This window comes from Rhinolophus hipposideros (genome assembly GCF_964194185.1).
Source record: "Rhinolophus hipposideros genome assembly, chromosome: 9".
NCBI lineage: Eukaryota > Metazoa > Chordata > Mammalia > Chiroptera > Rhinolophidae > Rhinolophus > Rhinolophus hipposideros.
This window is the reverse complement of record NC_138055.1, coordinates 20,625,419-20,769,597: the sequence shown is the minus strand read 5'-3', so window position 1 is coordinate 20,769,597 and position 144,179 is coordinate 20,625,419. Positions and strand designations below refer to the sequence as shown.

General features: G+C 36.5%; 1 long non-coding RNA gene across 1 annotated transcript; it reads left to right on the top strand.

Annotated features, from left to right (window-relative positions):
• Positions 1 to 60,946: 60,946 nt before the first annotated feature.
• LOC308502034 lies at positions 60,947 to 124,882 on the top strand. The gene is made up of 8 exons (XR_013993988.1): positions 60,947 to 61,136; positions 61,730 to 61,842; positions 62,371 to 62,554; positions 63,595 to 63,722; positions 96,446 to 96,652; positions 115,736 to 115,827; positions 124,379 to 124,542; positions 124,643 to 124,882. It is a non-coding gene; the product is annotated as an uncharacterized lncRNA (long non-coding RNA).
• The last annotated feature ends 19,297 nt before the right edge of the window (positions 124,883 to 144,179 follow it).

Here is a 144,179-nt window from a genome sequence, read left to right as displayed (position 1 = left end):
TATGGTATCTGTCTGTTACAATCATTAAAAGCTAATGAGTATATTTCTTTGGTGTAGTTAATCTTTCCACAGTCTAACAACAGTGTTAATGTGGGAAAGATTACATTTAGTGCATGATAAACATTTTGCTGATTAGTTCCAAAATTATATGCTAACTATTTAGCCCATTATTTAAATGTGGTATATAGTAGAATCTGCTTCTTAACTAATAATCATGTGGGGGGAAAAAATCCAGATTCAGGCAGAACTGAAAGAAAATTTCTGTGTTCTATACTTGAAGATACATTACACGTGATGAGAATTATAAATTGTTACAGGAATAGTTGTTTTCAAAGAGATCAAAGGTTAGCTTTATGCATACATCTTAGTACAGTTGGTTTCTAATTATTTATCAAATGTCTGACAAGGCTAATGAGCTTTGTCTACATTTCCATCCCTCTTACTAGAATTATAGTTTATTCTATCCACTTTTGAAGACTATAAATGTGCGTAAAACCACAACTGGCATAATTTTCTCTAAATTGGGGGAGTTTGTCATAAAGCAAATAGCTTCATAAAACAGCTGAAGCTTAAGTTTGAAACCTAAAATTCAAAAATTTCATAAAATTCTAGTTTGAATTTTCAAAGAAGCATAGGTTTCTAGATATGGAAGGTAAATACAGAGGTTATCTAATCCAATTCCTGTTTGTTTCTTCAAAAGAAAATATTGAAGAAAAAAGTCATTTGGCAAGTGACTCTTCATAAAGCATTTCCTTAAAAACATGGGGTCCTAGGGAAGAGAATGTTCTTCATAGAAATTCATGTATATGGCATATACCCTCATATCTGACTCTGTAGAATAAGTCACAGAAAATGTACACTGGCTTTAATGACGAAGAAGCTCTGTTGGTTTCTGTAACTGGGCGGCCTAAAGACATGCCCGATTTCAAGGTTGGTTTGATTCAGTGGTTCACCAATGTCATAGAGATCCTCCTTTCTTTCCTATCTTTCCTTATTGTCAACTTTATCCTGAGGCTGACTTCTCCCGTGGTGGTAGAATGCTTTGGCAGTTTTAGACTTTATACCTACATATTATACCAACAACATGAAAAGAGAAAACTGACTTTCTCAGATGACCAGATCACCTTTTTCCCCAGAAACCCTCAGAAAACTTCCTCTCATGTTTAAATGGGACCAATACCTCTGGCCAGAATCACACCACAGGTTGAATTGCTTAGGCTTGGGCTTATTTGACAAGTAGCCAGGAAGGTGGGTAAAACTATAGGTTTAACTACCAATTAAACTGACTGGGTTAAGCCCTGTGCTCACCCCTAACCCCCTCCACTGCCCCATATCTACAGGGCAAACAACCACAACTTCTATTATTCATTCATCTTTCGCTGTTAGTAGCCATAAAAGTAATTTATGCCTATGTGGGAAATTTGAAAAATTCCTCAAGTGTAATAAAAAAAAATTAACTAATAATTTTACTTTTAGAGACTATGGCTAGCCAAATGTTAACTACCACGTTTCCCCCCAAATAAGACCTAGCCAGACAATCAGCTCTAATGAGTCTTTTGGAGCAAAAATTAATATAAGACCTGGTTATTATGTTATATTATATTATATTATATTATATTATATTATATTATAGACCCAATCTTACTTTACTATAGTAAAATAGTAAAATAAAAGTAAATAGTAAAATAAATATTTTACTATAGTAAAATAAGACTGGGTCTTATATTAAGTTTTGTTCCAAAAGACACGTTAGAGCTGATTGTCCAGCTAGGTCTTATTTTCAGGGAAACACAGTAACCATGAACATTTGATGTATCTTCTCTTAATCGTTTAAAAAGATGCAATATTAAGATTGTACTATATCTGTCTGTCAGTCTATATAGCTATTTATGTATCTGTCTTCAGTTTTAGATTCTATTTTACACTTCAATCTATCACTATTGGAAGCCTTTCCCTATAACATTTAGGACCTTGATTTTTTTCAAAGATAGTTGACAAGCAGAATTATTGGGGAACACAATAAATAGCTACAGGCAATGCCTTGTTTTCATCATGTTTTCTAAACTTTTTCAGTTTGTCTTTTAGCATTATTGGGCTAAAAATTTCTTTGAGACTTTAACCTCATCTCTAAATAGTTCTAAAATTCCCCCAAGTTGCAAATCTTGCTGTGGCGTAGAATCACAATCAGTAGCGGCATAGAAGCTGTCATTTGCTGGAAGAGGGCTTCTTTGGATTCAGGCAGATAAATACTGAACTAGGAGACCACTGAGAACTGTTTAGGCATGAGGACACTGAGTTTTAGTGTAGTCTCTTCCACTATTCCATGTGTGAGTGAAGAAACCATTGCAAATGCACTGTACCTCCATTTTCTTATTCCTCAGCAAGGCTAAGAGTTCTTGTCTACCTTGTCAGAGTAAAATAATATGAAGTGTAACTATGAGTGTCATAATTAAATTATTTCCTAATATATTTCTCAATGTCATCCTCATTATTTTGTTGTCATATTTTATATTATTTTATCCTTTTGTGAAGTGTTAGGATCGAGAGAGCAGATGTTATTAACCCCATGTGACATATGAGAGAACTGTGTCAGAATGATACAACCAACTTTAGAATTACTCTGTTTATTTAAGGAATCATCAGCAGTGAAAGCATTTGGTGATGAAAATGATGATGATGATAATGGGACAATCACGATGGTAATACTTAACAGTCAAAAGAGGCTACATAACTAAGAATTAAGTCACCACAAATAACATGTGAAGCATCTATTTTTAAAAACTGGGCTTAATCATTCAATTTTCCTCTCATCCACTTGACCTGGTAAAATTGTTTTAAAATCATTATTGGGTTTTTATTCTAATTTTTAAAAAGTAACCCATATTCAGTAAAGGAATACATAGAAGAAAAGCAAGAAGAAAAATATGACTCTAATTCTGCTAGGTATAGAAAACCAATAGTACCAAGGCCTTCAAGATCTTTTTTCTATGTCTACATATGTTTATGTTTCCATAGTACTAAGAAACTAAGGAAGAAATCTTAGAGACACCTAGAGGTGACTCTGTAACACAATAACTAGTAACAATCACTAAGTGCTAACTCTGACATTATCTTAACTGCTTTAAAGATATTAAATATACTGCTCGCAATTATTGCCAACTTATGCAAGTTCTAATATTATCCCCATTTTATATATGAGGAAACCAACACTCAGAAAGATTAAGCCGTTTGTTCAAAGTCGTATATCTTTGGATTTAGGCCATCTGGCTCCAGAGTCTGTGTCTTTTATCTCTGTTCTGTTCTGCTGCCCTGTACTACACCAGAAATTCCATGGCGTGGCCTAGAATCTGATGATTTGCGACACTGACCTGTATCCTGGACATATTCTTTGGACCATCTTTTGGGTTGTTTTGCTTCCCACAGAGTGTTAAACACGCTTACAGTCTCCGAGTGGATCAGCTGGAAAACCAGTTGTAGTGAGAGCAGATATTCCAGAACCCTGGCTACTCATTTATTGCAAGGAGCTTGTGGAGTTCCACGTTCCACTGGTCTACCAGTGTGTCTGCAGGGCATGGTCAAGATGGTCAACACACACACACACACACACACACACACATTTTTTTAAGGACTATTTTATAGGACTTTTTTTTTTGGTAGAATCCCTAAGCTGACTGTTTCACAAAGACATTGTTTTTAGTTGCTTTTTACTTCTTAAATGGATTCAGTGACAAACTATATTTTTATGATAAATTACTGTTTAAGTTTTTAAAAGATTAAAAAAAATTTAATTTGTATTTCTCAAATTTTAAATAATAAATGCATACTAATCTTATAACCAGAAAACAAAATCTATTACTCTGTCCCTTGAGAGGAGCTGTACAGATCTTGGAGTCAGACCATCTTGCTTTATGTCAGGGCTCTGCCAGTTAACGTTTCATAGCCATTGATAAGTTTCTCAATGTATCTGTACTGTGGTGTCCACATTTATCAAATGGGGATAAAAACTCCATATAGTTTAATGTGTGATTGTGAGGATTCTATGAATGACACTTCGATAATTATGCTATCACATAGTAAACACTTACTGTTAGAATCCTACAAAAAATATGCACCGTCATGTATGAGCAAAGCATCGATTGTAATAGTAAAAAATGGGAAACATCCAAAATGTACATCCATAGGGGCATAACTAATTAAATCTGAGTGTGTTACACTATGGAATGTTGGGCAGCCATTAAAGTTAGTCAGATGTATTGAAATTCTTCCATTAGATTATAAGGTCAGTGAAGACAAAGATATTGCGCATTGGTTTATCCTTAGGGAATAAGAGTGGCACATAGCCTCTTGGTAAATATTCATTAAAAGAAAGAATAAACATGGGTACATGTCTACTGTATAGCACGTGAGAAAAGCAAGTTATACAACTTCCCTCCCCATTCTTCACTTGCCTTTTCTTATCCTTCAGATTTTAGTTCCTCTGAGTGTTTTTTTATCCCTTTACTTAATACAAGCCCACTCAGTCCTCTCTATTCCAGCTCTGTGTTTGTTTCCTTCTTGGGCTGATAACCATTTATAATTCTGTTGTTTGTATATCAATCTAAAGTTGTTGCTTTTCTCCATTTCCTTCTTTCGCTAAAATATAAAATACCTAAAAACAGGGTCCATGTCTCTTCTCTTCCCCATTACAACCCCAGCAGCCAAAGACTTAGTAGGTATTCAACAAATATTTTCTGAGTGAAGGAATATAAAATTGATATGGAAGGATTCACTATAAATCGTTTCCAATGATTTCTTCTAAAGAGGGGAGAAACTACAGGAACTGGGTAAAAGGAGTCTTTATTTTTTACTCTATATCTTTTGACTGATTGGTTTTTAAAAATAGTCTGAATTCTGTTTGTCACTAAAATATAGAACTATGCCAAAACACTCAGATGTGAGTAGGAAGGAATGACTGCTCGCTAATTTATTTTTGCCATGACTGTCTTTCTCAGTGGAGTTAGAGTGGGGGACAGCAATGGAGAGTTTTCACACCATCGCCCTCCACTTCCATAGGAAGGACCTTTCAGTTTGTAAAAGAAGGTGAGATTCTTGCTAAAGGACCCACTCTTTATGTGGGATTTCTGTTTCCTTGAAGCACATTATTTGGTTATATGTAGTACCCTAATGAGTTTATTTAAAATGCATTTTCTAAGAGTTTCTCTTGCGTTGAAGTATGGCCACAGGTGGTTGGAAGATTATTTACCTATTAATGGTGATGAGTGAACACATAATGCATGGGGAGATAGAAAGCCTTAGGAAATTAGTACATGGCAACATAGGCTTAAAGAGAGTAATTTCCATCCTTGTCAGATGAACAGGTGCTGAAATTGGGGCCAGGACAAAAACTTAATTGGTGTTTCGAAAATGACGACAAGAAGCTACCCCAAACTGCAGCAACCGAAAAGCCCACCTGGAGATATTTTAATGACTCAGATTTGAGGCTAATTTTATATGTACTATTGAAACCATTTTTTCCACATAAACATCTGCTGTTCCTTCCCTAAGGTCAGCCTGAAATTGCCATTGGGTGATGATGACTTGATTGGAAAAATGCTTATACCTCAGACCCACTGATAAGGACAAGGTTCAGCTGCAGAAATCTAGATGCCCGGTAGGTGCCTGGGTGACAGAAGAGAATACATTCACTCTACAAACATCACTGGCACCGTGTGTGCATAACCCCCCACACACACAGACACATGCACACACAAACATACACACACACAGACAGCACTGTGGCTGCTTAAAACAAACGCTGCACTCCCTCTATATCTGGGTTTCTCAACCTCAGTTCTACTGACTTTTGCGGCCAGAAATTCTTTGTTGTAGGCCCGTCCTGTGCATTCGCAGGATGTTTAGCAGCATCCTTGAGGTCTACCCACTAGCTGCCAGTAGGACTACCACCACCTCCAATTGTGACAACCGAAAATGTCTCCAGACAGTGCCAGATGTCTCCTGGAGGCCAGAATCACCCCCTGGTTGAGAATCGTTGCTCTAAACCACATTTTTCTAATAATGAGAGCAGTTATTATTACACCTTCATTGGTCTAGCACTTCATAGTATACAAAGCCAGAAAATCAATTTTGTTGCCACCAAGGAAAGCAGTATGAAAAAGTGGATGACCCTGTCGTATAGTGATCTTCCAGGAGCTCTTATCAGAAGAAATTGTTGGCCAGCAGGAAGCTGATGAATGGAACTTTCCTCATGGTTTTAACTCCTTTGATGCCACCTGCAGTTTGGAATCCTGGGGCAAGTTTTTTGTTCACTTTCTTTTCCGTTTAGAAAATGTCAAAAGAAATACTGGCTGTAAAGAATAAGTTATAACTTAAATTATTAATCATATTTTATTAGTTTATCTCTTATGTTCCTATTCTTCAGGGACTTAGGGAAAAGCATGAAGGAAACAGTCAATGAAATCTCACCCTTTCCTAGATCTCATAAGTCTGTAGTCACATTCTATAAGAGAAAACCTAAAAGGTGGTTTAAATACATTCAGCAGTTAGAGTGGTGCTGGGTGCATGAAATAACCTTTAGGTCTTTAACATTGTGTGACTGTTCCATTTAATGGTTGTATCAGCTTTTTTTCAGAGCAGTTTTTCTCCTTTCGTTATTGATGGTTGTTTTCCTTTTTCTCAGATGTGATGTTGTTGAACAATATTGTCTCCTCTCTCACTCTCTGTCCCTCCCCCTTATTCTCTCTCACTCTTTATCTGTCTCTGAGTTGTATCTGGAACCTCAGATCAAGATATTGTAGAAAGAAGGAGGGCTTTAGAGCCACTTAATCCTGATTCAAATCTTGGTTTCAACAGTTCTGTCATTGTGACATTGGGCAGGATTTCTAGCTTATCAATATTTCAGTATTCTAGAGTCTGTGGGTCAGGAGAATAATGGCTACACTATATGGCAAGACTCTTCATTTACGAGTGACATATAACCTAACTCAAGCTGACATAAGGAAAAAGGAAATGTGTTAGATAAGATGAGCTAAAAAAGTCTGTGAGTAATACTGTCTACCTTCAGGCAGGAGTTGATCAAGGTCTCAACTGTTGTGATAAAGATTCATTTTTCAGTGTGCTTTCCCCTGTGATTATATTCTCAGGTCACATAGTGACCCTGGTCTGCATTTACTTCAACACAGGACAAGTATAAGAGAGTCTGCTTCCTCAATAGATCAACCTTAAGTTCTGGTTTGAGTCTTGTCATTGATTAGCCCCAGTTGGTCAAGAGTCCAGATCTGAACTGTGATGAGAGAGTTGGAATGTACTAATTGGTCTAGACTGCATCACATACTCTATCTCTCAGCCTGAAGCACGTGGTGAAGAAGCTGAAAAGGGTGGTTCTTCAAAGTCAAAATCAAGGGTATATCGTATGAAAGGGACTAGACACTGAGCAGAGAAATAAGATCAAATAAAACAAAACAAAAAGTAAAACAAAATAACCCAAAACTTGTACATACACTGAAGCTACTGTGAAATACTGAATATATATATATATATATATATATATATATATATATATATATATATATATATATTAAATTATATAATATACAAGTATCTTTTGGAGTAGTTTTCAGCTTCTTTAGAATTTGGAAAACCAAGATGTTATTTCACCCATTTTAATATATTTCTGTATGTCACATGTGTGTATTTAACTGGCATTAAACTGTCTCTATAATGTCTGTTTGGTCATTTAAATTGTTTATATATTTATTTTTGAGAAAGGTAATTTTGAAATAGCCTCATATGTCACATTCAAAAGACGCAAAAGGTTGTATTATGAACAGTCTCCCTCCTATTTCTGTTCTTGACCTCCCCAAAGGCACCAAGTCTTACCAGTTTCTTATACAGCCTTCTAGAAATGGTTTATGCCTATAGAAAGGATTGTATTTCTCCCACTTTGTCAATACTCTCCTCCTTTTGTTCCTCCCTCACTCTTCCTTCTTCTACACAAAATAACAGCATATTTTACATACCCTGCTGCCTTTGACATTTTTCAGTTAAAAATATATCTTAGAAATTCATCCATAACTATATAGAGAGGACTATTTCACAGTTTTGCGTAATGTACCATTAATTCACTTGTTCAACAGATACACAGTAGGTGTTTATTGCGTGCTGGGCCTCAGTGAACAAAACAAAACACAAAAATTGCAAAATATCTGACCTTATGAAACTTATATTCTAATGTTAGCAGACAATAAAAAGCAAGAAAATAAGCAAATTATAATGGAATGATAGAAGATGATAAATACTATGGAGAAAAACAAAGCAATCAAGGGGCATGGGGTATGAGAACCCACATGTTTAGATCAGGAAAGGTCTTACTGAAAGCATTTGAAAAAATAATAATAATTTAAGACATTGACGAACTGAACCATACAGTTATGTGAGCTAAGAATTTCCCAGGCAGTGGAAGTGGCAGGTACAAAGGGCCTGGGGCAGAGGCATCCCTACTAGTATGTCCAAGATAAAAATAGAAGCCAGCATGGATTGAGCAGTGAATGAGGGACAGTGACAGGAGATTCCAGAGAGGCAGGACAATCTCAATTGTGATGACTTGATTTTTACTCTGCATGAGATGAAGAAACCTTAGAGGGCCTTCAGCTGTGGAGTAGTGATTTTACTTCCATTTAAAAATAATTCCTGTGGTCAACAAGTGAAGAATAGACTATCAGAAGAGAGGGGCAAAGATGCAAGCGAGGAGGCTATATTAATATATTTTTCCATATGTTTATATTTTGCCAAGAATGTCTCTCAGGAATGTATGTTAAATTTTATCATGCACTGATTTTAGCATGTCTGATGACAATTACGATTTTCTTCTTAGGTCTTACTAATATAGTGAATTATAATAGTGGATTTCCAAATAAAGAATCAATCTTGCATTCCTAACACAGACAACACTTGGTCATGGTATATTGTTTTCATATGCTTACCAGTTCTCCATAATAATATTATATATGGGATTTGTTTATTTATGTTCATAAATCTGATTGGTTTGTAGTTTTCTTTGTATGCAACCTCTTTTGGGTGTTCTGAATTAGTGTTTTATGACTACATTTTTAAAAAATAGCTTTCTTCTCTTTCAATGGTCTGGAATAATTTAAAATAGCATGAGCATTAGCCTTTTTTAAAAAGCTAATTAAAAAAAAATTTTGTTAGAACTTCCCTTGTGAACCAAGTAAGCCTTGGGCTTTTTTGGAGGGGGTGGGGAGATGAAGCTATTTAACAAATGTCTTTATTTCTTTTATAGTAATTGATTAGTTTAGATTTCCTTTCTCTTCTGAAGTCAGTTTCAATAACTTACACTTTCCTAGAAAATTATCCATCTCAACCAGATTTCTAAATTAATTTTCAAAGTGGTTGATCAAAGTTATCTGATATGATTACTTAAATTTCCTCTATATCTGTAATTATTTCTTATTATCTGTGTTTATGTCCCCTCCTTTCTGGATTATATTAAGTTTATCTATTTTACTGTATATGGGCATGTTGCATTATTCTTAAAATAATCTTTTGGATTTATTTGTCAGATCTCCATATATTCTTTATTCTAATTTACTAATTTTTGCTTTAATATTTTCTCAACTTCTGATTTTTTGTTTATTTTATTAACCTGCTTCTAATTTCATGAGCTAGATACTCAATTCATTTATTTTAATTTCTTGTTTATTAATATGAGTATTTAAGTATGACTTCACTAATGATTATTGCTTTAACTGAATCGTACAGCTCTTATATGTAGGGTTTTTATTGTCAGCTTTTAGGTCTTTTGCAAATTTGATTTCTGAATATCCTCTTTTACCTGTGATTTGTTGGAGAGGTTGCGGTTGATTTTTGTTTTCTGGTCTTGTTATGCTGCATTGGGTAATATTGGGTAATCAAGTAATATTTTCAGTGTTACTTCAACTTCATAGAATTTTTTGATTCTTTTTTTTGGTGGCCTAAAATGTCATTTTTTAATGACTATTAATTTGAGACCTGATAATAGAGATATTCCCTGTTTTCAGCTTATTGGACTAGCTTATTAGGCTTCCTATATCTTCATGTATATTTTTCGTACTTTATATATGTTATGGCCTAAAGTGAAATAAATTTCCATCTGCTTGTGTGGTCCTGTCTATTTGTTATTGTATCACCTATAATTTTAGCATCAGGGATGTTAACATATTATTTGGTAAATATATAGGGTGAGAACTTCTTTGGATACTGTGGATTGTACACTTCGGTATTATACATGCCCTTATATACGTTAGTTAATACTTTGTGTGCTGAACTAACATTTGCCTGAGATTAGGATCACAACACTGACAGGTGTGAGGTGATATCTCATTGTGGTTTTAATTTGCATTTCTCTGATGTTTAGTGCCCTTAAGAATCCTTTCTATTGGCCATCTGTACATCTTCTGTGTTAAAAAACACCTATTCAGGTCCTCTGCCCATTTTTTAATTGAATTGTTTATTTTTGATGTTGTATGAGTTCTTAATAAATTTTGGATATTAACCCCTTATCAGATATATCTTTTGTGAATATCTTCTCCCAATTGTAGTATCTGTATAAACTATCCTTATCTGTTCATTTTTTATTGTTCATCTTGAAGTAGAAAACTTTCTTTTCCTGAATCCACCATTTGCAGGAGGTTTCAATGTGTGGGCACGGTAGACCCAAGACCATGCTTTAGTTCAGTAGGAACTGAATCATGGTGATTATTTATTTATTTAATCCACCAGATTGTTATGGGACTTTGTTTCAACTTTAAGTCTTTCCAGCTAAGAGAGAGAGCCAACTGTGGGGTAGTTCATTATGCAAACTCTCTTGTTTCTGCACTGCCACAGGCTCCTTTTTGCAAAATGTGGCTATTCTCTGGGATTCTTCTTTGTCTGAGATTCTTTTGCTTTTCAGAATCAAATCAGATCCAGCGAAACTCCTGTCTCTAACTGGTATATCACTCTTGTGGTAAAAGAGGAAGTATTTAGGTTTTTACCTGATGTATGGGAAAGAAAATTTGATAGTTTTTTGGTTTCTGCAGCTGAAGGACCTCTCCTCTTTACTTCCTGCACATACCTTCCTATGATCTACTATATATTGCCGTTGGCAGCCAGGCTATCCACTTTTTGATTATAGAGCTTAAACTTAGTCACCTAATTTCCTGGGGGAAAGGGGATTTCCAACAAGGTACAGGGAAAATATTAACTTTATACCAGCATATTAGAGGCAGAACATTTTCTTTATTGAGAGTTTCAACCCAAACACTTGTTTAAAGTATTTCAACCAAACCTTTATGTTTTAATCAAAAATAACATGTCTCACATAACCCATGTTTACAACAATGTCTTCATTTACTGACCAGTTATTCGGACCTTTATCTTTCAACCAATTTTCATTGTCAATACATTATTTATGATTTTTTCAATAATGATTAAATAAATAAAATCCACTTTTACCTTATAAAATTAATATTTCAGCCTTTACTTTAACAGAAAAATAGGAACTAATGGTTCCCATGATCAAAAAGATTAAATATCTAATTTTAAACTGTGGTTTTTTGTTAGTAAAACAACATAACTATAAATATAGTACCTTAGAATTATCAGTATTGGATAACCCTACCTGATTTCTGAGTCTGTTAGTCAAATACTGTTTATGGCTGCATAATATGAGCATATGGTGAGATCAGCACCATCGATGTATGAAATTAAATCCAAGCCCATTGTAGTGATTAATTTTATTTGGAGAGTCATGTCTAATTGGAGAGACTCTAACAGAACATTCACCCCCTACATTATATGAATTGGAAGTAAGAGGGAGGGGAACCTTAAAGGACTTCTCAAAAATATTGAAATTATAATAAATTCAGAAAAGACCATTTACCACATTCCCTCCTCCACCCACCCTATTTTTTAAAACAATTGAAGCGTTTCTTATTCCTCTTAAAATAAAAATCAAGACACCTTCACACAGACAACCAATTTTGTGTTTGGGCTCTACCTGCACCATTCAGCTTCATCTTACATCATGCTTCTATATCGCTTTTCCTGGAGCAGAAAATCTTTCCTTACCTCATTCTTGGCGTGTGCTCTCTTCCTCACTCCCTCCAGTGTCTCTGCACATGCTTTTCTCAATGCCTGTAGAAACTTGACCCTCATCTTTGCCTGCATAACCAATATTTACCCTTTAGATCTCAGCTCAAATGTCTCCTCTTCCAGGAAGCTTTCCCAGGGCTCTTTGACTAGCTGCCCTGTTATATCTTCTCCCAGAATCTATTCCTTCCCTTTGCAGTTTTCACATCTCCTTCACTAGCTATAAGGTCCATCAGCAGGCCTGTTTTTGCACAGTATTTTATTCCCAGTGCTTATCACAGTCCCTGTCACATTGTATGCATTTTATAAATATTTGTTGAAAGAATAATGATACTTAGCATTTATTGAGTGCAACTTTGTATCAGGCATCTGTGTTCCCTCATCACAAAAAAAAGACCTTCCTTTCAAAACTATGATGTAAAGCAAAGAAAAAGAAAGAAATGAATCTAATTAAGTGTCCTTGAGGAAGAATTTTTGATCTTGAAAAGTTTTGCATATTTACTTCTTACATTGGTTGAATATGAAAGGTACCCAAGAGTCTAGAATTTGCATCAAAACTATTTAAGCTCTTTTTTCTTTAAGCTTATAAAAATGAGCAAAGATTCTAATGATGGGTTTTTAGAAGATATATTTGGCATTTCTGCTTGTAATTGGATTAGAATTACAAGCAGATCAAATTTTTCCACACATTTCTTATTTCCACCCTTGATCCTAGACTAAATCAGAAAGGCTGCGGTTGCAAGGAGGGGATACATTTTTTTTTAATGTATTATAATTTAGGCCTTTGTCTTCTGGAACCTAATGAGAAACTCTCTTTGGGTTTTGATTTTTAATTTATTATATTTATGGCGCTTTGCAGTGCCTGCCGGATATGCCCTCATGCTACTTTGCATTTTGAGAGAACAAAGTGAGGAAATTAAGAATTACAGAAGGTACGCAGAGAAAAGGGAACCCTCAGACACTGTTAGTGCAATTGCAAATTGGTGCAGCAGCTATGGAAAATAGTTTGGATATTCCTCAAAAAATTAAAAATAGAACTACCTTATGACCCAGCAGTTCCACTTCTGGGTATTTACCCAAAGAAATCCAAAACACTAATTTGAAAAGATATATGTACTCCTATGTTCATTGCAGCACTATTCACAATAACCAAGATATGGGCGCAACCCAAGTGCCCATCAATAGACAATTGGGTAAAGAAGAGATGGTGTGTGTGTGTGTGTGTGTGTGTGTGTGTGTGTGTGTGTGTGTGTGATGGAATATTACTATGCCATAAAAAAGAATGCAATCTTGCCATTTGCAACAACATGAGTGGACCTAGAGCATACGAGTGAAATAAGTCAGACTGAGAAAGACAAACACCATATGATCTCACTTATAGGTGGAATCTAAAAAAATAAATAAATAAACAAACAAAGCAGAAACAGACTCACAGATACAGAGAACAAACTAATGGATGCCAGAGGGGAGGGGGTTGAGGAGCTGGGTGAAAAAGGTAAAGGGATTAAGAAGTACAAATTGGTAGTTACAAAATAGTCACAGGGATGTAAAAGTACAGCATAGAGAATAGAGTCAGTAATGTTGCAATAAGTGCAAGGTGGGCACTGGGCTCATTAGGGGGATCACTGAATAAGTTATATAAATGTCTAACCACTATGCTGTACACCTGAAGCTAATATAAAATAATACTGAATGTCAACTGTAACTGAAAAGAAAGAAAGATTTTTTTAAAAAAGAATTATAAAAGTTTAGAGATAGAAAGTGCTGTAGAAATGATTGTTCAATGCCTCTCATTTTACAGATGAAGAAACTGCTATCCAGGGAGCATATGTGTTGGAACAATGGTGAGCACTCTAGTTTCCACACCTCCTTCGCAAAGTCCATTCCCAACCACACTTGGTCATGGAGAACACAAAAGTTAGTTAGACCCAGTGTTGAACCTTACTTGTGTATTAAAACTAGTTTTCTCATTGACTTGACTTAAAGATAGAATGATGAAAAACGTCACATCTTGAAAATACGTGGATTTTACATAGACACTATAATAATAACAAAAAGCATTTCAACTTTTAAGTCTATTCTCCTTAGATTTGACTTTTTATATCATATAGCAGGTTGCACTTTTGATCCATATGGTACCTGTGTAGGCAAAAGAGCCCACAGAGCTTCTGCATAAACATATCTACGTTCAATTTCAAGCCCCTCCACTCATTTGTTAAAACCTTGGGCAAACTACTGACCCTTAGAATCTTGGTAACTTAATCTGTAAAATTAAAATATTAGTACTATTTCATAGATTACCTGAAACCGTTTTGATAAGTTAATATGTAGGTAAATATGTTTTTAATAGTAAAACACTTCACAGATCGCTGTGAGGGGTAGATGCTATGACAGTGACTGGCACATAAAACGTGTTTGCTAAATCTTAATTTCCCCTTCCTTTTCTAAAATTGGTGGAGCTGCTCAAGTCAGTTTGGGTGAAGTTTTGCTTTTCATTCTACAGAGGCAGGCTATTTGAGATCTCTTAGGAAGGCACCATCGGAAATATTTCATGTCAATGTTATCTGACATGGAACATGTACTGAGAAATTTTTCTGTACTGAGTATTTATAAAATGACCCCTGTAGTGATTGCTGCTGTAAATGACAAGGAAACGTGCAAGCTCTTGTGATTGAAAATTGCTGCTTGCTGGCACACCAAACTTTTGTTAATGTATTGATAGAGAGTATTTGCATACTAGGTTGAAAGTTCTGTCACTTTGATAGATTTGACTATCAACCAGAAAATCACAGATTTTTAGTACAAACCAGCAAGTCAAATTCACTTTACCTCATAGAGCAGATTAAATTCTTCAGAAGGGGGCAATTGCTTCATGACACTTGAAGAATTTAGTACTTCAGGCTGAAATATTATTTCAAAGCAGCAGATTCCAGCTTTTTCCACTTAGAACTCTATAGCCATGGGGAAAGGCAATAGAATTTAGTTGAATAATTAAAACTACCTTCCTCTAGTTCTCAGACCCATGGAGAAAGAGCTGAATTAGCTTCCACGTTCCACAGTGTTGTTGAAAAACCATTGAACTAGAAGCTTGAGTTTTGGATAAAATCACCTACCACCTTCAGTTTTCAGTTTCCTTATTAATAAAATCATAGACCTGGAGTAGACTCTCACTAAAGGAATAAAATTCTGCGTCTGCCTCCCTTACCAGAAAGATATTTTCCCAATAGCCATGGTGATCCAGCACCTGGGATCTCATTGTCTGACAAGGTAGTCTATAATATGTTTGTTTACACATTATTCTTCTTCCAATAACACACTTAAAGCTTTTAAAGACACCATTTTGTCCCCCCTCCCACTCTTGTCTCTCCTAGGCCAAATATCCTTATTTCTGTACATATAATGTATCTTCAAGTTATTTTACCAAACTGGTTGTGTCCTCTGGATGAGCTCCCACTACTCATGGTCCCCTCTTAGCCTAGATTCCTTGATTTCAACATGATTCTCTTTATAAAACTTCCTTAGGGCAGAGAACAGACGCCACGGTTTCTTAGCTGTAGATCTATCTCAGCATTCTCTACCTTGTCCACAAGAGGTCTTAAGACAATGATCTGCTAGTCTGGAAAGCTCTTATCAAAAAAGAAAATATATTTCATTCAGGATAACTAATTTTTTAAAGAATCCAGGGGGGTCCCAATTATTTATATTTTCTTTGCTAATTTCTTATAACTTATCTATTCAATCATCTCTATTAGAATTTTCCCCCAAAATTGATGTCAGACTCATTGATTTGTAGACTCAGAAACCTATTTTTTCTCCTTTTTCTTGGGTACAAGTACACTATTTACCCATGTTCCATAGTTTGGATGTTTTCCTTCATTCACCTATTCACAATAAGAGGAACAAAAATGGTCCTATTCATCATTTTCCTGATGAATTTTTTTCAAAGTCCCTAAATGCTCTTTTTAAAATTATCTCACCTATAAATCCCTCTATGCCAAACGATGCAAAACTAATCCTTCAGGAAGTCTGAATTTGAATGCCTTTGGGTAGGCTTCCACTCTCCAATCCATCCAGTCTTCACTAAACTTTCTACTTTATTTTTTAATTTACTTTTAAAAATATTATTAAATTTATTGGGGTGACATTGGTTAATAAAATTACATAGCTTTCAAGTGTACAATTCTATAATAATCATCTGTGTATTGCATGTGTGTTCACCACCAGGAGTCAGTTCTTCCATCACCATATATTTGATGCCCTTACCTTTGTCCAACTTCCCAACCCACGCCCCTTCCCTCTAACAACCATTATACTGTTGTCTGTGTCTATCAGTTTTGTGTGTGTGTTTGTCTTATTCACTTGTTGCTTTCATTTGATATCCCACATATGAGTGAAATCACATGGTTCTCGACTTTCTTTGTCTGACTTATTTCACATAGCATGATATTCTCAAGATCCATCCATGTTGTTACAAACAGCAGAATTTTATCTTTTTTGTGGCTGAGTAATATTCCATTGTATATATGTACCGTATCTTTTTTTTTCCAATCATCTATCGAAGGACATTTTGTTGTTTTCATATCTTAGCCACCATAAATAATGCTGCAGTGAACATAGGGATACATATATCTTTGCAAATAAATGTTTTCAAATTTTGGAGGTTGATACCCAGAAGAAGGATTTCTGGTCATATGGTAATTCTATTCTTAATTTTTTGAGGGACCCCGTACTGTTTTCCATATGGCTGTACCAATTTACATTCCCGCCAGCACTGTATGAGGGTACCTTTTTCTTCACAATCTCTCCAATGCTTATTATTACTTATCTTGTTGATAATTGCCATTCTAACAATGTGAGGTAATACCTCATTTTGGTTTTGATTTGCATTTCTCTAATAGCTAGTGAAGTTGAGCAGCTTTTCATATATCTGTTGGCAGCAGTTTGTATGTCTTCTTTGGAGAAGTGTCTGTTCAGGTTCTCTGCCCATTTCTCATTTGGATTGTTTGTTTTCTTGTTGAGTTGTATGAGTTCTTTATATATTTTGGGTATCAGCCCCTTGTTGGAGGTGTTGTTTACAAATATATTTTCCTATTTTGTTGGTGGCCTGTTTTGTTGATGGTTTCTTCTGCTATGCAGAAGGTTTTTAGTTTAATAGAGTCCCATTCATTTATTTTTGCTTTTACTTTCCTTGCCTTTGACGTCAAATTCATAAAATCATTGTGTTCCTATATACCAACAATGAAATTTCAGAAAAAGAAATGAAAAAAATATTTGCAATTACAACAAAAAGAATAACATACTGAGGAATAAACTTAACAAAAGATGTGAACGAACTATACACTGAAAACTATTAGACATTATTAAAACAAATTGAAGAAGACACAAGGAAATGGAAAGATGTCCTGTGATCATGGATTGGAAGAATCAACATAGTTAAAATGGCCATATTTCCCAAAACAATATAGAGATTTAATGCAATCCCCGTCAAAATCCCAATGAAATTTTTTTAAAGAAATAGAACAAAAAAAAATCATCAGATTTGTATGGAACCACAAAAGACCTCGAATAGCCAAAGCAAACCTGAGAAAAAAGAACAAATCCGGACGTATCACACTTCCTGACTTCAAATTATACAACAATGTGACAATGATCAAAATGGCATGGTAATCAAAATAAGCAAAACAGAAAACGACACACAGACCACTGGAACAGAATTGAGAGTCCAGAAATATATATATATATATATACATATATATACATATGTATATATATATGTATATATACATATATACACACCCATATATACACATACATATGTGTATATATGTGTATATGCAAATAATTTATGTATATGTATATATACATACATATGTATATATGTGTATATACATATGTATGTATATGCAAATAATTTTCGACAAATGAGCAAAAAACATACAACGGAGAAAAGAAAGCTTCTTTAATAAATGGTGCTGGGAAAATTGTAGAGCCACATGCAAAAGAATGAAACTAGACTGCTGTCTGTCACGAAACACAAAAATTAACTCTAAATGGATCAAACACCTAAATGTAAGACCTGAAACAATAAAATGCATGGAAGACATAGGTATTAAGTTTATGGATCTTGGTCTTAGAGAGGATTTTATGAAGCTTTTCTACTTTCTCAACCTAACATTTTCACACATTTATGCTGTTGAACTTGTCTATAAAGTGTTTTGAATTTGCAACTCCTGTTAGTTCTACCCTTTTCAACTTGAACGTTATTGTCCTTGGTAGTGAAGAAGGAATCAGAAAAGGAGTTGCTGCCAAAGATTTCCCTACCTTTATTCAACTGCATTGCCTGTCTAGAATCCTCTTCTCCTAACTGTTGAGAATCTTTCCAACCTTATCTCATATAATAGCAGCAGTAACAACTATTTATTGTGCACCTACTATGACCTAGGCACTGTGCAGGGATATGGAAATGAATGAGACTCTGGTCCCAAACTCAGATCCTTCATACAGTGTGCGAGAGTGATATGGAAAGCTGCACTTACAATATGGTAAGTATTGTGTCAGTTTTGCACACAGGCTCAGAAGCCAGACTGCCTAGGTTCAAATCCAACACATAGTGACCCAATACCCAGTGACCATTTAGCACACAAAAGGGTTTTTAATTGCTCTGGGCCTTAGTTTCCTCATCTATTGAAATCAGGGGGTCTTTAGGAACTGAGGATAATAGTAGTACCCCCTTGTACACCTGATGTGAAGATTAAATGAGTCACTGCATATAAAGTATTTAGAATAGTACCTGGCACATATAAGATCTCAATTCATTTTTATTAATATTAAAATATGTGTAATAATAGTGCAACACTACTTTCCCTCCTTCCTGTCCCCTGTGACCACTCCAATACATTAGATGTTTCTTCTCTTTGCTATTTCACTTTGTGCATATATTTATAACAGCCAACGCTGAAATAATATAATGTAATGGTCTCTCTCCAAGATACTGGTTTGAAGTCTTCCTTATTGTTTGTTTAAAAAACCTGTTGTCTCAACGTCACTTGTCCACCTAGTTCTTCCACTGTCTCCTTGGCAGCCCCCAGATCATCTGTAGTATTTTTCAGAGTTTCTTAAAATATAACAAGATTAATTATTGACATCAGGGGGTCTTTAGGATCCCACCCAATGCTAGTTTCCATGTTCTGATACTGACTGGCCTGTGACCCAGCTATAATGTTCTTAAATACATTAAATTTCACCACTGTTTAATCCCTATGTGAGTTATGTAGGATGTAAGTCCACAGTCCTTTATCCATGATTCCACAATCAGAAAAGAACTGAAAACCAAGTTTTCTTCCTTCCTTCCTTCCTTCCTTCCTTCCTTCCTTCCTTCCTTCCTTCCTTCCTTCCTTCCTTCCTTCCTTCCTTCCTTCTTTCCTTCCTTGATTCCTCCTTTCTTTAATGATATACTAAAATTCATTGGGACACAAATCTTAACCTGAACTGATGTGTGGGGTATTTCATCTTTATTTATTGTCCCATTTAGTATTAAACTAATATGTTTCACTACAAAGCTAGTGATAAATTTACCATAACTCCTTCTTCTTCTCCTTCTTCTTCTTCTCCTTCTCCTTCCTCTTCCTCTTCCTCTTCCTCTTCCTCTTCCTCTTCCTCTTCCTCTTCTTCTTCTTCTTCTTCTTCTTCTTCTTCTTCTTCTTCTTCTTCTCTTCCTTTACCCCCTCTGCCCCTCCCCCTCTCTCCCTTCCTCTCCCTCTTCCCCTTTCCCATCCCCTCCACCTCCCCTTCCCTCTCCCTTTTCCCCTCCCCCACCTTCTCTTCCTCCTCCTTCTTCTTCTTTTTGCCAGAATTGAGGTTCTAAGAGTTTCTCATCATCCTTGAGACATCTTGCCTATTGTGTTTCTTCTGGAACACACAGACTTCCATCTGTATTTCCTTGAAGCATTCTGAAACCTGCATACATAGATTACACATTTCCCTTCTGTGGCTACTACAAACCACAAGAAATAGGGATGTTCTTACTAGGCTACCATCATTTTAACACCCAAAAACATTACCTTTGACACTTAGGGTCCACGTTTGGTTTCCACTAAACACATAACACCTCAATACATTTTTTGTTTTTAAACAATTCAGTGCTTCCTTATGGGTAAGAATGAAATTCAAGGAATTCACCACAGTCATTGTTTACTCCATCACCCGAGAGGTAAAAATGTTGTAAGGACTGACCAGGGGTTATCAGATTGTTCTGCTTGGAATAGAAGGACACTTTCTGAACAAGTCCAAGTCATGGGATATACTCATCATCACTGTGTCTTGCCTCTGTAGTTAATTATTTTATAAATTGTGGTTTCCAGCAGGGAAATCTGTAGGCTGTCCCAATGGCATTATTCTTCCTCTTCTTTTCCTCTCTGATTTTCATCTGAGTCTTTTCTACTTGCAGGTAGATGCAGCTCTCTACTGGTAACCTCTTTCTTGACATACTGTGTTTTACTTTCACCACTTCCATTAAATGTGCTGATTTTGAGCAAAGTATACCTTTTCATTGTCCTAGTCTAGTCATGATTGTTAACATGTCAAACATCAGGAATACCTCAGGATCATACTTGCTTCCTTCATTGAATGCTCCATTTCCATTTATTGCCCAAATACTGCTCATTGATAGCTATGTATTGGAAGGTACATTCATTATTTGTGACACATTTCCTGTTACTTGAGAACTCAAGTACCTCTTTCCCTCTGTTCGCTATCAGACATACATAGCTTCTTCTTTACACTTTTGGGCCTTTTCCTCCCTTCCAAATGTCATGCTGTCACCCTTATGATCTGGTTGGAAAGTGTCCACTAAGAACACTGTTTGTAGAACACATTATTCTTTTCCAACAGTTCTTTATTCAGGAAATGTTTACCATGTTCCAGGAATGCAACCCTATTCCTTTTCCCCATAGACATCTCAGGTGCTTAACTTCCTTATTGCCAGTGGCCTATTACTCTACTCATTCTCAGTTATTTACTCTCATGGACATCACTCTTAGTCTTGATGAGTTACACTACTTCATATCTCAGTTTCAAGTATCTCATTTTCAGACTGCCATCTCCCATCCTTCCATCTCAATTATTCATACCATCTTCAATCTTGTCAAGACCTAGAATTCATGGGTTCTAACCATTCTAACTCTTGAGGAGAGTGAGAAAGGCTTCTCTTCCCTCCTTTTCAAGACAGGATTTCATAATCAATTAATACAGCCATGGTCTAGAAAATGCTCCAAATTCATTTTATTTAATTCTCTTTGGTGTTTTTCTTGACAAAGCCTAAGGCTGGTACCTTCTCAAATCAAGCAGTTGAATTTTATTCTTGGGGAGAGAGGAGAATCAAATGTGCATCCAGAATTTGGTTTCATTTAAAATTCAAATTCATAAATCTCAAATATGCCTGACAATCCTTCTATATTTATCTACTAAGCTCATATTTCTATCCACAAATGACAAAGGCACTCTCCAATGACCAAACTCAGGACAAGCTCCTTTGAGACCTTTTGTGACTAGGCTCTGACCTTCGCCTCTCTTCTTGGCCCACTTAGTCCAGTTTTTGCAAGAATCTTGCTTGGTAGATTTAGTGAAAATTCACCACCCTTGGTATATGATCATCCTCCATATTTGATGAAATCCCTCATCCCCCTACTCTTGATAACTTATCATCCTGATCTGCCTTCAGTAAGAGTCCTGTTGAGTTGGTTTAGCCAGAATCCTTCTTACCCTTGATGTTTCCTCTTAGTAATTTTCCATCCATTGGCCCCCAACCTACTGCTTAGCTATAAATGTCCACTTGTCCCTATTGCATTCTGAGAGGAGCTGATCCCTCTCCCCTACTGCAAAACCACCATTGCATTAGTCTTTCTCAAATAAAGTCTTCCTTACTGTCATTAACAAGGGTTAGGACCAATTTTCAGCACAAGGTGACATATTTTATGCTTTATTTTCAAACTTCCACATCTCTTCTTCCCCTTGCTTTTAGCTGATTACCTTGATTCACATTTCATGTAGAATATAGAAGCCCTTGGTCAATCAAGAACTCACTCCCCTTTTCACCACCAAATCTACACATCTCCCTACTTCTTCATCTGTCTTCTCTTTCTTCTCTTCTGTTACAATGGTGGAATGTCCCTTCTAGAAATCCCATCCCTTGTTGCCTTGTCAAATACTTCAGTTCTTCCCTCATTTCTGTCTTCTCAGTCAGTAAACCCATCTTTATGAGTGGATTAATCCCATCACTGTTAACATGCTCCAGAATCTTCCATATTGAAAAAAAGAAAGAAATCTCTCTTGACTTCATCTTCTCACCCAACAGCTACTGTATCATATACTTTCATGACCAAACTTCTTAAAAATTTGTATAAACATGAGATCTCCACTTTCTTACCTCCCAACCAATCTCCTTAAACCCATTCTGGTGTAGCTTCTATCTCCAGCATTTAAAAATGTCACCAATAAACATTTAATCCAAAATACTCTTTTCTGCTCCTGTATTATTTGACTTCTTAGCAATATTCTGCACGGTTGACTATTCCCTCTTATCTGAAATAGCCTCTTCCCTCAATTTCTGAGTCACCTCTTTGAATTTTCCCTATCTCTTTTGTTATTTTTCAGTTCCCCTTTTTGTTGCAACTTTAAATGTTGATATTTCTCATATCTCTAGCTTAGAACTCATTTTATTCTCTCTGTATAGATTTTTTCTAGATGATTCTTTTTCTTGGAAAAGAAAGAAATGTCTTTTAATCCTAACTATATGCTGCAAACTGACAAATTTATGTTTCCAACCCAGACCATATCTCTGAGATATCCAGAGATATTTAAAATCTATTCTGTCTGGAACTGAACTTTTGCTCTTTCCATTCCATCAAGTATTACCCTTCCTCTGTATTCCCATCCATTTTCCCATTCACAACAACCATGAAATTGTTGGCTCCTGCTTCTGATTCACCACCCACAGCCTCCCCTCTCCACATGCTGACAATTCTACTTTCACTGTCTGCTCAAATCCATCTTCATCTTCTCATATTAACAACAACCTCCCCCCACCTCCACCCCCATCATCCAGTTAATTAGCATCTCTTTACTGGGTCTCTATCATAATCTCCTAATTTATTTCCTTGTTTCTACATTCTTCTTGTTCCAATCTTTTTTATACATAGCATCCAAAATGATCTTAAATAAAATTTGATCATATCCCTTCCTTTCTTATAACCCTACAATATTACTCCCTATGCTTAGAATTAAATTGACCTCCAATCACAGTCTTTGCCTTCTTTAACCAGCTCCTGAGCTGTCATCGCTCTTGCTCACCTTGCTGCATTCACGCTGGTCTTCTTTTTACTTCCTCAAATGCAGAATAACCTTGCAGTGTCTGTAACACTCCTCCCACACAGCCTGTGGCAGCTTCATTCTTCAGGTCTCAGAGGCACTATTATTTTGTTTACTACAATTATATATTTTATTTGTTTGGTACTCCCCCCCCCCATCTCCTCCCCACTCTAGAAACTCAGTGAAGGCAAGGATAATGTCTCTTGTTCACAGATGGAGATCGACCCAACATCTACCAAAGTAGGATGTGGCATGTTTAATAAGAATTTGTTCAATGATTGAATCCGAAAGTTTTAGCTGATAAGGTCTCTAATGCTCCTTTGACTTCCACCATTTTAGTCTCTGTGATGTTCAGAAGTATGATTCTGTAGATTGGTTTGAGATTTCCATCTTAATTGTTACTTTGTGTCTTCTTACACTTAACTATGCCATTAGCCAAGGTAAGTTAAGGGAATTCCTATTCCTTGACCCTCAAAAAGCTTAACTAATCATCTCTTGGAATTCCCATAATATGTCAACTTATGTTTTTCTCTTTCAAAATCCACTTTACATCTTATTTTCTCTGATGAAAGTGTAATGAAAAGGAGAAGAAGAAACCTTATTATGGTATATAATTTATAACTTATGGAATATAACTTATGGTATATAACTTTGTTATAAAAATTGAATAAAAATTCAGAAATAGCTGGCCTATTTAGTTTGTATGATTTTTGGAAATTAAAATAAAAGTATGAGATAGAATTAAAGCATGTTGTAATAACCATAGGGCAGAACCCATAGATCTCTACATCTTATTCAAAGACTTTACTATGAACTATATAAGAATATATTCAGGTCCTCTGCCCGGTGGCCAAGACATGGAAACAACCAAAATGTCCTTCGATAGATGAATGGATAAAGAAGTTGTGGTATATATACACAATGGAATACTATTCGGCATTAAGAAAAGATGATATAGGAACATTTGTGACAACATGGATGGATCTTGAGAGTATAATGCTAAGCGAAATAAGTCAGACAGAAAAAGCAGAGAACCCTATGATTTCACTGATAACAAAAGAACAAGACAAACAAATGAGAAACAAAAACTCATAGACACAGACAATAGTTTAGTGGTTACCAGAGGGTAAGGAGGGTGGGGGGAGGGAGATGAGGGTAAGGGGGATCAAATATATGGTGATGGAAGGAGAACTGACTCTGGGTGGTGAACACACAATGGGATTTATAGATGATGTAATACAGAATTGTACACCTGAAATTATGTAATTTCATTAACAATTGTCACCCCAATAAATAAATTAAAAATAAAAGAATATATTATATCTTAAGTACTTCTGTAGATATTTTTAAATGATAATTTTTTATATCTATTGCCATTTCAATAGTTTAATAAATATAAATAGAACATGAACTTTCATGGTATTTGACAGTGGTGTTACCTTCCTGAATATGTTAAAAAACATATTCAGAGCTAAAAGTTTACCTGTAAAACATCTACAGCATCGTGACAAGAATTCAATATACTTAATAAGTAGTTAGGAGACATTTCTCTTAGGATTATAGCAACCTATGACTAGGATTATTCAGGTACTAGCCTTATTAAATAATAATACTTATTAAATAATACGACAGTTGAAAGAAAAATCAGTATAACATTTAAAATTCATTTAAATGCCCAATTTTGATAGAGCAAAGATGTACAGAAAACAATGTAGAAGTAAATTATGTGCTAGGCTGAGCCCTCACTTTATTAAGTACTACATAGATATGTATGGATTTCTTCTACAAGTTTTTACTTTTTTGGTATGGACAGTCTAGATTAATTTAAAAGTACTGCTCACTTTTTCCTCACAGAAAAAGAATAATAAAATAAAATTGAATCCGCTGAGACATAAGAAGAGAAGAATAAACACTGAAATAAACATTGCAGCCTAAACTAAAGTAACTGAAGTGAAAATGTTTTCATAATGAACTTTTATGCTTAACAAGCCCAGACACTTGGAACGGTGTAAGCTATATTAAACCCTTTTATGAAAGGATTATGTTTTGTACGATGAGTGTTTTAATATAAGTATGGTACATAGCGTAAAATACAACTACATTTAACTCAAAGTAATTATGAGAATTCAGGCAAAATTATTTTCTCCTGTACTATCACATTGATACAGAAAAAAAAAAATTCTTCTGGAACCTTTCACCAACATGTCTCTGTTTCAATTATTTTTGGCAGTATATATTGCGTCTCTGCTTCAGCTACCTTTTATATCGACAGTTGGTAGCACAAGCCTTTTAACGCACAAAGGGTAGCAGCTCTTCAGCCAATCTGTGATAAAAGGGAAAAAATGAAATCACTATGGAAACTGCAGGAAGGATCTAAAAGCTCTCTTTATAAAGTAAACGTCTGATGTTTGTGACTGCAGGGGTAAAAAATTCATAAGTCTGTATGATGCTATCATTTCTGATTTGTTATCACTGCAAATGCCAACTGGAAGCAGGCTGACCTTAGCTTCATTAAGTACGCTCTTCAAAAAGAGTTACTATTCAACAGGAGGAAGACGTGGTCTGCAGAGAGGTCGGGGGTTTAAGGGGAGAGTAGTGTGGGACTGAGCGAAGAAACTCATTGGCTTAGACTGTTTCCTTTCTTTTCTCATTTGATTGTCTTTTTCTTTTAAATCACAGTGACTTGATGGAATCAGGCACACCGAGTTGTTCTGCTCTGTGTTTTGTTTTGGTTTGTTTTATGGAGCAAATCTCAGACCTAAATTCAACTTAGGAAACTATGTCTGTCTTTGATTTGAATTGAAAGACAAAATCAAAAACAAACAAACAGAAAAAAACCCACTCACCCTCTCCTTTCGATCAAAAAGCAAATGAATACCAGGGAGAAGCCATTCTCACTTCAGCACCCTGGACCCCCAGGAGGTAAAAAAAAAAAATGAAGGCGGTGGTGACTATACAAACTGTGACAAATCTGGTTAGACAACACACAGCAACAGACACCTGTGCCACGGAAGAAATTTCCGAATATTTCATCAGTTCTCAGAAGTTAAGTGACTTTTAAAAGATCTTTGTATGGTCGTTGAAATAGAGAGCTTTTTATCTGATAACAGTTCACCTGTGAAGGAGGGGTTGTGAGGTCAAGAGGACACTGGAAAATTCTCAAATGTGAAATTCTACAAATTCAAGAATAGTCTTAATTCAAAGGAAGATGATTATTCAAGTAAGTAGACCAACTTCAGCATTGCTTATGCTACTATGCCTATTTCTACAATGTTTACAATTGAATACTAACTACTTCATTAGTTAGATTTTTCAGGCCATAGAAACTGTGACTTTCTTTTAAGTTTATGACAACTTTACCACAATTATAATATATTGAAATGTCAAAGATTGATGTGCATGGTAATTGATTTCATATCGTCATGCTGTATTAGACAATTATAAACATTGCTAATCTAATGTTTCAAGGTACTTATGAACAATTAGCAATTCTGTACTAGCATTTCTAACACACTTTTAATGATAATAATATACTGAGATAGGTCCTATAAATCCTAAAAGGGTTGTTGTGTAAATGTTGGTTAGAAAAAAAATTTAGTTTCTTTTCCCCAGTGAAATGACGAAGGCTATGAAACTAAAAACACTAGTATTCTGGTTGTGTGCTTGCAAAAAATTCAGCACAATTAGCAGGGAGAATACTTTGCTTTACAATAATATACTTGTTTAAAATAAAAAAATATGATATCCACCATACTAAGTTTATTGAACTGCTACTACGAATGGCTAACTTGGCTGTTTGTGCAGCCTTTACAATTTCCACCGTGCTTTCTCTCCTGTTAGACGAGTGTTGTTCATGGTCAGCAATACAGAGTCAAATGGAGGTGTTTGTCTGGGGACCCAAACATACGTACATGCATCCTTTCATTTGAAAATATTTAAATGCCTCATCCATACGGATTTCACTGATGCTTTTTGTGTATATAATGAAAACCAATTATCTGTGGAGAAAACTTGACTGGGTGGAAGGAAATTAAATTGGTTTTTAAAGACTTCCTTAAACGGCAGTAGCTAGGGAAAGCTCCAATAACATTTTAGCTCAGGATTGTAATGACTTTGCTATATTAATAAATCATGCTTTATCCTGACTTTTATCAAAAGATTTGGATGGGGAAGACTGCACATGCCAGAAGGAAGAGAGAAAGAAGGGCACTTTTAGCTGAAGCTTGGCACATATCAGACCACTCTCCCAAACCCTGTGAAGCTCTGGAAACAGCTGTTGGAAAAGTCAGGTAGGTGCTAATTTACTCAAAGAATAGTATAGGGGATAATATATGTCTACTAACGAAAACTTCCAAATTGTAATTCTTGAAGGTAATAGTCATGTTCTGGAATATTCTGTGATTTTTTAAAATGCTGTGCAAAATAAACATAGGGAAAGCTTTACCAAGTTTTCTGCCTAATTCCCTTCTGGGAGTTGCCCAATTTCAATGAGATACTTTTGTATTGAATATCGATTATCATTAATAAGCTCCATGTTAATTTTTTTCATTGTGCTATAAGTCTGAGATCACTTAAAAGACATTGATGGAAACATGGAAAACATTATTTCATTTACGCATGCAACAATGCAAAAACTTTCCCTTTGTTACTATTCAAAATATTAACATTTTGTCCTCTGTATGTTCTCAGAATTGACTTCCAGCAGTATTGTATCACAAGGAAGGCAAAATATTCTACATTACCTCAAAAATATCTGATTGCTTACAAATTGGTGAGTAAAATATTTCATTGAGTGTTTCTGAAACCAAATATTTATCTAATTTAAACTGTATGTCAGAAAGTTGATCAGGTAAACTCTATAAAAATATATGTTACTGTGCTGCAGTGAGGGGATTGTTAGGGAAAATGCATATTTTCTTTCTATTCATTATCAAGTGGCCAAACTATTAAATGTTATAGGTGTTTGGATGGTGTAAAATAGCCCCTGATATTTTCCATTAAATTTTCACAGACTTTGAACAGGGCTCTCAAAAGTACTTGGTGGATAAAACAAAAACCTAAGTAGCATTTACCTCATCCTGGATCTTAAATATTAAAGAGCTTTAGTGTATATATTTTCTTATCAGCCAAGATGCATTATCAGATTTTTAAGATTTCAGTTTTTAATGTAATCATGGTATTACTTTCCTTTCACACCCCATAGAAATTTCATCTCTCATTTCTATCTCTCTCCAACTTTCCAAAAAGTAGAGTTCTGTGGAATAAGTCACCAGGAAATCTCTTTATAGCACTAAATACCCACAATCTAAAGGGGGTCTCAGAAGTAGTTCAAAGTTGTGTATTATTTTCTTTTTATTAGAATTGCATTGTAATACTGCCATTAATTTCCAATTGGCAACCATCGAAATCTCGATTTCGCATGAGCTTTCACTCTGAAGCAGAATTTACTTTCTCATCTCAAATCTCAAAACTGAGATATGACAAAAACTTTTAATTAGAATTTTAATACGTAATCCAAGCCATTTATAGATTATGCACAGAGGTGATTTTCTATGTATTTAATAACTGTGTGGAGAACTTAGATAATGTTTAATTTGGTGGAGAGACTATTTTTAACTTTCCTGGAGTCGGGTTACCTACAATGTTCCCGGAGAGTCTCTTAGAAGTTATATCAGCCTGAGGTTTATTGTGTGAATGAGTAACTGAATTTGTCTGTAGCAAGTCCTGGGGGTAGGGAGGGAATTATAAAAATTGGAATATTCTGTAACATAAAGAAGAGATTCTGTTTTCCTTTCACATTTCTTCTAGGAAGCCTAATTTCATGTCTCTCAGTTCAACCAATGTGGATGAAAAGAGATCCATACCAAGGGAGATGCCAGGGGAATTTGCCTACCCCTTGTTAATGAGCTCCTAACCTCATGTGTTTATTCCTTAAAAACCCAGCACATGAAACAGTGTTTTTTTTTTCTTTCTTTCAAGAAACAGTTGGCACTTTATGTTGGACTTCTGCTTGACGTGAATTATTTGGCAAATTGGGGATGGAAGTGTGAATTATAAACTTAGGGCTGTATAATAGGCTTTAGGAATGTTTTTAGACAAAATTATCCTGGTAGGGATTCCACAGAAAAGTTTATTGAGAAAAATAATGATAATTTCCCCCTGCTCATGAAACAACAACAAAAAATGTATACCTTGAACAAATACCGGTACCCATCTGTACACACACATACACACTTTGCAGGAGTGTGTCCTCTGTTTTTCATTGACATGTGCACATGACTCTCATTAATGTTGATAACCCTCTGCACATGCCTCCAATAATAATGGACCCCAACTGTGAGAACTGTCTGCAGTCAAATATAGTAAGAGCTGAATATTTAAAATCTGTTTGGCACACCAAGCTTGGTTTTCTGAAGACAACAGAAGTTGGACAGAAAGATCAAAGGAAAAAAAAAAAAAGCAAAAGCACCGTAAATGATAATGACATCTGGAGGGGGGCCTGGATAACGCTCTAATTAAATGTACTTACACCTAAGTCTTATCACATGCTCAGGAGTGAGCACTTAGGTGCCCCTTTCAAACTGCAGTATTAGAGGCAGTCATGAGAACCTTCCATGGCAGCTGTCACCTCTGCTGTGATCCAGTTCTGTGTTGTATGTGTACCTATCATCTAACCTCTACTTTCTTTCATTGAATAGGCTTCTGCCATTAGGATGGTTATGATAAATTAGATTATCCCCACAGCTTACAAAGATATGTGTGTTCTTTGAAATGGGTTTGGAAAAAACAATCAGCTTATCCCACTTTGATAAAACAGGCTACAAGATTCTCTTGTTTTGTTGCTGGCTCATAGGTTAAGATGAATCTAGTAAGAAACCTTGTATAGTTTTCCACCTGTTTTAGAGTCTTTAGGCATCCTTTCTCTTCAGTGCATAATGGAAGCTCTCCCTGAGTATAAAACAGAAGGTAGACTTTCAGAAGTCACTGATTCAGCATTTTAACTTCTAAAAGAGTTTCTAAAGCCTGATTTAATTGGAAAGAGTTCTAGTTAACTTAGCATGACTTGAACAGTTTTTTAAATGCTGGGATTGCGGACAAGAAACAGTGTGAAAGGAGGGAACTGTATTTTCTAGGCCTTTTTTCTTTTCTTTTCTTTTATGAACTTTTGAAAGATCATGATCTCTTATTAGGTTCTCAAAAATAAATAAAACAAACTCGAGATCTTTGGAAGAAGCTGTTGTGTCAGTGCACAGACATATACTGCACATCTCGTTACCATTAACAGCCAGGCAGGGTTAAACCTCCCACTATTGCACCAAGTGTTTATTCTCTGGCTTTGTAAAGTGATGCTTGAGTGTGGGTTTTACAAAGGAATTTCATAACCAGAGACTCGGCAACACATCTACTATATCAGAATATGCAGTGTTTCTTGGGTAAATGGCAACAATTAATGAAATTGGTGTTTGGTCTAGAAAAGAGTCCAAAGTACTTGTATATCAAGTCTTCGGGAGGGGCATATAAGTCCATCTCTTATTTTAACTCAATGAGAAGCTACTTTTTCTTTTGTTTTTCTATTCCCTGCCTTCTAATAGTACTGAACAATCAAATGCAGGGCATTTTGTCTTCTTTCACGCCTTAGAAGAAAATCATTCAATTAATACACAAAGGTGAAAGTTAGAAACCCACTGTACTCTAGAAAGGTCCAAGAATGTAAATAAAGACTCAAATGTACCCTCTGAATCTCAGGATCCATCAGATTATAGAACAAGTTAGTTTTCTCTGAGTTTCCTTAATTATGTTTTACTGCCTTAGGCAAATTTAAACACTGATGAAGTTTTGAAGAAGCAAGATGTTCTGGGGGTACTTGAGAAAGCTGTGGGGTCTAGAAAGAGAGAGACCAAAAAGACTCCAGACACTAGGAAAACAGAGGTCTTCAGGGGGTGGCTTTTTGTGCAGACTGAATATGCCACACCCCTACGCAAAAGGTTGGGACTCCTTTGGTTTAGGTAACCTCATTTATGTTCTAGAGTATATATGTTTACATTCAAAATGCTTTGAATAAACCCAGTTTCTGTCTTTCCTTTAAAATTGGCTGCAATGTTCATCTTGGATGTCAAGGTTTTCTTTCACTGGCTAAGTCTTCCCCGGGTATTCTAATGTTTCATTTCTTCCCAGAAAAATAAGATATTTGCATTAAATTTAGCATTTCAATAACACTAGTGAAAAGTCCTTCTTTGTGAGAGATGCAGGATTAGTTCCTCCCATGAGCTCCATTTATTTCTCCTGGGTGATGAGACCTTTGCATTTGACCAAAAAGCACTAGTAAATAAGGAGTTAAACGGAAGGCAGGCTCACTGGTTTGCTGAGATCTGTCAGCGTCTGACTGGCTGGCTACATATCTGTCTCTGGAACAATAGGTACCTGTATTCTGCACGGACTGCTGGGCAGCACTGACACTCTGGAGAAGGTCTGCCTCTGTCTGCGCTTTCCTGGTGAGAATCCCCAATGACAGCTCCACTTTTCAGTGGAGGGGAAAAAAATATCTGTCTACTCTCTTGATGCAGGACAGAGCTTTGATCATTTTTATTCAGGCTTGTCTTGGCTGGAGGTTTTAGGTTCTTAGTCTCAAGTCAGCAATCTCTCTCTCTCTCTCTCTCTCTCTCTCTCTCTCTCTCTCTCTCTCTCTCTCTCACACACACACACACACACACACACACACACACAAACACACACACACCTCCTCCCTCTCCATTTCTCTCTCTCTCATTTCCCCTCGTAGGTTCTATGCAGGCAGATGAATGTCACAGCTGTAACTGAGGCACAGAGCAATAAACATAGTGGAGCCACTTTCCATGATGGTGAGAGGGGCCACCAGAGGTGACAACAATGACAAGAACTCAACTCCAGGACAGTCCTCTGACAAGTTTTAGGTAAGAACATATTTATGCCTGGATTCTTGTATTTTTGCATCCCTGTGGCTGAGAGAGACATTGAGTATAAAGCGAGTTTCAGCAGGGAAATCTTTTCGTGAGGCTATCATCTGTGCTGTCACTTGCCTGCAAACCTGTGTTCTCAGGGCTTTGTGTTACTAGAATTGCTGGAGGTGAGGTGTGAACGGGCTGGGTGAAAGGCTGAGCTGCTTTTTATGTCTGTCTGGTGACATTTATCAGGCTGTTGAGATTTATATCTGGTAAAAAATTCTGTTTGATTATAGTTAGCAATGTTTTGAGCAGCGTACAGCATATGGTCGTGTAGAATACAAGCAATGCTCTTTCATTCTTAATTTGTAATTATTTTTACACTCAACTGTACTGAGGTCAGAGTTTTAAAAATTAATGGGATTCCCTGTGGAGTTCAAATACTAATGTCTATGTGAACTGCCCACAGAAAGATAAGATTATGCTAGTATATTTTTAACATAGATTTAACATACTCCATTGGAAATACATGCATTGTACATTAGTTGATGAAAGTCTAAGAATTTTGGAGTATTAGTCCTTAAAATATGTTTTTAATGGCCTGGAGAAATTTTGTCAAAATTAGACCGTAGAAAAATGTTTATCTTGTAGGGAGACATTGCTAAAACTTAATAGACATTATTGTTATGACAATGGAGAATACCTTATACTTTCGAGGAAATGACAAATAATGAATGAGCCACACGCTCAAAAAATCTGCAAATGTGCTTTCATCATAAATGATATATAAAAATTCAGGGGATATTTAGGGTAAAAAATTGCTGGCATGAACAAAGAAGCAAGTGTGCACATAGATGAGAATTGTTTGTCACCAAAATGATTCCTGGGCATGGGTTTAGAAGGTTAAGTGGTTTTTACATTCTCAGGGCCCTCAAAAGGGGTGAGTCCAGATATTGAAAAATGTACCAGAAACTTTCATTTCCCACAATTTAAAAACATTGTTTATGTTCCCCATACAACACATTGTTTAAATGAGAGGGATTGAAAAGCAGTCTGAGTATACAGTAATCGGGGCTAAAGATGCTTTTTATCCAGAGTTCCCCATTTACAAGACCCATTCTGAGCTTCCTGTGATATATTGTTATGTAAATACTGTGCAGCCAGGGAAAGCAGTACTATGGAGATTCAATTTACTTTGAAAGTTGTTCATTATAGCAGGGATGAATGTTATTTATTTGATGTGATTCAAAGGCTGGAAATGACTTTTTCATTGTGGCGCCTTTTGTAATGGGTGCAGGGTGATCTAATCTTTTTAATTTTGGCTTTCACACCAGTGGAGATGAAAAGAGATCTAAACTCATTTATCGGTTGCTAAGTCCTTCTGGAGACCCAAGTCCTGTTCTTGGTTGCTATGGCCAGTCTGACCTCCTCAGTCTCTGTGGTTTTGGGGACTTAGCGCTCTCTCTCTCTCTCTCTCTCTCTCTCTCTCTCTCTCTCTCTCTCTCTCTCTCTCTCTCTCTTTATGAGGCGCATGTACCTTGATTTATGTCCAAAATTGTGGCCGAACGCCTTTGTCTGCAAGTGATAAATGGTGCCGAACAATTCATCAGTTCTTACAAGTAAACACGGCTGTCCCACTAAAAATATGTTTTGTTCGGAGTTAATGGTATGGAACAAGACAGCCTCCACAAACAGCTATCTGTTATTGTGGAGGGGCCTCTGAAACTTGGAGCAAAGTGGAGGAAATTGGCATTCATTGTCTTGTGCATTAGCATTTTATTTGTGATTCGGTGATGCCGCTTTAGGTGGATTGAGGATGAGAGGGTAACCCTTCCGTTTCCTTACTTTCTCTCCGGTTGGGGCTGCCTAGGAAACAGGTCCTCTCCGAACGCTCGGATCGGGGCGCTAAGAAGTCAGGACTAGTTTCTGTGTTAGGGTCGGTCCCGGATTCGCAAGTGCCAAGTGCTAAGGCACCAACAGGCAGATGTGCTGCGGCTCTGTCGCCTTCCGTCTCACGCTGATTCTTTGAGGGAAAGTTGTAGTCAATATGGGAGACTCCCAGGAATGTTCTGCTTGTGTGCTACTTAATGGTCCCTGGACGTCCTTGCATTCTAGAACCTTGTTAGAAAGGAGCCCTGGTGATTAAGAGGCTGTAGGGTATACAGCCGTGCTTAGCAGATGAGCCCTCATACAATGTCCCCCTTCGCTTAAAAACTGCTTAATAGATGCTGCAGGGAGCATACATTTTGCTAATAAGATGATGGTGACAGAATAGGTATCAGGGAAGGCATTTATTGCTTATAAGCGCCACTAGTTTCCTTCCAAGAGAGACTGCAGCTTCGTAGTGTAGTTTTTTTTTTTTTTTTTTTTTGCTTTTAATAGTAATATGCTAATGACTTTTATTCTAAATCGGCCAGCACGGAAAAGATGGGTTCCATAAGATGAGGCATCCTCCTCGAATTGAAAGGTAAAAATGAAACATGTTTTAAAGTGCCATTTACAAGCCATTGCATCTACTTCTTGCCAGTAGCGTTAGAAAACTGCTTTCTAAATAAAACGATTTAAAATTTAAATCATTCTTTTTAACGTAGAAGACTTCAGGAAGAGACTATCTTAGGGAATTGTATTGTTAGTCGTTTGCTAAAATTGCCTAGCTTTTATTAACAAAATGCAACCAGGTACTTTGTTTACTTTCAGCCTTGAAAATAAGCAGATTTTTGTATTTTAGAGAAAATGATCATTTTGGAGATCAATGAAAATGATCTGTATCTATTTTATGCAGATTTTATTCCTAGAACTGGAAACCTGAACCAGGATTAGGTGATATGGGCGGTCTCTCTTCTAGCTTAAAAATTCTTCCGTGTACTAGTTTTCTGAAAGAACGCATACGATGCCTTTATTAGGGTAATTGCACTTATTCAACTAATGTTTAGCCCTCTTTAGTTGAGCAGCAGTTAAAAGTTCTATGCTCTGTTGTAGAGGTAATAATTGTGGCTGGAAGTAATATCCAAAAAATTGATTTTTGAAGGTGTTTTTTTAAACTGCTACTTTAGCTCTTTATTAAGGCTGGTGCTTTGCAAAGCTCAGTTGTGGCTCCTTAACTTGGATTTCTTACTTCAAGTCTTCTTAAAGGTAATACTTTACATGAGCGGTGAATTTCACAAGAAGTATTTAATTCTAGGTTTCCGAAGAGACAACTGTTTCCTGGCATGTGGTATGTATCTATGTATGTACATGGACATATTTTAATATAAAATGTCTTATAAATTTCACATTGTGTTTTGCTTTGCTGTTATTTCAAAGGATTTAAGCGAATGTTGGATTGTGCTCAATTTCCTGAAATGATTAAATTCGGTCTCTGAAGAATCTGGGGAAAAGGCCTGTAATGACATTTTGATGACTTTCATTTTAAGGTGTAATAGAAATTGAGTAAAATATTTTAATAGCTATTCTCTCATATCTCATTTCAAATACAGTGTTTTTATTGCTCATTCTAGCTTACAATTTTCGGATGATAATGATGTTTGCTGGTAATTGTTTCTTACATGGAAATCATTTTAGCCTTATGTAAAAGTTATTTTAGAAAGGACTTCATGCATTTATCTCAGCTGAAGCAATTGCATTGACTTCTTGAGATAAAACAGTGAGTTCGTCCCGATTCCTCCTATTTTAATTTGGTATTTTGTTACAAGAATTAGGTATATCTTACAGGGAGGAATATTAAATATGATAGTTAATGGTTTAAAGAGGAAAAACAAAGAGGCATGCAAGTCGGGAAGGCTGAGAAAAACAGAAGGAATAGATACTATTACAAAACTGGGCTTCCAGATGTCATGTATTTTTTAAAAATTTAAAAATGGGCTAGGAAATCATGCATCTGTATGTAAATATGCAGTTATTATATCTACCTTTATGGAATAGGAAAGTGCAGATATATAAACATAATGTGATTACAGCTAATAATACCAGGAACATCTTTTCACTTCAATTCTTCCAGCTGTAGACACATGTAACGTTAATCACATAGCTTTTAAAGAATCAAATCTTTTGGGAATTGGAGTTGTGACATATTAGATCAATTTATGTTAGTCAAAATGAAATCCTTAAATCAGCTTTTCTGTGCAAGTTACACAAAGCCATTAGCTTCCACACTGTGTTGTTCTCAAAGCTAATTAGAAAAAAATTGTAATGCAATTTAACTTGATTGTAATGAATGTTTAAAGTTAGGATATAATATTATTGCTGAATTAACACGCCCGGCAGTGCAGTCCTTTTGTGACAGTAAAATTTAGCTTTAGTATCAGATTGTTCTACTCTCCTAATCCGTTTCCTAAATTTCCCCAAGTTTGCTTTCTTTTTGTAATTATATTTCTTTCCAAGTACGAGTAGTGTTGCAGAACAATGGGTTACTCTTAATTTCTTTCTGCCTACTATAATTTTGGCTTTTTGTCTTTTTGGTGTGCCAATATTCTTATCTGTCACCTAGAAAGTTGTCTTGACTTTGAAGCTATGTGTACGACCTATTTGTTTGAGTTTCTTGGGGAAAAAAAACCCAAAACTTGTTTCAGTAGAAATTGTGTATAAAGTACTGAAAGATTTGAGTTGCCCTTGGGTCATTGTTCAAGGGGTTGATATTAGGATATAGGATTTTTCCCAGTAATAGCAAGTTGCGTGCATAATTCAATAAAGTCTTTCCGTCAGCTGTCTTAGTTTATATTCCACAAAATAGTTTGCCAAGTGGAAAACCTTAGCTTCACAGTGACCATCATCTAGACAATTTAATATGGAGAAAGAAGTGCCAGGGTTGGGGCACCCACTTAAATAGGTAGTGAAGGTGTTATTTAGCACGTTGTCAGGACACATGGTAAAGTTTTATCCACTATTTTGTGTTTAATCACCTCTGTGATCCAACAGCAGATTTTAATTTGCATTGCCATCAGTAAGACGCTTTTGTTTAAATCTCAGAATGATTTAAGAAAATAAAAGTTACGTTAAAAAGCTTAATTATGTACTCTAGCACTCACTAATAATTAATTGGAATATTTAAAAATTGGTTCAGATTTTAAAATGTGAAAATTGTAGTTTGCTTAATGGTGTTTATGCTTTTTTTGGTTTTGTTTTTTTTTTAATCAAGGGTTGGCCTGTGTGGACTCGTAATGACCCGGGTCCTCCTAAAGTTGCTAGACTTTATGACCTACACCACATAGTGAACAGAACCTTTTTACATTATTAATAGGATCTCTATGCCATCATTTCTGTTCTTCACATCCTTTAAGCACACGTACTTGTGATTCCTAAATCCTAGAATTTCCTGTATTTTTCTGACAGTTGAGTTCACAGTCCAAATGCAAAGAGTAAAATATACCAAAAGGCTAGGAGTTTCCTTAGAGAAAGGAAAGCAGGATAGCATACCGTGGTCAGTAACATATGGTGGATCGTTGTTTATCATGATCTCAAGAGTTTTAACACAGTTTCCTGCAGGCATCCTTGAAAATACTGGATTTTTTTCAGGAAATATTTGAAGAATACAATTTGCTATAATTTGAAACATGGAAATCAAATAAATTATTATAAAAATGTCTTCACATATGGATTTAGAAAGTATTCATTCATTCATTCATTCATTCGACGAACACTTATTCAGGGCCTGCCCTGCGCTATTCTTGTGACTCTGAATGTAATAGTCATCATTCATTCAGTATTCATTTTTTGCCCGCTTTTGCAGATTATAGGAGTCTCACCTGTTATTCATACACCATCAGCTAGTCACATCACAGTCCATATCATTTTGGAACTTGTATTTCTCTTGTCTGTTCTTTAAATGGCTTAAAATATATTCTAGGCATATATAGTAATGCAGAAGGATATATTGTTAAACCAGTCAGAGTGCGTTTTATGAAATTGTCTTATTGGTATGTATTTTAAACTGTTGTCTAAATGCATTATACCTTTTCCCTCTTTATTCAGGCTCACGATGCAGTGGAAACTAAGTTGGTTTTATTGCTTTTACACTTCCCTCCAATGCTTCTTAAACTATTTTAAGGGGCCTCTAATTCTATTTATTAATGGCTAACATTTATTTTCTATGTGCCAGTCAATGTGCTAACCCCTTTCACTTTTGTTTTCTAATGTAATCCCTTAAATTACATTATGAGAAAAGTCCTTTCCCTATCCCTGCTTGTGGATGAGGGAACGGAGGCTTTAAGAAGTTAAGTACCTCTCTTGAGGTCACAGAGCTGGTTAGCATCTGAGATGACTTAATACACGGGTCTTCCAGGCTCTATTCATTCTTCTAGTCTTTCAACAAATATCAAGCTTCTCTGACGTCCTAGGTATGACATCCTGGCCTGCTCAAGGTCTTTAGAATAAAGCAGGGCCTAGAATAGGCAAGTCTCTGTCCTTAGCTCACGGACACCTTGATACTTGCACTGTGTTTTCCCCCTTTTCATCTATGGATTCCCCAGAGCCAATAGGGATTTTTTTTTCTTAATTTCAAAACTTTTTTGGACTTCTCACAATGTGGCTTCCTTCTTCCAACTGCATTATTGTCTATTTTTAAATAAGAATTTTCTACAATAGAAGGCTGATCTGCTCATCGCTCCTTCCCACCCCCTCACCGCCCTCCCCATGGAGTTTGCCTTGTGTTTTCTCTGATCATTCCTCACCTGAAACACTTTTGCCACTGCTTTCTCAACACCTCCCATCCTTCAGTGTCTGGGTCAAGCTCATGGCTTCCACAAAGCCTGTCTTGGAAATGAAATCCTAAAATTCTTTCATCTGAATCAATCAGTTGACACATGGCATTTGCAACGAGTAATGTGATTTGAGGCTAGGTAACGTTTTGCCTATTTCCTGTGTCCTGGCTGTTTCAGTGTTTGTAGACGTGCCCAACTGCTGAAGCAGCCCCCTTCCTTGGAAATCTCTACCTGCGAGTTGGCAAAGAGTTCAGGGAACTAGTAGTAAAATAAGAGATAAAAGTAAAACTGGAAGGTTGAGAAGCAAGAGCCCCACTGTCTGGCATGGTGTCTGGCATAGAGTATGCAGTTAATATGCATTTGGGGGGCGGGGAAGAGGGGAAGAGAGAATGGCAAAGGGAGGAAAGTGAGCAGAGAAAGAGAAAATAATATTCCTAAATTTATAGCCCAAGACCTTCAAAGCCCTTTAGATATTTATTTAGGGTCAGAAATCCTATTAAGGATACAGTGCATATGGTGTATCGTTGTTTATCAGGATCTCAAGGGTTTTAACATGATTTCCTGCAGGCATCATTGAATGTATAAGTATACACAATAATCTTTACTTTGAAATATGTTTTTGCTTCTGGGAATAAATTGTCATTCATCAATAATAATGCATTACATACAGAATTAACTTTCTGGTGTTTCTAAGAAAAAAATGCAGTTATGTTACATTTGTATATGTTTTCCATCACTATTTGGGTGTATGGAATAGCTGACTCTAAGTTAGTTTTATTGTTTTATGCTGTATATAGTTCTCTGTCCCTTGGGATATTTTTCAGTATCATAGAAGTTGCAGACCACCCCTCCCCCCAAAAGATCCATTCTCTTAAACATCATAAAGTTTAGTTAACACTTCACGTTGGATTCTTTTTCAATAAAAGCCAAATTCAACATTCAAAATCCTCACGCAAATCTCTTTTTCAATAAGCAGTTCTTGTGGTTAATTTTATTTATGGTTTTACTAAATTGTATTCAAAAGTGTAGCCTTGAAATCTCATAACAAATACATATATATATATATATATATATATATATACATATATATGTATATACATACACACATATATACATGTTTGTGTGTATATGTGTGTGTGTGTGTGTGTATATATATATAAATGTGGATTCTCAAGCCCAATGCTTAAGATAGGAATTTTACTTCGTAGGAAAATGTACGTGGAAATTTCTTAAAACAACTACTATGGAGCTCTGTCACTGACTGCGAGAGCCATGACTTGTACCTGTAGATATGAACATAGGGCTTACTTCAAGGAGGTACTACTAATACATAATATAGGTAACATGTACAAATTTTCATGGGTGGAGCAAGAACAACTGTACCTTGAAGCAGTGAACATGATAGTCTATGAGTACCCTCTAATTTATATGGGAGTATTCTGCTGAAGCAGCCCCCTTCCTTGGAAATCTCTACCTGCTAGTTGAGATAAGTGCAGGTGAAGTTTTAGCCCTGAGGCTTTGAGCAATATCCTGCTTTTAAGAAAGAAGGAATATTTCTTCAGTCTGTATTGTTATAGTAGCAGTTGAACAGTCCATGAGAGTTCCAAAAATGAAACTGTGCTCCAAATGCTTATTTCATGCTGTGCTGAAGTCAGGAGAATGCAGAGGATGAGTTTGTCTCCCCTTTAACCCTCACTTCCTATGGTCCTTTCATTTTGACACTAATTTCAGGCATGAACCTTGGCACTTAGCTACAGTGTGTAATTGTTGGTATCCCAGTACCACCTGGGTGCACAATGGAGAACAATATTTAGCCTCTGTGATTTGCCATAAGAACACACCATATGAAGTTGGAAAGGGAAATATTTAATCAGCCAGTTTTCTCCATACAGTTCCAATCAGTTGGGTCATTTGAAGATTTTATTTTCTCTGAATTTACTGGTTGTTTTGTCACTGCGAAGATAAAACCTTTGGCTCCCTCTCGAATTTATATCCTATAAATTTGAGGACATTGCATATCAATTTGAATGTACAAACAAAAAGAAGATATTTTAAAATATGTTAAGGTATTAACTCATTTTGGTCAAAAGTTTTTTTTTTGTTTGTTTGTTTTTAAAAGTCCCTTGAGTACTATGCCATGTTGGTTGGCTTTGGACTTAAAATGTAAAAGGCTGTAAGTGATGCATGAATAATTTCATTCCGTTTTTAGGTACAATTTATGATGATGCTTTTGATCTTTAGAAGAAATTCCATTTGGTGACATTTACAAAAATAGTTTCACATTAGCAGCTTTTAATTTTAATTTAAAAAAGGAACGAGAATGGTGTAACTTTCAAGTGACAAGGAAGTCACCTGAGATGTATGTTTACGTAATGGAAACATGAAACATATCTTGCCTCCCATCAGATGTTGTGCTTATATTCAGTTCAGGGAAATAGTTTGACAAGTAGGAAAATGACATAAGAATAGAATAATCTGTATAAACAGGCAGCATATCATCTTAAAAACAGATCTATTTTTTTTAAGCCTGGTGCTTTCAAAGTGCTAGAAAGATTTAATCCAGTTTAGTCTTCATTTTGCTTTAATCCTCTAACTCAATGCACTACAATCTACTTCAATTCACCAAATTACTTAATTGATTTCTAATATTTATGAACGCTGTAAGCTCCTCCAGTCATCTACCTCTTTAATGGCATTATTTTATTTTATTTTTTAGTTGGGTAAAGATAATTGGAACTGTTGGTGCATGTGGCAAATTCTGTACCACAAAACAAAATCTTTTTAAAAGTTCAGAATTTGTATGTGGTTTGAGGCTTTTTAGTTTTTCCATTCCAAGGTGAGTAAAACTTGGTATAGTATATTATATCTCTAAGTAAAATGGTATCTCTTTTACTCAATAAATCATGATGGTTGTCATAAATTTGGGAAGACTTAAAGTCATTTATTTACTCAATTATTCAGTTGGCTTTTTCCTTTAATTACCTTGTCTGACCAATGTTGTTAAAGTCACTGTGGAAGATTTTATAAAAGGAGAAGAAAATATGATCTTTTCCTCATCAACTTTAGTATAATTGGAGAGAGAAAAACAACTCTAAAGAACTAATTGGATAATATAATAAAATTACTCTTAGCAATAATACTTTAGTACTGTGAGGGGAGAAACTATTTCCTCACGGGTAGAAAGAAGTATTAACAATCAAATATAGCTTTTTGGCCTAGACTATTGTTTCAGATTATTTGTTGTGAGAACATTCAGAATAAAGACCAGTTCTTGAAAATGGATTTTACAATTTTCAATTGATTTCATCAGCAAAAAGAAGATTTTCATTTCATAAGGACTTAAAAATAATGATCCGAGTCGCATGGTTAGAAATTAATTCAGCAGTACAAAACTTACAAATACCTTCCTTTATTGATGATTTATGATAAAATATATATGTATATTGCCTTAATTGTACTTCACGATATTCTTCCAAAATTTGGACACCAATGTAAATTGAAATGCTTTTTGAAATATTTCAACTTCCTTGCTATCTTGAGAAGACAGGCTAACACATTCAACACAATAGAAAACTTCTCAAAGCTGCCTGAGAACATCCCTGAATGTGTAAAGCCCTGCCCATAGCTTCACTCTCTGGCAGAAATATTACACCATTCACCCACGTGGATGAAAACATTGTTCCAAATAAAACCTAACATTAAGCAAACAGCTTTGGGATTGGTTTAATTCTGTGTCCACCTCAAATATATCTCAAATATAAAATTTTAAGATTTTAAGGAAAAACAACTTTGTATGCATTTTATCATTTCTGAAGCCAAAGATTAGCCAGCCAAAAATTTTTAAAACTTTACTGAAAGCCTTGACATTTTTGTTCTTAGTTACATTAAGAACTGTGTGCTGAAAAGACCAATAATCAATTATTCTCTTATTTTATCTTAGGGAGTTTGAATTTTGCAGACATAGAAAGAAAGAAGAGTGTTGGCTAATTTTTGGCCATTTTCCTCTTTCTCTGCTCAGGGAAGGGAAGAATTGGATAGAAAAATGCACACCTCATTCTTACCAGACATCACCTATGACATCTACTAAGCGAGGGTGGACAGATGTCCTACTATTAAGGGGCAAGGGGGAGGGAATAGCAAGGAACCAATTCTCCTGTTTATCCTATTATGTGAATGGACTTATACTAGACACATCATGGGGAGAGTCAGATGGAAGGATACATAATAAACCCCACTTGGAGAAGAGATGGCAGCATTTTCTCTAGAATGTGGCCACTCTTGAATCTCAGTGTCTTTGGGTAGCAGGGTTCACCATACACCATTCTAAATCAATGATAGCAGAGACACTACACACTTTCTCCCTGTAACTTGTGAATGCCTTTGGTGCCCCCAAGTAAGCCCCTCTCACTGCTGTCTGCTTTGAGTTAAATTTCATTTTGATAGCCATTTGCAGTAGGCAGTTTTAAACTCCATGCAAAATAAAAGGTATGGCTGAGAAAATTTTTAATGGGATTTCTCCCTACGCCCACTACCCCGTGTGTGATCTGAAACATGAAGATTAGAGACTTAGAGGAATTCTCTCTAGCTTATCTCTAAAACTATACATGTAGGCTCACATCATTTAAAGAAAAATGAAATAAATCCAAAAAACTTTTTTTTGAGAATGTCAAAGTAAATTGGGGAGTATGACAGTTGGTTAAATTTGTGAATCTGAAGAGATAAAAGAAAACATTTAGAAGAAGAGAGATCAAGTTTTTGTTGAATTACAGATTGACCTAATCTCAGTTTCACTTTCACTTGCTAGATCATGATGTCCATCGTCTTCTTCAAAATTCATTTTAATGACTCACTTCTAAAAGTAAATATGTTTTAGTGTGGGCATCCTTCCCTTGTTCATTGTTTCAGGGGATAGCACACCTCTTTGATACATCTCCAGCATGCTTATTCATAACAATTTAACTTTGGCATAACTTGCTCATTTTCATACAGATCTTTCCCCCAATAAAGTATCCAAAGTATTTTGATTAATGGTATTTCTGATGGCAAATATAACCTCTTATGCTTTATCTTGTAATATTTCAACATGAAATCGAAATTATAGTGCTACTTTAATGTCCAGGAGCCGAGAGCCTTTTTCTTGTACCTTTGGTGAATCCATACCTAGTCAGTAATCTACGAGTATCAGCTTTTCAGGTTCATGTTCACTTTTTAGGCTATATTGAGTAGTCACGGTTTCAGTTATTTTTACATTTGATTTTAGTGCCCTGTTATTTGAAGGCCTTGAATGTTTTTTGAAAGTCTGATATTCTAATATTGGAGCACACACTTTGTAGACATGGTTCTAGAATTCAGGCATCCTTAAATGAGCATTGGGTTGGTGTTTGGAGAATCCTTTCAGCTGATGCCTCCTTTTCTTATTTACTTTGGGGCTTTAAGTTAAGCAGCAGACCTTGAGACTTGTGGGGTATAGTCTTTGAAATCAAATCAAATTACATTCAAATCCCAGAACTGCTATTATCTTGGACCAATTGTCTAGCATCTTTGAAACACAGTTTCTTTCTCTGTAAGAAAAGGATAGTAATACCCACCTTGTTAACATTTCTTGGACATTTCCCACATGCCAGGCATCATACCCACATGAGCTCTAAAGCAAGTACTATTATTATCCACAGTTTACAAATTACGATACTGAGGCTTAAAGAGGAAGAAAACAAAAAACAAAACAAAAAAAACACCACCCAAAGCACACATAGTTCTTACTTAAGTAGTGGGGCTTTTTGTTGGTTCTTTTATTTCCATAGAATTTGTTTTTTAGGAAAGGACTTGCATGGTCAAAATGTTTGTACATGCTAAATTTAGTTAGTTTCCAAAAGGTCATTTAGTTTTAAACCCTTGGCTATAAGGAGGAGTATTAAAGCTGTAATTTATATTTCACCATGTTGCTGCATTGCAGACTGATACTATTTGAGAGTGTGCTTTGTAAGTGGCCGTGGAGAGCCATATGCTCTGAGAGCTGCTTTATGCTTTTCTTCTTGAAGATGGTGATGGTACTCTCATCTTGATGAGCACAACTTTTCAGTAAAGATTCTGGATAAATGGCTGTTGCATGGAGTTGAATGCTAGTCTACAAGGCAATTGTAATGCTTTAGATGAAGAGTGGATGCCATTTTCAGAAGAGCTTGACATTCTCAGGGAGGAGTTTATAGCCTTAAAGAATTTTATATTTGTGATTTATATGACTTTTGATAAAGAAAAAAAGACGAGAATCATTTACTAGGAATTTAAAACTTTAATCTATTGTAACTTCATCTGCTATCCATTCTCCATTTGTAAGACTAACTTCAGAATCTTCTCCTACTTCATCTATAGCCTCTTGAAGTCTGTGGGATGCCCAAGTGGGTATAGAAACACGGAAATAGCACAGTCCCTTTGGTTAAGAATAACATGTCAGTTTTCTTTCTTGATTTTGTGTGCTCTCTGGAGCTCACCCATGCATGATGTTCTAGTTGACTTCAAAGGCAAATCTGTAGTTGGATTAGCGCCACAGGACAGGGAGCAAGGTAAGAAACAAGCTTAGTGCTTTTAGGACCCACTGGGGAGCTGATAGAGCCAAGCTATGTGGTTACCAAGACCTGTTTATTTATGTTCTCATGGAAGAACAGGTACATTTGCATAATACTTTCAATTTTATTATCACTACTAAAATAATTTTTAAGATGATGACTGGACAGTACTTTAAAAGGTTCATTAGTAGCTATGTAATTCCTGCACTTGGGGAGTTTAAAGCCTAATAAAGGAGATACAGATATAATAAATTTGGAGTGAGAAAATACCACTGAAGTCATGAAGGCATGATGCAAATCGTAGGGTAATTTTAAGTATTCAGAAAAAAAGGATGGGATAAAGAATGGTGTGTGCTTGAGAAGTTTCAACTAAGAGATGTTTGCTTTCCAATATTGCCAGCAAGGTTAAACATCTTTCAGAAAGCTAGAGCCAGGCATTGCTGAGGGAAGGAAAGGAGAAGACTGAGTGAGTTGAAGTCATCATCATAAACTTAGGGCACACTTTGAGAGAAGGCTTGGTGACGAAGGAAGAATGGTTGAATTATGTGGGCATTGAGATGACTTACCAGAGAAGAATCTGGCAGACTGAAAAGGATTAAAAGACAAAACAGATAGAGCAGCGTGAGGTGTCCCCATAAATTGTTAAGATAAGAGAGCCTACAAAATAAAATGTCAACATGGAAACCTAAGGAGGAAGTGGAAGGAATGAAGTCCATGGAAAAGTAGGGAAACAGTCTGAGCATTTCTGAGTATTGACAATTGGCTTATTTATGAAATCTGAAAGCCATATAAAGGCAGAAATCAGAAGATCAGATAAAAGAAGCCACAGTAATTCAAGTGAGTGATTTCTAGATCCTGGACTGAAACTGTGGATGTGATATAAAAAAGGTGGTAAATTTAGTAGTTGTGAAGGAAATAATCAAACAAAATAACAACATCAACAAAATTCAGCAGTATAGAAGGAGAGTTTAGAAACGGTAACGGATAGAAAGGAATTAAAAATTGCTTGAAGGTTTTGCTTCTTTGGTGGAAAAATTACAGATAGAGCAAGCAAGACTCAGTGAGGGTATATAGCAAATCCTAAAAGGACCAAACATGGTATGTTTTTCCTTATGTCTCTGTAATGAAGAAGAAAGAGAATGAGGTTATTTCTTTGCACTTTGATTTATTTAATTTTATCTCCAGGATCACGAAGTATATGTTAGTTATAGTTACATAAAGCTAAAAAGCACTTTTTATTGTCCTAACTCTCCCCCCCCACACACACACACACACCAGAGTTCTCTGAGATCGTTTCATTCCACGTTGTCTAGGGAGACACTACAGAGAGAAACTGCTGTCTGTGTGGTAAGCAGAGCCATATACTATGTTTTACTGCACCTCAGATTGTCGCAACTGTGGTTATGTTCTGCCAGTGAATTGAGCGGAAACAGAAATGAATCATTTGTCTCCAGAAATTATCGTTCTGACTTTGCTTTTGGAGACATTGGCATGTGTACTATGGCTGGAACAATCCTGCTTTGATTTGTCATCAAACACCTGGTATTGGACTTTGAAAGGGAAAAAAAATATTGTGTGATTCAAATGAGCTTTTCATTTGATAAAGGAAAAGATTGCGTGTATAGCTATCTTTTCTACTTATGACCAGTAGGCATTTCTCAAGATATATGCAATAATTTTACGACTTTGGAACTGCTCAATATTTGCTTCAATATCCACAAAACGTAGTTTGATGTAATGTTCTACATCTTAGAAAAGGTAGCTGCAGTTTCAATCTTGTTTTTTCCTTTAGCTGGAAATTCTAGAAGAGGAAACCATCAAAGGGAAGCACTTTATTTCAAAGTTATAATGAAGGCAGAACTTGGAGAAGGGACTAGTTTAAGGTCACAGGGCTAGGCAGTGACAGAGCTAGGAAAATCTCAAATCTGTACATATCCAGCCTTTTTTAACTGTGCTGTGCTGTTCCTTCCTAGTGTAGGAGATTCTAAACTGTAGAAAACCCATTGCACATATAATTGCCAGCCTCCAGTAAATCAGATCTCAGGATTGATGTCTCATAATGTGCCTGCACATCTATTGTAAAAGCATTATTATAAAATAAAGTATAAGAACTCTGGTAATGACCAACAGGACTTATATAGGAGTTGAAGAGATTTTTAAAAGACAGTAATCATTTAAGAGAAAAGATATCCTGTCTCTGATTTCCACAGATATAATAAGAAAATTATGAATCTAACTCTGTCATATTCCATGTTTCCTTGCTAAAGAACCAACCTGGCTAGACCAGGTCAAAGTGCCCATAAAGTTTGCCAAATGTGAATGTGGTAGAACAACAGAAATGAAAAATGGGAAAGAAATGGTGGAACAGCCACCGACGGAGCCATAGCAGATTTGGCTATGGTCTGGGTTGGCACTCAGGCACAGATGGCCATCTGTTCCAGTGTATCTCCCTGTGTTGCTCCTGTCCTAAATCTCCTCTCCCTTGTTCTGGTCCCAGCCAATCTCTCTCTTCCCCATCTCATTCAAACCTCTTGAAAATTTGACCTACATGCACTTTGCTTATTTCCTTATCTCCACTTTACAATTCCCAGCTTATGGCACCTGCTTTCAGTTCACAACTGAACTGATGGTTCTTGAATTGAGGGCGTTGGGGGTGTTTCCTGTATCTCTCTGCACATTTGGCCCATTGATTGCTCCTTCCTTCTTAAAGTTCTCTGCTCCCCAGGCTTCCCTGGCACAATACTCACCAGATCATCCTCTAATCATTCTTTCTCTGTCTCTTTTATCACCTTTTCTTCCTCCTCCCCAGGGCTTCTACTCAGCCCATTGCTCTTCTCACCTCCACATTCTCCTTCTGAACTCTCATCCACTATCATGATTTATAGTTATTCATAAACTTTACATGTAGAACAAATCCTCTTTCTGCAAAGCGAACTTCAATATCCAACTGCCTGTCATGTTTACTGAGTACCCTTCAACCCAACATGTGTAACCAACCTCCCCTTAACCTGGCTTCTCCATCTGTGCTCTCTATGTAATTTTGTGAATCCACTGGCCAGTCATTCACCCAAATTATTAGATTGGTGCAAAAGTAATTGCGGTTTAAAAGGTTAAAAATAATTGCAAAAACCATAATTATTTTTGCACAAACCTAATAGAACTCTAAGGGTCATTTGGGGCTTCTCTTATCCTACTTTTGTTGTTTTCCACATCAATCCCATTAGCAGGACCTGCTAATCTTCCATCCTAAATACTTCTTGAACCAATCTATAAAGCCCATCATTACTGCCACTATTATAGTTCAGAACTGCTGCCAGACACTGTGATTTATCTCTTATTTAAGCGTCGGCATCATGGAAATAATCTTTCTGCTACCAGCCTTGTCACTGTCAAATACACCGTACATACAACCCAGAGTAAACCTGCCTTGCGAGCTTAAAACCCTCTTGTAAAAAAAAAAAAAAAAAAGAAAAAGAAAGAAAGAAAAAAACAATTAAAAAACAAAACAAAACACAACCCGTTTTTGTTTTCCCACCCCGCTGGATAAAATTCAAGATAGTCCCAACTTAAATTCTAGCCTTAAATATGCTAGCTACTTCCTGCCTTTCTCTGATTTTATCCCTAACTACTTCCTGTTTTAAGCTGCGCTTTCCAACAATACATGATAGCTGGGAATTCTACATATATACCATATCGTGTCTTTGCTTTTATCTCTCCTTTGCCTCTAAATCATTCCCCACTTCTCTTCCTTGGCTTGTTTCTAATCTTCCCTAGGTCAGTCAACACAAGTGTATCACCTCCTCCATGAACCTTTCCTTTATATGTTTTGTCCTTCTACATCCCAACTATCCTTATCAAACCCTGTGCATATTCCTGTAATTGCATTAACTATAGACTGTTCTAATTTGTATGAGAACTTGGTACAGAACAGAAAAGATCTTTGTCAGTTCCACTGCTGACGATTGAGTCAGGAAACTGTTCATTTAAGGAGATAAATAGATATGTTCATAGATATTGATATCGATATCTATCTATAGCCTTTGGCTTTAATTCAATTTTACCTTTCATTCCTTCTGAACAGTAACTCAGTCACAAATATACAAGTATCTTTATTTTACTTTTTCCCCCAACATCTATACTTTATACTTTACCCAAAAAAGGAGCTGAAATTCAAAAAAGACTAAGTGATTGGATTGCACCATAATTACACCATAATTAGTTTAGAAGCATCACAAGAATCTGTTTTCTCAATTTCCAGATCAATCCTCTTAGTATAATATTTTATGACATTATTTCTCTCTGATTTTTAAAATTAAAGGTATATTTGACGTGATATATATTCAGTCACATGCCTAAAACATGGCTTTTCCAGGGTGGTCAGTTACCATGCCAGAGAAAAGATTTTTAACGCTTTATTTATCCACATTTTATATATATATATATATATATATATATATATATATATGTATATATATATATATATACATATATATATATATATTTCATACCAAGACGTAGCACACTGAACTTTGCTGTCCCCAAAAATACTACAAATGCTCTTTTCTCAGAAAGACGAGTGAGGTTTATTTTTTGTTAATAAAATGCCAAATAAGCGCAGCCAACTTGCCTAGCATAATTATTTTGGAGCTTCCTTGGCAGTATCACCCTCCATGCAAATATTTTGCAAAAACTTAACTTAAGCAATGTTTTTTGTGGGGGGGGGGGCAAATTCTTTCCAGGATAAAATTGGGAATTCAGGAATTGGGGCAGTTCTCACATTACGAACATTCCCAAAGACTGGTTAAATAAACTGCATTATTATCCTAGTCATTCAGTTCAAGCCTTTCTTCCTACCACCAACACACACTCCAAAACTTCAGCACCTGGCCCGTATGGGTGTGCAGGAAGTAGAAAAGTTCACAGTAAAAACCGTTACTTGCAGAGTCACTCCATTTCTAATTTATATTCCCGCTACCTATGTTTCACAATACTATTTATTCACTATCCCTTTTTGTTCTTCCTGGTATCAAAGAGAGAACAAACACACATTCCTTAAGAAATCACTCTTAGAATATCCTACGGAAATAGATTTCCAAAAGGAACACTCCAAAATGGAAAATAGGCAAATAGGCTCATTCTGTTTTTTTACGTATATCGTCCAATTTTAATTAACATATTCTCTATTGTGTCTGTTCACCTCTTCTGTTGTAGCTCAAAAGTAGTCTAAGATAAAACATAGATCAGCATGACCGTGTTCTATTGAAACTTTATTTACAGAGATAGACGGCGGGCTAGATTTGTCCCACTGGTCATAGTTGGCCAACTCCCCATTTAACTCATTACTTTTACTAGTAACTCTTGATTTTTAAACTGGTATACATAAAGATTAATGCTTCCATAGAGAGTAAAATTTTAGGTTATATCAAAGGCAAATGCATGAGTTCTTCAAAAGATAGAAAATATGAATAATGTTTAAGATCTTTTCCATATTTGAAGTTACTGCTTGTACAATTGTTTCTTGAGACGAGTGAGTAGATGATGACTCATCTTATGCTCTTACCCTGACCAAACTGCCTGGTTCATGCAGAGACGTATTTTTGAACAAACAGGAAGGACCCTATACACCAACAGATAAGTCTATCACACTGTGGACACAATATCAGACCCAATTTTTAAGATTCTTAGTTCCTTGTGCTCTGTTATTTTAAAGGATCCCAGATTAGCTGCACTGATATTGGGATAAAGATCGGTGCCTTGGACAGCGGGGAAAGTGGTGCGTGCTCCCACCTGAGCCCATGTTCTGAAACTGCTGCTTGTGGGGGTTTTATATGGTAAGCAGGTATGGATAGGCTTTTCATACGTAGGGTGCGATTTTTTTTTCTCTAGTGCTTTAAAACTGTCTTATTAAAAACACGAAGGATAACCCTCAGCTGTGACTGTGGGCTAAGGAGCAGGATGGATTTACTAATATTTTCGACTCCTCAGATTTGAGGTTATCGTGGGCATTGTTTCCTGGGTGAAGCTTTGGAAGTACTTGTGATAGGTCAGTGGCCAGATGCCAGAAAAGGTGCTCTCGATGTAAATTAAAAAGCACCTGTTCTATAGAGCTCTGTGACCAACATAGGACTGCCTGTAATTACCTTCAACATTCCCCAAATATAGCTGTCATAACTTATGTTTCTTACCTTTTAAAATGAATTGCAAAAGTAGTAGTAATCCTACTGAAATTTAAAGAGTCCCCTCCTCCTGCCCCTCCCTTCCCAATTCTATTTCCGTTCCCACATAGAACATCTGTTAACAGATTGATCCTTGTCTTTGTATACATCTTCTACACATGTACTTGGCTCTGTGTGTGTGAAAACTGACTGAGACCAGAGAGAGAGGAGAGGAGAGAGAGAGAGTGCGAGAGAGAGAGAGAGAGAGAGAGAGACAGAGACAGAGACAGAGACAGAGACAGAGAGACAGAGAGGGAGACAGAGAGGGAGACAGAGAGGGAGACAGAGAGGGAGACAGAGAGAGAGAGAGAGAGATGGAGCCTTCCATGCTAGCAGATGTAAATCTCCCTCATTCAAAGTACTACTTGTTATATAACCACTTTATACTTTTGTCCCTTCCCCACTTTAAGCACTGTATGGTGCTTATAGAAATACATATTCCAAAGATGTTTGTATTCGTTAATTAAGGAGATGAAAACAGCCTGTCCCATGGTGGGGAAATGAATATCTACTTTTACTAATCTAGTTTTACTTTTAGTTGGTTAACAAATGATTGTTGATAACCTTGTTGAGTTCTATAGCACTCTGCCAAATGTATCTTTGGTTCTTACTGTGGCATAATTTTTGTATAACTCTGTGTGTTTGTAATTATGAAACCATAAGGGCCCATGTATGCACATACACATACACAGATTTATTTATTTCAAAGAGACAATTCAGATGGCCAGGCTCAGACTGGAGAGCATTATGACATATATCTGCCTTTTGTGACAATGGCATCCTAGCAGATATAGTATTCTCATGTTGAGCTTTCAGAATATTCTACCATTCTACAATAATTATGACACGCTTTTAGTCATATTAACAAAGAGCATCTTTAACCTTCTATGTGCAGAAAACTTTGTACCTTACTATTCAGAGACAGCTATTTTAAAAAGTTCCAAATTCTCTGGCAGCTCTATTCTCTGCACGATCTTCCCATCTATTCCAACTGTGTCAAACTGTGACAAAAACAGAAGAAAACAAGAATAGACTATACATGTCACTCATGTTGGCTGAGAGATAAGCTGAGAAAGCAAGAATTGGATGATAGAGGAATAAATGTACTATCATTTGAAAAAGAACTCTTCTTTCAAGCTATATATAACATATCCATTGCGAACTGAGAATGACTATTAATAGTAATAATTATAGCAACACTTTAGATTTCTCTAGTGCCTTATGTTACAAAGTCTTCCTCAAATTTTAGTTCATTTCATCTTTTTTGACAGTCCCATCAATTAGTGAGGACAGAGCTTACTATTTCCTCCCTATTTCCCACCTCTGCAGCTCTTTCCAAACCTGGCGTACCAGAATCGGACAAGGAGAACTCCCAGCCTTGAGTACCACCCAAAAGTCATTATGTTTGGGCATCATACTTGGTGCTATGTTAGAATGTGGAATTTTCTGCTGTGGCTCCCATCCCCTCAGAGAGAATACAAATCACTGAAACGCACAGGTCAGATAACTTAGAATTATTGAGGTGATACGACGTTTTTGAAACAGAGACGTGTGACTGTATTAAAACTACATGCATGGACTAATTCCTAAAATTTATTCTCAGTTACATCATGGAGTCATTTGGATTCCATCCATTTTTCTAGTAAATTAGCCACTGATAATCATAATTACGACCTGTAAGTACGATAAGACAATGAAATGCTTCCTGAATTATTAAGAAGTGTTAATTTATGTCTACTCTGTATTTAGTTCTAAGTATTTTACTGTATTATCATTCATTGGAAATTGGTCATCTTTATAGATGAAATATACATAAGATTAAATTTCAGTAATGGCAATTTTTCTTCAGAAGAAATTCCCTATTCCAAGTGCTGAATGAACATGATTATACTGTACATGGATTTTTCTCCCCCCTAGATTTCTGTGTGGTTTCCAAGGTCTTGACTTATTTGTTCATTAGCCATAGGTCATTATTTGAGAAAAATTATGCCAAGCATTTATATGATGCTTTATTATGAACCAATACTTTCATTGTCAACATACATTGTCCAATTTATTATATAAGCCTCAAAAGGTATTATTACCAGCATTTTCTAAAATAAGCCTCAGGGAGCATAAGTGGCTCAAAGCCACGTGGCTAATAAGTGATAGAGAAGAAACCCCTTACCATCTGTCCAAGTCAAGAACTTTTTCCATCAAGCGACAGCCATCTCAGAAACTTGTCCCCCAGACTTTGTGTCAGGAGGTTTCAGAGGGCCATGGGCCTCTTCCCTTCTAAGTCCATCTGGCCGAGTTTTTTTCTAGAACTTGCAGAGGAGCAAATATCAACCAACAAATCAGAGATTCAGAAAATGTGTTGCAATCCTGATTATAAGTGAACATGGATAATGTCCCCAATATTAGATTGCATTCCATCCACCTGGAGAGGTGCATAGAATGCATCATTTTGTAGAGAGATGACTTTATTTATCCTACAATACAGCCAAAACTGTGAGAGAGCAGGACCCTTTGTAATAGCTTTTTACCGTATTTGAGAATAGTAAGCTTTGAAAGGAACTATAGGTGTGGGCATTTTCCATCTACCTTGGATACAAAACAGATTTTCTGCCTTTGATGAAAAGAACAGGCAGTGCCCATTCTCAGAAGAGAGTGTGAAATGAAAGAGAGCTCTGAACGCAAGGTTTTATCATCACCTCTAGCTTTAATTACATTCTAACCAGAAACCTGTTTTTAAACAAGCTGCCCTCATATTAATAAGTAACATGGAAAAGTCACTGCCTAGAATATGCTCATATGAAAAGGAGCACAAGAAGGTGAGGAACACCTCCAAGGAAGAAGAGACTTTGCCATTAATAATTATCTGTAAGGAACAAACAGTGCCCGGAAAGTCAGGCTGGAGTCACAGAAATAGAAATTGAAAACAGTAGGGCAAGCCTCTGCTTTTTCATGAGATGTTGCTGATGCTGAATGCTAACTTCCCACTAGAATAAAGCTGACAACAAAGCCATCTAGCACTCATCCATTCTGGAATATTAAAGAGAAATGTCTCCTATATTTATTAAGCCCCTTATAATTATTTCCGATATGTCACATATACTGAGGATAGAGAGAACAGCAGAAAATTGGGAGAACATTTTTTTAATGTGGAGTCCAGTCTTCAAAGAATTGAATGAGTAGCCCTAGAAATAATCATGCTTTACGTATGACACTGCCATTTACGAAGCCAAGAGAAAAGATTGAAAGGAATGCTGTCAACATTCTGGGACGAGCATAATTTTGAACAATCAGGCATAATGACACGATCAAGCTTGATGTCATGTGGCACAACCTGTAATGCTGTGAAATTATGAAACTTGCGAACAAAAGGGAATGAGAAATGGGTAATGGAGGAATGGTGGTAAGAATAAGGGAAGGTTGAGATTCCAGTTCTGTCCCCTCTGACATTACTGATATGCAAATTGTTTCATTTTGTTGACACAGCAGAGGTGAAACAACCAAGGTTTCCTACGAAAGGCATTTCCAGTTTCACCACAGAAAAAAATAAATTTTGCATTTGGAACATCCGAGAGTATCTGAAGTGTTGCCTCATTAAAATTTATGATCAGAATTAATTCACATTCTTTTTGTTAAGAACCAAGTCACCTGGGTTGAATTTGTGTGGGGAATTATAAAGAAAGGATAATGAGAAATGACAGCAGGTCTGCAGAGTGGCCAGTGAGGACCACTCATACATCTGATCTTTTCCTTTTTCTTTCTTTTTATTTAGTTTCCATATGGTGTTTGGAGATTATTTGGTATTGAGGAGCCAACGGCATTTGTTGGCACTTATATAGGATACGAAATAAGTAGAATTCTTTTTTAAATCACTCAGGTTAAAGGATTTAAACAGCCTTAAGTGAGACACAAACGTGTGGCAACGAGGAAAAATAAGACTGCCACAAGAAAATAAGAATATTGCTTGTCAGGACAGTTTTGTGCCTGGCACTGTGCTCAGTGGACTTAATGATATTTGCAGATAGGAAGCCTGAGTATGGGATAACTTTCCCACAATGTTGATGAAACAGCCCATTTCTTTTGTTACAATGGCTCATCATCTCAAGTAAGAAACCAGATACGCTGTCTGGGTTCTCAAGGCCCCTGTTCTCCACACCTTCTTGATTGAACAGGGGCCGTGAGAACCCGTATAGCATCTCCTCTTCATGACTGTATCGTCTGGGTAGGTAATTCCCAGTTGACGATGTTGTCATTCGCTTGCCAGTAGAAGTCTGTGTGTTTTCAGGCTCTTCCATTTTCCTTCTAATAATTCAGTTGCTGTCAGGAAATGTATTTCTTTTCTAACACGTCAACTAACTTCTTCTACCTCCATGAGTTCTAATCCTAGAACCGCCCCTCATTCGATGATACTTAAGGCAGATGAGCATTTCTGGAATGTACCATGTTCATCTAGAGAAGCCGAGGCTGATTATTGCTAAAAGCTTATTCCAAAATGGCAGTCTGCTGGTCTGTGAGTTTGTAAGTTGTGCATCTGAATGTTTATAGTGGTGAGCTTTCACAGGTACAGATGTAGGATTGTGCGCTTTGTCTCACCGTTCCATTTTCTGTCCATTCTCTTTATACCAAATGAGGCTACACACTGACCCTTCTATTCAAAATTTTAATTCTTGATTAAGGTGCTACTTTATACATCAAAACTTCCTTATCCTCAGGATTGCCGAAAAATATGCCACCTTTGAGGCACTGAGAATGAGGCAAAGGTTCCCCTCCTCAGTGACAGATGCTTGGGGACCAGGTGGTTCTTAAGTCCCATGGCCCCTGGACCACAAAAAGGCAGTTCAGTGCATCCTGGGAATATCCAGGCAAAAGTGTGAGCTTTGCCTCGAATAGCTTCTTCCTAGTTCTCCTGGTGGACTTCTAGACTGCTCGCTCTCTCTCATAATGGTGTGTCCATTTTCAAATGGAAAGGAAAGACGGTTTCAATATGTTTCTTTCTCTTTATATAATACTTACTGAATAGCTCAGTGCAAAGTGGGCATTCAGCGAGTAATTTTCTTTTAGTGCTTGCATTATTTTCTTTTTGCGATGGAAATTTCTATTTCAGATTCCTAAGCAGCCATTTCTAAGTCACCCATGTGGCCTGAAAGAGTTGGCACTTAAACATAAGCCTAAGCTTTTAGAAAATAGAGAAGGGAAGGGAGCAAAGAAAAAAAACACACAGATAAGCTGAATGCATGGACAGTTTTACTACTGTTGAATTGCACAGTTGTTAAAATTGCATCCCTGCCGTCCAGGTCAATTTCACTTCAGTAACTCTGTGCAGACATCTGGATTATGATATTTTAAAAAAAGCAATTAAGCAAGCAATCCTTTTATGTTGCTTTAAATCTAACCTTATAGAAAAATCTACTCCTGGCTCTTGAGGGGAATGTCTGACAACATTGTACGCTCTGATAATTTTTTAGGTGGTTCTGACATATTCTGTGATTTGCCTGTGTGCTTGCAAAATAAAGGGGGATGAAATTATATGTGGTGACATTGTCACAGTGAATTTTTAAAGCCACATTTTCCCTGGACTGAAAGATTTTCCTGTGACCACAACCAATTTTCCTAAACTCTATTAATATTTTCATACCAAAATGGCAACATTTTGATTGTTAGTGCTTAGTTGCAGCTGGAGGCTAGTCTTATACAAACTACATGTAATAATAACAGCAGCATATATTTATTGAGTGCTCACTATGTGCCATGCACTAGGTTAAGCATTTTAAATGGATTTGTGTATTGGATCCTCACAACCCTATGTGGTCATACTATTTTTATTCCTATTTTATAGATGAGAAAACTAAGTCACAGAGAGATAAACTAACTGGTCCAGTTTGCAAAAGGTAGTGTCAGGATTTGACGTCAAGAAGCCTGATTCCATGAGTCAACAATTACGTACATACTCTACTCAGAGGCCCTATTTAATCATTTTTATTCTTGCATTTCCTGTCTTATTTGATATTTTCCACATTCAGTGAATATCTTCAAGAATTTAAGTTTTAAAGGATTAAATGGTATCTTGAAACGATCATCAATGAGAATCCATTTTGCTTCTGAGTGCATCTAAGTTATTTTGAAAGATGGAGATGCTGGCTCACTCTGGAAGAAGATGCCTATAAGTAGCAGAAAAACATGAGCCCAAGGGCCAGAATAGTTCATAGAGTAAAATTTTAGTTCCAGGCATATTAATTCTATTGCTATAGGAAAGAAAGAGCCAATGTAAATCTCCATTCCTGATGACATCAGTTTGGTTGCCATGGCCAGGAAAGAGGAAGAGAAGCACTGTGGAAGGATAGACTCCTGTGCTAAACTGCCTGAATTCAAATCCTAGCTCTACCTCTTTCTCACCGTGTGATCTGGGGCAAGTTCTTTGCTGCCTCTGTGGCTCTATTTCCTTATCTGTAAAAGAGAAATAATAGTATTTACCTAATAGGGTTGTCATGGGGATCGAATGAGGTCACACACATAAAGCATTGAGAACAGCACATAGTAAGGACCGTAAAGGTATTTTCTGTATCATCATCATCGTCACGGTGAGGTGCTCAAACATTATGTGGCAAAAATAGACAGTGATTTTATATGTAGACGTTCTTAGGGCCTCATAGAGGAAGAGAAAAATAATAGATGAGATTTATTTTTGTTGGACTTTGCTAAACCGAGCAATTCTTTAATCACCTAGATTTATTTCAGTGTTAGAGTTTGAATGGTAATTTATAAGTTATTCAACTAATGTATTGCCGTGACTCAGTCTGAAGGTGGAATTTTGCTCCTAGCAAAAGAAAATTTAGCATCTAAATCGAACCCTTGTTCAATAGAAGCAGACTGACCACTATCCTGAAAATCTGAAGACAGAAGTGGCAAAAATTGGGAGATAATCCTGACTGCAAAGTCCAAGTGATTAGGGAAACTGGGGTTTTTGGAGGTGAACGTAGCAAATTTATTTCGGGGTGAGATTGGTAAAGTGTAGCTCGTAAAGCACAATTCTGATAGACTCTGACACATTTAAATCTTCACCCCTGCTTTCTTCAAAGAGTTGGAATGGGTGCTTTCTGACACCCTGTGAGGGTATCCATGGGGGTGAGAGAGGCTTTCTTCCTTCAAGGAAATTTGGTCCAACTCTGCCAGCTCACAGATAGAGGAAGCCTGGCAAAATTCCAAAGGTGATTAGTGTTGTAGCTATTATTTCACAGTATGAGTACGTTTGGGTGGAAGAAGGGGGAAGCCTATAATTTCATACCTCTTAGTAGAACATTTTTGCTAAACTTTTTATTATAAAATTTGGTAAAAGGATCTCAATGTTCAGGATGATTTGAGGGCATTGTACTGTCCCCAGAATAGAATGCACCCACAGTGTTACTAAATCTTAATTGTACACGTGGGAAGAGTGTAAATATTTCCTCCAAAATAGCGATTATCATTTTGACCTATGTTTTGGTGAGATCCAAAATCATCTTTTCAGTTATTTGAACTCTGAGAATTTTTCTCTCATAAATATAAGATCAGAGGTGTAAGCTTAACTTACACAAGTTAGGAAAGAATATTGCACTGTAAAATTGTGCCACCACCATCTTGTTTAGAAAAAATAATGACTTCGGTTAAACAAATGTTGAGTTATCCACTATTTCAATACCCATATTCATCATTACCTATAAAATGTAAGCAGTCTTATTATTTGTAATAGGTTCTTTGAATTACGTTCTAAATGACTACCATGTAAATAAATTAGAACAACAATAATCACGCCATGTGTTTTGGTCATGATGGGTCATTTTCATCAAATGCCTAGTTATTTCATTGTGTGATTAGGTGAAGACACCCTGCCCGAGCATCCATGGGTCAGCTATGTGGACTCTAGCTGCCAAAGGCGCTTCTCCTTCTGAACAGAGCGCTTTGCTCAGCCAGTGTAGACATGGCCTGATAAACAATGGAACGTCTCCCTTGAGAGCTGGAGTTTGGATTGATCCAAATCTTTAACTCAAAAATGTGCACAGGTTTGATGAGCAGTTAAAATGCCTGCATTTTAGGGAAATGAGAGCTTAAATTGACAGTAATGTGAAGAATAGCATGATTAATAATGACCTTGAAAGACAGTAGCACGCTGTTGCACAAGCTAATCAAGGGACTATCAAATCAAAGTTTTGCCATGAGCTTAAATATCTGTGGCAGGGAGGTTGTTCTTGTAGGTTTATATCTGTCAGGTCTTAACACTAAACCTGTCAGAGTGCAACATGGCCTTGTCACTTTTAACCAAGATGTCACATATGTTATAGGAAACAATCTGCTTTGTGTTTTCTTCTCTAGGATTCTACTAGGAGAAGCAAATGTAAAAGGAATCTTTTTAACACTGCTTTTTTTATTTTGCAGATCCTCAGGCTGATGAAGTGAGTGATGGAGTGGGTTGCCAACTATAGTTACTCCACTCAGTGCAGAATGGCTGCAGGGAATAAATTCAGACATGCCCAAAGAAATCTGCCCAGGGTGAAACAAATATGTTTCAGGTTTAAATCAGGTGTGTGAAGAATGCTGGAAACATGACTTCTTTCTTCTTCTTCTTCTTTTTTATTATTGTTTTTTTGTTTGCACTTGTATTTGTCAAGGAAAGTTGGAAGGTCAGTGGCTTTTGCGGGTTCTCCCAACTCTTTGAATGTTATAAAATACACCCAGAGGTTAACCTACCCTCTCTCCTAGGATTTGATATACTCTACTCCACTGTCTCAAAAAGTCCTCTACTTCATTAAAACTTTAGGCTTTAAAGGCATGATTGTGTTTTTTCATAGTCAAAAACGGTTTTATTTTGAGATATTTTTAAATTGGGTACTGAAGTTACATAGGCTTTATTTACCATTTGTCAATTTCCTTAAAAAAATAAATGCTATGTGTAATATCTGAGTTAGCTGCAAGGTACTAAAGAAAACTACGTTCAAATTATCTTTAAAAATACATGTTCACATTACTTTTAAAAATGTGTTAAGTGGCTCGGGAAAATCGGGTAAAAGTATCTTTTTTTTAGGAAATGTAACCCACATTTCTTTACAGGATGAAGTTGTGTTTAATAGCCTCTGTTTAATTCATTTAGAAACTACACAATTTTTGTTGCTATATTTTATTAGAAAGGAAGGAGAGGCTGTTTCTACAGGTGTCATAGAAACATCAATACTGAGCCACGGATTACTGGATCCCATAGAACTATGGAGACTTGGCAGTGAAATTCTTCTAAAGGTGAGTAGGGGCATTGATTTTCCTTCTCATGCCTGAAGAAATATGACATAAGGAATGGAGGCTAAATTTAGGTTTGGAAACAATTTTGATTTGAAACTATGCCTTTAAAATTTTAGTGACAATTTTTTCAAGAAAATAAATGAAATTGAACGAGAATTTGAACATATAAATTTTTCTCATATATTTCTTTTAGATTCATTTCTTTTCTTTATTCCTTTGGGTACTTTTTGGGGAAAAAAAAGGACTATTTGGCCAACTTTTTACCTGTAATGCAGATCTAGTGATTTCCTTGTGGAATACTTGTGTTATACAATATAAAACCGTCTCTTAAACTTATAACCAAGAATGCAGTAGTTCTTCACCTTCTAAGAAAAAGCATTACTTTCATAATCATACTTAAAAATATGAGCCCATCTCTAATATTCCTTATTTAAACAGTGTATTTTTCCAGCTAACTTGTGCCAGAATAGTTAGACATATACTTGCTTATTTGTTTACTTATTTTGCAGTTTCTTCTAGATTTTGCAAAGTGAAAAAGCTATACATAATGCATTGGTTGTTTTACTGCATTGCTTAGCATTCCGTCCATGCAGGCAGACGGTGTTCCTAGGTTTGGAAGGATAAATCCCAGGGGAAGTAAACTGAAGAACATTTCATGCATCACTCATTCTATTATGAGCCCTCTGATGTTCCATCTCTCTACAAGGTAAAAGATTTATTGTGTGTTGGTGTCTGGCAGTACAAAATAACGTATGCTAATGGTTCTTACTTCCAAGTGTATGTTTTTGGAACTCATAATGGGGAGTATAGGAATCGTTTTGTAAGCAAAAGAATAATTGGAACAATTTAAGTTACTCACCCACTCTCTGGCACATTCATCTGTCCCCAGGTAGCATTTGGTTGTTCTACCCTGGGACCCACATTCTGTAGTGTTGTCTTCTTCATGTGAAGTGAGATGGTAAATTGGTCATTTTTATAATGAATTTGACCAAGTATATTATCAAGGAAGATAATTCAGGTCTGAATGTAGAAAATTACCAAATCACCACTTTGCTATATCTGGGTGTAAATATAATTTGAGTTTTAATATTTTGTGGGATCAAAAATTGATTATAAGAAAGTTAAAATATAAAGTGCTAGAAAGTTCATGGTAACATATAGAAATGCCTTAATATTAATTTGTTCTTTTTGCTGGCCAGTGGAAAATTCTTATTCTTTTTTCCTAAATTTTCAGATTGGCCAAACCAACGACAACAATTGTTTACAATTTGTACTCTAACTTTAGATCATCCTGTTAATATCCTGACTGATTAGCGTGAAGGACAAAGTTCAATAAGAAAGACTGTTAGAAGTCTGATACTGTATTATTAGTAAAATAACATGAAAAATACGACATTCTGGATGTCCCATCTGATGAGGTAAGATTTTATCATGTCCCATAGATTAGATTATATTTGATTTTATTTATCAATTTCCCAGCCCAAAGAAAGTTTTCATTTATTAATTTGACACACAAACGTATACTATAAAGCTTCATATACATTGTCTAAACTGTGACCAATTTGAGGCATTTAAAGCCAAGCTATTTAATGTCTTTTGTTTATGTATTAATTACATTATTTTACTATTTTTCATCCTTTGCAGCTTAGATAAGCATGACTCATTAAGCACGTAACATATTTAAATGAAAGATAAATTATGTACATTACGATTTTTATGGGGGGAAAAGGCATACTATTCTCTAACTTTTGATGAGGTTTAACTTTTGTCATGTGAATTCTTAAATGTGAGCAAACCGAAAACAATGGCATACTTTGAAGTATTCTGAAGTTAAAATGAGAAATAAAGATTTTGTGGTAAGTGACAGCCTTGTGTTTACTGTTGTGAAAATACAACATCTACATGAGAAGGAAAAAGTACAAAAGACAATGAAGAGCTAATGGAAGAGCTGTATATATGGAAAGTTCTAGGGTCTATAGATACAATATGAAGATACTTAAATATCTAGCCCTCTTTATTTGGTACATACACTATAATCCATCACAGTGATCAGGTGCTGTCTTTGTAGTCCAAAAATATTCTTGTTTTCAACATCGTTTATGATTATACCAAAATCTCCCACAATATGTAAAATACATCTCATCCACATCTTAGTAACATGATAGTAGCTGTTCTCTCTTTGGGTTAAGCACATCATATGATTTTTCCTAAAACGTCACAAAGATGAATATCTACTAGATAATTTGTGGTCTGTAAACTATCATGAATTTCTGAGGGGAAAAGTGACAATTAATTGAAGCATAATTATCTTCAGTGTGAAAATAGTCTGGGTTGCCATATATGGCCAGCATAATGCCTGACTCGTTATTGGTTTTTTTGCATGCTTTGTTGTCATCCTTCAGGTTCTTTCTGGGTCCGTCTCTCTTTTGTTTCCTTTTGACTCTCTATTGTATTCCAGTTGACAGTTAAAGAACAGAAACAGAGCAGTAAGACTGCATGGCTACATTTTCCCAGTGCCACCAACTGGGAGTTAAGCTGACTAACATTTGAAAACCCAGCCCATTTCGATCACAGCAGGCATGGCAGGTAAAAGCATTTCTGTATTATAGTACACACTTTGTTTCTTCAGGTTCTTGGTCTAATTTCTCTTGTTTGCCTGTTGCGGGGGGGAAATGAAAATAGGTTGGGGACCAAATGCCTGGGGTATTTAATCAAATGCCCAGCGACTCTTGATTATAGGATGCAAAAATTTCACTTTTGAGGATTAACTGTGGTGGATTTTGTCAACCCAAATGTGTGTCTTCTTCTACCCAGCATGTTATTGGGCTACGTCTTACCACTGCCTAAATACGATGCAGTGGGAGAATTTCAAGTAGTTTTAATAATAATTTCTGGGTCAGCAGAAACTGAATATGTGGGATGAAAATTCCCATTAAATGTAGGTATTTGTGGAGTTCCTCAAACAGTACATTTTACATGCTAGTGTTTGCTTACATTAGAAGGAGACATTGAGAGTTGATGTGTTCTGTTAACTTGATTACTATTTCCTAAGTGGTAAGTATAAATCTCCTTAAATATTTTATGAAGCTCACTTAATCAAGCGAACATCCTAAAGCACATCACTGTATTGATCCTTGACCTTTTGACCTGTCACCCTGCCATGTCAGATGCCATTTTCTCACATTCTTGCCATGAGGGAGCAGAAAGAGTGAGTAAAAAAGGCGTTAGTCTTTCCTCGTGAGCAGCAGGGGGTTGTGGAATTTTCTCCTCAGGGGGATTTCCTTGCAAATGGTGAAATTGGGATGAATAATATCAGTTTGCATTCATACTGAATATGTATTTAGGAAGCTTAAGAGGGCTATACAAGAATCACCTAGGAGAGATAAATGTAATATACATTTAAAGTGAGAAAACCAAATTGTTCAGATGTGTTAGATTATTGTGATGATGTCATAGCACATTTTATGAATAAATCTAAATATTCCTCAGCTAGTGCCTGAATGCCATACAGTGAAGTAAATTTTACAAAGCCTCTCCTTTACTGGAGTTAGAGCCTTAACACTCACCATCTTACACTGGAGTATAACCCTAGTTTATTTTGTTTTACATTCTATCACCATCCTATGGATATATGTTACCAGGTTGGATCAAAAGTTAACAGAGGGTGCAGTGGAACAATAAAATAACTTTTTCTTTAAAATTTTAGCAAAAAATGTGACATTATTAAAGTCCCAATGGATGCCTGCACCACACTGTACCTGGAATCATTTCAAGAGTGTTTTAGCCATCAGACAAATTCTTTAACCACTTTGGCCTCAAGTTGACAAAGATTTTTTTATTTCTAAATGTCCCTTGGGGCCCATAAAGAATCTGAGATACTCATTTATTTTCTAAAGAAATGTTCAGGATCGATAAGTTCAAAATAGTCCAGTTACCATATACTTCCTTCTCTGCTTGACTAACTCAGCACTGCCATCGACGTATCCAGATTCTTTCAGACACTCCACACGGCTAACCTCCGCTGCACTTTAGTGCACTAAATGGCCTCCTGGTTATCTAGTAGCAATAGAGCTCACGTTTGTTTAGTTAGTGCTGTCTGGTGTTCAGAACCCTTTCCCATGATAGTCATGGTTGGGGGCAAGAGGTTGAAAGGATGACATTTTTGCATTTCTTTTTCTAATTTGTTAAATGAAAAGCGGTGGAAAATAAAATGTCTTTCTTTTGTTTTTGGTGCAAATAATTGCATGAAATGTGAATCACAGCATGGTTGTTTTAGAGAGGAGAAAAGGAAGACAGCAATTACCCTTTAGCTACTGTGGTTCTTAGGGGCCCACTGTTGTATCTGCTAATAAGCTAAAAGGAAGGATGCATCATTTCTCTCCAAAATGACGTTAAACAAAAAGTTCCCTTTAAAAGTTCCTTTAAACTAGGAAGGTCAGTGATCCATAATCCAGAATAAATACATGTATACACACATTCATATGCATATATTGTCCAAATTTTTCAGCTAACTAATAAAAATGGTGAAAAGGAGAGAACAAGGGCTCCCTAGGAGTCCAGGGGGTGGGGGAGGAGTTACCTTAAGCACATACCAAAGCTAGTCCATTTTTAATATGAAGCTTTGAGTTTTAGCTTAGAAATTCACTCACATTTTACATTCTGTTCCATTATGTATCGTGGTGGTTTTATTATTTAAAAAAATTTTTAACTTGCTTACCTTTGAGTAAATCTGATATTTGAGATGGAGTTGCCATGTTTGTCCTTTAATGACTCATTCAGAGAACATTTATTGAGCTCCTACTGTGTACCAGGCACTATTTTATCTCTCTCCTCCAGCACTCTCACATATACAAGACTCTCCTATTCAAGTTTGAAAAGCACAGAGTACAGATATACAAGGTTGTGAGACAGACAAATTGGCAGTAGATAGGTGAATTGTAAATAACCATAAAAATTTGATACTGTGTACATTTTTCTGCTCAGGGATTTTATATGATTATTGTCAGAATTTGGGAGAAAGCCTCATCAAAGTTGTATATTTTTGTTAAGCTTAAAACAATTCCTTCGACGTTTAGAAGGTTACATTTTCATTGTTTTTCAGAGATACAGAAAGTGCTTATGTTTCATTTCTACTTTTGGCAAACGCTCTACCCTTAAAGTTTATATCCTTCCATTTTCACTCTTTCGCTCCTTGTTTCCCGTCTTTTCAGAAGACGCATTGCTGAATTTTTTCCTTCTTAGTCCTTAGTCTTAGTTTTGTGCACTTGGTCTGTGTTAAAGCAGGAGATTAAAAAAATCAATGGTTGGGATTTCTGGCTTTTTGGCTGCAGGGTCTAAAATATTGGATGTGTGTGTATGTGTTATGATGAAAACATTATTGCTTAAGTCTAGTACACAAATGTAGTAACTAAATTGGAATTGAATTGACTCGTTTGAATTCTTACTCTACCATTTACTAGCTGTATGAAAATCAGTTTCTAAACCTGCTTCTTCAGTTATTAAATAAGAAAAGTAACATACCCACCCCCATTGGCTTACTTTAAAGATTAAATGCAGTAATGAGTATAAAGCACAGTGCTTGGCATATGGTAAAAAGTCAAAACATGTTAGCAATGATCTTGAGTGTTACTATTACTTATTGCATGTGTGTGCAGATACACACATACCCCTTCTACACAAGTATTCTAGAGGATGCATTATTCACAGAGTGAGGGTTAATCTTAGGCAAAATTGTGAAAAGGCAACATCTGCCTTCACCACCACTAGCTTTTATTGAGAAGGTTCATTCTTTCCTTACTCCCTTTAATGCCGTGTGCCCCGCCTCTCTTCTTCCCTTTACTTGTAAAACCTCCTTTCAAGCAAGGACCTGAAATTTATCCACACAAAGGTCCAGATGTCTGAGAATGTTTGAGGTATTGCCCTTGTAAAGGTCACTGACCTCTTATGAAAGATCAAATACGGGGCTGATGAGATTGCAGGTATCTGGCAGCAGCTGGAGAAATTTCTTTGCCAGTGTGATATCTCCCTTGCCTTTTAGAAATCTCCCGAGTCGGAATAGTTAACTAGGCCAAGGGGTGAAGTTAGTTCTGCAGCTAAAGGTGCTTGCTGGGGCTCTACTGGGGGTTGTCTGGCTTCCTCAAAGCCTACCTCTTTCTCTAAGCCTGGGGTCATTTAGGAATGTCTGTCAGCATTTTTTGTGTGTGTGTGTGTGTGTGTGTGTGTGTGTGTCTGTGGGATTTTGAAACTAGTTATGCCTTAGACCACAGCTATAGTCTTTTGAACATTTTTTCCTAATACTCCTCTTTATTTTTGGATATACATCTATGTTTTTTCTACCCACATCTCATCCATATATTCATTCTTGGTTGCCCATTGTATTTCTTTCACAAAGGCCTATATTCATGATTTAAAGTTTTTTATACATCAAACTGTTATGCTGGGACATTCTCTTGAAATACTCTTCTTTTTTTTTTACATAACTACTTCACCTGTATTTTCTGTGCGTAGATTTGAGGATTAGAAGGAGTGGGTTCGAATTGAAGGTATGCCTTCACCAGCAATATATGCTTGGGAAACTATTTAGTTTCTCAACCTGGATTTGTCAATGAAGTGGGAAAAAAGGGTCTGCCGTGGTGTTGTAAGAATCAAATCAGTGTTTTGTAAACTAAAAAATGATTAGAGCATTTTTGGTCTTCTTTTTGTCCGTCATAACTACCTCCTCAAGCAATTTTTTTTTTTTTTCTGAGGGATGGCATGAAAAAGCACATCATGTTTAGGAGTTTGTGAAAGAAGAGAATTATCTCTTTGACTTTTTCCCTCATTACCTAAAACGGCTATTGTGTGCATTCTTATGATATTACTGTCAGTGTCACTGCCAGTCTGATCTCATTTAATGCAGAGACAGCCCCGAGGAGAATATTTTCAGATGAAAATATAAGAGGAAAAATGTCTACTGGTACACAAGGGGCCCTTACTGATGGGCTAGATGTACAAAGTGTTTCTCAAAGGATCCAAATCATTCTGTACAGCGTCTGTATGTGTTGTGGGCAGACTGAGATGCCCCCAGGAGTTTGGACTAGGATCATTAGGAATAACATTTTCAGGATCCTCTACACAAGTGAGGAAAAAAACAAAAACTAATATTTTTCAAGTACCTACTATGTGCAAGACACTCAAATATAACTGCCAACTATGGGTTTTTGCCAAACATCAAATAGGTGCTAAGCTGTAGACTTGACCCAGTTATCTAATCCTTACAACAACTTTGTGACACAGGTATTCTGATGTCCATTGTACAGTTGGGGAAACCAAGGGCTCTCTGACAGGAAAGCCAGTGTTTTCTGGATTTTCCCAAGGATCCTGAGATATAGATAGCATCGTGTGAGCTTTGCAGATGAGGCTTAAGTAACTTGTCCCCATAGCTCTATGTGGAAGAGCTGGAATCCCGTCCAGGTTGGCCTGACCTGGCACAGTAGGCACCCTGCTGTTCTGAGTACTCTAATTCTCAAAAAGGACCCTTTTTCCCTCTTAATTGATAAGCTGTTGTGGGTTGATATTTTTGTAAAATAGACTACAATTGAATTAACTGGAAAAATAAAATTTAAAAAAGACATTCAAATCACAAACTCAATTCTTTATTATTAGATTCAACAAACATAGAATTACCGTGTCACATTGCTGTAGATGCTTCTAAACTCTTGCTCTCAATTCCTGGCTGATCTTATGATGGACCAATAACAAACCTCCTTGCACCAGCTCCTAAGCATGGGCAGTGCTTGGAGGAGGAGCACTGCTGTGGGAGACGAGGATAAGGCAGTTACTTCACTCATTAACAGAAGTCTTATAGCCATAGATTCAATTTCAATTTTACCAGGAATGCCTTGAATAATACCCAGGTCAGAAATATACTAAAACACAGTTACATATTAAAGTCACGGCCTCTTTTTTTTTTTTTTTTTTTTTAATCTCACCAAAGTTAAATAGAATGTCTTTATATACCAACAGGAATTAAATTAATTTTTATGGAATATGTCTATTATTTGAAAGCCTATCCTCACATAACCTACATAAGCAAGAAATGTAGACCTCAGTAAATCTGCTTATTTGATATAATAGATGTACCACTACATATATTGCAAGTATCTCTCTCTCTCTAGAGGACAGGTTCATTGTTGTGTTGATTAATTAATGTTCTCTCCTGCTGGATCCAAGTAGGTTAAAGAAATGAAAAGAAACATGATAAAACCAGCAAAGCAAACATTTCTAGTTAGTTCCCACAGTGACTAGAGAAATGCTTGTCACCTCCTTCCCCTTGCTGGGCAGAGCAAGTTAGCTCAGGAATGGTCCATCTTTCAATATTCCTGAAAGCAAATCTTAAAATAGAATGGCCATGAAAAACAGCAAACACATTTCCTGGAGGAGAACAGGGTCTGTGACAGGTGCCCATCTCTGTATCCATCTATGGAAGTGTCTGCAGGAAATGAATGAGAGAAAAGCGTTTAACCAGAAAATGTCAGAGTCGCTATTTTTGATACCTATTTAGCAACGTCATACCCAGATCTCAAGACAAAACTAGTGTTTGCCTGATTCCTGGCCCAGCCCTCCAAGCCAATCACTGCTGTTTGGAATGCTGTGTTTACAGGGCATTCATGTTAGTTATGGTTAATCTTAATTGGGTTTAGGAGAAGAGGGGCTAGATTAGAGGATCTTTGTGGGCCAATCATTGCATCACACATGTTAGTTACATTAATGTGGAAGTTACTCTGCATTCAGTAGAGGTAAAAAAAAAAAAAAGGCAGAAAATGCACAGGATCCATGTTTGTCCTTATAAAGGAGCCCTTCACTGACCATTACATTGGTGACCTTCGTACCCTGAAATTCACATGTAGCTCCAGTTTTGTTATTCATAATGCACTACCTTGGTATCTAATCCATTGTTCAAATTTCATGAAATCATGCATCCATTGGTCATTCATTTATGGTGTTCCTACTATGTGCTAGGTCCTGTGGGGACTGCTAGATCTTGGAGAAACAATTGTCGCAACTTGATTCCAACCTTCAGAGTTTCCAACCTGTCTAGGGTAGCGCAGGGATAGAGATACAGATTTAGAAACTTGTAGCATTTGCCATAATAAACAAAGGGACTGACTGGACTATGAATGTAGAGGAAGAGACAAACTTGGGCAGTGGAGTCAGGAAATGCTGCACCAAATAGGTGATATGCAGCCTACATCTGGAAAAATAAGAGCTTTAAATTTAGTAATGGTAAATACTTGTAGAAATATTTTGTACAATGTGACTTTCCTGGGACCCTTTCATTCATGACCTGTTGTCTTGGGACTCCTATTCAATCTCCTGGTGGAATTACTGTTTTTATGGAATATTTCATATTGTTTCTCTGCTTCTCCACATCATATTCTTTGTGTCTGGACAAAGGCTGAAAGTTAGAGTGGTTAAAAGCAAAACTTTATGTGTGCTTTCAGTACCTCCCTACGGACTATTTTTGCCATATTGATTGCCATGGGTTCCTTCTAGCTTCAAAAACTCAGCAACTGCTGATGATTTTTGTTTCCTTCTTTTCTTATGATAAAATCCATTAGTAGTTAAGGAGATCCTAACTATTAAATAGGACTTTAACCTTGCCCTCAAGAATATACAAGACATACCTAAGGTAGCATTTAATTTAAAACAATAAGCAAATGCTTAATTTTAGCTATGGGAACCTTGACAAAATGAAGGGTTTTGTTTAAAAAAATGATGAAAATGAGTAAGTAATCATAGAGAGATTAGAAGATATTTTTAAACAGGGAACAAGTGTGGTGCTTATAAAAAAGTAAATAATAAATAAGCACATTAAAGAATAAAGACTGTCACTATGCATTGCTAACTGACAAACTAAAAAAGGCCAACAAAGAAAAAAGATAATGTTGAACAACAAGAAAAATTGCCCAAGTGAGCCAAATAGGCTGCCTCCCAGCCCTTGGCTGCAAACTAGACGTTGGGTGGGACCACACAGAATTTAAGTACCATTGATAAATACGAAAACTACAGTAAATGTCAGCTGAAGTGTGACATTCTTATACCTGTCAAAAAAGTGGCAAGAGTGAATCCCAGTGTCCTATATTTGTACAGACACACACTCTATTCCTAGCCAGAATCCTGTAGTTCTGAATAGGAATAAAGATATCTGGACATCTGAAGAAGCTGATAGGAAGTGCTCAAAAAATGTCAGTCACTGTTCACTTCTTAAAGATGGACTGATACATTTTTAAAACACCGTTTTTAAAAACAAAACGGCAAACTTGGCATCATGACTTTACATGTACCAGCACAGTTCTACTAGGGATTGGAGACACTACAGTGAACGAGAAACACTTGTTTCCTATTCTGTCATCCTTCTGGCCCATGTCTGGTTCATGTAGAGTTAAGTATGTGACAACAGAGTACGTAGAGGGCAGCATGCGTGTAAGTAACAAGATCTTGTCAAAGTCTTGGAGTGTGTCTGAGAAAGTTTCCTCAGGAAGTGAGGTTTCAATTGGGAACTGAAGGATCAATTGAAGCTAGCCGGGAGGGACTAGAGGCTGAGATTGGGCAGAGTTTGGAGTCCAGAGATAGGATGGGGTGGGAGAAAATGCTGAGAATACGTGAGTGATAGGATTGGATGTCATAATAGGGTAGACCTGTTGGTTAAATCCCAGAATATAAGAATGGGGGTTTATAGCCCTGGGAGCCCAGAGAAGTGGAAAGACCGATTACTAGGAGACAAAAGACCTAAGGCCTATTGCCAACTCAGACATTTACCAGAGGTCAGCTTATGTGTGCCTCTTGGTTTGTCACAACTTCTTTTCTCATATCTGTCAGACTGCAGAAATGATATATACGTAGGGTGACTGTGTGGATTGTGTTAAGTGTAAAAATCCTGGTGAACAATAGAGCTTATATGAAGATAGGTTTTGTTTATTAGTACTTTACATGGCTAGAGAAACTATTTGGGGAAAATCTCAACATGTAAATCCATTTTGGAGAAAGATATAGATCTGAGATTGTGAATTTCAATGAGCCAGGCAGGTCACCGTAATAGTGAAAGGGGCTCAATCAAAGCAAGGATATGGAGAAATGGGAACTGTGGCAAACTGCAGAAGGCATACCCTGTCTGAGGATAAAGACAGTGTGTTGATATATAAGAATATAGACAGAGCAATGCCAGGTATTCTAATTTTAGCTCCTAAATTTTTAAAGATCTTCTAATTTTAAAGCTGCAAGTTCAGATGTTTATGCAAAGCTGGTCGGTAACTAGTTCCAATATTCAACAGTGACACTGTGGGTCCATGTGAAACAACTCCCCCCACCACCCCCCCCCACACACCCCTAACTTTCTGTGAATTCTGACCTATGGATTGTGGCATTAGGTTCAGATGAATAAGGGAGAGTAAATGCATCCCTAATCATTTGAAATTAGTGCCAATGTCATATAAGCAAGCCATATTCTTCGGTGCACGATGACAGAACACTAGGCTAGCATACTGAGTGCTGTAAATAGCAGTCTTAAAGTTCATTGTCACAAGGCTGCTAAGACATTCTTCTCACTCTTTCATCTTTTTTTCCCTTCTATAAAACCCATTGCAATCCTCAGGGACACATTTACTCACTTCTGTATTGGATATGTCATTCCCTTGTTCAAGGACTTCGGTGGCTCCCATCACTGGCATCAAACTCCAAGTCTTACCCTTTGCATTGTCATCCTCTTCACTCATTCCATCTGATCCCTTCTTTCTGTGCTACTCTTTCTTCTCTAGATCTTACTAAGAGCCAGCTCTGTGCTTTTCTCAATGCAAATTGAGCCTCTTCTGAACCAATTTTATTTGCTATCAGCTCTTAGGTCTTTAACACCATAGATATGCAATTGCACAGCTTGTAGTTATTTTTAATGGACTCCCAGAAATTTCTTTCAGCTGCACAAGAAATGTGAATCTTGTTAATCATTTATTATCATGACTCTGTCTTACTAAACTATATTAAATTTCAAGCCAACTGAAAATAGATGTAAATACCTGATTAAGAATGCACAGACACACTCACTTTAATAACGAGGTTTAATCCAAACTTTAATGACTGTTTCCTAAAATACACTTATTTTATGTTAGCATTTTCTCATAATAAAATATGGCCCTAAAAGTATTATTAGCACAATAACCTGCATGTGTAAGGGGTATGCTATCATAAAACCTCAGCTTTTATCTTTGCCTTCTGTGTTACCAGTAAAGGAGGACTCTAAGTATTATTGTATTATTGTTTTTTGTTTGTTTGTTTTTGTTTTTAGAAACATGAACAAAAAGAAGGACTTAGAAAAAATGTCGTTGGTTAAAAGGGGTCACATTTATTTTTATATTTATTTTCACCATATCTTGGTGATCCTAATATATATGGTTTCAGACTTCAATTTGATTTATATCAAGGATGTAAGGATAAGGAAAATGAATGATTTTTCTTCACTTATTGCTATACTGAGTTCTACCCTTTGGAAACATAGAAAATGAGGCTCAGACTTTCTATGATTAGAGAAGGAAATGGTAAAGGAAGTAATATAAGAAGGATTATCTGCCTGGAAATCTTGGTCATCCCTGTTTGAGGGCCTCTCATTTTAATCTTCCTGCTATGTTCACTTTTATTTCACCTTGCTGTTGATGTCTTATCAAATATTTTAATTAGAAAATACTAGGTTCTCATTTTTCTCTCTGGGATTTATACTTTGATATAAGTGAAATTTAGTTGTCAAATGTGTACAAATTATTTAGAGGTGTCTAAGTCAAAATCAGTGTAATGGTTTCCCTTAAGGTACTCACAAAGCAATCAGAAAAATATACATACTTCTACTATTAAGCTTACAGAATCGCAAGTGAGCATGGAAACAATTCTGAGTTAAGAATATGACTTAGTAATGAGGTAATCAGTGATGAATGCAAATCTTGTTAAATGAATGAATGCTTGCAAAGAATTTGGGTTTTCACAAAAGTTTAAACAAAAATTGAAAGCTTCATAGGGCTGTGTTCAGATTTCTTCAACTGTAGGGTAACAGATGTTCAGATACAACAACAAAGACTAAAAAGGTTTACAGTGAATACTAACTGAGATTAACATTTGTCCTAAGCAGTAATGAATACTTCAAGTTTCTTACTGTGAATTGCAAATGGTTTCTTTCATGAAAACCATAAATATATGTGGTGACAATAACATGTATTACTAACTCTGTCATTCTTCTTACCAATTAACAAAGAAGATGTATGTAGCAACTGCTGCATATTGATAATGGGGTAGACTATGCACAGGTGGTTTCTGTTTCACTAAGATTACTTTTAATTTTATTCTAGAGTTTTCAACATAATCCAAAGAAAATTTTCAGAGCTAGATTTAAGTTTTGATATCAGTGCCATGACAGAGTATTTAAAATGAATTTAAGGAAACTTCTACTTATATAGTTCTTATTGCAAAAAAAAAAAAATTCAAAATTTGACTTGTAAATTTTTGAATAGGATGAAAAGAAAATATGGTCAGATCTAGGTTCTTGAAAAGCAGTTTATTTTCTTACACCTTGACAAGAGGGTAAATGCACAATAAATTTAATGTATGAAGGTTGAATAGAGGAGATAGTATTTATGGAGCAGTACAACATCTTTCCTTTCAACTTCTAATCTAGGAGAATGAATGAAAACATAGAAGAGTACCACAGATGGAAACTTGGAAAACTATAATAGCTCACATTTAAAGGACGAGTATAATGGAAGAGTCTGTCAAAGGGGAGAGAATGAAGCAAAGGAGACTTAGGGAAGAGTGACACCATGGAAACCAAGGCAAAAATGGATTTTGGACAGAAGGGAATCATACTGGTCCCAAATTTTACTAAGCAATACGAAGAATAAACACCAGCCTTTGGTCAGAAATAAGGAATTTTATGGTCATCTCAGAAATACTGAAATATTGACGATGTAAACCATGTTATAATTTATAGAATAATGAATATGACTTGGGGAAACAGAGTCAGTAATAGTAGGCAGCCTCCGTTTTCTATGCATTTGGTGCTGAAGGAAAGGAGGAGAATAGAATGGTAGCCACAATCAGTGGTAGGATCGAAGGGAGGCTTTTGAGAAAGCAAGAGAGTTGAGCACATTTGTAAGGAAAGATATTTCTAATGAAAGAGAGAAACATTACCTAATGAAGTAACTCCCAGTGGAGGGGAAAAAGGACAAAATTCACTGAGACTTGGGAATGAAAGCTGGAAAACTTTCTCCTCCGAGAGAGGAGGAAGGAAGCTAAGGGCAATTGTCAACTGGTAAAATGAAGATATTTTCACTTCTTGAGCTCTTTTATTCTTTAGGAAGAAGGATGCAAGGTAGTCAGCTGAGAGTTGACAAGAGGAGTAAAGATTTGTAACGGCTGCCCTGAGGACTACCGTGTTTCCCTGAAAATAAGACTTAACTGGAAAATAAGACCTAGCATGATTTTTCAGGATGACATCCCCTGAAGATAAGCCCTAATGTGTCTTTTGGAGCAAAAATTAATATAAAACCTGGTCTTATTTTGGGGGAAACATGGTAGAACAGAGACATAAGTGAAAGTGAAGGATCTTCTGAAGTCATTCTTTTGTAAGGCATCATCTGGCCAGTGGTGAAAGTTTTTTCAGCATCATTGAATAGCTTTGGAGCAGGAATAGAGATCTATTAAGTTACCCAGAGTTAGAAATTGATCTAGAGCTATGACAGGATAGTGGGGGGAAATGTAAAAGTGGTAATGTAGTGATGTAGGGTGGCAGACATTAAATAACCAAGACTTATTGCTTTTATGTTTTTGCTACAATTTTGGACGTTTTGGTAGAAAGACTTTATTCTAAGTCAACTTTAAAAGAAGACAAATATTTAGACAGGAATCAGGTAGTCTATTTAATTCATCCTTGCGTAAGGCAGCATAAATAGAGGAAACACAGATTCATTGGCTTTATTTTATTGAGTTTTTGTAGTAAAACGAATTCTCAGGAAGTTTATCCTTCGAATAGAATTTTAACCAGGAGACCATCATTACTTTGTCTCAGCTGCTATCTTTGTAATTGCTTGAATTCTCACTTGCATTCTAGTTAGTGAAGGATGATAAAGATAGACCTTTGCGAAGGGATAATTATAAATTTATTTATAAAGACTCCCTTGTAAGACACCAGCAGAATAGAATTTGTCTTAAGTCAAACCTTTAATTTACTGTCACAGAAATTTGTTGAAGTCTGCCTTCAAGTATAAAAAGCTTTTTCATTAATACATTCTCTGAGGTGTGACACAGTGGACTATATACTGAACTTGCTGGCCTGATTCTGCTCTCAACAATTTAAATATGTCACTGTATATCTTAGGGCTTCAATATTAAAAAATCAGCATAAAAATCACTGTACTTCCTTCTAAGGTTCAGGCTGAGAGCCTACCATGTAAGAGAAAACACCTTACATTACCTTATAATAAAATCCTCTTAGATAAAAAGTTAAGATGGTATACCTTCTGTGGCTTCCTTTCCCTTTTTTTTTTTTACTGCTACCCACCCCTCCACACACACACACACACACACACACACACACACACACACAGACTGAATAAAGTCAGAATATTCTAGAATAAATATATTCACATTTCCAGGTACTGGTGACATCTATGAGCTTAAATGATCTCTGTAATGCTATTTTTACTCCACTGTGTTGAAATTTTATGCTCATGTTTATGTCTTACCCGCTAGACTGTACCCACCTAAAGAAAAGGAATTGTGCCTTATTTCTTCAAATCCCCATGATGTAACATAGTGTTTGACACATAGTGGGTGATCAATAAAGGTTTGTAGAGTAAGTTAATTAGTAAATAGATCAGTTAACATATGCATACTTACATTTTGAGAGTTATAATGGAGGAAACATATACACAGAAGACTTGGTATAATGCTGTTTTAAGAGGTAGTGGTCTGCCATGTTAGATCCAAAGAAATACATTTAATTAACTTGCTCTGTCTGGTGACTTCAGAAATGAAGCAATTTTGTAATTTTGGTGAGTTACAGTTAAACTTCTATGAAAAACATTTCCTACCAATGCCAGCAATAGATGGAAGCTTTAAATAATCCTATTCATGAAAACCAGACAGGGGCAGGTTAAGCTGGAGAGGAAATAAGATCTTTGGTTTTCATTGTTGCCAGCTAATAAATGATTTCCATGAGTCACTTATTTACTTTGTAATTGAGCAAGTCATAAAATGAATTGAGCATCCACAGATTTTGCTGCAAATGAAGATGAACTATCATGTGCTTTTATTTAATAAGAAATTGAATTTTCAAGATAGTTAAATAGATTGGTACATTGTGATTATCCAATTTTTCTCAATAGAATGTTAGCCTATTTGAGGGGAATATTTTCATGAAATTGGCAGTTGCTTGAATTTATTGGTCAAATTTGCCTTGATCTTTTTATCACATAAGGAGTTACTTCCAGAAACCCGGTAGGTGATACAGACAATTGTCATGCATGTTCCCTCTATGTGACACCCATGAAAATGGTCAATTAAAAAAAGACAGTTTATCCCTAGTCTATCTTGGCTCATTCCCACCAAACAAGGGGATGTACTGGAGTTTGTTTCTTTGTTTGTTTTTTCATGCACAATTTTTGGAAATTGAATTTAGTTGTTGATTTGTCAATGTATTCACATGGAGTCCATACCTGGGACCTTGTTTCTCCTCTACTAAACTTTGTTATTGTTTTCTACCTCAACCAGCTTCTTCAATTATAGGAATGAAAATTCGAAATTTGACATAAATTTTAAAGTTGAATTTCTTTTAATATTTTGATCTCTAATTGTTTGAAACTGGAGAGTACAGAAGGGAAAATATCTTAAGGAGAATGGTTTCCGGGAACTTATAATAAACTCTCTGGGAAATCATACTTTATCAGGGAGACACAAATTATTTAAAAGTGACTATCTTTAGGAATTCCTTGCTGTTATTCTCCCTTTCACAGTATCTTTTGATTTTCTAGAAAGGAGAGCATGGGACAGTGAAACACATATAGGTTTTGGTCCTATTGTACCTGAATTTGAATCCTGACCCTGGAATTTACTTATGGTGTGACCCAGGGCAAGTTATGAATTTTGCTATGTCTCAGTTGTCTCGAGTAGGAAATGATAGGTGTCATTTTGAAAAGTAAATGGGATAACTAATTACAATAGAATTATAAGTGGAATTAATTAACTTATAGAATATATTTACTTTGTAGTTGAAAACTATGGGATGTGACCATGAAAAAATGACTTCAGATCCATTAAGCCTCCTCAGCTAACCAGAACCATTGCTTTACAGTTAATTTCCGTTCATGTGTATGCATTTGGATATAGTTTTAGCTATTGCAAACATTGGGTATAAACCAAGATCATATTCAGCAGATACAAAGCCCTATAATTAGATTTTTAAAATATCGGTTTCATGAGTACAGAATGGAAGGGACCTGGCTTGTCAACAGTGCAAATAAGCAAAGATCTAACAGCTTTAGTTTATGATTGCTTTATTCTTACATTGGTTCACCAAATATGTATATTGAATGCATACTGTGTGCTCTCATGCATGTGGGGCCTCTGATTCTCTCAACTATGTAGGGTTCCTACGCATATATATGTATTAAATTTAGTTATTTTCTCTTGCTAAAAAAATCAATAAAAATAAATAAAGACGGAGCAGTACAAGAATTCCTACAGACAAGAATTCCTACCTTCATAGAGCTTCTGTTGTATTAGGTTCGTGCAAAAGAAATTGTGGTTTAAAAGGTTAAAATTTGCAAAAACCGCAATTACTTTTGCACTAACCTAATAATTAATCATAAACTCAATCCATAACAAATCCATTGAAGCTTCTGTGAGAAAGAAAGAAAGAGGAAGTTCACTTTTATATTTCAGTTTCCAGCTACAGTAAATCAGGTCTCTTAATGGAGTTTATGCTTATTGTACATGTGTGTTTTATTATGTTTATTTTTTGGGTGATATAAATTTAAAGGGATATTGATAAATTGGTGTTGAGAAGACAACACCATGGATTTTCTGAAACCATGTGCACTGTAAATGGTGTGCGAGGAGAAATGGGTGAAGGAACGAGGTAGGTTATGACTGGAAAAGAAAAGGGCTGGAGGAAATAAACGATAGCTGACTTCCAGCATTGAAGGGGCTGATTCAAAGGAAAGGCAACAGAGTGACTACATATTGTTACAAGTGTTGAACTAGAATCAAAGAGTAGCATTTTTTTAAAAGTAGAATTCAGCTCAAGACAGAATTTTCTCTTTGGAAGAGTTATTCTGTAGACAAGAGGTTGTGTGGGGGCAAGCTTCCTCTTTGCTGAAGGTAACTTCTCAGAAGCTGGAAGAACAGGGTCAGGGGGTTCTTCTCTGAGTGAGAGACTGACAAGTTGTGCCTTGGAGTCGCCAACCCTATGAGACCATTTTTGCTCTATAGTTAACCACAGCAATAATTTAAAGCCACAAAAAAGCTCAGAGCCAACATAGTTCCAATGACAATATCCCTTTAGGTGTCTCACCTTTAAAGTTTCTTACAATTTTGCAACTCTAAAATCAGATCTCTACCTGGTAAATTTTATAGAAAAAGAATGAAGTTTTTTTTTTTTATTTATCAGCCATATTCAAGAAGTGTTTTTCTTGGTGTGTGGATTTCACTTCTGTTTTTTAAAATGGTAACCCCTTGGAGATTTGCCTGTCTAAATCCATTTACTTGCTAGGATTGAAGATGACAGGTTATTCTGATGCCCAAATATTAATTTCTATGGCCTAACTATACATTTTATTGGCCAACATTCTGTGAATTTTCTGGATTTTGATTAGCTTCTCCGAAATCCCTGGCAAGCTAAATTTCTCTAACAGACTTCAATTCGTTGCATTAAATACCTGTCCAGCCTTGGAAGATACATTGATTTTTTTCTTCTCAGCAAGTGACAAATATCATTTTCATGACTATAATAGAGATTGATTATATTTTATGGAACACAGAGAGAGCAAGCTCATCTTAGTGAGACAACCTTGGGACTTACAAAAAATTTTTTAAAATCATTTGAATTAATGAAGTTAGTAAATTCGCCTGTTGCTGATGAAGTAGAAGCATTTTGAGAAAAAATGAAAACTTGTATTCTTCAGCTGCACAAACACTGGGAGGAGTTAAGATTAGTTTCAATACTTTGGGCCTGCTGATTTTGTGAAACCTTAAAAAAAGTTAATAGTAATTGTTTTCAAACCTAAAGCTATAACTAGCCCCCAGCACACCTGGGCATGTTGTGTGATACTATTTATATTGAAAGACGTTGGTTCAGTTAAGTCAGGACAAAAGTAAATCATGGTCGATGACAACTAAATGTGAAATATCATGTAGTCTGTGGGGAGCCGTCTATGATTCTGGTATAATTTACATAGCCTCAATTTAAAATTGAACTGGTTTCCTTTTCATTCTCAGCTTTTAACAATAAGGCTACCTAGAACAAATGTTAGTATGTTGTTTTATCATTCTTCCTTGTTGTCCAGTAGCTTTAACTTTATAATCTAAAAGGTATTAAACAAACACAAAACATGCATATATGTCATAAGCTTCATGTATATAAAGGGTGTATGCTATTTTTTTGAGAGCAAATTGAAATAAGAAACAAAATGTAAGTATTTTAAGGTATTAAAATAGGTACGGTGGACTTGGAAAACATTGCTAGGGAAAATTATAGAATTACTTTCTCGGAAAAAAAAACAACAACTTTAAAAGCAGCTTATATCTGTTTAGAGACTTTATCCATTTGTTCATCTTCTATCCCATCACCTAACGTGCCAGTTATAGTACATAGCACAGCATAGGGACGTAATAGTATTTGTTAAATAAATAAACAAGTTTCCCTGATAGCAGAAAGAAATAAAAATCATCATTGCAAACAATGTTGTTAAGGTACAAATATGTGCCATGGAACTTGACCATTTTTACTTCTAATTTTTGCAATTCTTACATGGCTACCGGTGGTAAGTCCTGGGTGTGGTCGGGGAGAGGGAAAAAAACTAGCAGTGATGAAGTTGAAGATATTTACATGTTCTGAAATATGTGCTTGCATGTTGGTTATAATTATGGGGGGAAAATGACCATACCTAAGGATTTGGGAAATACCAGAGAAATTATTATGCTTATTTTTGTGGCTCACTCTTTCGTTCTATGATTGTACTCCACATAGTAACATTCAATTATTTTATGATATTTTCTAATTGTTTCACAGGTATATGCCTTGTCTCTTCTATAAGATCCTTATTGGCAACTTATTTTTGGTCCTTCCTCAATATTCTTTGTATCAACCTGACTACAGCTTTGGATTCAAAGTGTTCATTGATCCATATATTGGAGAAATGAAATATTTAACATACTTATGCTTGACTATTTCCTTTGATCATATATTTAGAGAAAATTTTTCATCTTATTATTTTTTTTCACTTTATTCACATTTCAAATTTTACATTTATGGAAAGAATGTGTTACTCAGAATTTAATGTTTGCTTAAGTAGTCTCACAGTTAATAAAACATGATCTAAAAAATAATTTAAATAAAATAAGAGCCATAGGACTTGCTAGTTGCCATCAAATACTACGAAACTAGAGTGAATCATTTTCTCCTTACTGTTTCCTATGTGAATAGGCTTGGTAATACTGTTCCTTTCACTGTAACATAGACAGCCAGCAGAGGATACATGTATTCCATTGGTGCTATTAAATATATGAAAATGTGATTTAATTTACACCATAACTATTTTCTATTTTACTTTCCCCTTCATATTTTTAAAAGTTGGAGTAAAGCTAGAACTCAGATTAAAGCCAATTGCTATTGAATATTGAAACTAGGGAAATACATAAATCTACCTAACTATATGTTGAAGTTATGTTTTTTTTTTCTATAATGCTTCAAAGTTAAAAGAAATATTCTGACTTTTAAAAAACACATAAAGTAGTTTTATGTTAATTTTATAAAATTGCTATGTTGGTGTAGAAAAAAAAAATCTTTTACCTAGTATCAAGTTAGTGACTGAAATAGCATCTGTTGGATGTCATTTTGAAAATGAATTGCTGTTAAACTTGAATGTAAAATAAGTATTCATATGTAGCATTCCCATATAAGTTATGATATTTTATGGAAACCAAGTATCTAATCGTATTAAATCAGATAATGAGAGAAAGTGGGCTCATGAAAGGTATCTAATGAATAATCAAGTAGCATAATCACAGAGTTTAGTCTTTAAACTGTAATATTGTATGTATGTATTTATTTCAGACTCTGCTGTTTAAAGATGTAAATATAAAGTTTCATTCATCAAATCGAAAAATTGATAGATTAATTACACTAGAAAGGTTCTTGTAGAGTGGAAGTCAAGATGCACATCATTAAGTTTTCTGAATAATTTTTAAAGGCTGCAATACCATTAATTTTAAGAATTCATTAACCAAAATGAAAGGAATCCAGCTTCCCCTCCACACCATCTTGAAAAGTGACACTGTTTTCATAAGTTATTTAAAATACATGGCAAGCATTTAATAGATTTTGAAAACAGTCAATACAATTTATATCTACTTCAAAGTTAAAATTTTGAGTTTTTTTTTTTAAGTTACAGAGGAGTTTTTGCTCGTTGTTAAAAAATGTAAGTGACACAGACATGTGTAAATTGAAGTGTGAAAGCCGGATCCTTCATTTCTTGTTCTGTTGTTCAAATCTTCTACTATTAAATCAGCTTCTTCTACAAACAAAGAAACAGATACATAAATATGCATATAAAATAGAGTTTTTCAATAAAAATTGTGCTAGTCTATACATAGTTTTCTATAATTTGATTTTTAAATTATCTTGAGTATTAGTCCATAAGAACACATCGATTTTCAGAATCTGTGAGCATAACTGCATAGTTTTCTGTGCTATATGTACCTTGATGTAATTATTCCCGTACTGTCCCCACCTTTTTAAGGTTTTTTTTTTTTTTTTTTTTTTTTTTTTTTTAATTTTAGATTGGGGAATATTGGATATTGGGGAAGAGTGCATTTCTCCGGGGCCCATCAGCTCCAAGTTGTTGTCCTTCCATCTAGCTGTGGAGGACACAGCTCAGCTCCAAATCCAGTTGTCGTTTTCCATCTTAGTTGCAGGGGCACAGCCCACCATCCCATGCGGGAATTGAACCAGCAACCTTGTTGTTGAGAACTCGCCCTCTAACCAACTGAGCCACCTGGCCCCCCTTGTCCCCACCTTTCTTCTGTAAATTAATGATTATATGAACATCTATGTGTATGTGCGAGTGCACATATGCACAGGTGTGTTCATGCAATCTGTTTATTCTCACACTCTTCTGCAGTGACTTCTCTCAGCCTGACTTTTAGAAGCACTTTTTTGTTGTTGTTGTTGTTGTTAAAGAGTGTGGTGTGTCAGTTTAAACTCTCAGACATAGATATTAATAGTCCTTTTCCCAGTACCTTCACTAGCACTGACTTACTTATTCTCTTAATTTTTGACCAATATGATAGTAATTATGGATGATTAGCTAATATCTCTAAGGATTAACCAAACTAATGTTTACTTATCTGAAGGATTAGAATCAGGTGAGACCTTCTGAAAATGCGTACTTAGATTATCTGAAGTTGAATAGTGTACTTTAGAGAGGTTTTTTTTTTTAAGGTAACAGTAATTTCCTACAGGAATAAGTTGCACTTCAAAGTTGTTCTTAAAAACATATGGAATATTGATATACAGGAAATTCTGATGAGATTTGGGGCTTCGGCTTTTGAAAGAAATGCAAATATTGATGTTTATTTGGAGCAAAGGTTATTATTATTAGCACACACCCAGATTACAACAAGAAATTCTTATTTGGACTTCCTGCCCACTTTTTCTTCTTGCTCCCCAACCTTCCCTTCCCAAAGTCCTTCTAACATACCCTTCAGTTTACTTCTTCCTGAATACTGTAAAGGTTTCCTGTTGTGTCTAAGAGACTAAAAATAATTTCATAATTAGTGAGTTTGTTCAAAAATCCTGTTTCACAGTTTTCATCCCTCAAGATTCTGATTCACAATGTCTGCTGTGGGTAGAATCATTCGAGTTTTCAGTAGGAATGCCAGGTGCTTCTCCTGACTCCATCCTGAGAAAGTCTAGCGGGGGGTAATATGAATGTATGATAAAGACTCCTCATAGTGAATTTTCTTACATTTTTAACCTCACACATGTTTCTGTGCGGTCTAGCCAAATGCAATGACATGCTGTCTCTCACACTGGATTATAGGTTCTTCTATCTCTGTATTTTCCCCCAAGAAAACCACTTCCCTCCTCTTCACCTCTGTCTGTACCTTATCCCTCATGTCCTAAATCAAAAACTTTCACCTCTTCAATGAAGACTTCCGTTTTTTCCTCCCACAGTGGTCCAGTTCTACAACATTTATTCACATCAAACTTTTGACACTTAGGGTTTAGTATTGCTCCTTGTGGTTCACATGAAATTCTCTGTCTTGCATAGTGCCGTACACCTAATCAACACCATAGAAATGTGTTGGTTGAGTGAGTGAGTTATAATGTAATTAGACTGCTGGGGAGCAGGTCAAAGACTGCACTTCAACCCCATGAATCCACTTCATGACATTTTGCAACTTGATCTACTCCTGAGAGGCTCCATTGCTCTTACTTCAAATTAGATTGCTTGTTTTGGTGAATTAAACAAAAAACAAAACAAAACAAACAACAACAACAAAAAACCCCTACTGCTTACCTTATACTTGGGTCTATTTATCATATAGTTTAACCACCCTACATGCAGTGATTGAGAAAGTGAATCCATAAAAAAAGGTAAAGTTTTAACATTTTATTTGAAATCTAGTGTTATAACTCCATACAATTTTTTCCCGGTAGGTCTATTTTGCTAAAGTCCCAGCTTGCTTAGCTTTCTTAAAAGAAAATTGTTTTTATGTTCAGAATAATTTCTTATCAGTAGCTACAACATAACATGGTGGTGAGATCAGTAGAATAAATGTAACATTTGTCACAGGCACAGAACTTTAAGTGCATTTGATTCCTGTTCTGTATTCTTGCTATATATTATATAATTTAGCATGGCTATGACTATAAGGTGGCATGGTGTTCATAAAAATTGGTATATACTTCATGCTACTAAAAATAATAATTTCCTGAGAATGGAAAATGAAACTCGCGTGTATTTCCCAATGTATTCTCAAAGATAGTCTCAAGAAAAGCATTCTTCATTGGGAAAAACATTTTGATCATAAGGTAGGCATGTCTCTAATATTGTTTCACGACATAGGAAAATTAGCACTATCTATTTTTTTCTCAATTTTGAACAGCAAGCACTTGGCAAGTCACCTTGGAAAAAAGGAAGTGATTTATTAACTTGTCATTTTCTTGGACTGAAAACATCGTGACAAATAAAAAAGACGTCCGTTGGACATATATTCCATTCTCTTAAAACCAGCAATTTAGTACATTAGTGGCACGTCTTTGGCCAGACTGGTCTCCTGTAGGTTTGACTATGGAGGAGCAGGTGTGCACTTCCAAAGTGTCTTTACAAGTGTCTCAGTGGGGCTTCTCTCCCACGCCTCCACAGGAGACAGCTCATCTGTTTAATCCTTATGTTTTAGTCAACCTTTCTTATTATGCAGACAGGGTTCTGAGGCTCAGCTGGATTTTGACTCAGAATGAATTGATGGGGCTCTTTGATCTTAACTGTGTATTGCATCTGTTTTATCTTTCCTCTTAACGCATAGTCTTCCAAATTCCCATTTTAGCTGCTGCTCTTAAAATAAATGGATGATTATACAAGCAAATAAAAATTGCTATTTAAAACTCAGGTACAAACTTTTTTATTTTGGACTTTTTTTTTTTTTTTTGGTGATAGTAAACTTTCTTGCAAAACAATCGCAAAGCAATCTAATTATGTTACTCTGTGAGGGACCCCCACACTTGAAAGTATTTAACTCTGTGTGTATGAGTGTGAATGTGTTTGTGCTTTGTAGGATCAGAGTTGCATAGAAAATAAGAGGGACCAGCCTTTGCAATTTAGTAAGTTATATGGTAGCTTAATATCTTATTAATAGGCCATATCAGAGCAAAAGGTATACAACCTGCTTAGAAAAATTTACCATAGAACTATTGAGATACTGCTGGACAATGTTCCTCTTTTTGATGGGAGTGAGGAAGACTGAATTGCCAAGAAAATCAGTTAGAATCAGAACTAATCTTGGGTTTACAGTCAAATTTGTGTAAGTATAGTTTTGAAAGATGTGATTTTGTAAAAAATTTATTGGGATGACAATTGTTAGTAAAATTACATAGATTTCAGGTGTACAATTCTGTATTACAGCATCTATAAATCCCACTGTGTGTTCACCACCCAGAGTCAGTTCTCCTTCCATCACCATATGTTTGATCCCCCTTACCCTCATCTCCCACCCACAACCCCCCTTACCCTCTAGTAACCACTAAAGGGGTACTTAAACCCAGATACTAGAATTGGAGCTCTACCTCCTATTTCCAGGTCTTAGATTTATACCTCATTTAAAAGCTATTAAATTTGCATTATTATATAGCCAGCAAAAAAGAAAAACAAAAAGAATCAGAACTAATCCATATGGAGATATCATTCTGGGTCATAGGATGCTAAAATAACATCATTTCTTTTAAACAAGTCTTTAAATTGAAGTGTGTAGGTTCCTGTGTGAGGTAGGAGTAGAGGGATATTGAGAGAACAGCATGAATTGTTTGCTTTACCCACATGGAAGCATATAAAGTTTTGATTAATTCACCTGGAAAATATCAAGTTTTTATCTGAGTAACCTTTGATAGTCTAATCTGGTATTTTGGAGACCTGTATTAAGTCTTTTTATTTTTAATTCCCCATGAATCCCGGTTTGTCTTGAAGTGTACTGTGATCTGTGATGATAATTTAATGTCAAAGCTGTCAGAATAATTTCCACTGAGCAAAACACTGATGTTTTTTAAGAGCCAGAGGCCCTTGAGAGCGTTCTGGAAATGTCTTTCTTTAAGGGGAGGAACACTGTGATAAGACCTTCTAGTCTATTAAACATATCTTTGTACCAACATATAGACACTAAATCTATTAATAACTATTAGTGAATTGTCAGAATAAACATTTTCCTTAGAAACCTTTAGAGATAAAATATGTCAGGAGTTTGATTCTTACTCACAACTATAAAATATTGCTGTTGTGAAAATATTCAGCTAACTTTCTTTTCACCCAAAAGCATCTCTCAAGCCCCCGCGTGGTACCCTACTCTGAACTAGGGAGATTTTTTTTCACTATTTTTGTACTTCCCATATGGAATCTGAGAATAACTGTGCAGGAAGGAAATATGAAAGGTTATTCAATCCTCCTTCAGTCACAACTACTCTGAGACCCACTAAAGATAGCATTAGTCCCCTCCAAGCAGTCTGTGCGTCTTGCTACCCACTGGCATGTGCTTTCTGTTTGTTTGTTTGTTAATGTTGCAATTGCAAAGAAAAGACCTAACAACCAGACAAGCTAAGATACCGTGTTTCCCCAAAAATAAGACCGGGTTTTATATTAAGGTTTGCTCCAAAAGATGCACTGGGGCTTATGTTCAGGGGATGTCATCCTGAAAAATCATGCTAGGGCTTACTTTCTGGTTGGGTCTTATTTTTGGGGAAACACGGTATGTGGTTCCTATGCACTTCATTTGGGTTACCTGACTTTGCTTTAGTTCCTTATCTCATATACCTACCTGATTGTTATGCCCCTTCTATAAAATGGCAACAAAAATGCCTATACCCTTAGTCTAGAATGATTCTGTGCTGCTTGAACTTCTGAAAGGTACGATTTTGCCTCATGATAGGTATCAGCATAAACCCAGATCTCATTTTATTTCCATGTTGTTGGTTTTTTTTGTGATTTTCAAGTCCTTAAAAGACCTGGTTTAAGTTAGAATAATGTCTATTTGGTTCACTAATATAACTAACTCCTAGGTCAATGCAGCTTACCATATTAGAATTTATTTAAAATATGCTGAATTGCTACCTGCACAGTCCCCTGTGTTCATCAATTCTGAGCCATAATCATTCTTTTGCAGGGGGTGGGTGGATGAGGGGGTTGGAGGGAAGACTTGCGAGAATACCCCCCCACCCCCTCACGCCCCCACCCCCACCCCCGTCATGATCCATGTCTGTAGGTGGTTGAGCGGGGCTCCCACTGAGAGCAGGGGAAGAGAATGGAGAGTGGGTCTCATAATCATTCTTAACTTGCTTGCTTATTACCTCCTAATAGTAATTGAGTAATTCACTTGAACTCTATTATTCTACCTAAATGTGAAAGGTGATTTTCTTATATTTTCCTAAGAGAAGGGAGAAGAGAAATCATTTATATTGTGTGTCTTGGTGGAGATATGGTTCCCAGCTATTAACCCTTTATGGTCTCTCTGACGATGCCTTTGGTCTATGCCTGTGAAGACTTAGCTGCAATTCTTAAACATCTCTTGCATCCACAAATTTCCATCAAACAAGCGTCAGCTCCAAAAAGTTACCCAAAGCTGTTGTTTTCAAACTCAAAAGTCTGAATGACCCATTAGTGGATGATGCAATCCACTTAGTAAATCATAACCAGCATGAAAAAAACAAACAAAAGTAAAAGGTAAGAGAAAGAACATCAAAGTGCATTCATTGCACATAGGAAGTGTCGTTTGATGAATACACTTTTTTTTCCAAAAATGTGTTGAGTGTGTGTCTGGTACGTGGTGGTGTTGTACATATTTTCTTACCTTGAATCCAGTAAAAAAATAAATAAACAAATGAAGCCTGAAAAACAAAACAAAACTGAGTTGGACCACATAGCTTCTAGTAAGCTTTTGCCTGGATGCTGGGTTTTAGAATTTAGAGTATTATTTTGCTACATTCAAATTCTATTATTTTTTTTCACCAGTTATCCTCAAATAAATCAAAGGAATTAGCTCATAGCAATAGAAATAATAATGGAAGCTTAACAAATACTTCCAGAATTGTTGAGTTAGGATATACGTATTAGCTTACTGAGGGTAACAATATTCTTAATGATTAAACCTGTTAGCTTTAAGTAGTTGTTTTAGAAACAGATATGAATATTTAGTTACACATGAGAAATACACAGATCATAGAAAAAGGATTTTGTTAATACCGTATTTTGTTGTTGGGCCAAACAGAATGACTATAAACTATGACTATATGCTTGTGTTATAAAATGAGAGGGGAAAAAAGAAAAAAAAAAATTACCAGTCTTTTAAAATATCTCAAGGCTAAAATCTTTGCCTTTTCACTTAAAAAGTCTTCATAAATTTGACCCCTACCTTATGAATGATATAATTGGACTTCTTTTTCCCCCCTTGCCTTTGTATCCACCAAGACTTAAGATAGAGAGGAAATTGTAGTTGTACTTTCATTGTGTACTTGCATTTTATTTTACGACTGAGAAAAGTAAGTGCAGTTCGGCAAAGTAAGCATAATAGAAGAAACTAATTATAATTTAGTTGTTCACATAAGCATGTAGTTTAATGTTTATTGTGTCATGAACAAGCATGTTGTTCTTACCCTCTAAAGTCCATGGTGGTATATAAGCTTGAAACTCCACTTCCAGCAACAAAAGCCTCACTTCCGAGCTTGTTAGAAATGTGGAGAGTCAGTCAGGTGCCACCCCAGACCTATTGAATCAAAAATCTGCATTTTCACAAGACCCCCAAGTGATTTACATGATCGTGAAAATTTGAGGAGTGCTGGTATATAGGATTAGTATTACCAGTACCTGTGTGAACTTCTTTTCATTTCATGGATAGCGTTTGCTCTGGAAAAGAAAAATTAACAAGTGGAAAGAACCAGCCTTTTTTTATACCCTGGAGCTGCGACTGACCATCTGATGGTGTTCAGAATTAAGAATGATGACAGTGATAGTGCTGCTTATGAGAGCAGCCATTGCCAAGTGCTGCCGTGTGTTGGCCGTGCGTGCAGTACGTTAGCTAACCCATTGACTCATCATCTTTCCTCTGTGCGTTCAATGCTGTTTTACAGCCGAGGCAACAGACGCCACAGGTTGCCTAAGATCAACCTATTGTAAAGCCAAGCATTCTGATGTATACTAGCTGTGATTGTCAGGTGCCGTGTTTCCCTGAAAATAAGACCTAGCCGGACAATCAGCTCTAATGCATCTTTTGGAGCAAAAGTTAATGTAAGACCTGGTCTTATTTTACTATAAGACCATGTATAATATAATGTAATATAATATGATATAATATAATATAATATAATATAATATAATATAATACCCTGTCTTATTTTACTATAAGACTGGGTATAATATAATATAATATGATATAATATAATATAAAATAATACCAGGTCTTAAACGTTAATTTTTGCTCCAAAAGACACATTAGAGCTGATTTTCCGACTAGGTCTTATTTTCGGGGATACACAGTATCTGAAGCTTCTAAGTAGAAAAGACTATTTGTTTCAAATAGGGAGACAATGTAACACTTGAAAAATTCCTATGAAGGTACCCATTGACATTTGTTTAGGTAATATTTGCAACTGGCAGTGAGAAGATAAGGAAAAGATAAGGAAAATCTTAAGTTTGAATCCCACATCAAACTTTAAGGTTATCACTTCAAAATGTATCATATTTATTATATTATGTACTAGGAGTGTGTGCTATGTAATATCTTGTGCCCCATTAGAAGCCCTTGGCTTTGGTTGTCCTGCTGGCATCTAGGGAGCTTAGCCTTGAGAATGAACTGCTTGTCTGAGGACCAACATTTGTACATTTGGAACAGGAAGAGAGGACTCCTTCCTTGAAATGATTCTAGAATTGTGCAGAATCTAAGAATGTAGTTTGTCTCTCATGTGCCGAATTAAATCCTTTCTAAGGAAGACATCCTTTGAGAAAGGAGATGAGGTAGGAATAGCAACATTTTGGCATTTATTGGGTGAGGAAAATCAACTCATGAAACAAATACAATTGAAAATAGCATTGAAATGAGAGTTGGAAGCAGAAGGTATCAAGGTCATGTTTGGTGCAGAAAAACAGTGTCGTGTGTCCTGTGGATCGGCTGGGGCCATAAGATGGTGAATCATCTCCACTAGCATGGGAAAGTAGAGGATGTCTGGGCTTTCTTATAAAGAAACTGAAATAGACCGCACATTCAAGTAGGGATAATGAAAAAAATGTTAAGTTGTGATATTTGTTAATGTTTTTAAAGAAAAAAATATATATACATGAAATCAAAAAAAGTCATACAATAGCAAAGAAAATACTGTGAAGAATAGTTCTCCCTCTACTCTTACCCCCCAATCCTCAGGTTCTCTGATAAACCATTGTTGGCAGTTTCTTGAGTATTTTTCAGAGATCTTCTCTAAATATTACATACAAAATTCTTATTAAACAAAATGATAACACACATGGTTCTGCACCATTCTTCCTTAAAATGTGTCACGGAATTAGTTTCATGTCACTATTTCATTCATTTTATGGCTACATGGATAAAAAATACACACTATGAAAAAAAATACAAACTATGGATATAAAACACCTTATTTAACCAGTTACCTTTGGTGACTTTTTAGGTCATTCTCAGTCTTTTGCTATTACAAGTAGTATGGCAAGGAGGATCCCTGTCCATCTATTATCAAACATATGTGAATATATGTATTCTCAGGTCTTCACAAAGTCCTGACTTATTGTTACTATATAATAGATAGGCCATGAGGAACAAATAAGCAATTAACATAATAGGCAGAGTAATGCTAATAATTGTAAACATTATTTACTATGTGGTAAGTATGTTACAGTAGTCGTTTAATTCTTATGAGGAAGTTATTGCTACTATTATTGTTAATTATTTAAGTGAGAAAGCAAGGATCTGAATTGACCCAATAAGATTGATTCTGGATCCCTGGTTCCTGACTGCTGGGCCGGGCTGCTTCCCAGTGATTCTATTGCTACTTCAGCAATGACAGAGCATTTATTGGATACCTACTACTCGCTGAGCAACTCACATGCATTGTTTAACCTTTACAATAGCGCTACAAGCTGTTGTTGTTTTTTTTACCAGCAGAGTCTTAAAGAGGTTTAATAACTTGCTCAAAGTGCAGGAGCCAGTAAACAGGGAGCCAGGGATGGCATGGAAGCAGGATGTCAGACCCCAGAGACCACAGCATAACAAGGACAGGAATTTAGGCATTTGAATTTACATCCAGCAGGCTGCAAGGCAGAGATGAAATAAATACATGTATGAGACTTAATGAAACACACTCAAGTGGTCAGAAGGATTAGGAGGGGCTATTGCAACGGCCAATAGAAGACCACTGGTGGCACATCTATTAAAGCATCGGTAGCAGAATGTGGCTTAGTGGCCTGTATGCATCCACAATGGGTACTTCCATGCGGTTCTCCATGGACATGGTTTCCAAGCCTAGAATGCGTTGATCTTGCTGATTGCTTCCACCTTTACGAAATTCCACACCTATACTTTGTATGTATATGTATAATAAATAACCCATTGTGATGTGTGGCACTGGCATGCATGCCCTAGAAAAAGAGCAGCCTTAGGTGATTCTGTTCTGAGTTGGAATTTGTGCCCACTGGGAGCAGAAATCAGCAGGAAAATAAAAGGAAGAGCACTGAGATTCAGTTTCTCCAGGTCAATTTCTTCTGTCTCAGCTTCAGTGTCCAGCAGTCCTGCTTCTTTATGGGCAAGTCGAAACTGGAGCTCTCTTTATAAGACCTTATAAGGTCTCTTTACGAGGTCTTATAAAATTATAAAGGATTATCAGTCTTATGCAAAGTATAATTTGTAACTGAAGTCACATGTATCTGTTGCTTGTTTTTGTTGTTTTATTTTGTAAATCAATTTTATTATCTAGGCCATTTTTCTGTGCCTATCTTTTATGTTTGAAATACTGAGTTTTCTTTGTTCTATATTGGCTCATTTAATTCAGTGACTTTTGGATAACATTTCGTAGAAAAGGTAAAAGATGTAGTTAGTATAAACAGACATGTCAGAACTATTTATTTGGTCATTATAGTAAAGATAAAAACTAAGGTACATAATGAGTATTTACTGCAAGTCAGGAAACATGCAAAAGGTTTTATATGCATTATCAGGTTTAATACAAAACCCTCTTAGGAGGATAGTGTTATTATTGGTGTTGTTCCCATTTTACAGATGGGAATCTTTTATTCCTAAATTTTTTGAAATTAAAAATTATAATGGCGTTAAGATTTGCTTTTTTTTTTCCTTTTAAAAATGACTTTATATTTGAATAGACTTTACATTTAGTTTTAGAAATTGTACTTCCTTATACAATCATTGCAAAATATCTTTTAATATTTGCTGTTATGTTTTCTAAGCTAATTTATTACACACCTTTCACCTTACACATTCATTTTCCACCTCAATGCTATAAACCAAAATAAGCGATTTTTTTCTAGGTCCAAAGATTCTGTTTTTTTTTTTTTCATTAGTTTCAGGTGTACAAGACAAGGTAATACTTAGACGTTCATCATTTATATCCCTCACACTGTGAACCCCCCTCCCCCCATCCACTATCCCTCCGACCTCACACTGAACCATCACATTATATATATAAAATTATAGTTGGCATTCATTAATGTTTAGCTTCTGGTGTACAATGCCATGATCAGGTATCCACAGTATCCCTTAGATATGCTTTTGTAAAAGAACTTTCTAATCCCACAGCACATATTTTCTATTTTGGCATTTCCCCTTCCAAACTTTGTTCAAATGTACTTAACTCAGTAATCAATATATCTACAATTCTGTATTCTGCTCTTTTTATTCAGTATAGTCATAAGAAGTTGCTTTTCTCAATCATCCTCATTATCACATAATGACTGCATATAGTAATTGCTATAATTTATTTAATAATTTCTCTCACTGAGGACGTATTAGCTTGTTTCCATTTTCTATTTAGATGCTACTACACTGAAAATTTTTGTGTAAGTAATATATTCTCTTTGAATTTCCTAGGAAAAAAGTCCTTTTGTCCAAGAGCAAACAGCTTTTTAAACTCATTCTAACCTTGAGTTCGAATTATTTTTATAGGAGCAAATAGTGAACATGATTGACACACTTATTCTGTAATCGTAAATGTCTTTTTTGAACTCTTCTCATTTTTAGGTATGAATTGTTTTTCAGTATTTTAAAGGTGTAGTTTGAATGATTATATGGAAATTAATACATAGTAATTAGCATAGGCCTAAAGCGTGATTTTTTTATTGCATGATTTAATTTTAAAAGTATGTGAATTGGGATTTTAGGAGACCGGTGCATACAACAAAAGTATCATTCTTCATCAACATGTATTTCTTGAGAAACTACTATGCGTTTTGCCCCATGGTTGTCACCTAGTTTATGATTGTGAATGTGATGGACACAGCTCATTTCCCAACAGAACATTACAGAGTCACAGCTAAGATTTTTTTGTGTTTGTCATTGTGCTACAACACACTCTTGTCCTCAAACATTTCTAACTTTTTTCTTCTTTTGCTTTTATGGAATCTGGTTCAATCTCTACTATTAGCCCAAGACATAAAGGATAAAAAATATCTTACTTTCAGCAAGTGATATGCGTATATATAATTTCTAAGAATTCCTGAAACTCTATTTTTCCTCTCAGGTCTCTGTGCTGGTGGGATTTAAGAAACGCTTTTATCTTTCTAGGATGAAAGTATTTTGCTCTATAGTTTTGGGAATCCCTGACTCATCTTAACCCTATTACATATATCTTACATTGCATCTAAACATGTTTATGTGTTTCGCACGTTAGGCTAAATAAACCAAGTGCAGGGACTTTGGACCCTCCATTACAGGAACATCCTCATGCGAAAATAAAATGTAAATTTAGGGTATATACCATGATGTATTCACACACTGAACTATAACTGCAACTTTCACAGGTAGAGATAACTATTTGGGTCCCGTTAGGGTGCCAAATACATAGATTTCTTATGTAAAATGCACTTCAAAATTGCATTTTAACTTTTCCCTAAACTCTTCCATCCCAGAAAGACCTACTCATTTGTTGATGGATATAACTTTATTATCATATTGTATATTACTTTTTTAATCTCTACAGTGCTCAATTTTTACTTCACTGGTGCTTAAACGTTTCAATGGGAAAAAAAAATATTTGTCAGTAAATAATCTGTTGATTTAATGTCTTTACATGCAGATCAAGCTTTTTACTGATTCACTGAATGTTTCAGAAAAATTATATCATTTTATAATAATGTCATGCATGTTACCTGATATGGATTTAAATTTCAGTAAATTCATCATATGTATGTGTGTGTACCTACCTATGGATTGATTGATAGATAACACACAGCTATATGATTTCAATGGACTGATTTTTTTTTTTTTTGAAGGGAAAATTTGTTTTAGGATGTAAAGACAGATATCTGTCTCTCGATACAAAGTTGTATGAGCGATTCTTAACTGAGATGCCCAGATTAGTTTCTCATATTATTCTGTATAACTGTGATTTGAACTCTTATGTGAGGATACATTCCAGAAATTGGAATTTATAGAATTGGAATTTATAGAGTACTGTTCTGGCTGAGAAAGGGACAGGTGGAGACAACTTAATAATGTCATAATATCACTTCCGTGGGTTGATGTAAGGCTACTTAGCCATAAAGCTTTCTCCTTTGGGTAACAGTCTGCCCATAGACGTTACTAAGGGAGCACAGAGGTGGAAAAGAAAATGCAAAGGCATCTGAAAAAGGAACTCTGATAGATTTTTTTAAAAGTCTCCTTAAATTTTTAATATCCCATAGCCTTAGCACTGGGATTGAAGTCCTCCCTATTACAACTTTGCACATACCCTACCGTTTGAACTCAGACCCTAGGAACTACATGTCTGAGAGCTGAATGTATTCTTGGTCCCAAATCAATCTTGTCACTGCTCGCAAAGCAATGCAAGATAATAAGTAGTATTCACCTGATTGCTTTCCTGCTCTGAGACAGCTGGTGACGCGTGTCTTCCTGATAACCAGGAGTTTCAGATCTAAGGCAGGGATAAAGGGAAGCTGGGAGCTCGAAGAATCTAAATTTGACAGTCGATGGCTGAGGAGAGGGTCAGAAGGGATAGAATCCGTGACACGTATAAGAAAGGAACAAAATTTATCTGCTCTGGTTGCAATGATTAGATGTCTTTTTGTCTGGCTTCCTTACAGCGGTTGACTGATTGTACCCACCAGCTGGCTAATATCATAATTAACAAAGTTGTTACTACATTCGCAAAGTTTAATAAAAAAAATTTGCCAGTGATATGATGGCATTGTCACAAAGATCACAAGGGACCCGGAGTCGACTTTTGCTCAAGGTGGAACGGCAAAACTGTATAAGGCAAGATGAGAAATTGTGAACTTGTTCAGCCAAAGGTATGTTTCTTTCATAATTCCACATCCTGGGTTTTCTTATTAAGGTTTTTGTTTGATGGTTGGTGGATTCTTTTTTGTTTCGTGACCAAAATGATTTATAGAAAGATCTGTATGTTTCTTGTTCAAGCATATTTTCTGAAAGCTTTGGGTTTTTTCCAAATCTGGAAATTCAGAAATATAATGGAGAAGCTTTCGGTACCAAGATGAAATATAAAGCAATGTTTTGTCTGTTGTTTCTAGCTAATCTTTATCAGGTTTCAGAATAACTATTTGGTAACAAATGTCAGTTGAACACTTATATCGTGTAGCTTTGGATTTATTTTGCTCAACAATGTAAAAGCCATTGCTCTGCTTTATTCTATTGTGTCAACCTAGTTATAGGAGTGAAAAAAAGCAAGCATAGTTATAGAAAAGATAGAGATTCTATTTTAGTTTCAAGAAATGCTCAGAGTAGGGGAAGTGATGGCTGAAGTCTTGATTTTAATTAAACACAGTAATTGGGGCTTTTAACAACATTTAAGAAGACCGGTATTTCTTGAAATTATGTGCTATTCCCCAGTGTCATTCTGGCCATTGACTGTTATACCTGTACTTTCTTTTCACTGTGATTTGCTTTGCTTGATTGAATATTCAAGCTCTGGGGAGTTTCCAAATTATAGTCATCATATATTGCTAATGAATGAATGAGAATATTGATGGGGGGGTGGGGAGAGACATGTGCCTGTGCGCTTTCTCTGAGTACAGAGAGAGGAAGGCATCTCAAAAAATATGCAGAAGGCAAAGTTTGGGTTATTTATGCTGTGTCACACCAGAGCTATAATACCAAGGCAATCAATTTTCTATGTAATTGGAGACATACGGTAAGGTTCTTTTATTTTTCCCTATATGGTCATCCAGGCCACTGTATCATAGAAAAAAAAAAGCAGCAATTTGTTTTCTGCCCATTGCTGTTTGTCTTTTGTGTTAATAGCAGTTTTTAAACATCATGAAATAACATTTTCGAAACAAATTAATTCACAGCATGTATATTTTTAATAAGGCCATTTAAGCTTTCTCGTGGTTTTATTCCTAACCACAGGAGGCTAGATATTCTGAGTATACTCACTTTAAAATTTGACAATCAAATTTCCTATTCTCAAATTATAAAAACAGTGAATCATTTTATGGGTTTCTGAATTTTATTTTTTATTAGTTTCAGGTGTACAAAACAATGTAATAATTAGACATGTATACCCCTCAAAAGGTGGTAACTCCCCTCCCCCAATCTGTTACCTCTCTGACATCATATATAGCTGTTATGAATTTTTAAGCCTTTAAGTATCCAGGTAATTTTTTTAAAACTGCTTATTGAAATTTTGCTTAAATTTTGCTTACATTGCTTTAATCTTCTCTAAAATTTAATGATGGTGATAAGACAAGCTGAAAGTGAAGTTTTAAATCATTATTTTATTATGTTCTGGACATCATTTACAGAAGAGAATTTCATTCTCATGATAGAGACTCTTTTTATTCTTGGACTTTGCATCTCTCTCCCCTCCTGGTATCTGGCACATAATAGGCACTCAATATATATTTATCGAGTGAAGGAATTAATGAATTTAAGTCTTCATACTGCTATTCAAATATGCTTAACATTTGCTTCCTCTGAGTCAATAACTTTTGTACGCAGTAAACATTATGGACAGAAACACGTAGATGAATGGCATAATCACAGACAATAGGGAAGATGAAGTTCCAAAATAATATAATGTTGTTTTAACCTAAACCCCCATAATATTTTGTGTAATTGAGATTTGCTATTGTAAGAACTCAGTTGGAGTAGCAAAGGTCTATGAGGATTAGAACGGGTTAGTAAAGTGGCTCACAGCTGATGTACCCGTTCTTTTAGACAGGATTATCTCCTGATATGTGTAGAAATGAACTCTTGTCAGAGTTTCAAAGGAATTAATATTTTTTGATAAAATGTGCTAATGTAAAGAGTTAGAAGATTAGTGGTGCATAATGAAAGCAATGCATTTTTTTCTCATGGAAATAGGAATGTAATAAATGTCCTGCAAGTGATTGGGGCTGTAGCAATTTTATTGAAGATTAAAGTTTGATTGACCTTTGTTAGGGTGATTAACCCTTCTGAAATTAAAAGCCAGAGCTGAATTATTCTGGCCAATTTAAATGCAAACATTGAACAGGTCGTATGTCATTCAAATAATAATAATAAAAAACCCTCCTATTTTAATTTTCATTTTTGCACGTCTGAATGGGATGCTGCTTTGGAAAGATCATAGCTCTGGCAAGAGCATCTCGGTGGCAGAGAATATAGAATAATGTACAGATAATTGGGAGCACGTGGGAAGAGTCCCAGGCATCACTCCCTCCCCCCATTCAAAACATCAAAACCACTACCCAACAAAAGCAGGGAGCCTGAAGGCAATCTCCACACACTGAAAATGCATGATCTCAATAAAAAAAAATATCTAAGAATATCCTGAAAAAGGTTAGAAATAAATAACAGTCCAATCCAATGCCAACCACCAAAGCTGCATATTATATCCAGGTTTAATCTGTATGCCTTCTCCTAAAAATGGTGTGTGGGGGGAAGCTGTTTTGAATGATTGCTTATGAAGCTGTTCGTAAAAGTTGATTATTTCTGATGGCTGGTGTTTCATTCCCCATGGTCTCTGATAGTCTATGGATATATTCAGTATTTCCATTAAGTTAAAATATGTCATAGGCAGAGCAAACTCTAGTTATTTACAAAGTCGTTTAATGGTTTCATTTTATTTTTCTTCATTAAATTTTCTTGAAGCCTCGAAAAGTTGCATATTCACATCGCTTCAAAAAAACGGTGTCTATTTTTCATATCATATTACATTTTTTTATTACTAAGTCGGTGAATATTTTTAGATTTAGGTCCTACCATGTAGTGAACACAGCTTCCTTTTATGTGTCTGTGGGCTATTAAAATGATAATAAAGGTTCTCTTCATTCCATGTGTAATTTATTTCTCTCTCTTTTCATCAAAGAATTCATGCTGAATGTGTCAAGGTAGAAAAGTCAGAGGTATTACAGTATAAAAATTAAGAAGCCTGAGGTACTAGAGTTTATTTTTGCACAAGCTTTTCATGTGCTTTTTAAACATTCTTTTGAAAGATAGGTTTCTACTCCAGACATATGAAGAAAGTCAAAGATGAAAAACTTTTGATAGAGTGACAGATTATTCAGCTAGCAAAGTGACAGCGACATCGTCCAGAGAGCTGGATAATAGCTTCCAGCATTGATTAATAATACGTTTAACTAAGATCTGTTTGATATCAGGATAATTTCCTAATTTTTAATTTTGGGACTAGTATTTAACTACAAATTGTAAACAAATATGTTGTTCTGAGACGGTATAAATTATTAGCTTTAGCTTTGGTACATTGAATTGTCAAACTTGAAAAAAAACCCAGTTGTTCTCGGATAATACTTGTTGTCTTATTAAAAAGAATTTTCACTCAAAAATAGACACTACTGCTAAATTAAATCCCTAAAATAAGCAGTATTAATTCTTCAGATATAATTCAATAATCTTCTCTAATTTGATTTACCTTTTACCAGAAAGAAATGAAAATAATTTTGGCATTAAAATTTATTGTAAATACAACATTCTCTAAGGATAAAAAGCTATTGTGCCAAACTACTGATAACATCCTTCTCTGTATTGCTATTAATTATCAGCAATCATTTCCATAACAGAAAATCTTGGCTCAAGAAGGGGAAATTCATATTGTCTTAGTTTAGAAAAAAAGAATTGGTGAAAGAACAAAGACAAATAAGATTATATTTTGTTAAATCCCAAATCCAATCATTTGTTTTGCTTCAGTGTGCTTAGAAGACATTTTCATTTCTTTGTTACCTTTGTTTCTGGCAATCTGTCCTCTCTAATCCATCCAGTCCCAGACCTGACATTGTCTCTTATATTTGTGAAATAACATTCTTTGCCTTTAACAAGCCCAATTTAATCTCTTTCATATTTTTATGGACCACACAGTTTCGTTGGAGTCCTTCTGTTTAAAAAAGCAGGCTGCTTTAAAAGTGACCAGTGGTGTCATTTTATTCATTGCGTATTATTTGTGAGTCAACAATTGAATTTAATTCCACTAAATTTTAGAGTAGGCCTATCATGAGCAATTTTATTGTGCTGGGCTAAGGAGAGATAACAAATGGCAAATTCAAGGATTTTTAGGGTTTTACAAATCATTAATAGTCAAAAAGTAGTCACCTATGAATTTCTCAAGATATTATTCTCTTTAACAGATAATAATTCTAGAATAAAATTGTTTGGTTAATATCGGTCAAATGAATTATTTCTTGTAATTTGTTTGACAAATAAGAAAAATACTGGAGACAATAAATGCTCTGATGTTATCTTTCCAGCTAATTGTGAAGATCGGTTCCCTAGCATTAGTCTTCAATTGAATTGGAAGCCTACCGAATGTAATGTAGTCATGTGTGGCCTATTGATACATTTCATGCTAACTGTATTAAAATTATCACATCACCTCTAAATATTACTTTGGAGCCTGGAGAACTGTTTTATAAGATAACTTTGACTTAAATGCCTTCAGCATTAGTATTTCTGGAGCCATTGCTGACTGATTTTTGTTCAGTTTCAACTAGTATTTATTGAGCATCTTCTATGTTTCAGGTACTCCTTCCAACCCTGTGAGTTGTTTCTGTGAGCCACGTCTTATGGACCAGAAACTGAGACTCAGGGTATAGAGTGATTTGCCAGAAGTCAGACAGCTAGTCAGTGGCCCAGCCGGGGTTGGAAGCTAGTGCCATATTTCAAGACCTTCTTTACCAGACATATGATTGTGATGTCCATAGCATTCGACTTTGCTCAAACTCGGGGACTATGAGCACAGGATTTTTAGATGAATTTAAACACTTTTCTCTATACAAAGCAATTTACTAAAATGCAGGAAGTAAAATGAAAGAATTAACTCTCCCCTGATTGACTTCTGAGGAAATAAGAGAAGATGTGGTTTAGAAAGTCAAAGATTACTCACTGGCACATCCATCCAGTAAACTTTACTTAGTTGGCTCATTTCATGGACATTAGAAATTGTCCTCTTCAAATAGTTATCATTTAGTTCTTTGAAAACTGTCATTAGGATCTTTTAAAAATTGTCTTTAAAATGTTTGTGTTTATCTCCCTGTCATTTAAAATTCATAAATCTGTTTCATGGAGACAAAGTCAGAGGTATCACCATCTCACCTCATACACTTTCATTGGTGGAGTGGTTTGACAACCCACTGATAAATGTGCCTCCATATTTTATGATTCCTGCTTTGAAACTAGATATGAGCACAGAGTTAGATTTATATTCCATAGGGAATTGTCCAATTGTTTATACATATGTGTTTAAAGGAATTTTCGGAAAAAACGTTATTGATAAATATGAAAAATAAACCTACAAGTTGTATGTAATTACTACAACATGCAAAAAAGATATTCTACTTAGCAAAATAATCTTGGTTTCCATTTCCTGACTTTCATGAGAATGAAAGAATTAACCAAGGTTAGCCGAAAAGTAAACCTCTGAAAAATTAGCCTAGGAGATTCCAAAAGTTTGGAATTGATAGATAAATTTTCACTTGGAGACTGGGTCCACCTTTTGAAAGTTGATTCTTTTGGTCTGTAAACTCTCTGGGCTTGTATCAGTGAGTGTGATAAGTCTAAATCCGTCTTTGTATTTACCCACACAGCCTCAAAGAGTGCCTGATACATGGTGGGTACTGAGGAAATGTTTGTTAAATTGTTTTGAAAGGGACTACTACCATTAACATAAAACTAGGACACTGGACTCATCCCTTCATTATAAAGGTCTGGTGTTTGCACTAAGAAATAAATCTAAGCTTCAAAGTCTAATGACCAAAAGAAGTTAAAATATAGATGATAGATAGATATATGTAGATATAGATATGCAGATGTAGAAATTCATATATAGATACACTCCCATATCATCAGAATGCTTTTAAAAATGGCCCAATATTTTCTTCCACTTTAGCTTGAACTCTAGGCCTCGTAATCTCTCCCCACCCGGAATTGTTAGTCACTAGTTAGTCACTTATAACTTAACAACATTTAAACTAGTTATAAATTGATAAGAATATTTAATCAAAAGTATCAGATTGCTTTATATTAGTAGGAAACAGGAAAAATAATTCACAATATTCATTTTGAAATGAATGTAAAAGCAACTAAAGGACATTGTGTAGAATCAGGGAAACTTATGAGTATTTGTAGAAAAATAAGAAATTACTATTGTGAGTCTAACTGCAAATGAAAGTACTTTGCAGCCGAGAAAACTAAAATGTGTAATAAAACATGACACACTGAGAGCGTTTTCCCTAAGAGATGCTAGACAAGATGGAAGAGCAAGTTTGACCAACATCTCTTCTAATTATGTAAATACTTAAAAATTCATTAACCATTTGAGTCCCGCTTGAGGATGATTAAACCCTTAGACAAATGTGAATCAACTTTACTATGTGGAAACATTGAGGAAAACATTTATGAAAACATGATCCAATTTCTGAAAATACAGGCCAATTAAAGTTTGAGATTTAATTTAGGAATTTTTACTCTGCATGATGTATATATTAATGATGATTTCTCTCCCCTTATTCTTCATCTTCATAAGCAAAAGGAGATTTTTTACTTATTGACATATTACTGAAGAATCTAGCTTTCTCCAAAATTATACATTTTTTGCATAAATGTGCCTAATTACCTGAATTCAGTTTTGATTAGCAGTGTTAATTGATGCAGCTGTGGATGGTATCTGTTTACCTAAATTACCATGTGCAAACAGCAATATGTCTGGAAGTGAATATGCTAAACTGAAAATACTAATTAGCTAAGACAGATTGTTATTCAAGTCACATTGCGGAGCTTTCTAATGAAAGCCTGGATATGTCAGGGTTTTATGATATTCAAACAGAAATGTCTATATTACATATGATTTCTAACTTTAATTCATAAGAACAGATGGGATGTCAGCCAGAGCTCTTCTGCCTTATTCCAGTATTAATGTGAATATTTTACTCAACTGGAGATATATTCATATGTTTTTTTGTAAGAAACACATCGTGTGCTTTGACGATGTGCCAGCCCTGCACACCCAGACTCATCTATTTCTTGACCAATATATATCCTATATTATATCCACCTACTGTCCCAAAGATGAAAATAAATCATCCACTTTGCAAGTTTACTCACATCAACTGGCTAATTTAATGTTATCAAATAGCAAAAAATTTAGTTAAACAGACCCCTTACACTGAGTGTTTTCTTTTTGCATCCCAAACTAATAATAATAATAACAATACAAGTTTGATCATAGAATTTTTTTAGATCAATTAACAACTCACAGGACTGAAAGATGAGTTTTCATTGCCTTCAGATTATTTCATCTTTAATCATGTAAAAATAGGTAGCAAAGCAGTGCTTCTTTTCAAGGACCCAGCTTTAAAGCATTTCAGCCTTTTGTGTCTTTGGTTCCCATTACCTTTGTCCTAAAGCATGACCTGCTTTGCTTAAGGTTTCTCTCCAAAGAAAGCATTAATCTTTTACTGTCTGCTGTCTCACTCAGCACTCATTAATCGCAATGTGACTTAGGGATACCCAAATATTATAGTACAAATCCTTCACATCGTATACCATGTTTCCCCAAAAATAAGACCTAGCCGGACCATCAGCTCTAATGCATCTTTTGGAGCAAAAATTAATATGAGACCTGGTCTTATTTTAATATAAGACAGGGTTTTATATAACATAACATAACATAATATATAATATAACATAATAAATATAATATAATACCGGGTATAACATAATATAATATAATATAATATAATAAAGACTGGGTCTTATATTAACTTTTGCTCCAAAAGACGCATTAGAGCTGATGGTCCGGCTAGGTCTTATTTTGGGGGAAACCTGGTAGTGAAGAAATAATGGGCCCATCTTCACTTTCCCAAGAGGCTGAATAAATGTGCTTAATGCATAAGTCTTTTCTTCCCAAAGACTGTGAAAGTAAGGCCTCTTGACACGAACTTAAGAGTTTAAGATCTCTTATTAGATATTTTAATATGCCGTGAGCAAAATGGGGATAATTTTTATGATGCGAATTTGAACATAATTATAGTTTGGCATATTTAATTTAGGTTTAAGTGAGAATTATAATTACCAAAAATTGAAGTATATAAATTATGCTAATTTCTATCCCCAAAGTTTTGTGTTATTTGGGTTCCCTAAGATAGTTTTAGATCCAGCAAGATTACAATAGGATCTAGTACTGAAAATAAGGAATTGTGAAAATGACTTTTTTACATCCTTGCTACAAAAATATTAAATACTGTTAACTGGCCCAGGAAAACATGAAGTGTTTGAATAGTTTAAATCACAGTAGATAAAAGGGACACTAAGTCCTAATTAGACCATTTGTGTTCTATTTTCTGTATTAATACTAATTGTAGCATATTACTGCTATTTGCTGCCCAGTGAATAAAGCCAATCTCAATATTTTTAAAATAAAATTCACGTGTATTATAATGACGATTATTTCATAATATGCTTGGAAAAGTCACCTTTAGAATTGTCTTGCCTCGATTATCATTTTAACAGTCCTTTCAAAGATGCTTACTGTAAAACTCCTTTGTTCTTATAATTTCTTTATTTTTAAAAACTTGTAAAATTGTATTAATTCTTAGTGGCTATAGGTAGCTTACTGAATGTTCTGTGGACAGTCTGAGACAGCTCACTGTTATAGAACCAAAATGTGTGTGTGTGTGTGTGTGTGGTGTACACATATATTCATAAAATCACTTAAGCAAAGAGCTGAATTTAAACACTAGATTCAGCCAACCAGTTTGAATATTGGGTGTGTTTACTTTCTGTATTGCTTGGTTCACTAAAACAACTGTTAAATAAATGTAAGTCTGTTTTCAGAGACTACATAAAAGAAGAAAAATCCTCTCTATAAAATTTTGCTATTTATTCTATTCAGAGTAATGTTTGGGGAACTCTTTTCTCATCGTGAGATTTTCTAAATATTTTATTGATTTTTTTTTTTATCTATCTGTATAGATGTGAACTTGTCTGTGTCAGAATTTTTAAAATAGTCTTTGTTGGCACGTGAGCATTTCTACACACTAAACCTTAAAATGGGCAAACAAGTCAGTGATATGAAATGTGAAATGGAGTTACGGATTTTTATCAGACATTCCAATGAATTGTCTTTAAGCAAATCACTTAACTTCAGTGTGCAAATTAGTTAATGTTAAGAATAAATATAGCTATCTTTCTGACTTATGAAGGATTTATCACCATGCCCAAGGTTCAACAGATCCATAAATGAAGTATATGAATTTGTTCTTTGAACCCTAATTGGCATGTGGGGAAAGCGGGTCAGAGAGAGTTAAAGGCTGAGGGACTTAATCCTTTGAAAAAATTTTGATTCAGTTTTATTACTTCTGAGTACTGCTAATGTATTCTAAGATTAATTTGAATCTTTGCTTTGCTTCGTGTATGCTGGTTTCTTTCAAGAGGATAGATTGTAGGCTCCCTGAGGGATATCTTTTATTGATTTGTTAAACCTTCCCCTCTACCTGCACAAAACTTCCTCATAGGAGAAGTGTTGTGCACACAGTAGGTGCTCTCTAGGTACTCCTTGATTAATAATCATAGCCATTAACTCCATTTATAACTCTCAGTAACCTATATTACAGGATACTGTATATTGCAGAGGGCTGTAAACCCTCTGAACACATTTTGAAAAGTAAAGCTTCTGATTATTTTGAAAAGGTTGTATATTTTTCATCAGTTTAGGTTTTAGTCAAAGGAAACCTAATATTTCACAAAGGATAGGATTCATTTGAACTTGCCCCTAAAATGTATAACATATGCTACACTTGATTAACACAAATTTCAAATGAATGGGATTTGAATGGGTAAGCAAAGCCTTGCAGACAGGCAGACCTAAATGCAGATTTTGCCTCTGTCATTTGCCAGCAGTGTGAACTTGGGGGCATTTTCTTAATTCTTTTGGGCCTCAGTTTACCCATTATAAGAGAGTTAATAATACCTGTGTGCAGTGGTATTATGATAAATAAATTTCATAATGTACCCAATGCTTATCATCAAGTTGGCACTTCATATATAATAGATATAATTACTTTATATAATACGGTGGCTTTGTATCAAAAACCAACAGAGACATTCTTTTTTAAATGTGGCATTCATTAACTCTTAAAACTTCTGCAGCAGTTATTTGAGAGTCTTCCCAGTATGTGTGTGTATGTGTGTGTGTGTGTGTGTGTGTGTGTACCCATTTTGCCTCAAGTGTTTATGTGTGCATTGTGTACATACACGCACATATATCATTTACATGACAAAATTAAACACCTGGCTTCTCAAGATATGTGGTAAGTAAACTTCTGGTTTCCTTCTTTTCTAAGAATTTCATACTGCTGTATAACACTTCATAGCTCAAAAAAAATAATTCTGTACACATTATCTTATGTAATCTTCACAGTAACATGATAGGGCAAGTGACATTACATTCTTCTTTGTAAATGGGGTTTGCAGAGATGTTAAGTGGCTTACCTAATGTTTTTTACTACAGTAAGGGACAGGGAAGACATGAAGCTAAGAGAATATATTTGGAATTTTTTTCTAGACTATTTAGAAAAAAAGAAACTAATAATGGTGTTTCTCCGTACAGTGTTGACAAACAGAGTAATGTCCTAAGTGAATATTACTACATTTAACTATAAGGCCCAGAATGAGTATATTATGAAATCCAGGACATTCTTCAGGTTTGCATAGGAGGAGTAGAATGTGTTTCTCCTCAACAAATATTTATTAAGATATTCTGACTGATTGCGTTGTTCACAGCATTTGCACATTATCATTTACACTGTGGTTACTAGGGCTTTTGTGTAAAAAAGATGGGCCATATTTGGAGACGCTGGGACTAGGTCTCTCTCAGGCCTGGACAAAAGCCCAGAGGTCTAAACTTGGGCAAATGTCTAGGGATTTCTTAAGAAATTAGCACCTGGAGCCAGATTTCAGAAAAATCTATTCTTCTTTCATATAAGGAGCTTGTTTACAGGAGAGGGAAAATGACCCCAGGAAGCCATTCAGCCCATTTATAATTTGTTATATTGGGTTAAAATATTTCACTGATTTAACAGTACCTTGTATTTGTGAGCTATTACAAAAAATACTGACAGGATATAGAAAGTACAGGATGCAATGCCTATAAGGATTTTAACTCTCTTATCATTATATACCTTTTATAACAACAGCAGTGTATGGCAAATTCTTCCCCATTTAATTCTAAGGATGTTAAGCATGTATTCATTCATGTATCCATTCAACAAGCATTTCTTCCTCCCTACATTATGCAGTGACATACAAATGTGGTCTTTGAAATCAGATGGTCGGGGTATAGATCATTGGTTCTCCACCCATGAAAGGCGGGAGGGGGGAGCGGATCATTAGACTCTTCAGCTTGCTTATCTAAAAACTTGGGTTGGCCATAATGAGATTGATATTAGGATAGACAATGTTTGTAAGGTAGTTCTCGCTGTGTGGGACATACCCAAGTGCTATTATTTCATGAAAGTGAATGTTCTTCCACTCGAGGGATATCAAAGTAGTTGGAATGGAAATACACATACCTAGAGCAACTATGGAATTCTAACATGGCATGCAAATAAATACAATCTAACAGGGCTTAGACTCCATAGGTGCTAACAGAATGTAGAAATAGGAAAGATCTTTTAGAGAAAGGGAAGATAGTAGCAAAAAGGCTTTCCAGGCAGTACGGTATCTACATTCTAGCACTGCCTTTGTTCCGTATATTTAGCCTGATGAGCATTTCCCTGGAGTCCACTGTTAATTTAGGAACCTACCACTTCTGTGCAATTTAAATGGGACCGGGGCCCAAACCCAAAAACACATGGAATGTGATTTCCTATTCAACGTGGTCGAAAAGGACATCATCATCCTTGGGCTTCGAGTCATGAACTACATGGACCTAATTGACACTGGGTTGTTGCCTGTTAAGATAACATGCATGGTGGAATTTTGGTGTATTTGGACTTGTTCAGGGTGCTTATGTCCAGAAATTCCAAATTAGATTTTTGTCATTAGCTTGTCAAGCTTGTCTTAAGCCCACTTAATGAGGTATGCCGGTGGAATGTCTTTTATGTTCTGTGGCCTTTATACTTAGTCTTAGCTACTCTCAACTGTGGCTGAGAAGTTAATGAAGTTACCACAGTACTCGCTTGTCTGCTGCTTTTGAAAACACACCTCGTATGTGTTTGGGTACTTAAATTCTGTTTTCTAGCTTTTAGGGTTTATATTCTCGTGGTGCATTCAAGTGCTATGGAAATAAGACCAGATGGATGTGACAACCAGCCATTCGGGAAATTACATACACATTACATTTCAGAAAACCAGTGTACATATGTCTATCTGGATGCGCTCATATGCTGGATTATTTTTGTTGCATCCAAATGTTTGGGATTTCAGTGAAACAGTTACCTCGAATGTCAGCTTGAGAATTCCTTTCAGAGGAAAAGCATGGCCTGCAGTGAGCCTTTTTGTCAATCACAGCTGAATATGGGGACAGAATAAAGGTCACTCTGCATTTCTCAACCTTCCTTTAGTTTTCTCCATCATACTCATCACTACATATATTGTATTATAAATTTATCTGTTGTCTGTCATCCTGCTAGAATGTAAACTCTATAAGGACAGGTAAATTTTTTGCCTTGTTTAATAGTGTTTAGCACAGAGAAAGCGTGCTGTATGTGATAATGAATAAATTGACTACCACTGAGATAATAAAATGGTATTTAATTCCCCTTTGTGTAAAAGCCAGCATAACATGGAGTTTTTCTTTTGTCTCTTAAATCATGAACATATAGTTGTAAATAATGATGATGAGCATGCCTAACGCTTATATACTGTTTACTACCTGCCAGGCACTGTTCTGAGCACTCACAAAAACCTTTAGTGTGAGAGGTATTATTCTCCCTACTTTATGGGTGGGGAATCTGAAGCACAAATACTTGAATGTGATGGAGCCCAAAATTTACACCCACCAGCCTGCTCTTCTACATCTCATGTGTTGTTTCCAGGGATTGAAAAGTCATCTCACAAATGTATCCACCCTTTCAATTAGCAAAAATCATCACCTAACAATGATCTGTTAGTTCTCTGCTATTCTTAACTATGCTATGCAGTTCAATCCGGTGGTGCAAAGACAATTATTCCCATTTTACTCTAAGAAGCAGGAATCTGAAGAGGCAATTACTTTTCCTACTTTGCATTACTCTCTTCATTGATTGCCTACCTACTTGCTCTTCTGTGGAAAAGGGAAAAGAGGAAGAGACTAGATGATAAATGCTGTAAATAAATCCTTCAGGTTTCTGTGCTGGTTAAAACGCTGTTTTAATAAGCCCAAAGCATATTGTCAAGCTGAATGAAAAAAATTGGTATTGTGGCCTCTACCTTGGCTTACTCATGGTGGCTCAAGTTTCATTCTTATTGACACACATGTTCAAATTTAGATTTGAAATCAAAATATATTATGGAACTTTTAGCAAGAAACAAACCTGCCCGTTTGAGTTTAAGCTGATATTAAAGATTCGTTTCTATACCTTAGCACAGACCTCCCACAGTGGTGTAGGTTTTGTCCCAGATGAGTGCCAGACAAAAATGGAGAAGCCAAAATTAAATGTTAAATGTCCTGAAAATTAATGAAAATCACCTCCAGACACATAGATAGTCAGGGAATGGACAATATGTAGAATGTAATGGCTGATAAATCTTCAGGAAAAATGGCAGTTTTCAGGGATGCATTTGTGTACTGTAGAACAGAGTTCCATAGCCAGAGGGAATGTATCTTCACTAGAAGTAGGACTTACGTTCATTACCTGTACATTTTGCTGAAATCTTTCCTATTTTCCATCCACACAACAGTATTATTTTACCAGTTCATTTCTGTGATGCCTCCTTCAATCAGTTCAGGTGCCCAAATCAATCTTCCTGAATCCTTTCTTCTGAATTTATAAGTTCCTTATGTTTTCTTCTTTCCGCAATCCTCCATAGTTGCCATTGCAAGCACAGAGGACACAAATCATGTTGCTAATATAGGATCCATCTAAGATTAAGAGTCTGGTTCTCAGATTGTACATCACAATGATAAATGGGAGATTTGTGCAATTATTAGCATTGAAGGGAATTTTTCAAAACACCTGCAGGCATGTCCTACCTTCAGAGAACAAATTTCGGAAAGAATTATTTTCAACTAATCAGTTAGTAAACCTGGAATGTAGAAATGCTATCCTGTGTTTCTTCCCCTATCACCTCCAGTTAGTAACTTTGGAAAGTCTTCTCTGACTTTAGCTTCCAGGTGAGCCCAAGCTCTTCTTCTAGCGGGCAGAAAGGCAAGCAGGTAGATCAGGTATAGGATTAGGAATAATTGCTTTTACATCGGAATTGTAATAGAGCAAGGCCAGCAATATACCAGGTTATGAATTTTTTAGACCAGTTTTCAATTTACAACAAAATTGAGAGGCAGATATAGCGATTTTCCATATACCCCCTGACCTCATATCTACATATTTTCTCTCATTATCAACATTACTCACCAGAATGGTACATTTTCTTTTCTTTTCTTTTTTTTTCTTTTCACCAAGGATGAACCTACACTGACACATCATAGTCACTCAAAGGCCATAGTTGACATGATGGCTCACTCTGCTTGGTGTTGTACATTCTGTGGGTTTGGACAAATGCATAATGACATATATCCATCGTTATAATAGCATACAGAGTGTTTTCACTGCCTTAAAAATCCTCCGTGCTCTGCCTATTCATCCCTCCCTGCTATTCCACCCCTGGCAACCAGTGATCTTTTTTCTGTGTCCATAGTTTTGCTTTTTCCAGAATGTCAGATAGTTGGAATCAAACAGTGTGTAGCCTTTTCAGCTTGGCTTCTTTCACCTAATAATATTCATTTGAAGTTCCTTCATGTCTTTTCATGGCTTGATAGCACATTTCTTTCTGGCACTGAATAATATTCAATTGTTTGGCTGTGTCATAGCTTATTTATTCATTTACCTGCTGAAGGACATCTTGGAGGCTCATGTCGTGGAATTTAATAAGGAAAAAAATCCTAGGGAAGAACGAACCTGCTCATTAATGTTTCTAATTCTACAACATTACTATGATTTCACATAAGTATGTCTAACAGCATTAGAGCTGAAGAAAAGATGGATGGGGCGTGGTTTGTACAGATTATTTGTGTCCTTGGATGTGATAAGAAATGAGAATATGCCAGTTTCTTATTTAAACAACAGTTTACCAGGTGACAAAACATTCTAGATCACAGAAAGGACTTATCTGTGGGTGCAGTGCTGAGTGCTTAGTTATTGCAGGCACAAGAGGAAGTGAGAAATGGAAGAGGATGATTTATGTAGAACTGAAAGAGATGTGCCTCATTATTATTATCAGTTAACTATTGTTACTTTTCTATCTGTGAGGGTCCAAAAAATAACTTTCTTCCCATCTTTCTAAATTCTTCTGGCTGGGCTAATAATTCATTAACATGAGACATGTTCACAGGAGAAAATGCCCCAAATTTATTATGGATGTACATGTGGGGTTACCATAAGATATGAGACCCAAGAACACATTGGGCAGTTGAGGTTTATATGCCATCTGGACAAAAGAGAGGGAGACAAAGGTCTGGGATTTCAAAGGGAAAGCAGGCTACTCACAGGTAGAGGAGAAAAAGCAACATGTTCTTGCTGGTCACCGGGAAACCATGGGACACAGAGGGAAGTCCACAAACAGGTTTTGGCTAGATTTCTCCCTGTCTGCCACATTTGGTTAACATTATGATGCTAAGGTGGTGCTCCCTCCCTTTAAACAGGTTTTTCTCTCTGAATTAAACAGGTAAGGGGTGGGGAAGGTCAAAGATTCTAAGTCTTTTGTTACTTAGTAACCAGTTTAAAATCAATATCCCAAAAAGCACATATTGGGGTGGCAAAACTTTGACCCCCTTCATATAATATATCCCAAATTTGGATGCCATCTTCATCCTTAAAGGACTTATATATGAGGTAGATAAAATTGCTGTTTTTGTTGACTTATTTTCTAGTCATTGAGAATATTTGAAAAAATACTAATGCGTGTGTGTGTGTAGAAGACACTCTTTCTCATCTATGCTTTCAATCAAGGTAATGTTAGTGTCAAAGTAAATTTTTGTGACTTTGACTATTTTGTGGCAGTGGAAGTAAAGAAAAAGTATTTTGATCATATATAAAACAAATAATTAAAAATCTACCAACTGAGTTTTAAAAATAACCAATGGTGGTTGACCTGAAAGGTTTATTTTTATTTTTATCAAGCTCTAAGAGACTCCAAGGTCTAAAAGCAAAAACTTCGGGAAGTATGATTTGGGGACATCAACAAAACAGAAGATTTCAGAGTGTGCAGGAAGACAGGCCTTTCGTTTCCTGGCTACTCACCTCCAGTGATTGTAAACTCTGAAAACATCTGCATGTCATTAGCATTAAAACGAGGCCCTGTAACAAGTCAAGAGTATTCTTATGGGAACAAATTGATAGAGTCTTAAATTCCTTTTGGATTGCAGAAGAGAACATGTTCTACCTTACCAAATGACCAGTAGAGCGTTGAGAATACCTTTTGTATACATATGTATTTATTTCATTTGTGAAACAGGCTCTTTCCCTTCATAGCCAGAAGGAATCATTCTCAGAAGGCAAGCAGGCAATGAAAATATTTTCAAATTCCAAAAGCCAAAGAAACACTAGCTTTGGGTTTATTTACTTGTGTGTGTCCTTCTAAACACTTTTTAACTGGCCGTAAATGGTAATAAATTAGGTCTCTATTAGGCAAGGCAGATAAAAGGGATGAGAGGATTAAAGGGCATTCAGCAGGAATGAGCTGCAAATGATGTCTGTCTTAAGAGGATGGTCAACGAGTTAAGTTTAAACAGGAAAGGGAAAACATAGGACCAGTATTTTGTGGTCATGCAAAGCATCCGTATTTTTCTAAGCAAAATGCTTATCACAAACTCAACTAGGCAGCATATTTGTCCAGAAAAAATATATATGAAAAAAAAAAGAAAAAATATATATGAGGGTTTTCCTTTCTTAGTCACCACTCATGTCCCAATCTCATAACTATGTGTAAGCAGTGTGCTAAGTATTGATGAGGCAATATAAACATTCAAGAAGTTGATGGGCGTTATTTACTGGAAATGTAACTCTTGACATAAAAGCAGGTATTAGATACTAAAGGATAGGTTCAAGACCTGTGATCCACAGAAAGAATGAAGTTGGAGTTTCAAATCTCTATAGAACTCAGTATTTTGTAATGAATGTTTCCTTTCCCATTTTATATGCCAAGAGAGCAAAACACATAATGTTTGTTAAGTAGCATCAAGCAAAGTTTGAAACTAATAAATTGAGAAAATCAAATGGTCCTTATTGGCAAAGGACCCCTTCTTAGTGTTCTAAATACTGTATTGACAGCCATTAAAAATAACTAACTAGTAAAAGAACTAAAATAATGTAGATGGTGTCCAGATATGGGGACATTGACTGTATTTTGATGTTCTAACTTAGGCCTTGTTCAGGAATTCACCTGTGTCAGATAATTTAAGTTTGGCAAATCCTTACTTCCTTTGAATCACATAAAATTTTCATGGTTTTCTGTTAGTTGCTGCAAAAATTAAAATTAAAAATTAAAATTTAAAATTAATTAATTTAAAATTAACCCCTTGCTCTTGGCTTCATGAGATGAAATATTTCCATTGACTCTTTATTTTCTTGACTTTATTAATTTCAGTGCGATTTATACTACCACCATTTTAATCCCATGCCACCATGGATCCAGAGCAAAACATCATATTTTGTTGTATCTCTCCTTAATAAATATATTTGGACCATTTATTCATCCACATTCATGCAAAGTGGAGCCGGGGGATAGTGGAAAGTAGGCTTACCAACTCCCGGAAACCCCAAATTTATGGAGTTTTCACTGAAGCCATGAAAAAGGTGAATTGAGCTACCTTTATTGAATATCTACCATATTCCAGATGGTTTATATATATATATAACCTCTAATTGTCACAACAACCCAGAAAAGTAGAAAACACCATCACTATTTTGTAGAACAGAAAACTGAAACTAATTGTGTTATTGAACTTATATGAGGTTATACAAATCAGATTTTTTAATGTGTTGACTCCCAAGACCTTATTCTTCCAATCATGCCCCAACCCGCTGGCTTACTGTCTGGAGAGGCTGTACCAATTTGAAATATAAAAAGAATCAATGATGTTCATGGTTCTTTGTTAACAAACGCTAAATTCTGTCCCACTTTTCAACCAAGGCTCTCCGTCCTTTTTGGCAACTGAATTACCAAGCCCAGCGTTTCTTGTGCCATCTAGGGAAAGATAGAAAGTTAGCTAATGTGGAACAATAAGAAAAGGATATTAGATCTTTCTACTTGATAGTAGCTCTTATACGAAGTAAAAGGAAGAGACTTGTTTTCATGATCACTTTTTTTTTCCTGTAAAGGAGAATAGGGGTGGCGGAGGAGGTGAAGGGCAAATAGAGAATATTGATACTGTGATAATAGCAAAGGAGAGTTGGTTTGGGGGTAATTTCTCCATCTCCTTGGTCATTCCACCCTTCACTGAACGAGAATATTCTATTTGGCTTTCAGGCTGGAGTTGTCATGTGAGAAGTGTACATTAATTTCATATTTTCTCATAACTTTCTTTTGGGTATAAGCATTTTGGTTTTCTGCTGTTTATTATTTCAAAGGCATCTATATGCTAATACGTTTATGCTAATTATTTTCATGTTTCCCCTTAGGTAATGCTTCATATCACCCACCAGGGAGGATCATCTCTCATGAAAACTTTCAAATTTAATTTTGAAAATTATTCAGAAAAATTTAAGCTATGCTGTCTCCCAATGTAGGAAAAAAATATGCTCTGGAGATTCCTGTAATTCAAAGAAAATGGACTGGGATAACATTTGGGTCCTTGCACTACCCAAATCCTCTTGGGCAGGTACACAAAGCATTTAACATTGTGACATTGACATGTTGGAAGAATAATTAAAATAATAATCTAATAATTGGTTTTTTAGAAATTGCTAAATTTCAATGTTTGATCCAGAGAAGAGAAAGGAAAGCCTATTTTGCTATTTTCATTCTCTACAGCTTCTGAGGTGTGTTAACTGCTTCTGTTGCTATAAATACTGTTATTTTAATTGTATGTCATTGTTCCTTAGCGTCATTTCTAGAAAGTTAATTCCTAATGATATTAATGCCTGAAGCTGAGTTTCTGCTTACAGGAAGAATCAAGTAAAAGAGGAACTTCATATAATAAGCTCACTTGATGTTTTCTTCCAGCTTTTTTATTACAGATAATTTTTTATGAGGTTATAATTTGTTTTGAGAGTAAGTTTCAATTTTTTAAAAAAATGTAGAAGTTAGCCAATTAACGTGTTTTAAAAATATTTTTTCAGGCATCTTCTTTTGAAGATAACCAAGGCTAAAAATCCAGTTCCTCCATATGAAATATGAAATCTTAGATCACTTTAGAGGATATTTTACTTATTCCCCTTAGTTAGGAATTGGACTCCTTTTGTTCCCAAGCATTTCAGGGGTGCAAAGAAAAGGCCCCCATTTCACACTCCTCCTCATCATTCTTTGCCCTTTCTGTGCTTAAGAAAAGCAGGATTCAGAAGCACTGGGAATTCATACTCCAGATTTAAATTCATTGTATACACCAGCCTCCTCCTTACCAATTCCTCTCTCTACCTTTCAGTAGCTGCACCTAATTTCATTTCTAGTTTTCAAATACTCTCACTTTTAGTCCTCAACAGTGCTTTAGTCTGCAAGAAGTGCAGCCCAGATGCTGTTATTTCTCCTCTTATCGCATTTTAATGCCTCTTGAGCTCCAAGGCAGCTTTGTCAGTGGGAGAATTCACTGACATTCAGGGCTAGAAGAAAGGTCTCCTTCTGAAAGGGGGTCTGACAAGTAAACTAGGCTCTCCTAGTTTAGACAGGTACCTGGACAACGTGTGCGGGAACTGCCAACCAGCATTTCAACTTGTACAGTCATCGCCTCACTACAAATAGGAAGCATCATTGCTAGGGATACATTTGGTAAAATTGGTTGGAATATATGATTGTCAATTAAAATAGCATCTTGTTGAAACCTGGGTATGTTTAGTACATTCTACTGAAAGACAGTACCTGTAGTAGTTTATGTGCTAAACCTTTATGACCCATCATTATTTTCTTTCCATTCTACTATTTTTTGCCTGTGACAATAACAAAATAGCTACACATTTTCCCTTTTAATATTGTGTTTGGAGATGGATTCACTTGACCTTAATGAAGCCCCAACTAAAAAGAAAATTTCCTCTTCTTCCTCTTCTTTGAATACAATTTAAAGATAATTCAAAAGGAAAAAGCAATTTACATACAATTAGACTCCAAATTTATTAGGTGTAGGTGAACCATGCAATCTGATTAAGGAGGCTGCTATGAGTGTATTATTCTCTCATGAACTAAATTCCATGAGGACAGAAAAGCGATCAACCACTGTTAGCCTGGAGCTCTAGAAGATGGCTGCTTTTGGTGGACGTTCAGCAAACATTTGGTGTGTATGACTCGATCTGTATGAGCAGTGAAATTTGGTTCAACACAGTTCCAGAAATACTATGTGATCTGAAAGGGGTGGCGCTTCTGGGTCCTGCAGTGTTCATGGAACATTGTTAAAGGCACATGGCTTTGACGTAACATAATAGGGACTAGATTCAGAAAAGCCTACATCTGAGTTCCACATCACTACCTACTAGTTTTCTGACCTAGGTGAGTTTCTTGGCCTCCTTCACTCTCATTCTCCTCATGGGAATTATGAAAGAGAAAAAAAAATCACATTTACTTTATTTAAATTGGCTGTGAGGATTAAATAAGATAATGTATGTACCTGGTGTCCCATCTAGTAAATGCTCAACTAATGGTCACTACTTTGTATCATTATTATTTTTACTCATAATAATCCTTTTAGGATTATTGTTATCATTTTTTAATGATATTAATGGCTATATGAAAGATTCAAAATTTTTTTCTTATGAAGAACTTAGGTAGCTCAAATCAAAAGTTGACTTTTTAGATTAGATATTATTTTCTGCTAGCAACATGGGGCCTATGGATGAAGATGAGGAAAAGCTTGAGTTTTAAGTATGATTCACTGGAAGCTTCTATACCATCACAAAGTTTCCTTAAACACCTTTTTTTGTTGTTGTTTAATCTAAGATGCTACACATGGTGAAAATTTTAATCTTATTGCCTATATCTAACCAATGCCAGATATTCAGATAAGATAGAAAACAAGTCGCAAGCTAGATATTTTTACTGTCACTTCCAAGTATTCAGATGTCTATCTAATGAGTTGGTGTTTTCACTTGTCTTTCGGATACCTGATATTATAAAAGCCATTCTGTAATTGGATTTTTGTGTTGCTGGTAGTCATGGCCTTGATGACAAGATACAATTTGAAATTCCCGAATTTCACGATGTGCGGGATTGATCTGAATAAAGGCTTTCAATAGGAAGAGCCATCTTGCTGGTTGAAAAGCCTTAGAAAACTGCCAGGCCATCTTCCTGGAGACTGAACATGGTATGAGAAACATGCAGTTGGGTATGAAGGCCATTAAAAAGTTTCAGCCTTGCTATCAAACAAGAAAAGAGTAAACAGGCTTGTGTTTGCCTCGGAAACACATGACTCCTCATAGATAGAAAAGTCATATTTTCATTAAACCTTTGCAGGGTTAGAATGGATCATGGTCATTCTGTCTTGAAAAGTCAGCTTTGACTTCTAATTGCATGCCAAAAAAAAAAAAATCCACAAATGGATTTGCTAACAAAGGTTCTTACTGCATATAAGTCACAGTAAAAATGGCAATCTTATTTTTTCTTATATTTGGAATGACTCTAATCACAATAGAGTCTTCATTTAAACACTATCTTGAGTATATATTTATATGTTTCATTTAATTTTCACCCTTCCCTATTGGTTTCCCTCTTTTATGAAACGATCCTGAAAGGAAATAAATTAAGATCTCTACCCCGGTGTATTTTGTGGTATTTTGTTTTAAATATCCACACTTGGGTTAACATGCAGGATCATTTACCTTTCACAATTCCTAGCATATATTAGAGGCTAAATAAATAGCTCTTAAAAGAAGATAGCATTTTTGGAATTAGAGTGATACTTTCCTAGATTTCATTTTTATTCTGTCATTCTCCGGCTGAAGTTGGTGTAATTTCTTCTCCAATGTGCGAGATTTGGGATTGTTCACAGTCACAAGTGAAAGAACAAAATACGAGAGATTTTCATTTATAAGATTGCCTTTCTCTTATCTACTGGTCTTGCTACCCAGACTGTCTGTCTGTCTCTGGAAAGCAAAGTCAATAAAAATGATTAGAGCTGGCATCTCACAAATGTACACCCTTAAACCATGAAGCAGTAATGCTGTGCAGGAAATATTTTTCTGACCTTTTCAAATTGCATTTAACTGTCTCGGGAATTCCTCAGTGACTAGAGGTAATAAGGTTCAATCGGTTTTACTGGCTGGCTTCAAATTTAGTTCCTTCAAATCTCTAACTTATCTATTCTTTGCATCTTGACTCTGGCATCCATTCAGCACAGAAATCTATGCATCTAATCTTTCTTTTTTCTTTTCTTTCTTTCACCTTCTCAGACTTTGCTAAAGGATCACACTATGAATCTACAACCCTTTACTGTTCCCTCAAAAACAAAATATTAGCATGGGAAGGTTAGCAGGTTTGTTGTCTTTAGAGAAGCCTTTATTGAATTAAATTAGCTTTGCGATATCTTCTCTGTTTTACCTCTCAGTGTTTACCTGTATGACTTATGTCTCAATATCTTCTTTGTATAAAACGTTTTCAGCTTAACCCTACCACAGGCACTCTGTAGAATATGAAAGAGGCAAAATATGGGAATTTCTTTTGTGTTAAATTGGTTTTGGTTTTTCTTCTGTGAGTCCAAACGCATGGACACACTTCCCTGGTAAGGAAGAGGGTCAGCCAAGTGTGACGAGCTAAAAGGCAGCTGGACGGCCCCATTCTTCACCATGTTCTCTGAAGGGGAACAGAAAACAGAAGCCGGAGACACATTTCTTGACCTCACCGAAGTGCTGGATGTCAGGAAGCCTTGACAAGGAGTTAAAAGGCTTGTCTTACTTTCCATATTTAGAGCATCTCCATGCTGAATGTGATTCTGGGAAGATACCAGTGTTTCCTTGTTTGTAGGACACACCACATTCAACACGCACTCTGTGCTGTTGCTCCCATTTCACCACCTCTGTACTGCCTTCTGCAGGACTAATTAGAATCTTGGCTGGAAGTTCCTGTGGTCAGTGGAGTGTGGAGCCTCTTCCCAGAGCCTCTCTGTTTATGGGCAAAGAAGCCACCAGGAGGATGAAATCTCTTTGAAGTTGCCCCTCTAGGAGTCTTATTTGCTTGTACAGTAATTGTCAAATTTGATCATCATCATATATTGGGCTTTATAAAAATGAGATCATTTCAAGCAACTCGATTCAGAAAATAGGTTTAGAAAAAGAGGATGAAGAGCTGACATTGTTGAATTCACAGCAGTATATCTTTTTCTTAAAAGAAACTGGGTACAGTTGGCCTTCCAAATCCATGGTCCCACATCCACGATTTCAACCAACCACAGTGGTTTTTGAAGTTGCTATTTTGTCACTTGCAATTCAATGCATGTTGACCATAGCGTCACAACCCCAGTGACATCGCCTTACAGCCTGGGTATGGTTAGCTGGTCTTTTTTTTAGTAGATATGAGGCACGTTGGCAGTTTTGCATCATCAGATTTCCCCAATCTTTGCAGTGCAGTAGTGTTTTTATCACCAGCTGGGGAAGAGTGAAGACTTTCAGATGAGGTAACTAGAGCAGGTCTGTTCCTTGACCAGAGCTGCAGTACACCTCATAGGTTGTTAATGCAGGTGTGTGTTTGTCTGAGTAAATGGGTGCAACCATGTGTGAGGCATGCATGCTAACTTGAACTTGGCATTGGAAGGCAACAACTCCAAAACCCAGTGGAGTCCAGTTTCTCTCTGGGGATGTCATCGCTCAGTAAATTGGAACCCTTTCAGACAGAGAGTGGCTTAGCTAACTGACCCCGATTATTTCACATTTAGTGCCTCCTATTTCCCATTTCTAAGCTATATCATCGTCCCTGCCCTTTAGGACCTGGAGGTGAAACAAAATCAATGTTCAGCCTTTCCACTGCAAGTGTAAAGTGATTTGAATCTGGTGAAAGAAAGGAGTGAGGCAGTGCAGGGACCCATTTGTAATGGGTTATTTTGTTTTGCTGGGTGTTCTTTGACTTTGGGGGATGGTTGGAGAACTAATCAGGAAGTTCCAGGTAGAGACGCACAAGGGGAACAAGAAGCCTAATTAGCAGTGCTGTGAATATTAATAGTTGTTCCTTATTAGATATAACTGCTATTTACTGGTTTAGCACAGATAACTCATAGTGGCCTGATTTAATCTCCACTGGAGTCTGATAAGATGGCACAACTCTTCTCCACTTATAGGGGCAGAGAATGAGGGTTAGAATGGTTAAAACTGAATTTGCTTGCAAGTGGCAGAGGCATGGTGTGAAGCAATTTATTTTAACATGGAAAGGAAAAAAATAATTCTATTTGTTGTACTCAATGGGTTTTTGACCTTTCCTTCTCTTTCCTCCTTTCTCTTCATCCTCCATCACCTCCTTTTCCTGTCTTCTTACTTTGCTTCTGTTTCTTCTTCTTTTCTCAAAGAGAGAATAAATTAAATCCAAGTTGTTAAAGCACTACCCCACTGTGTCTTCTTCAGTGGGACAGCCATTCTTCCCTCCATTGTCACAGAGTTTCTTTTAGGAGAGATACTTATTAATTATTTTGAAGGTTTAATAAGAGCCAAGAGTTCTGGCTAGTGGCTTATATTATAAGATAATTTTTATTACCTTTAAACAATAATACAAGTGGCAGAAGATTCTGTGCTGTCTTTTGTCTGTGTTTATTTACCAGGATAAAAGATGGATTGAGGAAAACAAATGTTCAAAGGTATTTTTGTGGGTAGCCCAGTAAAACCTATTTCTATAAATATCATTGTCATGCAGGGTCTCTGGTCCCACTCCAGCTCTCGGTGGGTAGACACAGAGTATGGTGAGGCCAAAAAGGAACACCTACGGAGCCATAGATAAGGGAGTCATACCACTATATTGTCGATGGCAGCTGGTTGAGACACAGAAGCAAATATCCGCCAGTACCCCAACGATGGGTTTTCCTGCATCCCCATCTCGCTGGCAGCTGAGCGAGGAACAGGAAGTAGGATCAACACGATCCACAATCCACAGTCCACTTCTCTGCCAACCAGCCAACGCCCTAGCATAGCCATGGCAGTTATATTAGTGGCTAATGGCTGACCAGTAACAGCTGATGGCCATCTGATTACAACTGACGGCCATCTACTACCTGAGCCAGGACCTTTCCGCATGAGGTCCAGAGCCTGGAAACTGCTCTCTGGGACTCTGTCCCCGCAATCATGTTTCTAAATCAGGGTATCTATGAAATTAAATTCCTTCAAATGTACAACTAGAATATTTTTTTCTTCTCTTTGTCTCACATATCAATATTACAAGAATAAACATTCTTAATTGCCAAAGCATGCTTATTATTGAGGCCTTAGCTCAAAGGAGATATTCATGCACAAGGATTCAGTATTTACTCTTCTAGTGATGCTAGTTTACTTCAGTCTGTTTCTCAGTGAAGGGGCTTGGCTATCTATTCTGGGTAAACTGGGCTTCCTGTGTTGCCATAGCATCACTTGGTGTCTGATGCTGAGGCCAGCAACCTGGTGGGGCATCATTTGTTCCCAGGCATATCAGAAGACAGAAAATTGATTCCTATCTAAGCAAAGTGGTAGAATCTCAAAAGCTCTGTCACCACCGCTCACTGCAAACATATCTCTTCCTAGAGTGTGTGTTCTGAAAATTTGGAAGCATCTTACTTGTAATAAATACTCCCCTTTTAAAAATTTCAAACAGGACTACATAGGAAAGGCAGCATGGCTTTAGATGGAAATAGGGTTTTAAGCACTCTCTTTCTCTCACTTCCTCTCAATCTGAGGTCTCTTGAATATGCATGTGATCTCTGTACATAGTTCTTCCTCTGTTTTGCACAAGGCCCCCTCGATTCCCACTACCACCCTTATTGGAAATAAACTCAAAATAATATAAACAAACAACAATAAATTGCTCTGAAACTATCTGCCACACACAGTTCATCTTCAACACTTTGCTTTCTATTATGGCTGAGGGAAAGGAAATGACAGCGTCGGCTTTAAATCTGTAGATTTAGTAGGGGGCACCTGCCTGTGCTTCTGTGATATACTGGCAATCTCCACGTATTGTCAGGGTTGCAGCAGTATTTATTTTTCCTTAATTGGAACCCCACTGTGGGATTTCCTCCCCTTGACAAGGCACTATATTTATATAGACATAGAGCATAACCACCATGGTCTACTGTAATGTTATAGTCAGAAATATAAACATTGGGATCAAAATTAAAGCAATACCTAGGCTAATGGAGTTTCTAGACTGCCTTTTGATATTATTAGGAACTCACCATTTTTCTTAGTGTTTATGCTTGGAGTTAAAACCATGTCAGTAGAAATTCAAATTGAATGCTCTTTCTCACAATGTCTCCTCTTCTGATTTAATTCTTCATTGCATTGCTTACAGAAGTGAGGGGATGACTGATAGAATTACTTGGCTATCACACATAATAAATGAGTAAACAAACACAATAGTTTGGGGCACCCTATTAGAAATGTTACGGTTTTATTACATATTTTTCCCTTTTAGGTGAATAAATGTAGTTAGATAAACCTTATGAAAATGCCTGGAAAACCTTACTTTTATTAAAATTAACTCATTAAAATGAAGTTAACAAGTAAATCCCCTTTATCTTAACTTTCAGTGTCAAAACAGGATTCATCACCTTGGACATCAAAAGGCCACTTTATTGTCTGTATTTGTATTTGCTTCTCCGTTGTGCTATTTTTATTTTTGTCATTGGAGTTCATGAAGACTTCATCATCAGCCCTCTAATTTTCTAGGGAAAAAAATGTTGATTTATTGAACTGGCTGTAGAAAAAGAAGAAGATCAATCTGACATTGTAGGTTAATAGTAGGGAACAAAACACATTCATAATTAGAAGAGAAAAGGACTTTCCTTGTTCATTCCAGTTTATAATAAAAAGCCTTTCGCCAAAGTGTCTTAGAAAATAATGCATTCAGACTGAGTCGAATTACCGCCTAGCAGATTCTATTTATCTGTAGCTTAAAAAGCAGCTGCGTTTTTGTAAAAAGCAATGAATGTGGCAGTCCTACTCAAAGGTAGAAGAAAAAGAACACCCCTTGTTTTGTAATAAGGGGATTTTCAATTTAAAAGAGAGAGCGAGCCTGTTGTGTGGAGTATGGTTATTACATTCACTGTATTCTATCTCACCCACCAGGAGGCTAATAACGAAGGGGCCAGGGAAGGAGGCCAGTGCTACGAGGGTTATCTTGCAGCCTCAGATGCTGGATAAGTCCAAGGAGGCAGAATCGCTTTTGGATGACATTCAGAAAGGCCGGAGTGATTATTTGGAAGAGAAAAGCCTGCCTATTCTTTTCCAAGGTAAACAGTTCATTTCATCTGTCAGCTGCATGTTTCAGTATAAAAATATGTTTATATAAAGATATCTATAAAGGTTGCCTTTTTAAAAAAATCATTTTAGGTGTGTGAATATTCCCCGGGCCTGCCCGTCCACCGATGAATTACTAGCAAGCGGCCTTAGACAAAGGATGTACTCGGAACACCACCACACCTGAAGCCACGCTTTGAAGGATCTGCCAAGCTCACTTTTAATCATGAGAAAGAAATTACCCACATGGAGTCAGCAGAAAATGAGAAAGTAGAGCTCGTGCTGCGAATAATTCCAGCAAGTGCCAAGGGGCTAGTTGAGGAATGACTTCATGAGGTGAATATCTTTAGCTTGTACTTAGGGTTTGGCTAGCGTATAATCATTTTCTCTTCTAGGAGCCACGACTACCCTAAGAGTCTTCCCTAACTAAAGAGTGTTCAGAGCATTTGTCAGGATGTTGACAGATTTGAGATGAGTCTCTCATCCCTGTTGTAATTTACTATGACTAATTTTACACTTGCAAATATGCGAAACTCAATTTAGGTGGAGGGGCTCTCTGAGCCAATGACTGTTAATAACTGTTTGTTTTTGTGTGTATCATTGTGAGTGCACGTCCAGTAATTTCTGTCTCTGTGTACGCATGCACCCTTGTTCTTGTCTTCTCTCTGTTGTGCATGTAAGTTGGGAGGATTGGCCGGCCAATGGGTTCTCAGATGTGGTCCCAGGCTTTCATTTGATTTTTGGACCAGGAAAAAAAGAATGTGTCACATCATGATTAATGGTCAATCTGAATTTTCAATTCGTATGAAAGGAGAAGGAGGAGGAGGATATGAGCCCAGTGATGAGACTAACCTTTTCCCTTTGGGAAGAGCATGATTCAAATTAAACATCACGTTCAGTGTGAAATTAGTTTGAAGGCCTCTTTTTTTTTTTTTCTGTGCCTGGTTTAACTCCTTCATGGCTGCTTTTACAGAGAGGATCCCTTCCATCCTGCCTCTGTGCCTCAGTCTATTCCCAGTCGTCTATAGTTCCTCTTCCTTTATTTTATTTTTCCAAAGATCCAGTCCAAGAAACCAAGAACAGAATATTGAATATTTTACTATTTTGATAGCTTCATTATTCACAATATAAGATTCTCCCTAAAACATGTTATTTCTTAGTTTCCAAACTGATGTATGAAAGAAAGAAAGAAAGAAAGAAGGAAGGAAGGAAGGAAGGAAGGAAGGAAGGAAGGAAGGAAGGAAGGAAGGAAGGAAGTTCTTTTAAGGATCATTTCGCCAGGTAGGAGGGAGAGGGAGAGGGAAAACAAGGTGATCCTTTCAAAAGATTTCTTTGGTGCCCTCTGCTCTATGCCAGTCTGCTGGCTGAATGAGCCACAAGGAAGAATAGCAACCCAGAAACCCAAGTTTTCTCTCAATTCTTTAGTGTCCCACGTAACTGAGTCACAAGATAGCCATGCCAACCTGCAGCAACTTTGGCTTCAAGAAAGTAAGTGCCAGGACACTTTGAAATTACCCTTCAGTACGTATTGGTCAAAGGACTGAGGCCCAAGCTTGTAGGAAGAGCCCGCTGTCCATGAAATTGCTAGGCCATGTGTGCACATCTTTACATCAGTTAAGCATCATCAGGATTTGATATCCAACTTGTCCTCTTTCTGGAGATTGATGGCTTGTGGGGGAGGGGAAAGTATTGTAAAGACTAAGAGGCAAGTTTATCTTCCTATGTATGTTCAAAAGGAAAATGTTAGGGCTTTTTAATTCCTTCCCTAAAAGATAGAGAGGTGTGGATGGAGGTGACCAGCTAGAGTAGGCCGTTCAGGAGGTGAGCCAGCTGGTAGTGGAATGAAGTAGGGGAGCTGAGGCAGCTGGAGGTGGAGGTATGGCTGGAGTGGGGGAGGTGGAAGATAGAGGCAGATGAGCAGCTGTGTTTATTTTAATACATATCATTTAACCCTCACCTAAAAACAAATTGGAGAGGTTTGGGAGTGCATTAATCTGGACCCAATTAGCATGTCTTTCTCCTTCAAAAGTGCAACCTGAGATTAATGAATATAAACTAGAGTTTCAGATGCAGTGCTTAAATCATTTGCATGTTTCATACATGGTAATTGAATTTATGTGAGCACTTCCTTTCATTTAACTATTTCCAGTCTTCTCCCTGTGATTCACATAAACCAAGATTTCATTATAGTAACCTCTAGGTGGAAATAGCTTGCCTAGACTTTACTGCTAATGAGAAACTCAAGTTCTTGTTTCTTTTATTTGAATTTGCATAATACAGTATTTTTTCAAAAGCAAAGGGCAGTGCTCAATAGTCTGGGACACTGTTTCAGGAGTTGGCAAATGGGCACTCCAAGTTTATTTTTGAAAGGCCAGAAATCCATGAGACCTTATGGCATTGAGTTTTCAGTAGGCCTGGAGAACTGGGTTTTGTTGTGGCCACTTACAAGTGTATTAATAATTCCATGAACAATGTTTCACTTTAATACAGCATAAAGAAGGTCCATGGGCTCTGGACCTGAGTTATTTAGATCATGGAAGGATTTAGTGCACAGTATTGTTTCTGGCAGAGTTAGGTATTTTCTTCCCTAGGAGATGGGGGTGGGGGATGGTGTCAACCTCCATGAATGTCTGTAGATGAGCAGTTAGCACTTGTGGTCACTTAGCACGCTATAGGGTTCTCTCTCTCTCTCTCTCTCTCTCTCTCTCTCTCTCTCTCTCTCTCTCTCTTTCTTTTCCTTTCTTTTCTGTTATTTAGGTGTGGAATGCTTAATGCTGACTTAGTGCAAACAGATGCTAAGATTCCTCCCACCCACCTGCTCCAAAATGAAAAGCCTGAAAGCTGGCTGTGGGCATGTAAGAAAGCTTCCTGGAAAGAAGCTGAAGTAAGAGGCTTGAAGTAAATCCCCTGGTTTCAGCTTGTATCAGTGATTTGTCTGTCTTCTGTCTTTCCTCATGTGTTTCCAAGTCTAATGTCAAAGTGATGAGTCTTTCTCCAGGAATTCTCCCCAGTGTCCTTTGTTTTTGGTGAATTCAATGGTTGAGTGTTGCTGAGTGTCTCCTGGTCTTTTTTTCCGGTCCTTGTAGCTAAGAATGTTGTTGAAGGATAACATCGTGTTAATTTGTGATGTCACAATTTAAGTGTGCTTTCTGTCACTTATGTGTAGTTTAAAATGTTCCTTAATGTAGCATGAAATGATTGGTTAGCTTTGAAATGGTTGTGAAGTCATGTGAAGAAAATAAGTTTTGCATCCGACCAAGATAAATTCACTCTAGTGCTTTATGGCTTTTTATTCCTATGTGATAGTAATAAAGTCTCATGTAGGGATGGAAGCCATGAAATACATTGTGAAAAATCATCAACTAAGAAGGGGCCATCAGTATAGAAAATGTTAGCCTGTGGAGCTGTGAACGTGACGGAGAAATGATTTAGTGTATAGCGTGGCTACATGCTTGGTGTTTCTTTGAGTTTCTTTATCCTTAGATTTTGACAGCTAGGGAATCTAGGTTACAAGAGTTGATTCATCTTTGTAATCATTGATTTACATGCACATTTGAGTTTGCACATGTCTGTTTATCATACATTTTTCTCCATTTTCTAGTAACGAACATACTCTAGGAAAACTATTAATAGCCCACCAGTCTGGTAGGCAGCATTCAGTCCTCCTATGCCTTCTTTTTCCTGTTGTGGTCTTTCTTCTGAAACAAAGAAGAAATTGTCACATCAGACTTGCCGTCTTGGAAATGTGGTCCAGATTGCTTTACTCCCAAGCTCCAAAAAAGGTATACATTGGATGGGCTAAATCAACACCGCCTCAGGTCCATAAATCCATTGAGCGTTGTTTTCCACTCATGGGTATAGTGTAGTCGAGAAACTCCTGTTGTCAGAGGAAAGGAGGAGGGCTTTGGAGTTGAGGTGGGTGCTAATCTCTGCCACTCCAACTTCGTGACTTGGGGCAAGTCATTTAAAGTCTGTGAGCCTCTTTATCTTTAACATGGAGAGAAGTACACCTTGCAAAGTTGTTGTAAGGATTAAATGAAGTAATGAATATAGTACCTAAAAAATTATTTAGCACGTATTTTTTTAAATTCATTAAATGTTAGTTTTTCTCCCTTCCTCTCTCTCTTCCCCTCCCATTCCCTTCTCTCCCCGTCTCATGTCCTCCCATCCCTTCAGATGTTAGTCTAAAAACGGCATCTTTGAGAGAGAAAAGACTTCAACAATGTCAAGTCACACCGCTTTTCTATATGTGTCTTAAGTACTTCAGTTGGATTGTTTATTTTTTTTACTTGAACTGTTTTCATGTTGACAATTGACCAATGAATGCTTTTACTATTTTCTGTATATATTTTTTTCCTTGAACTGTTTTAATATTGACTTTTGACCTATATTGATTTTCCATGGTTTTCTGTATTTTTTTCAATGAGAATTCTAATAAAAATTATTTTGTTATCTTTTGCCTCTCCATTTCCTCCACACAATGGGATTTTAGCCTGTGTTCTGAAAATGTCTGGGCTGCCCCAGTAAGATAAATGATGCCTTTTCCTTAGAAATGGCTCCCTGGCAGTGCAGAGAGAACTATATTCTCTCTGAATTTACATATCAACATGCTTGGGGAAATTTGTCAATCTAATTATAACTTTGATGCTAGTTTAACTTATAAGTATATAGAAATTATAATTTGATTTTATCACTAAAGTCTATAGAATAATTGTGGCTAAGAAAAAGGACTTAGGAAATACACAAATGCTAAGACTTTTAAAAATTACAGAATAATATGTGTCTTAATATAAAAAATGGAACATAATGAACATTAATGATACCATATTTGCATCCAGAGTTACTTTATTGTAATTGAATTTGTTCTTAAACCCCATACTGACCGCTATATATCCAGATCCTAGTAATTTCCCAGATACCTTGTAGCTTTTCAAATATTTGTAAATAAATGGAAAGGAAGGAAGGAGAACGATACGGGGAGGGAAATGAAGAAGTAAAAGGCCATATCACCATAAAAATATATTATGTGGTTAGGGAAGTAGGGCACACACACCAGACACAGTTAAAGGTCTACTGGAAGAGTGAGGAGAGTTTAATTCTATAAAGTAAATATTACCAGGTCATTCCAGATAAAATGTAATGAGTGGTACATGCCAAATTACTATAGGGATCCAGAGCAAGGAAAAGTCCCTAGAATCAGGGAAAGATCCATGTCAGGATTTAGAACATCAGCCAAATTTCCATAGGCAAGACTAAAAGATTTAAAATTAATTTATCAAGGAATTTATGAAAAGCTCAAGTGAATGAGTGGTTCTTGCAAATTTTGCTAGCATACAAAGTATTCTACCCTGGAGAACATATTTACTTTTAAATATCTTCACAAGTACCATTAGAAACAGATAGTAGATTTTAATGGACACACTTACTTAGATTAATTAATTACTGCTGAGTCTCAATGGGCTGCAATTAGCTATTACCCATGTGACATAGGATAAGTCTAAGCTGCCGGCAGGCCCATGATTTCAAGGATGGCCATGTATTTGCCCAGTTTCCTCCCTCCTTTATTCTTCCATGGTTGTATTTAAACAACGATACTTGCTGTAATTATGAGGCAACTTGTGCAAAAATGGTCATCTTCAAGAAGGGTTCAGCCTCTTCCAATAGCTCTGGATATTGAATATGTCACCAGACACTGGCCTTTCCAAAGTTATTGGTTGGTAAAAGACCTTACAGTGTAGTCTTATATGCAGTTCATATAAAGGTGTTAGCCAAGGGAACAGAATGCTGCAATAAATAGTGATCTCACTCATGTGAATGAGTAAAACTTTGTCTCACCAGTGGTCATGGCATAAGCAAGAGACACAACGTGAGAAAAGAGTGACAGAAGAGAATATACAGCAAAGTAATTTTTCCCACTGTGTTTCCCCCAATGTCGCTGTCAGAAGTTTCACTTCATCAGAGATACCACCACCAAAACAGTACATTAACCAATGGAGGATAATATTCATCAGATCTGGGTTTGGGCAGTTTAAGAAAAGCCACACATTCCAATCCCAAGTGACACTATGGAATTGTGAGGCCTCCTAAGAAGGTGAAATAAAGAGTTCGGGATTCTTCTCATTCTTTGGATGGTCCCAGGCACTCTGAATCCATGGTTCAAATAGCAAAACCTGGTATTTTTAGTCGCTATTTGAACCTCACCAAATAGATATGTACTCTGAGTGGTCTTTTCCCGAGTGGAAATGGGCTCATGCTTGCCCACACTCTCACTTGCCCACCTTTATCCCCAAAGTCACTCTACACGTAAGGTGTGACAGAGAGGGAGATTTAGCCAGCCACTCTCAATCAGTGTGGAGTCCACACCGGACAACAGAGCCCAGAACCTTAGTGAGCACCGAATAGCATGACCCTCTTAGTCCTGAGCTCCATCTCTGAGTCATGTTTTCAATCTCTACACTAATTCTGGGAATCAGATCTGCCCCAGGCCCTGTTCTTATGGATTTGACTATCCTTAAATTTGAAAAGCTGAAGGTCAAAGGGTGAGTGGGATGAGGTTTGAGAAAATCTCTCATAATTTTACTGGAAGGCTCCTCCCTTCATGGCCTTCCCTAACAGAAGCTCCCAGACATAGGACAAGCCAGAGATGGAGGCCACTGATGTCAGGCTTCCTTGACTTTCTTTTCACTGTTAGTTTTTATCAAGACAAATATAAAATAATTTAGTTGGTTTACGGTAACAATATTAGCCCTGACAGTTCATTCACTCATTTTATTAGCTTTTTTCTCTTTCATGTGTTTAACTGGGCATTAAGAAAAGAAGAACTTTGTAACCAAGAGACATAAAAATATTCTGGGAGTAAATTTAAGCAAGTAATATATAAGCAATCTACTGGTCACCCAATAATAGGTTACACAATGAGGGCTCACTAAATATTGATGACTTAATTTCTGCTTAATTAGGTTCAGAGTCCTTACAGTGACACACAAGGCCCCACGTGGCCTGCATTCGCCCTATCTCTCGTCCCTCATCTCCTACCCCTAGTTCTTCTGGGCCAGCCTTACTGACTGCGGTATTCCATGAATACACCAAATGTGCTTCTGTTTCAGAACCTCTGAAAGTGCTTTGAAATTTCAGTGCCCTCTACCTAGAATACTCTTTCAGGATATCTACATGTCTCACTCTCTCATTCCCTCAGATCTCTGATCAAGAGACTCCTTATCAGTGAGATCTGCCCTGACTTTCCTCTGTAAGATAGTTAAGTCTCTTCCCCCAGACTTACTCTGATTCATTTTTCTCCATATATAACACTTTCATCACCTGATATACTAGATATTTACCTGCTTTTCAAACATTGATTGTCTTTCCTCACTGGAACATAAGCTCCAGGAGATGGCTCTGTCTCTTGTTTACTGCTTTATTCCCAAAGCCTAGAATCGTGCCTGCACATAGTAGACACTCAAATATTTGTTGAATGAATTAATACTTACCTAGCATTTCCTGGCATCTATGTGTCAAGACACTGGAATTATTTATAATGACAACAAAATGTATTTCTCACCATTTGAATTAACCATGCTTTAAGCATTATCTTCTTGTAACATATATAGTTCTGTTCTTCCAGTTTCCCCTCATACAAAGAGTACTGTGATGTGTATCTTCGTCCATCAACTTTTATCCCAATTCTTCCTTAGGATAAATTCTTAGTTGTGGAATTACTGAATTAAAAGTTAACGGGCATTTTTCTATCAGAAAGTAAATGTCAGAAAAATTTTGCCTGACATTTTTTTCCAGTATTATGCTTTTTCTACAAAGTTGATCAGATTCCCTTGCTCTCTTGGTTCTTTTGCTTTATTCTTCCTGAGGGTGTCAAGTTGTGCTATCTTGATTTACTTTTTCAAATTTGATTCTAGATTTCTAAGATAAAATAAATTATTTTAGAAATAGAAGGAAGTCCAAAATTATATTTTTCAATTTCCTTATTCTACATATGAGGAAATCAAGTTCTAAGTTTTTACTGCTGGCTGAGTGAGGGACTCAGGTCTGCTCACTCTCAAGTCAGCACCTAAAAATGTTTTAAAATCATTAATCAGCTAATAGGAATCAGAGTACACCATGCTAACTCTTAACTATCAGTGCCTACCTGTTCCTTCTAAAATTAATGTCAAAACGCCCCTAACAGTATATCTTGATGTCAAGAGATTAAATATATTTACAGTGTGTAGGATATAACGTTAACGTGAAACTACCTGTTCCACTTGCTGTATTAACTAGTTCTAGAATCAGTTGTTCATCTTAGTGTCTCTTAAACAATCTGGCTCTTTCACATTTATCTTCTCTCTGAACTTTATAAAATTACAAGGCAACTTAGAAACTGATAGCTTTTGTTGCATTTCTTTGAATACAAGTAAGATAATTAGATAGCTGGTGTTTTTTCATAGAAGAAAAATGTCTTCTATGTCTCTGGAGCTAACACAAAATTGTCACTTGGAGACTTTGTGGGAATTACTATTCAAACCAACATGTACATTTAGAAATAGCTATACACCTTTGAAGATATCTATCTTCATGAGCAAACACACATAATCTCTCATTTCTCTGTAGAGAAATGTACACTGTAAGAAACTTGGAACTATATTTTGCCTTTCCATTGAAATTCTCAAAATGGGTCTTATGTTTTTGTCTCACATGTATATTCCTTCAAAAGATTTCTTTTCAGATAAGGTTTTCTTACCTTATTCATGAATTAAATTGTTATAAGAATGTCATAGCTGAAGATCAACCAGTGGTTAACATCCATGGTAAATAAGAACAATTAACAGAGCTCTGTTGATTTCCAGATCTTGAGGGATGAATCAATTATAGCTTAAATAGGACACTGTGTCCTAATAAAAAAACATTAAAATGTGAATATATGTCTTAACTGAGGTACCCACTTTAAATGTAGGGTCTGAAATTCCAAACTGTTTATGGAGAATAGACTGTTATTTATGATAGGTGTTGTTTATGTCTCTGAAGAAAATGTAAGAGCCCAGGTAAAATAAATAACTCAAATTGATAGGAGACCTCTAAAGGGAACTAGAATGAATCAATTTAATAGTTGTATGGGGGTAGATGTGTACATGTGGGTATATCCATTTGTTTAAGGAGCACAAATTTATCTATCTATCTATCTATCTATCTATCTATCTATCTATCTATCTATCTATCTATCTATTTTTAAAGAGGGCACAGCTCACAGTGGCCCATGCAGGGATCGAACTGGCAACCTTTGTGTTCTCAGCACCACGCTCTAACCAACTGAGCTAACCAGCCACCCCACCAATTTATTTTAAATGCAAGGGCAGAAAGTCGTGAGGCTCACCTGAAAGAAACTAGGCTTTGCACAAATAACACACATAATTGTGCAGTTGTTTTTGACTTTAAATGTGTATTTCTTGGTTATGGTCCCTTTTTATCAGGAATATAGAAAATAATTTTAGTAAATATTTTCCTCAGTTTTATCAAATCCAAATCTTTAAAGCCAGCTGGACTCCCAATATCTGTCAGCAGCTCTACCCTCTCAAGTCTAGAAAATAACCTCTCAAGATATTTTTGGCCCCATCCCCTTTCACTCCATTTCTGTACTATTCCCCCTAACCTCTACCTCACCAAGGTGCATAGGAATTAAGAAAACTATAACCCACTAACAGCCTATTTCAGACCATGGCCTTTACAAACATCATCTTGATGAATCCTCTCGACAACCTCACCAGGAAGTCATTGTTCACATTTTTTTTTTTTTTCAGATTTGGAAACAGGGTTTGAGAGTTGGTGATTCATCAGCCTGATTTTTACAGTATTCTCATTATATCGCCGAGGTCATACCTCAAACCCAGGGCATGACTCATGCTAGGTATGCCAGTTATTAAAATAATGTCTCTCAGCTCCGGACCCACCTCCTAAGTTTTGTATATGGTGATACAGTAGGATCCCTTCACTCCTACTTACCCTCAGAGGTTTGAGATCGGCGTGAGTGCCCAACACCACCCCTTCACATCCTTGTTTCCTTGTTTCCTCTAATGGCTGAAGGAAAGGAAGAACTTGCAACCCTCAATCACTGCCCCCCACCACAGCTTCTTTCTGTGCATTGTTGCCATCTTTTTCCCATAATTCTTGCTAAAGGTTAAAATGATGCTAGAAAAGGCAGGGATGGTCCTATCAGGGCAAAATGTCCTCTGTGTACATGAACAGTGAGCTTCCAACCTTTCATTAGGAAAGCAAAGTGTCAAGCGTCACTGGGCCCCTGTGGGGAGGCTTTCTAGACCTTTCCCACTTCCTTGTATAGATAGTGAGGTTGAGGAAAGTCTGTATCCTAACTCGACTAGGGCAGGTGACATCAAGAGTAAAGGAGAATGAGAGTCAGAGTGACTCAAACATCCTCTTGCAATCAGCACAATCTTTCAATAACAGAATAGAACACATTGTCTAATGCCAAGTGGTAAACATGATAGCAGAATTACAGTGAGAAGACCCAAATCTGCCCCTTGTTAGATGTGTGACTAAAAGAAGGTCAATTACTCTCTTGAAGCCCAATTTGCTCATTTAGGGATAAATTCCATCCTTTCTTCTCATTTCAGGTTGTTTCCAGGTTTGGCTCAAGAAATACATAAACAGAAATACTTTGATGAACTACAGTACTTTGGAGATGTAGCATTAGAGGGTTATTAAGTTGGGAATGGACAAAAAATGTAATTTTTTCACTTTAAATTTAATGTAGAGATTTGAAGTTCATTCACTAGTTCATGTGCCAAGCCCTGTGCCAGGGCTGGATATGCTGCCAAGAATATGGCAGGCACAGTACTCAGTGAGGGCTACTGGCTGGGGGAAAGACACAGACTGAATAAGTGATCAAAGTAAAATGAGTGTTATGAAAAGGGATGTCCGGGATTCAGTGGATATAGGGTGGGGTTCCTTTTGGAGATCATAGAAGGCCTCCTAGATAAGTGACAATATAATAATCCTGGTTTCAGAGGTGAAAAGCCATAACTTCCTGAATATCATAACACGAGAGTACACAGAGCTAATACTTTCCCATTCTCTGATTTCTACACCTTTGGTAAAGATTCAAAGTCATTCTTTCTACTGTCAAAGTCTACTTTCTACTGTCATTACTTTTTACAGATGTAAAATTAAAAGCAATTCTTAGGCAAAGGATGATAACTTGTTACACAAAGCATTTCCCATTCTGGTCCTTCTTGGCTAGCTCTGAGCAGGACTCAGTATGTCCTGAACCATAATTGGGGAATGCAACACCGTTTCTCCCGATAGGTGTCAAATAGGAGCCATAGCTCCATTTTTCTGAGGGGCTAAAAATACATTTCCTATCCTTGCATACACAAACTAATGGCTTCCCTCTCTAAGGGTTAAGAAGACGTCAACCCCTCCAGTGACTTTCCAAATAAATGTCTCCTCTACTTTATGCACAAAACTTTTTCAGAAAGTTGTCATTGTGTATGACCTTGGACAAGTTGTTCACTCTCTTTATGGAGAAACAGTAAAATTTTGTTTTTACAGGGCATTTCTTATAAGGTTGTAGTAAGGGTTAAATCAGTTATGACTTAAAATAGTGCCTGTGTAACCTAGTAAATGTTACACAAGAGTAAGCTAATATTATTATTATTATAATTATAGCCATCATCTTCTTTTTCTTACCTCCTGCTTACTCTCAGTTCACTCCAATTTGCTTATCACCCACGACTCATATCCATAAACAGTTCTTGTTAAGGTCACCAATAACCTCCAGGTACCTGAATCTAAGGGACTATTTCAGTTCTCATTACTGACTTTTCCACAGCAGTCTACCCTGTTGATCAGGCCCTGTTAAAAATATATGTTCTCTTCTGTTGATGTCTATAACACAACAATTTTCTATTTTTCTTTTTATCTCTCTGGCCACGGCTCCATTTCTTTTGCTGGCATTTCCATCTCAGCCCAAACATTTTATATGATGTTACTCAAAATTTGGGCCTGGGTCTTTTCCTCTTCTCACCCAAGTAACACTTTTGAGGCCTATGGTTCCAATAACTTCTTCCTTGGTTTCTTCTGAGTTCCAAATCCACATATATAACTACCTTTTAGACATCTAGACATCTACACAAGGATGTGTGAAAGGTATATCAGTTGCAAAACATTCATAATAAATTAGCTATGTTCTGCCCTAAACTGGGGCCTTCTCCATAGTTTTCTATCTCAGAATAAAGTAGAAATCCAAGAATAATCCTTGATACAGTTCTTACCCCATTTCTAATCTAATTTCAATTTATATCTCTTATGTATATCAATGGAATCCATCCACTTCTATCTCCACTGCCATTACCCAAGGTCAATATACTAGAATGACAGCAATAACCTAGAGCTTGGCATTTCCAATTATTTCTGCACCCTTTCTGAGCTTCCAGTTTTAAAGTGCAGCCAGACATAACTCCTTAATTCAAGTTTGACACATCAACTTTCCCTCCTTCTTAAAGTCTTTTAAGGAGTTTTTAATGTTGTTAGAATAAAAGGCAATGTCATCACCATGCCCACAGAGGTACTATAGGATCTGGAATCTGTCTACCTCTCCTACATCTCTATCCCCATTGCTCTGTATATTCAACTTAGTGTCCCTCAGTCCTTCCAACATGTTGTGCTTTTCCACCTGTTTACACTCCTGGCTGCTTCCATCTGGAAGGCTCCCCAAGCTCATCATGCCACCCCCATCTTTCTAGGGAGGAACATCTATTCAATCTTCAGACTCTCCTCCCATATGTCACCTTCCCAATTTCCCAATCTAGATTAGGTTCAACTATTACATATTCCCAGCAAAGTTTGTTTCTTTTTTTTCCAGAGATTTGACTCAGTTTGTAATTAACTATTCATTATGTGATTAATTAATGTTCTTATTCTAAAATATAACTTAGTCTTCATGAAAGAAAGCGTTGCTTCTGCTCTTGCCTCTATTTTTTTCTAGCATTTACCAATGGGTCTATTACATAAAAGGAATTCAACATTTATTGAAGAATGAATGATTTTCTTGTCCTGGCTTATGTTATCAGAATATTTCATGTTTCAGGGCCGGCCCAATGGCTCAGGCAGTTGGAGCTCCATGCTCCTAACGCCGTAGGCTGCCAGTTCAATTCCCACATGGGCCAGTGCGAGGTGGCTCAGTTGGGTGGAGCACAAGCTCTCAACCACAAGGTTGCCTGTTAGACTCCTTGACTCTCGCAAGAGATGGTGGGCTGCGCCCCCTGCAACTAACAATGGCAACTGGACCTGGAGCTGAGCTGCACCCTCCACAACTAAGATTGAAAGGACAACAACTTGACTTGGAAAAAGTCCTGGAAGTACACACTGTTCCCCAATAAAGTCCTGTTCACCTTCCCCCCTCCAAAAAAAGGAATATTTCATGTTTCTTCCCAAAACCCTTAAAACCTCTCCAAAGCTTGACCTTACCACAGTACAAGAAAGATTTGAAGATTATAATTGAATTTTTGGCTAAAACATAGCAAAAGTTCCTTTTTAGTAGGTGTGGTTACCCTATAAAAGTGTGATTCATTAAAGCAGATGTTGAAAGAATTTGTGTAAACATTTTCAAATCAAATACACAAGATTCAAACAGGAGTACAGCTGCAATTAATTTGAAACCTAAATTGTAAAATCAACAAAGTTATAGAAAAACGAGTCATTAAGTAATTGCTATTGTGACATAGATTCATGCTATAGTTGAAATACTTCGCATAGCTGTAATATCAAACTAGAGGTTTGTCACATTGTTTAGTTTTCTGATTGATTAAATGGATTATTTGACAATTTGGCAAACACAGAAATGGCTGAATAACAAATGAAAGCCTTCTTTCATTTCTCATTATTTCCTCTCTTTGTGCTTAATGCAAATTCTTTAGAAACAAAGGTGTGATATTTCCCTTTCCGTTAATTTTATTTCAGTGTAGTATTTTTACTGATAAAAGTAGCAGTTCCTACAAAAATTTTTCACATTATTAACTTAGATAGAATCCTCTCTAATTAAAGTGTAATGCATAATGAGATATGAACTTCATATCACATTCTCACTATATTCTTGTCATTTGTATAGAAGATTATGTACTTGTGGGAACAGAGCCAGGAGTGCAGTTTCCAGGCTCTTGGCCTCACATGGAAAGGTGCTGGCTCAGCTAGTAAATGGCCGTCAACTGTGATTGGATGGCCATCAGCTGTAACCAGTGAGCCATTGGCCACTAATATAACTGCTGTGGCTATGCTAGCAGCAAATGGGGGCTAGCAAGAAGATGGTGGCTGGCAAGCACGTAGTGTGGCAGAGTGTGGATTGCGGATCGTGTGGCTCCTGCCTCCTGTGTCTCCAACCCAGCTGCCAGCGAGACTACAGTGGTGTGACTCCCCTATTTATGGCTCCGCGGGTGTTCCTGTTTGACTTCACCATGTCCTGCGTTCTTATGTGGGGAGTGGGACCAGAGACCCGGCCTGACACCCTGCATGACACATGCCGCAGCGAGAAGGGTCTCCTGCATGACAGTACTTTTATATTCTTGTCATTGGAACAAAGGATTTTATAAAAAACAAAACAAAAGACACCTCACTGATGATGGAACATTTCTTCAGTTTTGTCTGTCAATTCATCCTTTGGGAGACAGGTATTTCCAGGTGGCTGATTCAATGATGGTTTGACAGTGTCTACATGAATTAGACTAGCCAGAGAAGGGCCTTTGGGTTCCAAGCTCATTTTCTCTAGTCTATTCAGTTAGTATTGATTATGTAGATATTGTCCCTAATCTACTGGGACACACACAGACCTCCACTTACAACATTCATCCAACCTCCAACTTTTGTAAAGTTCCTTATAGTAGCCTTTCTAATCAGATCTCATGCTGTCACGCAGGGTCTCTGGTCCCACTCCCCGCACCAGAATGCAGGACATGGTGAGGCCAAAAAAGAACACCAATTTATAACATAGGTAGGGAAGTCATACCACTATATTCTCGCTGGTGGCTGGGTTGGAGACACAGGAAGCGGGAGCCACATGATCTGCAATCCGCCGTCTGCTTCTCTGCCAACCAACCAACCCCCCCCCCCCCCGACCGTAGCCATGGCAGTTATACCGTGGCTAACCAGTTACAGCTGATGGCCAAATAGTCACAGCCGATAGCCAACTACTACCCTAGCCAGCACCTTTCCATGTGAGGCTGAGAGCCTCGAAACTGTTCTCTGGGACTGTCCCCACACATGCTGTCATGCAGGGTGTCATGCGGAGTCTCTGGTCTCACTCCCCACATAAGAACGCAGAATATGGTGAGGTCAAAAAGGAACACCCACGGAGCCATAGGTAGGGGAGTCACACCACTATAGTCTTGCTGGCATCTGGGTTGGAGACACAGGAAGCAGGAGCCACACTGTGCGCAACCCTCACTGCGCCCCTTGCCAGCTCAGCCACCATCTTCTTGCTAGGCCTCCATTTGCTGCTAGCATAGCCACAGCAGTTATATTAGTGGCCAATGGCTCACTGGTTACAGCTGACGGCCAACTAGCCACAGCTAATGGCCATCCAATCACAGTTGATGGCCATTTACTAGCTGAGCCAACACCTTTCTATGTGAGGCCGAGAACCTGGAAACTGCTCTCTGGGGCTCTGGCCCCACACATGCATGCCTACTCAAAGAGAGAGGATATTTGTTATGGGCTGATTGCTTAAAAAGACTCCCCCAACAAACATTCATGGAGCTCCTTTTAAGTGACAGGACCTAAACTAGGACAGGCATTAGAAATAGACACTGGAAAGACATTGACTTCTCTTTAACACAAGATACTCAGACTCAAGTAGGGAAAATAATTATGATGTAGTATAGTAACTGCTGTACTGGAGGATTTAACCATCCTCTACCCAGACTTAGCAAGCAGGAAAGGCATGTTAAGGAATTAACATCTCAGCTGAGATTCGAATGCTAATGAGGAAACCCAGTGAAGAGAGGTAGAGGGGGGATGGAGACCATTCGCAAGGAAACATCACCCAACATGACAAAACATCCCAAGCACAGGCTATAAAAAAGGTAACTAAAAAAACAAGGGTTCACATAGAGACCTGAGGGTATGTCCAATAAGAGGCTCTATTTTATCTTTGTATGCAATAAGTAGCCATTTACGATCCAGAGACAGGAAGATTGCCATCAGCTTTGCTTCTTAGGAAGATCTCTCTGGTTGTAGAGGTGAAAGGAAAGATTCGCTGGAGACAGGGAGACCCATTAGGAGGCTGAAGCAGTGTCGTGCGGGGCGACAGGCGGGGTCTCTTCTCCCGCTCCCCACATAAGAGCGCAGGACACGGTAAGGCCAAAAAAGGAACACCCACGGAACCATAGGTAGGGGAGTCAAACCAATATATTCTCGCTGGTGGTTGGGCTGGAGACACAGGAAGCAGGATCTACATAATCTGCAACCCGCCGTCCTAACAGCAGTCCGCACTTGCCAGCCACCATCTTCTTGCTAGGCCCATTTTTTTTTTTTTTTTTTTTGCTAGCGTAGCCACAGCAGTTATATTAGTGGCCAATGGCTTACGGGTTACAGCTGACAGTCAGCTAGCCACAGCTGATGGCCATCTGATCACAGTTAATAGCCATTTACTACCCAAGCCAGCACCTTTCTATGTGAGGCCGAGAGCCTGGAAACTGTTTTCTGGGGCTTTGTCCCCACAAGCAGTAATCCAGGAGAGACTTCACCAGGACCAGAACTCCTGTGCTAACAATGGAGGTGGAGACCACAGGGCACAGGTTAGAAAGCTATTTAGGTGGTATATTAGGCAGGAATTTGCAACCGCTAAATGAAGGTAGGGAAGGAGAAGTGAAGTTAAGGGCAATGCTTAGGTTTCCTGCAGCTCCTTGGTATCATGTGTTGGATAACATATGCTTCCTATTGACACCGCTAATAAAAAATAGCTGGACACACTCCTGGATCCTGGAAACTTTAAGTAGAAGGGATCCATAGAATTCCTTAGCTGGGAACTTTTCACTATGTCCTCATGCCACTTTCCCCCTGGTACTTATCTCTTTAATAACACATATCAGACTGTGCTGCAGCTGTCCCTTTGCTTAACTGTTTTCCTCACCAGACTGTGAGCACCTTTGGAGCAGGAACTTATGGATCATTACTCAGACATTCATGCACTCAACAATGTACTCAACATTCATCATACCTACTATGTGTCAAGCACCCATTCATTGCATCTCAGGACCCTGCACACAGAAGACCCTCAAAAATGTTTGATGAATTGAGTTCAGCATATGCTTTAGTTCTCTACTTCTCAAGGATTTTCACTCTAATGTAAAGAAAGCTCAGAATGTAAGTGTGGGGACAGAGCCAGGAGTACAGTTTCCAGGCTCTTGGCCTCACGTGGAAAGGTGCTGGCTCAGGTAGTAAATGGCCATCAACTGTGATTGGATGGCCATCAGCTGTGGCTAGTTGGCCATCAGCTGTAACCAGTGAGCCGTTGGCCACTAATATAACTGCCATGGCTACGCTAGCAGCAAATGGGGGCTAGTAAGAAGATAGTGGCTGGGAAGCGTAGATTGCAGTTAGCAGTGGCTCCTTGGGTATTCCTTTTTGGCCTCACCATGTCCTGCGTTCTTATGTGGGGAGCAGGAGCTGAGACCCCGCATGACACCCTGCATGACAGTAAGTTCTTTGCAGACAGGTTGTCTACTCATGTGGTCTGAGGACCAATAACTTGGCATCACCTGGGAGCTTGTTAGATATACAGAATCTCAGGCCCCACCCTGACCTAGTGAATCAGAATCTGTGTCATACTAAGAGCCCCAGAGATCCACATGCATGGTGAGGTTTGAGAAGCCTGGCTCTGGAGAGTCAGTCTGAATTGCTTTAGCTCACAGATGAGTAATACACAAATTGTGACTCCCCAGTATTCCCTGATTATGCCTCAGTGTGCTCCAGTCCAAGCTAAACTTTTGTCTTCACTCACTGCCACCAGCAAACTCCAGTCCCAAAGGGACACATTTTTCTCCTGTCTTGCTTTATCAATTTCTTACCCTCTTGTTCAGGCTTCATTGTGGTAATAGCCAACACAGAGAGCAGTAATACATGCTGTTTTTTCAGAATAGTAGTGATTAACCATTGGTGCTTTGCAATCAATTAAATCTGTGTTCAAATCCTAACTTTGTCACTGATTTGTGGGATGTCACAACTGCTTTATTTCATTTTCTGAGCACCCATTTTCTCATTAGTAAAATGAGGATAATAATATGACTCACATCATAAGATGATGGTGAGGAATAAATGAGGTATTGAGTGCCTAACTCAGTAATTGGCATGGGACTCATTAAGTTTATCTACAATTCTGTTTATGGAAATGCTTTTCAACTTTTCTTATTGAAGATCTATGATGTATAAAGCCTCGTAGCACAGAGGATGCAATACCTTAAGTCTAGTGATGGAGATAAATAACAAGTAAACAAATTTTTATACTAAGTTCCACACCTATGGTCAGTGATTCTCAAGGTGGCTTTTATAGAATGTTGGTGCCAGACCATACCCTCAGAAATTTTGATTCAATTGGCCTGGGCATCTGGTATTTTTTAAGTACAAACAGGAGAGTTCTTCTATGTGCAGCAGGTTTCCGACAGCCATAAAAAATCCAATGAAGAAGAGATTACTTACGAATGAGATTCCCGAAGAAGGATCTACGTAGCAAGGGTTATCTTGACGGAAAAAATATTATAGTTTTTAAACTTAATTTAGCATCATACTTATAAAAATTTAAAGGGTAAAGACTATTTTGAAAAAAAATAAGCAAACCCAACCCAATCCCATAATTCCTTTACTTCTGTGCATTTGTCTCCTTTTGTTCTTATGCATATATATTTGTCATGCTGAAGCAGAACTATTCAATAGATATATAATGTGAGCCACAAATACAAGCCACGCATGTAATTTAAAATTTCCCAAGATCCACATTATAAAAATGAAAACGATACAGATAGAAGTAATTTTTAAATATATATTTTATTTAACCTAATATATACAAATATATAATACATCCATTTTGCATACTAAGTCTTCAAAATCCAGTGTGTATTTTACACTTAGTACAAATCTTAATTCAGACTAGGCTCATTTCAAGTGTTCAGTAGCCACCTGTGGCTGGTGGCTACCATATTGGAAAGCATAGTTCTAAAACGTAGGATCGATATAAAACATAGAAAGAATTCAGAAGTAGCAAATATATCTTAATTGTTGTTGTTGTCGTTTTTGTTGATTTAGAGATCTGGTATAAAACAAATACCATAGAGTCAGACCACAAGGTAGATTACATCAAATACTGAGTTAAATAATTTGAATTTTATTTAATGGCCATGAGAAAGCACTGGCAATTTTGAGTAAGAAAATTAATTTAGCTGGGAGATGTTTGATGAATTGGAAGAAAGGGCAATTGGAGGTGAGAAGACCAATTAGAAGTCCAAGGGAGAGGTAATTATACTGTGGATTCCAGCTAAGACAGGGGAAGTAGGAAGAAAGGAATAAATGGGATAAAGATCACAAAGACATGGTGATTGATTTCATTGGGGATTGGACTGGAGAAACAATAGTGAAAGATGAT